The 144,179-nt window shown below is 38.9% G+C and overlaps 4 protein-coding genes across 7 annotated transcripts; 2 read left to right on the forward strand and 2 right to left on the reverse strand.

The window, feature by feature from the left end:
- Positions 1–3: 3 nt before the first annotated feature.
- LOC130080408 (DNA topoisomerase 2-alpha-like) lies at positions 4–5,454 on the reverse strand (the record flags this gene model as incomplete). The annotated part of the gene is made up of 5 exons (XM_056245760.1): positions 5,346–5,454; positions 3,325–3,471; positions 2,801–2,891; positions 111–174; positions 4–34 (listed from the first exon to the last, which is right to left on the reverse strand). Coding segments are annotated over exons 1-5 (360 nt in total), but the record flags the coding sequence as incomplete, so codon positions are not given.
- A 955-nt stretch (positions 5,455–6,409) lies between these two features.
- On the forward strand, positions 6,410–27,489 carry samd14 (sterile alpha motif domain containing 14). 4 transcript variants are annotated; one of them, XM_056245797.1, is made up of 10 exons: positions 6,410–6,571; positions 6,748–6,850; positions 9,309–9,358; positions 17,861–18,018; positions 18,555–18,912; positions 21,164–21,251; positions 21,676–21,744; positions 21,868–22,003; positions 22,639–22,752; positions 27,284–27,489. In XM_056245797.1, exons 3-10 carry the CDS (start codon positions 9,316–9,318, stop codon positions 27,443–27,445), a joined length of 1,128 nt encoding a protein of 375 aa, XP_056101772.1. In that variant the 5' UTR covers positions 6,410–6,571; positions 6,748–6,850; positions 9,309–9,315; the 3' UTR covers positions 27,446–27,489. The 4 variants fall into 4 exon arrangements, with proteins under 4 accessions (XP_056101772.1, XP_056101773.1, XP_056101774.1 ...); XM_056245798.1 differs by lacking the exon at positions 6,410–6,571 and adding an exon at positions 6,932–6,974 and having other exon boundaries at positions 6,661–6,850; XM_056245799.1 differs by lacking the exon at positions 6,410–6,571 and adding an exon at positions 6,932–6,974 and having other exon boundaries at positions 6,661–6,850; positions 9,316–9,358.
- A 3,980-nt stretch (positions 27,490–31,469) lies between these two features.
- med24 (mediator complex subunit 24) lies at positions 31,470–55,076 on the forward strand. The gene is made up of 26 exons (XM_056245800.1): positions 31,470–31,612; positions 31,815–31,961; positions 32,634–32,716; positions 32,954–32,992; positions 33,074–33,147; positions 33,256–33,479; positions 35,608–35,719; positions 36,376–36,526; positions 36,608–36,721; positions 40,796–40,849; positions 41,030–41,112; positions 41,446–41,532; positions 41,649–41,760; positions 43,043–43,185; positions 43,297–43,334; positions 43,636–43,718; positions 43,882–44,060; positions 45,763–45,862; positions 46,029–46,204; positions 47,673–47,937; positions 48,026–48,207; positions 51,035–51,128; positions 52,081–52,180; positions 53,026–53,106; positions 53,249–53,397; positions 54,519–55,076. Exons 2-26 carry the CDS (start codon positions 31,832–31,834, stop codon positions 54,633–54,635), a joined length of 2,970 nt encoding a protein of 989 aa, XP_056101775.1. The 5' UTR covers positions 31,470–31,612; positions 31,815–31,831; the 3' UTR covers positions 54,636–55,076.
- Positions 55,077–64,586: 9,510 nt separating this feature from the next.
- csf3a (colony stimulating factor 3 (granulocyte) a) lies at positions 64,587–67,655 on the reverse strand. Its single transcript, XM_056245770.1, has 5 exons — positions 67,574–67,655; positions 66,945–67,099; positions 66,192–66,299; positions 65,283–65,429; positions 64,587–64,974 (listed from the first exon to the last, which is right to left on the reverse strand). The coding sequence occupies exons 1-5, from the start codon at positions 67,653–67,655 to the stop codon at positions 64,741–64,743; spliced, it is 726 nt and encodes a 241-aa protein (XP_056101745.1). The 3' UTR covers positions 64,587–64,740.
- Between the last annotated feature and the right edge of the window lie 76,524 nt (positions 67,656–144,179).

The raw sequence follows: 144,179 nt of genomic DNA on the forward strand, positions 1-144,179 counted from the left end.
CCCGTTGTTCCACACACTGATGGTGTTGTTTTCGCTGCACACAAACACACACCACTTAGACGTCCTCTCGATCTACAACACTGACCAGCCAGTGCATGTGCGTTACTTACGGGTCAATATTGACCTTGATGCAGTTCATAGCCTTGTCCCTCTGTTTGTTATCAGCAGCATTCACTATGAATCAGAGAATGAATATTACACTCAAGCCGCAATCATCTGAGCACGTCATCTTTTTATAAGGTCAAAACTGATTCAACGTTCAAACCTGCTTGCTTCCTTTTACCACATTTGATGTGCTCTATGTATGTCCGTGTGCGTTGATGTTTAAGCGAATAAATGCATAAATTAAATTGGTTTATTATATAAAGCAATTGTTTCGCTTCAGGAGACTTTGATTGAACCGCTTGATTTATATGGATTAATGTTACCATGTTTTTACGATTGATGATTTTTAGGAGTTTTGTTTGCGTGGAGTTTACATAGAGGGACTGATTTCTGTCAGGTTCCAATAAAAATGTACATGTTTGTGTGTGACAAAAGGGCGAGTAAATGACAAATTTCATTTTTAGGTGAACTATCCTATTAACAATTTCAAACCGTAATGACGCATGTTTTAATCAAAAGAAAAGCCTATGTACTAGGGCTGACTTCTAATAGTTGAGGATTCGACGATTCGATTCGGAGAGGTCTGATTCGACTATGAACCTTATAGTCGAATAGTAGGGAAGTGTTATGTAACCAATAGGGGTGTGACGGTTATTATAGAACCGTGAGACTGACGGTTAGTTGAACACCGTCATTAGAACTCTATAACCGCCAAAACCGTGCTATTAAAATATTTTTTACAAACATTTTTTATCATAGAGAATGTTTAAATACTAATATATCATCTTACGAGGGAAACGGAGGCGGAGTTAGTGGTGCTTCAGAGGCTGCTACTGCTGGAGATGATTCAGGAGAGGTCTATGCACCTTTACCGATCAGAGCGCGCGCTGACACGGAGTAAAGCCTTGTTTATACTCGCCGCGTCCGCAGGAGCACGAAGGTGCGCGCGGCAAAATGACGCGTTGGGTGCGCAAGACCCCATTTCGCTTGGCTGTGTGCACAGCTTTTTTTTGTAACAGTGCACGCGACCCGGCATCCGAGGATGAACGACTTCAAGTCGAATCTGCCCGAGCATGTACGTCTAACCGCACCGGCACGCAGTTTGGGCGTCTAAATTGCAAAGTTCATTGCAAAGATTTTTTGTTAAGGTTTTGTTTCCGGTGTGTGATTTATTTAAAACAAAGCACGTTCATTATGTTAAGGATTCATTTAATGGAAAGCACATTCACTTCTAGTTGTCTTGCTGTTCATTTTAAATAAACGTAGAGCGAGTTGTCCTATAACAGACGAACAGTTATTCAACCGAACGTCTGGCTGCTATCAAAAAAAAAAAAAAAGTTTTGACTATCAGTCGACTACGGCAAAATCTAACGAATCAGATTCGACTATGAAAATCCTTAGTCGAAAACAGCCCTACTATGTACTACAAGAAAATAGTGCATAGGCAAATGCGGATTCAAAAATGTACACTAAAAATACTGTCAGAATCTCAACTTGCGTGTAATTTGAGTTGTGTATATTTCAATTATTATATATAATGAAAATATGTACGAGAGAGATCGAACACATTTTAAAAAATTACTTTTTTTTTTTAAACTCTTTAAGCAAAGGTCATTTTCAACGATAGTTTAATCTAGTCTTTATTCTTAGCACTAGGGGTGCGCCAAAATATCGATATGGCGATATCTCACGATATTTACTCCCGCGATCGATTCTCGATGCGCTCTTGAGAAGTATCGATCTTAAAAGCCATTATAAAATGCTCAATTCATTATCCCTTGATGAGACCCTTCTCCAGAAGTAGATAGGGGGCGCGTGTTGCGAGTTTGGCTGTTGTGGGCGTAAGAAGACGTACACACACACTTGAAAATGGCGGAGTCAAGCGAGGAAAGTAGAAGTGAGAGCAAGAAGTTAAAGGACGGTCCAGCAACATTTAAATCCAAAGTGTGGACTCACTTTGGATTTTATAGCAGTGCGAACGGGGCAAAGCTAGAAAAGGACTACGCAATATGCAAGAACTGCTTTACAAAAGTCCGCTACACGGGAAACACGACCAGGATGCACAGCCACCTCACACGGCATAACCCGGAGCTCTGTGAGAAAGCCGTGGTTGGTGCTGGTTCGAAGCCAAAGGTTTATGTTTCTTGCACTTAATAGTGTTCATGTTTATAAAGGACAATCATATGGTATTGTTTACACTGAATCTGTCCTCAGCCTTACAGCTATTTTGCACCCAAATGGTGTCACTGTTTGTCGAAGACATAGTATTACTACTGATTGCAGCAATGTTTCACTAAAATAGTGTCTGTGACTTTTGTTGCAACTGATAAGACACGTTGTTTTTGTTATTGTGTTTCATCCAAAAAAATAAATGGAGATTCATTTTCCTAATTAAAAAAAAAATATTTGTATTTCTTAAAACATGATATATTTGATAGAGTTATTACTGATAATATATCGATTACCGCCATATCATGATATTATCGGCATCGTGAACAATGCATCACGTATCGTAAAGTACCCAGCGATCCCCAGCCCTACTTAGCACATACCTAATACAATAAAAGCTGTTAATCATATGAATGATCTCTAGAATAGTCGATTAATCGTTCTAATAATGGGAAGACTAGTCCATTAGTAAAAACTGTTAGCTGCAGACTACATGAGATTCACTATACCACATGACAAAACTCACCCAGAATCTCATCATAGATCTTGTAGAGTCCTGGCACAAATGTGATGTCTCTGCAGTTCATCCCCACATCCTCATCAAACACCCACATTTGCTAAACAGGAAAAAGAAAGTGAAGAAACATTAGGTCATTCTATGTCATTTCTATGGGTTGTTGGGATGGCATTTCAATCTAAAATGTTTTCAAATCAAAGCACCTGAACATTGCAGGATTATTTTAGGATTAACTCACAAACCTTTAAATTTAAATGAAATAAATTGTTTTGCTGAAAGTCTGTTTTAGAAAATATGAGCTAGTCTTCTCCACAGATTAGGGAGATTCAGCATATTAGTTTGGTTACTTGTACACATGACTTTTACAGAACAGCTTAGCAAAATTTTTTGCTTAAGTAAAGCGAGTGACCACAATAGTAGAACATTTATTCTTTAGCATTAATGAAACGCAGTATGCGTTATTCTTAAACGGTGGGTACGGGTGGCCCTGATAAACATTATGACCTCTCTCAGCACAAATGGATGATCTCTACCTGAGTGACGGGCTCCACAGAGCCGATGTAGGTGTCAGGCCGGAGCAGGATATGCTCCAGCTGGGTCTTCTTCTGATAGATCCGCTCCACAGACAGCCGCTTCTCATCTTTCTTATGCTTACTAAGAGCCTTATTCTCAAACAAACTCTAAAAGACACAAATGTTACAGCAATTATCATGCATGGTAAGATTGATAGATGTTTTTTTTTTTTTTTATTATTGAGATAGATGTGGGGCAAAGGACAATAGGTAACATCACAGCAACCAATCCAACGATTTTTTGCTTTATGTTGCGGGTCAGTTTGACCCATTTCAATTTGAGTTGATGGAAATACTTCTTAGCATAGTATTCTTGAAATTCTGTGACCTTCTCATTAAGGGTCACAAAAATGCCTGGAAAGAGTTGAGATTATGAGCACCATACATTACATTGTTAAAGGCAGCTGCACAGAGTTGAAATATAACATTTTTGATTTCATTTATGCCAGTTTCTCAACTACGCTGATGATTTTTATCTGAAGAAATTTACATTGCAAGTGTACATGTTTATAATTTCATTTAAGTTCAGTTAGCTGAATATAACCCATGATCTTTAGCATTGTTAGCGCCTTGCTCTACTGTTTGAGTTTCAGGAATCCACACAAAACAAATGCTTTTCAACACTTCTGTTCAAAAAGATATAATATTGTTTATAACAGTTTATGAAAGTTAAATACAATCTTTAGTTTTTTGAGGGGAACTTGAAAAAGGTTTAAAGGGATTCACTCAAATTAAAATAGTCATTACTCGTTCTACTCACCCTCAAGTTGTTCAAATCCTGTATGAGTTTCTTTCTTCTGTTGAACACAAAAGATAATATTTTAAAGAATGCTGGTAACCAGACAATTGACGGCACCCATTAACTTCCAACCATAGTAGGGGGGAAAAATACTATTGAAGTCAATGGGTGCCGTCAACTGTCTGGTTAACATTCTTTAAAATATCTTTTGTGTTCAACAGAAGAAAAACTCATAGATTTTTGGAACAACTTGAGGATGAATGAATGATGACAACATTTTCATTTTGGGGTGAACTAGGCTATCCCTCTAAATGTTAAATGTCCACTCCATAAAACTAACTAAATCTGATCATAATACAAGAGAGGTGTCATTAGGGTGAGGGACAATCTAGAAAGTATTTTGGACAAATTTGGATAGTGTGCAAACAGTGTCATTAACATTGTGGATCAATTACTCAAATGACTGTAAAATGTAACATGCATCTCAAACATCTCAAAAAAGTTTCTGGTCAACATTTAGCAGCCCACTGTTAGTCTTAAAGCTAACAGACATAGGAGACCACAAGGACAGGTAACTTAACGTTAAGTTAGTGGGGAAATGGTAAAGCGAGCTTTTTGAATCGGTGTCAATTTATTTTTCCCCTTTTTGGTGACCAAGGTAGCGAACACCACGTTAGTTTATTGTAGCAATATGATGCTAATGTAGCGGAAACTGTGATTACTATGATAACGTTCCTGTAAGGGTCTAAGTTACTCAAAACAAGGAATGCATCAATTTAATCGAACTCGTTCCTAACATCAAAATACTCAACGTACAACGCAATGCAAAAATGTAACTTACCTTTACCAACGTTACCCAACCCCCTAAAAAAACGCAAAAAGTAGCGGAACATTCGCTAGCGAAAACCATATCAGCTAATTTAACGTTAAACTCTAGCAAAAGTATGACACAAATATTGACAGTAGGTAACGTATACAAAAGTAAAAGCTTAACATATCAACGCTAAAGTAGCTACTTTGAGTAACGTTAAGTTACTTGGACAATATGAACAAAAAGATCAGTCTATCACAATGAAGATTTACAGGCCGCTCGTCATGGGCAGGACATATAAGAAAGTTAATGTAGCAATCTTTCATCTTCTGTTGTTAACAAAAATGACGAGCACGTCGTTTAACGTTACATCTCAACGAGTCCGGTGCTTATGATAATTTTAATATAACGTTAAGTTTCAAATTAATTTACCTTCAGGGGTCCTTCTGTTCCTGCCATTGTCACTGTTTACCTCTAACACGAAATGGTACAAATCCAACTTTAATCTATGCAGATTGGTCTTCTACTGCTATCAAATCACGATCCCTGATCACTAAGTTAGGCTATTCCTCAAACTATCTGATTTAAAGTTAAGACCATAGACTGTAAAGGTTAAGACTGAGCGCCTGAACTAATCCACCAACACACGCGCGACTATAACAACGACTCTCACTAACCGCCTTTGAAATTTCAAATCACACATGCATCCTCCTCCCGCCAAAGTCACTGGCCAATCACTGTAAGGTATGGTTTGGGTTTTTTCATCCTTAACCAATGGCGTTATAGATTTTAAACAGAGACCCGCCTGCTTTCGTAGGTCCAATAACAAAAGAGATAACAACCATTTATCCAATGAGATTTTTGTTCCGGTCTCTCTCACGGTCAAAAAACGATCAAATAAATTGAGAAAAGGTTTTATTTAGATGTGTATCACGTTTAGTCTATGAAATTATAATATTTATTAAATAACAATTATATTTAAAGTATATTTTCTTCCGGCTTTTAGAACAAGAAAAAAAAATGTAGGGCGGGACTCTGTATATCGGGAATTGATTGGATCATTGGATTGTTGATCTCATGTGAGTGAAAGGTTGTCCCACCCTCGCTCCAGTAAATACGTCATCAAAGAAGAGAAGATGTCGATGCAAGGAGGGAGTGGAAGTTATGATTAAAGATTACAAGGGCACATGAATTATTATGAATTATTATTATTATTATTAATAATGACGATGATGTGATAAATGAATAATCATTTATAATACTGCAATATTCCATAAAATATGTTGTGCTTTATGCACAACTCAAATATGTTCGCACACTGTTGTCCTATGTAAAATCATGATTTCATTTAGCCTATTTTAAAAACATTTTATTTATTTATATGTTTTTGAAGTTGTGTGATTGCATTTTAAAATATGATAATCCACATATAGGCAGATTTACCATACATAGCCAACACGTAAGTACCTTTTTTCTTGTATTTGTAAGTGAAATGGAAGCAGACACACACTGATAGATTTCCTCTGTGACGGGTATAAAAGCTGATTGGTTGTTGGAGTGGTAATAACATTGATTCATGATGCACATGTGTCTCTCCCTCCCTCCCTTCTCTCTCTATCCGTCTCTCTCAGCCTCCTTTATTTCAACACTGTCCTTGGGTGTGTATAGCAGTGTCTGACATTCTGTTGCTGAGGGCTCTCTCTCTCTCTCTCTCTCTCTCTCTCTCTCTCTCTCTCTCTCTCTCTCTCTCTCTCTCTCTCTCTCTGTGTGTGTGTGTGTGTATGTGTGTACATGCAGAGTAGCCCAATGACGTTGTAAATTTGTGCTCATCCAGGAACAGAAGTCCTCCAGCAGCATCCCGTGAGGAGGGCAGAAAAGCAGTATGACAGCCCATCCCAGCAGCTGAGCTGTGCTGTGGGATACGCAACTACATAGAGGTGAGTCTGTTTATCCATCTTTCTCTTCCATCCTGTCCCCCTTCCATCCATCTGTCATAATGAAATATTCATGATTTACAGCCTCTGTTTTTCCTGATTGTCATCTGCAGCTCTTGTAGCAGAGGTGAGCTATATTAATGCTTTCTATAGAGATTGTAATTACTTCTTTCACACGTAATGTATTGATCAGGCTTTGTATTGCATACAAGGTTATACATCTCTACGTAGCAAGGAAATGTTGATGAGCATGTACCCTTTTTTTTTTTAGCCCTGCAGTGAAAGTTAGCTTTTATTTGCTGATATGTGCACACAGGTCAGATTCGTCCCTTCCCATCTCCATATCGATTTGTTTGCTATTGCCATTCCCTGCCTGTCAGCTACTTAGCAGCCCTACCCCCCCTAATTCTTATAGATGGGATAATGTGTGAGGGGGCAGTTTTATGGCCATTAGCTTTATATCTCCATCACAGGGAGATGCCTTGTGAAAGTGAGGCCTTAGTCGTACAGACAGTCAGCCTATGTTGATTTCTTAACAAGAACCAAAAGTTAGATGTTTGAGATCAAATTGTAGTCCTGTCTTGTTTATTTTGTGTTTAGCCAGAAGCCATGGCTAATGATGGATCAGGCGTTTGAACTTAACCATAGGGGAGGTGAATCTTTCAACCACCTCTCCTAAAATCCATCTCTACTCGCTGTTCCGTGATGATAAAAGTCTGTAAAAATCCTAAGGTTAATATCTGTTACCAGTTACCTTACTCTTTACGGTTAAAAACTGTAATAGATCCGGAGGGAAATACGATCTAATGAGACATTTCATGTAATTTTACAGTAAAATAGTCTACTGCAGTTAAATATAGTTTTTGGAAGTGAAAAAGAACATGAAAAAGAACATGTCATCTTATAATTTACAGTGAAAAACTGTAAATTGACATTCCCAGAATTCTCTGTGAGACTGCTCACTCTTGACGGTTTTTCATTGATATGACGTTTTTTTCTTTTCTTATCCTTCATGTACATTAGGGTTTTATGTTACATCTTATGTTGTCAAATGCATGTTTATTGGATTATTTTAGTGTCGCGTGTTAGCATAAATAGTGTTGTGTGTTTGTGTGTATGACATTGTGCACTCTATTTATATAAGTATTTTGTGGTATCTTGGGGAAAAGCTACTTTTTATGAACATAATTAAACAAGTGGCTTTCTCTTTGCCATCAGCTTTTTTTTTTAAGTGGTTGTCAATATAAGTAAAAACAGATGTTAGTAATTTGGTCTACATTGAAACCTGAATTTTTATTATTATTATTATTATTATTATTTTACTGTGAATTTAAGTTACAAACAAATATAGACAAATAGACTGGATGGATGGATGGATGGAAGGAATGGGTGGATGGAAGGAGTGGGTGGATGGACAGACAGACAGATAGACAGATAGATAGATAGATAGATAGATAGATAGATAGATAGATAGATAGATAGATAGATAGATAGATAGATAAAGATAGATAAAGATAGATAGATAGATAGATAGATAGATAGATAAAGATAGATAGATAGATAGATAGATAGATAGATAGATAGATAGATAGATAGATAGATAGATAGATAGATAGATAGATAGATAGATAGATAGATAGATAGATAGATAGATAGATAGATAGATAGATGTTATGAATGTAATGGCAGGGGCACTGACCGGTCTGAAGGTGCTGGGCAGCAGATGGCACAGTGGCCTGTTGCCTGGACACTATGTGGCAGCCAAATCTAACATGGCCAACAGTGCTGTATGTGTATTTTTTTGTTCCCCTACTAAGAGACTTTGTGCTTATGTGATTTTAACAATTTATATGTAATATAAAACATGTAGAATATACAAACAAGAGTGAAACAAGGGATAGTTTGCCAAAAATGGAAATTCTGTCATTATTCACTTATCCTTATATCATTCCAAACCATTAAGACTTTGAAGAATTTCTTTAATTTTTTTTTTTCATATTAAATTATATATAATTTATATTTGTCCATATAAAATTATTTGGTTGCCAACATTCTTCAAAAATATATTCTTTTGTGGTCCAAAGAAGGAAAAACAAGTCATACATGTACATTTTTTGGTAAACTCTTTTAAACAGCACAGGGAAGACTTTCTTCCTCTAAAATAAAAAATAATAATACTTTTTTTTTAAATTAAATTAAAACTTAGCTGTAAATGTCCAGAGATTGTCTTCTGAGTTCTGAGCTTGGTCAATTATTTTCAATGAATTTCACTGCTTAGTGGTAGTTTGAGCAGCAGATTTTAGAATCAACATTACAGAAACAAAAAGAACAGATCCTAGTACTTTGTAATTGATCTGTGCTTCCCCACTTGAAAGCACCGGCCACCACTGCTCTGTATGTGGTCAGCATAGAAATGTTCTCTTGTCCATGCAGTTAAACTTGAAAGTTTCTCTTTTTACAGATTTAAGATGTCCTCCACTCCACTGGCCGAGGCAGAAGAGGATGTGTTTGGTGAGTGACCTCTCCTGTCTGCCCAACCCTTCCCCCCTCCATTAATGTCCAGATCTTCATTTCCACACTCCCAATACACTGAGCGCATTACAGGAGAGAGCAGCTACAGTCTGGCCTCTAAAAGCACCAGGGGCTACGATTCTCTCAGTGGATGTGCATTGGTTTGTTTTAGAGTTGTAAATATTTTATCAAACATTTAATGAATTTTCAGATGCCATCTATCATGGCAATGGGAATTGAGGAATTAATGGTAGATGTAATGGGCATATTCAAGAGGCTGGCTTCATAGGATTTTAGTACAGGCTTTGAAGGTGCAGCCTTGCTTAGTCAGTGTCTACGTCACCGCAGGAATTAGTGCTGAGATCTGAAAACAATTTTGGAGAATGGAATAGAGTAGAACCATGTGGCAGGGTGGCTCCTAGAAATCTTAAATATTTATGTGCATGCCCTTAGTCCCCCAGACCCAATAAGCAGCCTACCTCATAACATGCATTAGTGCTGGCCACTTTTTTTCAGCAGCGCTTGTTCTGGAAGTGTTTTTTTCATTAATTTTTCCCATAGGGATTTGTTTAAGTATATACAGTGTATATACAGTATATGTATGTACTGTATATGTATGTAGTATATGTATGTATACAGTATGTATGTATGTAGTATATGTATGTATACTGTATACAGTAAATGTATTTAGTATATATATATATTTTTTATTTTTTTTTATTCAGATGATAGCAAGATCGACACGATTACATCATTTGTGTTGCTTCATGCAAGCACTTTTGGTGCAATTTTCTCGCTGGGACATTGGTAAAATTTTCTGTACAAAATCATGGGTAATGTCGTTTTTTCACCAAGAATTCAGCTGTTAAACATGATTATTTTAAAAAAATAAGTTGAAATTATGCGAATGCATGGCTTTAGCAAAAGTACATAACCTTGATTAACAACCTCGCAACTCACAGTAGGTCTGTCATTAAAGGTTTAAGTTATCATTAAAAATCATTTTACCTTTGAAGTAAAACTAGTAAAACTACACTCTATAGAAGACCCCTCCTCGCACGGTACAATGTTCCTGGTTGTCCCTCTTAATGAGGTATAGTAAAAATTTATTGGGGAGCGTATGAACTTAATAGCCTAGAAGTTATTTATTTTCTCTATTGATTACTTTAATAAAGTTTAGTGCACCTCGTGTTTTCAATTTCCATTTTTGGAACTGCTCATACAGATTTTATTTGAACTTCTCAAAATTTGGGTCAGTCATAAACACTCTGCTGGTCAAAAGCTAAAAACTTTAGATTAGAGTACCATGAGACAATCACTGTAACACATAACCTTGAATGGATTATTTAAAAAAGGTGGCAACAGCTGCTGGGCCTCATAGTGGCAGCTTCCTTTGTCATTCCGCTGGGCCTGCTCCACATGCGACCGCTCAAGCTCTGGTTAAGGGGTTTCGCACCACCCCATGCGTGGCACACAGGCTGACACACTGTCACTCTCAAGTGGGTCGCACACCGGACGAGAAGCGCAGCGCCGCGTCGCGCCACGTCTAGGACAACTCCAGGTATCGCACACCGGACGCGCACATTCTAATCGCGCGAGCACAATTTTGAATCAACTCCTGGTAGAAGAGCTGCACGATGTGTGTTTTATATTGATTAATTATTTATTTTTTATGTTCATTGAATAATAGCTGATGTTTGAACGTTAATCAAGTAAAAGTGTCTATCACGTTGAGTCTGTTATTTTGTTGTAACGTTATCCGTTGTCTAGGCAACTATGTCACATAATACAATAGTATTTATTTAGCTAGCGTTTAGCTAACCCGAGTGAAAACAGCACGGGGTGAAGCCATGTACATTAACGACGATTTGAGACCAATAAATGTAAATTTAATATACAACTATGCAAATGGCGCTCTGTGGCGCGGCAGGGTTTTGAACAAGGTCCTGAGCCGTAGCTGGGCGCCGCAGACAGACGCCGAATGGCGCCGCCGGTGTGTGTACACTCATAGAGAATAATGTGTTCGAATTTTAAAGACCTGGCGCTGCGCGACGCGGCGCTGCGCTTCTCGTCCGGTGTGCGACCCCCTTCAGGGTGACCCACGGCTGCGTCAGAGCCTTGGTCCCTTGGAAATCACTCCGTTTTTACCAGAATGGGGTAACTCTGGGCACAGTTTCCCGGAGGAAAGTGGTCGTGACAGACGCCTCCAAGACAGGCTGGGGTTAGTCGCCCATGTCGAATTGGCACATTGACCGCCTGGAAAGGATGGCGGTAATTTTGGGCTTTAAGGAGTTCCAGAGCTCAAGGGTCATCATGTCCTGGTCCGCTGAGACAACAGGACGGTGGTTGCCTTTATAAACAACCAAGGAGGTCTCAGGTCTCGCCCTCTGCACAGATTGGCAAGCCGTCTTCTCCTATGGGGACAGACGAACCTCCGCTCAGTAAGAGCGGTTCACGTCCCGGGCTCCTCAAACGAAGGAGCAGACATGTTGTCACGTGGAGGACCTTCCCTGGGGAGTGGAGACTCCATCCCTAGGCGGTCAACTCGATATGACACACCTTCGGTCAGGCGGATGTATACACTTTGCGACAGAAGAGAACTCCCACTGCCTGCCTTCTGTGCCTCTATCCCAGAATTAGTCCAGCTACTGTCAGAAGCTCCATGGCCCATACTGCTGAGGAGAGACATTCTCTCCCAGGCGAGAGTACGATCTGGCACCCCCAACCGGAGTTGTGGGACCTGCATGTTTGGCCCCTCGATGGGAACCACTTGGCCTTCAACGGGAAGTCATGAGAACGATGTCAGAGGCAAGGGCTCCCTACCTTTCTCAAGCTGGTGCTTAGCTCTGAAAATAGACCCCGCTGAATGTGATACCGTGTCAGTTTTCATGTTTCTGCAAGAGATGCTGGAAAGGGGGCGCGCCCCCTCCACTCCCAAAGTTTACGTGGCGGCCATCGCGGCAAATCACACCCCGGTGGCCAGCCAATCGATCAGGAATTACAACCTAGTCATTAAGTTCCTTAGCGTCAGTCTCAACTCAACTCAACTCGATTTTTATTTATAAAGCACTTTCAAAACCATTAAAATGGACCGAAGTGCTGTCCATAAGTAGTAAATAACTCTAAAATACATAGAAGCATAAAATAACATTAAAACATGACACCAAGAAAATCAAAAAACAAATCACTCACAGTTCTCAGACCTTTACTTATCAAACACCATAAGCTTGATACAATAAATAAGTCTTCAAGTCCTTTTAAATATATCCATGCTTGACGAGGATTTTAAAAATAATGGCAACACATTCGAAAGTGCAGGAGCCGCAACAGAAAAGGCGCAATCTCCACTACGCCTCAAACGAGACCGAGGGACGGTTAGGAGCATGCTCTAAGAGAAGCGTAGGTGTCGTTGAGACTGATAAGGGATTAACATGTCCTTTATATACTCAGGAGCTTGATCATGCAATGCTTTAAAAACAAACGTTAATACCTTGTATTGTATACTATTGTTACGAAGCGTGGAAACAAAGGCTGAAGTCGGATCTAAATGCAGCAGTAGACTTTAATTATATTCAGAACAGACAAGATACTCGTGGTACGCACATTAAAACATACATTCAATAACTGACCCTGAACAAAAGAGAAGACAGGATATAAATACACAGAGGGGATCAGGGAACAAGACACAGCTGGGGCAAATCAGAACAACGAGCGGGACCATACAACCTAACAAGACAACACACCTGAAACAAGGGACCTAATAATGACATGACTAGGATAACAGACTACAATTAACAAGGCACAAACTGAATAAAAGACCAAAGACAGAGAAACCACAAACCAGAAACATGACAAAATGAATAACACCGTAATATTACCCCCCCCTTCCATAAGGCGCGACCCCGTGCCGAATGAACATCAAATAGGGGCGGGAGGGTGGGCGCCCTGGAGGCTGACGAGGGCGTGGCTTACCCGGAACAGGAAGCCTCCAGGGCGAAGGCCAGGGCGGAGCAGGACGAGGCGAAGGCCAGGGCGGAGCAGGACGAGGCGAAGGCCAGGGTGGAGCATGGCGTGGTGAAGGCCAGGGCGGAGCAGGACGAGGCGAAGGCCAGGGTGGAGCATGACGTGGCGAAGGCCAGGGTGGAGCATGGCGTGGCAAAGGCCAGGGTGGAGCATGGCGTGGCAAAGGCCAGGGCGGAGCACGATGAGATGGTGGCCAGGTCGGAGCAGACTCAGACGAGGGTGAGGACCATGTCGATGTCGTCTCCATGGCCCTCACGGAGTACCTTCTGCCCCCCCCCCCCCAAAAAATACTTGGGGAAATCCTCGGGAGGAACCTCCAGGTGGTAAATGGGTTCCGGGCAGGCCTCCCGGAGCTTGAAGGGCGCAGGCAGGACGAGGCGCAGAGGCGGGGCCGGCAGGGCGAGGCGCAGAGGCGGGGCCGGCAGGGCGAGGCGCAGAGGCGGGGCCGGCAGGGCGAGGAGTCCGGGAACGCCCTCCGTAGCCTGGCGAAGTAAACGAGTCCTCCTCCTCCTTCTGCGACGACGCTTCACTGGGCTTGATTCACTACTGGACGTACTTGACTCACTTGACTCAGTAGACTCGGTAGACACACTTGACTCAGTAGACTCGGTAGACTCACTTGACTCACTTGACTCGGCGGCACTTGACTCACTTGACTCGGCGGCACTTGACTCGGCGGCACTTGACTCGCTTGACTCGGCGGCACTTGACTCACTTGACTCGGCGGCACTTGACTCACTTGACTCGGCTCTTGACTCACTTGACTTGGCACTTGACTCACTGGATTCGGCACTTGACTCACTCGATTCACTTGATTCACTTGACACGGCACTTGATTCACTTGACTTGGCACTTGACTCACTTGACTTGGCACTTGACTCACTTGATTCACTTGATTCAGCACTTGATTCACTTGACTCGGGACTTGATTCGGGGCTAGATCCACCTGACTCGGGACTTGACTCACTTGACTCGGGACTTGACTCACTTGACTCGGGTTCGTCGAGGCTGAAGCGACGTGCGGGTTCGGAAGACAGAAGCTCAGCCTCAGGCATGTCGATCTCGGCAGGAAGAAGCTCAGGCATGTCGTGGAAAGCGGGCTCGACTCGGTTCACGTGAAGCGCAGGCTTGTGGAGCGTGGTCTCGGCTGAGCAGCTGAAGTGAAGCGCGGGCGCGACCGGGCTGACGTTAAGCGCAGGCTCTGGCAGCTTCTCCTCCACGCCCACAGTAAACGGGGAACCGCTCCACAACAGGGCCAGGTCAACGTACCATTCTAAAGATCCGTGAGGACCAGGTTCGGGCATCAGAGACCGGAGTGGTTCCGATAATCCTCCGCGGAAGAAGATCTTCAAGCCGTGGGTGTTCATTTGCGCGAGATATGCCAGCTCGAGGAATTCTGCGACATAATCCTCGATGGCGCGATTCTCCTGGCGAAGACGGAGGATCTGGACATCAGGACTCCAGGTAGGCATGGCTGCTAGATCCTAGTGGGTCAGTTATTCTGTTACGAAGCGTGGAAACAAAGGCTGAAGTCGGATCTAAATGCAGCAGTAGACTTTAATTATATTCAGAACAGACAAGATACTCGTGGTACGCACATTAAAACATACATTCAATAACTGACCCTGAACAAAAGAGAAGACAGGATATAAATACACAGAGGGGATCAGGGAACAAGACACAGCTGGGGCAAATCAGAACAACGAGCGGGACCATACAACCTAACAAGACAACACACCTGAAACAAGGGACCTAATAATGACATGACTAGGATAACAGACTACAATTAACAAGGCACAAACTGAATAAAAGACCAAAGACAGAGAAACCACAAACCAGAAACATGACAAAATGAATAACACCGTAACAACTATGTTTAACAGGTAGCCAGTGAAGGGATATCAATACAGGTGTTATGTGATCCCGTTTTCTGGTATTTGTTAAGAATCTCGCTGCAGCATTTTGGACACACTGAAGACGAGTAACCAGCGATTCACTTATGCCTAGATAAAGAACATTACAATAGTCCAACCTGGTCGAAACAAAGGCATGCAAAACAATCTCCAAGTCCTTGTATGAAAGGATGGGTCTTAGTTTAGACAATTTTCTCAACTGAAAAAAAGATGATTTCACAATGCTGTTAACTTGACGATCAAAGCGTATTTCAGAATCGAAAAACTACTCCAAGGTTCTTCACATAACCATGCATATTGTTGGACAATAGTCCATAATTTCCAGTCAGACCATTCCCAAGCTCCTTGTTCCCAAACATAATAAACTCAGTCTTATCCTCATTTAATTGTAAAAAATTACTTGCTAGCCATCCCTTTACTTCAGTCAAGCACTTATAAAAATTAGTAAAAAAAAATGCACTCCAAAGGAAAGTACAGTTGTAAATAATCAGCATACAAGTGATAACCAATATTATGCTGCCTAAAAATGGACCCCAAGGGTAACATGTACAATGAAAACAGAGTCGGACCAAGGATTGATCCCTAAGGAACCCCCCAAGAAATAGTTGTGGATGCAGAGACATAATTTCCAATTTTAACAGACCATGTCCTGTCATGCAAATAAGAGGAAAGCTACTTAAGAGCTACGCCATTGATCCTTACATAATCTCTGAGCGAGTTCTAGGCTCTGTCTGTGGAACCTTCGTGCCTTGAGTTCGGTCCTAATGATGTAAAGTTTCTCAGGCAGAGAAAAGGTTATGTGCCGAAAGTGCTTTCCACCCGTTCAGACCGCAGGTGATAGCGCTGTCAGGATATCTATGTGGCGGCTTCTGTTCTGCTCTTGTAGTACGGCGCTATCGGCCGCAAAGAGGGTGTTACCGAGCACCCTTCGGAAACCTAAAATTCTAAAAGGCCAGGGGTCCTCAACTCTAGCCCTCGAGGTCCACTTTCCTGCAGTTTTTCTCCAACCCTAATAAAACAGACTGAAAACAAGCTAATCAAAGTCTTCAGGATTACTAGGTGAGTTTGATCAAGGTTGGAGCTAAACTCTGCAGGAAAGTGTAGTGCAGAACCTTATTTACAGTAGCGCAGTACCTTATTTACTCCTAAAGGGTATATATTAGTAACTTAAAGGCCCATATTATTACTAGGTGTGCCACACACATTCTGCAAAGTGAAGCCAAAGCATTTTGAACCCCCCCTGGTGGCTGGCTCCAGTATAGGTCTCAAACCCCACCCTCTCCATGTAATCAACTGGGACTTGAGCCAATCTAAAAATCCAATTACACTTAAAATATATTTTTTTAAAGTTTCTATAAAATGGGGTGTAACGTTATGATTGACAGCTCTGCATGCAATTGAGTCTGCGGGAGAGATTGATTGTGGCGCTGGGCGGGAACTTGATGCTGCAGCTCCACCTCAGGATCACTCCTGCACAGACTCGGACTCTGAACAATGTAATCGTTAATGACCGTTTTACAGTCTATGATTATTACCTAAAGTGTACAATAGACTAAATAGTGTACATTAGTATTTTTTTTTTAGTTTCATTTAGTTAATTTATTTAACAGGGACCATGCACAACACAAATGTTGTGCCAGAGCTGGCTAGATAGCTAATTTGCATATGTAGTCCCTGGGCAGGATATTGTTACATAAAATTACAGCACTCCATTACAATCCAGAAAACAGAAGAAAATAATAATAATATCACATCACAATATCATAAAATTACAATAAAATTTAAAGTGTACCATCCCAGTGACTGATGTTTTTGTACCAATTTTTTTCAGAGACCCACAATGCTGTATATCCCACAATGCAATGCTCTTCACTTGACCTTGGATTAATTTCCAAGATGATGGTTGTAACTCGCTACTCATAATAAAAAAAATCATTGTGATGAGGTCATTTCACAAACATAGTGATGTCATGTGACAACAAAATATCATATTACTGTCCTTTTTTTTTTTTTTTTTTTTTTTTTTACAAAATGTGTTACACATGATACTTTTTTAAAATAGTAAGCAGTATACAATATAACGAATTCAAATAAATGTGCAAAAAAATTGCTGAATTTAACCACAGTATAGTAATTTGTTTGTTTGTTCATTTATGCATCAAATCATTAAATCACTGCAAATGTATGTCTATGAATGTAATTGTGTGAAGTTGTGTAATTCACTTTCATGTATATGTCAGTGTGTGTTTGTGTACTTCCTGTTTCTGACCCTCACACACCCCCAGGGTGCACATGAGGAATGACCACCCATCATTCATATAAGTAATCTAGGCTGTTGACAGCTTAATAGTGCTTCAGGCCTGCTTTTACGGTGTCACTGCGTTTTATGGATTGTAACGAGAACACTGATATGTGCATGAGTGTGTGTTGAGACCAGCGCAACAGTCTTTTATCAAGATTTTCATCATGTTTGCAGTTTGTGTCTTTCTCGACATGTTTGCCTCCAAATACTCAATATCAAAAAAGTGTTACATATGTCTACTGTATGTGTTTTATACCATATCAGATCTGACAGAGGTGGTTCCTGAGACAGAACGACTTGACAGCAGCTTACAAAAAGCTAAAGCACAACTGTCAATCAAAACCAAGAGGCATCGGCCCTCCCGAACCCGCCTGAGAGACAGTGTGAGCTCGATAGATGGGGATGACAGCACTGATAGAATGGTGTGTATACACACACAAAAATTACTCTTATGTATCATGTTGTTACTCACACTCTTGTCATTCCAAACTTGTTCGCTGTTATAAGGGCCATCATAATACAACTATGTTTTGAGGCAACACCAGTCCTGACTCAATTAACGCCCCATCACATTATTATGCAACTGTAAGTAAGCTATTTTCTGTGAATGTGTGAGACCTCTGATTAATTAATTACTATAGGTAAATAATTAAAGAATGGCAAAGTGGATTTTTAATGTTTTTGAAAAAGTTGCTCATCAAGGCTGCATTTGTTTAATCAAAAACAGTAAAAATAGCAATATTGTAAAATATTGTTACAATTTTAAAGAAGTTTAGCAGCCATTACTCCACTCTTCAGTGTCACAATCCTTCAGAAAATCATTCTAATATGCTGATGTGGTGCTCAAGAAACATCTCTTCTTCTTTTTCTTCTTCTTATTATTATCAATGTTGAAACAGTTGATGTTTGCGTGCCAGTTCAAAAATGCTGTGTGTCTTTGTGTGTGTCTGCGGTTTAGAGTTACAGCGGCTCCGTGCAGACCTCATCTTCTCCACTCCACCCTTCCTATCGCTGCTCCTCCCCCTCCTCTGATCTGCTTCTCTCCTCCCCTTCCTCACGAAGAGACCAGTCCTTCACCTTTGACCCCTACACTGTGGTTGGAGAAAGGGAGGTACAAGATGAAAGACGGAGCTACAGACACTTCCTGAACACCTCGTCTCAGGAGGCTTTGCATCTCAGCCGTTCTAAATCCCCCTGCAGACCCTGCGTCCATTCAGAGACATCTTCCCCAGCCCATCGCTGCGAGACAGACAACCTCAAGTCACGGGAGGGCAGCCAACCCCTCCTACACTATGGAGAATACTCACATAGCGAAGGTTTGAACTGCATAAGTACATCTCATCACCAAATATATACACTCACCGGCCACTTTATTAGGTACACCTGTTCAACTGCACGTTAATGCAAATATCGAATCAGCCAATCACATGGCAGCTACTCATTGCATTTAGGCATGTAGACATGTTCAAGATGATCTGCTTACATTGAAACTGGCATGGTTGTTGGTGCCAGACGGCTGGTCTGAGTATTTCAGAAACTGCTGATCAACTGGGATTTTCACACATAACCATCTCTAGGGTTTACAGAGAATGGTTCAAAAAGAGAAAATATCAAATGAGCAGCAGTTCTGTGGGAGAAAATGCCTTATTGATGCCATAGGTCAGAGGAAAATGACCAGACTGGTTTGAGCTGATAGTAAGGCAACAATAACTCAAATAACCACTCGATACATCCAAGGTCTGCAGAAGAGCATCTCTGAACACATCAGCTTGAAGCAGATGGACTACAGCAGCAGAAGACCACACCGGTGCCACTCCTGTCAGATAAGAACAGGAAACTGAGGCTACAATTCACACAGGCTCACCAAAGTTGGACAATAGAAGATTGGAAAAAACGTTGCCTGCTCTGATGAGTTTTGCTTTCTGCTGCAACATTTAGATTATAAGGCCAGAATTTGGTGTTAACAACATGAAAGCTTGGATCCATCCTGCCTTGTATCAACGGTTCAGGTCACTGATGGTGTAATGGTGTGGGGAATGTTTTCTTGGCGAACTTTGGGCCCCTTAGTATTTAAACGCCACAGCCTACCCGAGTATTGTTGCTGACCATATCCATCCGTTTATGATCACAATGTACTCATCTTCTGATGGCTAATTTCAGCAGGACAATGTGGCATGTCACAAAGCTCAAATCATCTCAAACTGGTTTCTTTAACATAACAATGAGTTCACCACTCAAATGGCCTCTACAGTCACCAGATCTCAACCTGAAGAGCACCTTAGGATGTGGTGGAACAAGAGATTCGCATCATGAATGTGCAGCCGACAAATCTACAGCAATTGCATGATGCTATCATGTTAATATGGACAAAAATATCTGAGGACTGTTTCCAGGACCTTGTTGAAACTATGCAGGCAAAAGGGGGTCCAACCCCATACTAGCAAAGTATACCTAATAAAGTGGCCAGAAATCAGCAAGATTACTTAAAAGAGTAACTTGGACAATACATATGAATTCTAATCCTAATCTATCTATCTATCTATCTAATCTAATTCTGATAGCAAATCTGACCGAATTCTGATCCTGAATCTGACTCTCACTCTGGTTCTGAGTTCTGACCTGCATAGATTTTGATTCTCTTTCTATTCTAATCTGGACAAATTTTGATTATCCTGGGCCCCGTTTTTCAGAAATAATTTACTTGGATTTCAAATCTTGAAAATGGGTTGTTCAAAAGAAAAATTAATTCTGAAATCGAATTACATAACCCATGCAGTCTTGGTTTTTGTTCAAAACTTTTTTTTTAGTAAGATTGGGATACCTTTGATCTAAATAAACAATAAATGAATCAGGATTACCGTGATCTCAGCAGAAGGATGGATTAAGGGTGGAATTCAGCAACAAAATGTACTAAAATTATAAAATTGGTCAAATAATACAAAATTTGCATCATATAGTATATATTCACTCAAATTTATTTACATTTTTCACTTGATTTGTTTACCGTTACAGTAAAAAAAAAAAAGTAGATAGAGTAGACATTAGGTTGCCTAATACACCTTTCAGTACAGTAAATAAAATAATTCTCCATAGTATAATCTCCCCGGCCCAAACAGCTATCAATATTAAACAAAAATATTTCATTTAACTCCCATTTATCACTTTATATTAAATATGATCAGTCAATTATCAGAGATGAACCAGTCAAAAGTAGTTTCTAACAATTCAAATATAAACACAAAGTGTCCCAACACTGACTATTCTGCCTGTTGTTTTTTATTGACAGTAGCTAGTAGCCTACACTGTTATATGTATGCCCATTCAGAGCATGTGTAATCCAGATTTGGTAATCGGGAAAAGTTGTATCTGTTGTATCAAAGTGTATCTGTTTTAGGGTGATCCAATCCGATCTTGCCTTTAAAAAAAATCGCCATAATAGTGAGATGGATTACCTGGGTAGCAAAACATGATATTTCCAAATCCTTCTGTTCCAGATTAAAATATCTGACCACCTGGGCCCAGATTCTGATCTGGATTCTGATGCTCAATTTGATGATCTGTTTTCAGATGACAGTCATGACACAGGCCCTGATGAACCAGAGAGTCCAACAGTGCTGCTGGACAAGAAAACCAGGAGACGTTTTCTTGATCTGGGGTTAGTTTCCAACAAGTCCTACTGTAAATAACTGTATTTAAGTTGATTCAGTTAAATCTTTTTTTTAAATTGAATAAAATCAGTTAATATAGATGTTAACATGTTTAGGTTATAATTTTATTCGAGTACAATGTACAATCTAACTACAGTTTTTATCGTATCAGGAGTTTGTTTATTACATTTCATTTGTAAAAATATTGGCATAGGTTAAAAGTTTTTTTTAATGTTAAACATGCAGACACTATAGAAACTATATAATTAGGCAATTTGTTGCTTTACTTCCTGACGACTGTAAACACCAGGAATTTGTATATGAGAGCAAATATTTTGTATGCTCTCTGTCAACCACTAACATCATACAGATGACATAGTAGTGGACAGAGTTGGGATCTAAATATTATCTGCTTGATTTTCTGCGGGGCAGGGTCACTTTACGTCGCACATATGGAAAGGTCAGGAAAGACAGATCCAACAGACTATCAGCAGGAAATCGGTATGTGTGTGAGTCTGTCTGTCCTGTGTTTACTCAGCTAATGTCAGTCATCTGAGCACCTATGTTTCCTTGCGTACCTGTATAGATGCAAGTGTGTGAGGTATTTTGTGTGTTTGTATGCAGGGATTCAGAGAGAACAGAGAACCGGTCATCACGTTCCTCTGGTCCACCGTTTGTGCCTTTCTCCTGGTTCAGTGAAAGATTAAGAGGCTCTGGCTCCCCCAAGAACATTCAGTCCCAATCCAAACCTTTCACCCAGGTTACCTAACCTTAACTAGATTCCACATTTCCTATTATTGTTGTATGAGGAACAATAAAGTGTTGCGGTGATGACATATTTTTGTAGGCCAAGGTGGAAGTCAGCATTATACTGGTTCTCTCTTCAAAACCCCAATAGGATTTTTCCATCGGCTTTAGATTATTTCAGAAAATAAGCTTTGTGACCAACAAAAGTTTATGATTCTTACAGGTTTTGTTTATCATAATCTTCACAAATGATCACAACTTTTATAAATTTTGAAGCAATCGTCAGAATTAAAAAGCTAAATGTAAGCTATAAACAAAATGCACCACCATTAAGCTTCTTCCATATGTGAAGCGCTTTGAGGTCCCAGAAAAAGCGCTATATAAATGTAACGAATTATTATAATTATTATTAATTATAACTCTTACAGGCTTTGTTAAAAAAGAAAATCCATGAAAGTTTAAGTTAAAATATTCAAAAACCCATTTAAAAAACCCATTGACTTCAGGACGATGCACCGGAAGGGCTAAAATGTTAAATTGCTTCCAGGTTTGGCCTACAATGCCTGTATGAAAAAGAAGAATTATTTATTTTAAACAGCCAATTATGGCATGATACAGCACTATAGCACTCATTCCTCTTTCTTCAAGGGCTCCAGTACTGATGAGGACTTTGATTCTTCAGTGGGTTTACTGGAAGACACCAGACCCTGCAAGACTGAGTCATCACAACCATATCAGACCCTCCCCGAGCATTCAGATGGGGTGAGATAACTACAAATCACCCACTCACATGTCTAAATTTGGTCAGTCCAACTGGTTTGTGCCTTTCATAGAATAGTTCATCCAAATATACCAGTCCAAATTCAGCAATTTCTCCTGTCATCACCTTAGTGCAATGAATTCTGGGTTAGCGTGGGATGCAAAGGATCCATCTGTTGTATCCTTCAGTAGCCCGGAAAACAAAGGACGCATTTGAAGGAGCAGGTAAAGACTTCGTCGCGACACGGTGATGCAATCAGCCTTCGAACGCGGCCTTGAAAGGATGCAGCCTCTGAATTGGGACGCAGCTGAGACAAACATGTTGGAAAGGCTAAATTTTCAGAATCATTACTCCAGTCTTCAGTGTCACATGATCCTTCAGAAATCATTCTAATTGTGCTCACAAAACATTTTTTATCATTATCAATGTTGAAAACAGTTGTACTACTTAAAAATGTTGTGGAAACCGTGATACACTTCCATTCAAAAGTTTGAGGTTAGTAAGGTTTTTAAAAAAGAATAAAATTAATACTTTATTCATGCAGCAAAGATGTATTAAATTGATCAAAAGTGATCAATTCTATTTCAAAATATTGTAAAAATTAAAATCGTATCATTAATTACTCACACCATGTCGTTCCAGACCCGTAAGACCTTCGTTCATTTTCGGAACACAAATTAGAGCTTTCTGATCTCTCCATAGACTGCAACGTCATTGCAACTTTCAAGGCCCAGAAAGGAAGTAAAGACATTGTTAAAATAGTACACGTGACTACAATGGTTTAAATATAATGTTATGAAGCGACGAGAATACTATTTGTGCGCAAAAAAACAAAAACAGAACAACGCAAACAGCGTATAGGAGACTGACACAGAAGAGAAGTTTTTTTTTTTTTTTTTTTTTTTTTTTTTTGCACAAAAAGTATTCTTGTCGCTTCATAACATTACATTTTAACAATGTCTTTACTACCTTTCTGGGCCTTGAAAGTTGCAATGACCTTGCTTGCTGTCTATAGAGGGATCAGAAAGCTCTCGGATTTCATCAAAAATATCTTCATTTGTGTTCAGAAGATGAACGAAGGTCTTACGGGTTTGGAATGACATTAATGACAGAATTTAAATTTTTGGGTGAACTAACCCTTTAATTATTCCACACTTTGGAATGGTAGTGTATAAAAAATTATGCCTAAAAGTGCAGCTACTGTAAGGCCTGCCCAATTGGCCTAACGACAGTTTCCGATAACCGGGTGAAGGTTTCCTGCGCGTTCTGTCTTTTCAGTGTGGCAAAGTAGTTTAATTCCAATTTACTTTTATCTGACTCCATTTTATTGCGACCTCGAATTTAGGTTGGAATGCCAATTCATAGATTCCTAATGAACGAGTAAAATGTAAAGTAAAGAGTTAAATAGAATAATAATTAGAATCTATGTCACACAGAGAGCCTTGCTGTTTAACGCATGTTTCACGATCACAAACTCGAGGTAATTGACTATACTGTTTAGATGGCCTATCTAAAAGTATTTTGTTTAGTCCCCATAGATCTGTATTCACTTGACTTAACACTATCTCTAGTCAGAGGTCATGACCACTACTACATACACTCACCTAAAGGATTATTAGGAACACCTGTTCAATTTCTCATTAATGCAATTATCTAATCAACCAATCACATGGCAGTTGCTTCAATGCATTTAGGGGTGTGGTCCTGGTCAAGACAATCTCCTGAACTCCAAACTGAATGTCAGAATGGGAAAGAAAGGTGATTTAAGCAATTTTAAGCGTGGCATGGTTGTTGGTGCCAGACGGGCCAGTCTGAGTATTTCACAATCTGCTCAGTTACTGGGATTTTCACGCACAACCATTTCTAGGGTTTACAAAGAATGGTGTGAAAAGGGAAAAACATCCAGTATGCGGCAGTCCTGTGGGCGAAAATGCCTTGTTGATGCTAGAGGTCAGAAGAGAATGGGCCGACTGATTCAAGCTGATAGAAGAGAAACTTTGACTGAAATAACCACTCGTTACAACCGAGGTATGCAGCAAAGCATTTGTGAAGCCACAACACGCACAACCTTGAGGCGGATGGGCTACAACAGCAGAAGACCCCACCGGGTACCACTCATCTCCGCTACAAATAGGAAAAAGAGGCTACAATTTGCAAGAGCTCACCAAAATTGGACAGTTGAAGACTGGAAAAATGTTGCCTGGTCTGATGAGTCTCGATTTCTGTTGAGACATTCAGATGGTAGAGTCAGAATTTGGCGTAAACAGAATGAGAACATGGATCCATCATGCCTTGTTACCACTGTGCAGGCTGGTGGTGGTGGTGTAATGGTGTGGGGGATGTTTTCTTGGCACACTTTAGGCCCCTTAGTGCCAATTGGGCATCGTTTAAATGCCACGGCCTACCTGAGCATTGTTTCTGACCATGTCCATCCCTTTATGGCCACCATGTACCCATCCTCTGATGGCTACTTCCAGCAGGATAATGCACCATGTCACAAAGCTCGAATCATTACAAATTGGTTTCTTGAACATGACAATGAGTTCACTGTACTAAAATGGCCCCCACCGTCACCAGATCTCAACCCAATAGAGCATCTTTGGGATGTGGTGGAACGGGAGCTTCGTGCCCTGGATGTGCATCCCACAAATCTCCATCAACTGCAAGATGCTATCCTATCAATATGGGCCAACATTTCTAAAGAATGCTTTCAGCACCTTGTTGAATCAATGCCACGTAGAATTAAGGCAGTTCTGAAGGCGAAAGGGGGTCGAACACAGTATTAGTATGGTGTTCCTAATAATCCTTTAGGTAAGTGTATATAAGCCGACCAACATTATTATCTTACATAAGCATTGATTTGATCATGCCATGGTTTACCACATACACTTAGAGTAACATTACATTAAAGAGAGGTAAGGCTCACCCTATTTAGGTTGGTCGATCAACATTTTGTTGTCCTAAACGGAAATTCCCGTTTTTAGCCTTTACAGTCTAAGTACAATTGAACTAGTGCCAAGTGTTAGCCGGAGCTCTAAAATCGCAGTTGGTGTGTCCTATGCTCCACTCAAAACTGGACTTTAGTCCGTTTCTAACATGACGCAGACTTGCGGTAACATAAGCCTTTACTTAATCTACTGGAGGAAATAATTAAATTGTAACAATTTATTATTAGTCAGGTAAATGTATTATGGCAATTAATCAATTCAAAGAAAATCAATACAAAACATCAAATGATCTGAAATAAAGAGTAAAAGATGAACTTACAATAAGAATTAAGACAATAATGAGGTGATTGACTCTCGGGTGGGGATGCTAATTTTGCAAGAGAGAGTTCAAATGTTAATTTCCAGAAAAGTCCTTTGTTTTCTCAGTGAGTAGCCCTTTCCGAGTCTAGATAGTCTGGTATCAGTCTTACAGTTCTTTTAATGCTAAATGTAAAAAAGGACAGAAAGGTTCCAGAACTGCTTGCAGGAACATTTTAATATACAGGTAGAACATTAACATAGATTTTTCATTTCAGTCTTCTCAAATGCAAAGAGGAACATTTGGAGATCGATGGCGCTGGCACACTGCTATGCAGCATACAACCATCTTTCAGTATGAAGGACAATCATATTATATTGAAGTGGAACAGATTCACACTAGCTTAATCATATTAAAGGTGGTTTGTGCTGCATATTCAATTTGTGCTCAGTAAATAAACTGCTGTGCTGTTTGAATATGCTACATTAAAACATTTGCCTGTTGTTTTTGCTTAAAGGAATAGTTCATCTGTCCAGATAGCACAGGTTCATCTGTAAAATGTCTGCTAAAGATCTATTAATCTGGAAAGCATCTGCTGTGTAAAAACATCTGATATATGTCTTAGAAAAGGCAGTTTTACATACATTTTAAATCTTAAACATCTTAAAGACATTAAGATATAAATGTCTATATGACATCTAACAGGAAACGTCCTAGAGATGAATTGCAGATGAGCACTCAAAAAAATACATCTTGCACAGATGTAAATGCAGACATCAAATAGACATCTCCAAGATGTACTTGTGCTATCATTACTCACCCTCATGTCATCCCAAACCCGTAAGACTTTCGTTCATTATCTTCGGAACACAAATGAATATCTTTTTGATGAAATCTGAGAGCTTTCTGTCCCTCCATAGACAGCTCTGCAACTGAATAAAAGCAAATATATGTGAATAAAAGCCTAAATTCAATGTGTTCATCAGATAAATCGTTCAATTCATATCGATTAGTTTTACGACCTCTTATGAACATTTTGAAGCGTCAAAAGGTCAGTTGTGTAGCTGTCAATGGAGGGACAGAAAGCTCTCAGATTTCATCAAAAAGATCTTCATTTGTGTTCAGAAGATTAACGAAAGTCTTACGGGTTTGGATTGACATGAGGGTGAGTAATTAATGACAGAATTGTTATTTTTGGTTGAACTAACCCTTTAAGCAGTCATTCTTCAATCATTACACAACCAATTTTGCATAATATTAAAGGTATAGTTTGCTCCTTTTTTTCAGAATGACTGTGACAACAGTCGAGGCACAGATTTCAGTTTTAAAAAGAAGATGCTTTCTGCTGCTGGTAAAGATCGGACAGAACGACAGAACGCCGTTAATGGAAAACGGGACAGCGGGAAAAATGGACACAGTGAAGATGGACAAAAATTACTGACCACTTGATGGCATTTCTGAAAGACTGAATACAATTATGCTGCAGGTGCCATTATTAAAGGAGAACTCCGGCGCAAAATGAACCTTTGGTCTAATTACACATTGTTACCTAGTCAACCGTTATCTGAGATTTGTTTTCATGATTATCGAATGTAAATAGTTTTATCTCTAAAAACAGTTTAGCCTATAAAGCTAGTATAACGCTAGTATATTGGGCATAGATCAATGACAAATAAAAATCGCTTGTTAATACCACTAACAAGGCTCAAAATAGCCCCACACTAACACGGTAGCATAATGAGGGTCCCTACCTTCAAACCGAAGCATTGAGAACTTTGTCAGTGTCCAGACAGTTTAATAAGAAGATATTTTAAACATACAGTCAACTTCGCGTATACAGGCAGGAGCCATCTTTGAAATACAGCCTTTACCAGTCGATCTACGAACGCCGATCCAAGTACGCTGGTGAGATGTGAACGAGCTATAAGTTGTGATAAGGTGAGCACGAACAGCAGGCTTGGATCGGCGTTCGTAGATCGACTGGTAGAGACTGTATTTCAAAGATGGCTCCTGCCTGTATACGCGAAGTTGACTGTATGTATTAAATATCTTCTTATTAAACTGTCTGGACACTGACAAAGTTCTCAATGCTTCGGTTTGAAGGTAGGGACCCTCATTATGCTACCGTGTTAGTGTGGGGCTATTTTGAGCCTTGTTAGTGGTATTAACAAGCGATTTTTATTTGTCATTGATCTATGCCCAATATACTAGCGTTATAGGCTAAACTGTTTTTAGAGATAAAACTATTTACATTCGATAATCATGAAAACAAATCTCAGATAACGGTTGACTAGGTAACAATGTGTAATTAGACCAAAGGTTCATTTTGCGCCGGAGTTCTCCTTTAATGTCAAACGTTGCTTTGGCTTTCACAATGTATTACCGATTGATATAGTAATAAAGATAACTTGCAAAATTGTTCATTTAGATATTTTATTGAAAAAGTGATTCTGGAACATCAGTGCAAGATGTCTAAAGGTTAAGTGTGTAATTTGTATTAATCATCATTATTTTAACTCCTTTTGATGACATATGAGGCACAGAAATAGTTGTTTAATGTACATTGTTGTACATTTGTAACTTATTGTTCAATAATAAGACGTTCCCAACATATTTGTGGACATGAAAGCATCCACAAAAAAATAAAATAAAAAATTTGACATATCATTTAGAAAAAAAAGAAAAAAAGTTAAAGTAGCGCTTGAATAGCAGACAGCTTGATGACAGTCTTGACAAAATAAATGATAAATATTTCACCTGTGTCATTAGATCTGTCATTACGGAGAAATATTTGAGTTAAGGGTGTTCTGGGATCACGTAAGCTGCGATGATGACATGGGCTTATGTGGAACTGTCTTGTAGAAAAAAAATCAATGTCATTAATGTATTTTGCAGCTTTGGGCAAAACCTGGATGAGCAAGAGGAACTAGACTGCTACCCATCCTGTCCGATACAACGAGACCTGAGAGAACGAATGACTTCTATGAGCTGGTCCTTTTTAGTGAATCAGAAACATTTAATGTGACCAATGAAGCCCAAAAATAATATTCGGCTTTCGACAGCGATCTCATGTACCACCTGGCCCGATGGAGACATCTTGCATCTGACATCGAGACCTGCTCTAACAAAACCCAATAGCAATGTCTAATTCGTGAACGAACACAGTTATTCTGACTCTTGAGCTGATTCGGTTGAACCGGTTCACGAATGACGTTTGAATGTAGCCTGGTCCTACCAGACTCTCGTACACACATTTCATTTGTAGGGAGTCTGGCCACTCTCCATTGACAACCGTTAACTTCCTTGAAGGAGGGTACTCTGTTGAAGTTTAAAAATATTGGATAAACTATTGCCCAGAGTCACTCTGGATCTGCCATAACCATAGACAGTAAAAGAAAGGCCATAATCAATCGCTAACGTTTGTTCGTGACGCATGTCTACAACTCATACTAGCACACCTCAGCGTCATCGTTCTCAGCCACTCCCTTTATTCACTGATTGGACCGGTAAAAAATTGATCGGAGAAAACCTTTTACTGTCTGTGGAGAAAACCCAAGAATTTACAGCAAACCCAGACGTAGTGCTGAAGGAAAAGTTGCCAGGCTAGTTTGAATGACCCGGTTACAGCAATTACAGATTTCTCAATCAATTTGACACATTTCTCCAAACTCAGATCGCTGCTTTCAAAACAATTAACACGGCGATCTGAACACTTTGTAATTGTCAACCGATTGTCAGTTTTCGTTCATTTCATACAAATTAAACCATAATGCATAATTTTCTCAAAGCATTAGTACAACATTTAAATGGGTTCACAACAGTTCACACAGCCAATCAAAATTTGTATATTTCAGGGAGAGAAAAAAAACACATTTGCAGCTCTTTTTATTGATTTTTTTTACAAAAACATCATATTCTCAATTGCACATGGAATGATTTCAGTTGGCCCCAAACTGGTGAGTTAATACACATCACAGGAAATGTGATTTTTCTAATTGTTTACACAGCTACCACAATCAAAAGTAACAAACATTATTATAACCTTTTGGGGCGCCGCTAGCAGTTTTGGGCCCTATGAAAGAATATGAGGTTGGGCCACCTACCGCACCCATTTCGCACCAAACATATAACATATAATCTAGTTTTATTTGTAAATTGTAACTCTGGTAGATTATACATTTATAATTTCTATTACATTACTACTAGTACTGTTACTACTAATGAAATCGATCTCTGGGGCCCCCAAAAGTGTGTGGGCCCTTAGAATCGTAAATCATGGTGTCTTCTTGAGAGAAGGAAACAGATCCAACTAAGACATTTCGCTTCTATATTTGTATTGTACTACTATTGGTGCATGGTGTACATTTGTAGTTCTGAGACAGCCTTAGAGTGGCAATGTAAATGCCCAAACATTTTTTAGAATTGAAGTTGAAAGGAATAAAAATATGTCATTGTTAAAAAATACCACCAACCAAAATAAGAGGCATGTGGTGATGTTGAGACAGAAGAACATTCCCAACCATTATCATATATGATAAGAATATATTCTGTGATGAAATTCTCTGGCCAGATGTAAATTAGAGGGGTGATCAATAAACTTTGATTGCAGAACTGTACAACAATATTTGCTGCATGTTTGTGTTGTCTATGAATTTTTTGGGGGGTAGGGGAAAAAACGAATAGGCTAACAAAACTTATTGAAGAACTTTACGATAAACATGAATTTCATTAGTGTATCTGTGTGTCTAAAGCTGATTACGTTAGAAAAGCAATAGAGAACACACCGGTAGTTTTGAGGGTAGCATTTACTTCTAATAAATTTACTGCACAATGAAGTGCTGTATTTTTTTCTGGTAATGTATAAATACATTACCAGAAAAAAATACAGCACTTCATTGTGCAGTAAAGTTGAATTGTTTAAGTTAAGAGTGTGTTTTTAGTTTGCTTACCATGATTTAACTACAAGAACCGTGTTGTTGTTGTTGTTTTGTAGTAAAACCAAGTTCATTTTCGTAAGCGTATTTATGGAATCTTTAAGGAACTGGAATTCATCCAGAATCGGAACCAGCTGAATTGATAAATTTCCATATTGCCATAGTGTTTATAATTTAAAAAGTGATTTAGAGTTGTAATATATTTATAACGGTATCGTCATATTTACAGAATAGCATGACGGTGGTAACATGGTACAAAGATGCAATGATGGTAGTAACTTACAAGTTCATGTTATAGCTTGGCTAGGCATGGTCCTGAATGATTCTTACAATATTCACGTATCATGTATTTACATCAAAGAAGCCCAAAAATATGGCATGGTATCATGTAAAGACATTATATTGCTTTTAATACTACTTAGTGTATTGTTATGGTGAAAACGTTTAAACTTACATGTTCAGTGTTTCTCCTCCTAAATCAAAAGTTTAATACAATCTCCCGACCAATAAGTGGATCCGATATCACACTATCCAATCGGATTGAGCTATACTGCAGCAAACAGACATTCTCGGCAAATCAGAGGACGTGATCTTACAGAACAAAATGGCAGCGCTGGGGTGTTGAGAATTGGAAATGAACAAAAACCTGATTCATTTACTGCATAACCTGGAATATTTTGGGGTAAGCAGGATTTAAAAACAATAAATCATAAATTTGCTTTTTAGCCCATTTGTACATTTGATTTATACACCTTATGCGAGAACTATGTGTTATTTTTCTGTGAGACGTTATGAGTAGAGATGATGTCTGTCGTTCTTCTGCAGTACACAAATGAGTTCCATTTATATATGGTAGGTTGATTAATTAATGTTTTGATGTATAGTTTATAAAACCGACAGAATGAAGGTGGTGAATCTGAAGCAGGCTATCCTGCAGGCGTGGAAGGAGCGCTGGAGTGATTATCAATGGGCCATTAACATCAAGAAGAACTGTCCTAAAGGAGCCACATGGGACTACCTCAATCTAGCAGGTCATATCTAAATATATCATCTCATATTAAGTAGAGAAATTACTGTATCACACTATACACAACCCAGTTTTAGACATTTGTGAGCAATTAATTTTGCCCACTGTTGAGGAATCATGTACACATCTCGTATGCTCTCTAAGGCGGCCTTTATTTGATCAAAATTATAGTAATATTGTGAAATATTATTACAATTTAGAATAACTTTTTTCAGTTTTATTTTATTTTCTGTTTTCAGCAGCCATTACTCCAGTCTTAAGTTTTAAATGATCCTTCAGAAATCAGTCAAATATGCTACATGATATAAGGCTTAACTATATAATACTTTTATATATATATTTTTTAGATTTTATATATATAAATATACACACACACACACACACATATACATATAGAAACTGCCAGGGGCTCCGTAATATCAATATCCAATAGTATTACATGGTAATTTTGTTCTATAAAAAATAAAAAAAAACTGACAACTTTATGTGCACCAAATGGCACGTTTTATTATTTGCTTTTTATATTTTATTTATTTTTTCTTTGTTGTCCACAACCCTGTCAGAAGAACAGACCTGCAACCCTCCAGTTGACAGCCGCTGTGTTAGATGACACTCTGTGATGCATGTAACCTGTCGTGTAGTTGTTAAGGTGTGACTATTGTTTCTCCTGATACAGAGGCTCTTCTGGAGCAGGCTATGATTGGCCCATCACCCAACCCTCTCATCTTGTCCTACCTGAAGTATGCTATCAGTTCACAGGTAAAACGTACTGCTTGCAGACAGTCCTTGCTTTATCATAGCCTGTTATTTGCAACTTTCTCACAGAATAAATTAATCATGATGACTGTCTGCTAATACTGCACTTACAACAACAGGAACTGTAAGCTTTACTTTTGTGTGATGCTGCATCTACACCATTAAGTGTCAGTATAAGTTCAAGATGACTGCAATAGGCCCAGCAATGTTTTGACATGATATTCTCTCTCCCACCTCTAGATGGTGTCATACTCTAGTGTGCTGACAGCAATCAGCAAGGTTTGTGTTTATTTTTAAACATATTATTTTTAGACTTTTTTGACTCAATTTAATTTACATTTTCCATTTGTCTATCCACAGTTTGATGATTTTTCACGGGAGCTATGTATCAAATCATTGCTTGAGATCATGGGCATGTTCTCCAACCGACTCAGGTAGCCATCCATCAGTTAGTCGCATCAGTCCGTCTAACAGTCAGTGAGATGCAGTTTTCCTAGGACAGAAGTAATATGTTTTTCTCTATTGTGTTTCTTTTCTTGTAGCTGCCATGGAAAGACAGAGGAGTGTATAGGCCTGTGCCGCGCAATGCTGTGTACTGTGGTTTGGCTCCTGCAGGGCTGTGCGTGGTACTGTGAGAGACTGCGGGAGTCCAGCGGTCTTCCTGCAGTAGAGAACAGTCTGAGAGCCTGCCTGGACCGCATGAACAATCTGTTACACAGCACCAAGAACAGAGCCCTGGTGCACATCGCACGCCTGGAGGAACAAGGTGTGTGTGTATACTAAGAATAATTAATATTAATAATCTCTTTATGATATACTTACAAGGGCTGTACGTTAACTTTTTTTGCACATAGCACAGATGCTACAGATGCTGGTGCTACAGAGGTTGAAAGTTTTGTAGCACAGGCCAAACAGTTGTAGCACAAGTATAAAACGTCTGTTATCAGCCCTGAAAACAAACACAAGTAATGGAACTTAAAGAGGCATTGGTGTTCCATAAAGTGCACAAAAAATACAAACCATCACAAAAATAGTTTTTAGACAAACTTTTTATTTATTTGCTAAAAATGGAAGAGTACAGAAACATAACAACTTGCACCTTAACATTACACATCAAAGTAGAACAGATCTGTGGGGGCAGACATCACTAAAAAAAACCTCTTGTTTGCAAACTAACACTAACCTATCCCATGACACTCCTCTATGAGACTAAAACCCTCAACAGTTGCATCTTTTCTTTAGTTTAGTGCATAGTGTGTGTGTCACAGATCTAGCATGTCTGCTGGCCACTCTTTTGTATTTGTTATTTCCTTTTTCCACTCGGAGCTATATCTATAAATGTTCCTTTTTGTTTCTCCCTTACTTTGATTTGGTAAAATTGCTTCTGTCGATTCTTCCTCGCGGGCTCGTTTGGGATTTTCGTGGATCAATTGAAAATACTATAGCGCTTCATTTTCTCGTCAACTAGCAGCTGCGTAGAAATTATGGGCACGTTACTTACCTAATTGTGGGAAATGGAGTTGGACAAAATGACTCAATGCAGCCGGGACACGAGTTTTAATCACACAATAGACTACAACTACCAAGTATAATAGCAGTGTGCCATCAATCTCACACGCAAACAAGCACAATCACTTCACACTATTAAGCGGCTGTGTTATGAACATGCAAAACTGTATCACACGTGTGCTACAGTGGTAAATTTATTCATTGCACAGACCAATTTTTTCGTAGCACGTGCGACATATATGTGGCACACACTGGTCACAGACACGATGATGTACCTTTAATATCCCCAAGCTGATCGCTCACTAAATACCCCCATAGTCGTCATGTTTTCAGGCCATTTCAAGTTTGATTTTGATGTGACATAAAGCGGTGATATCTAAGTGGCGGAGTTGTTTACTTGCTTTTTAATTAGTCTTCCCATTAACACCGTCATTGTCTTCATTCAGGCCGATTCCAGATCGCGCATGAAAACAAGAGACGGGATTTATCACGTGAACCAATCATATCCAATCATAACTGATCATATCCAATCAAAGCGTACGCTTTAGGGAGTCTGTTAAAAGTCAATGGGCTCAGGGGAGGTAAAAGAGGCTTAGCCTCCCTCTGTAACTTTACCTGCTTGAGTCACTGTTGGACAGTGTTACTTTATAAAAACGAGTGACTTTTACTCGTTTTAATGTCACATTTTGTAATATTTACGTAGCTTTATTTTTGTAATATCGGTTATTTTCTCATACAGTTATATTTGAGGAGACACTGCCTCCATTGCCTCCTTGGAGGAAACGCCCCTGCACTACAGATGTCGTGGTGTACCTTTGATTTCCGTTAATGTAAAACTGGTGTCACTTTTGGACATTGTCACTTTATAAAAATATATATATAAAAAACTATTCACTGTTAATCTCATATTTTGCTATATTTGCTTTGTTTTATTTTCGTACTGTTATATTCTCATCCATTTTCTGAGTCAATCTTGCCTACTCTGTCACTTGCAACATGATGAGGCCATGTGACACTATAGCATACTGCTGTTTATTGCATAAGCAGAAAAAAATAGTGTATACTACACATGATTCAGCAAGTAGTCATCTAATTCCATTACCAATATAACCCTTTTCTGTGGCCTGTATCAGCTTAATCAGAATGACTCAGTGTGATTTCCTTTTTACAAATAATTTCTTTTAAACTCTGCCATTCATAGAATCAGATTTGCATCATCAATCAGAAATTGTTTCCAATTTTGTATTTTTTTTATCTAAAAAAAATTATGTGGGTCAATGTAAATTATTGAATTTATGTCTTTTTAATGTTTACAAATTATTAAATCATGATGATCATTATATTGAATCCCATTTAATTTGCCATGTCTTCTCTTGTCTCATAAGCATCCTGGACCAATGTAGAGCAAGCTTTGCTCAAGCTGTCAGAAAATCTTAATGCTGTGACCAATCAAACGCTGAAGGAAAATCTTGAGGAGTGTTTCTCATTGGTCAAGAGGTGAGAATCCAAAAAGACCTCAGTCTCACTGTTTGAAGTGCAGCAATGAAAGAGCTGGAAAAAGAAACTGATTACTCAATGCATTTGCAAAGAGGTTGCTGGCAATTATAAAATTAAGCAATGTTGTTATTATTGCAGTGATTTTAATGCAATTTGGCCATTTAGTAATTAGGCTAGTTTAACAATAACAAGGAGGCACACTTTATATTAGGTCTCTTTAACTACTATGTACTTAAGGTAATTGTTTGGTACAATGCACTTATTGTGTTCATGTTGTATTGCAAAACACTTTTGCTGCTATTGAGGGAGGATATGGGTAAGGTTAGGGTCAGAATTGATGGTATATGGTTAGGTTCAAGGGTGGGTTAAGGGGTAGGCGTAGGATCAACAGTTTAAGTATAGATGTTATTACATGTTTTTATAATGTATTTTTATTAAAGAAAAAAATATATATGTATGTAAACAGTAAGTGCATTGTATCAAATGATTAATTTAAATGTTTGTACATAGTAGAATTGAACAAGTTAAAGACACTTAATATCCAGAAGCATTGTGACAAAGATGAATCTTTAAAAAAGTTGATAATTTTGATTAATTTACATGTTTCACTTAAAGCTGCCTTTATTCTTTTAAATGATTAATTTGTGTTTTCATAGTATTCCTCAGATGTTGTGTCTTCAGTGTGATCCACCGGTCCACACCACATTTCCTTCAGTCCATGCCTTCGTCATGCTGGAGGGAACCATGAATCTCACTGGAGAGACGCAGCCGTTAGTTGAGCAGCTCATGATGATCAAGAGGATGCAGGTGGCTTCAGACACCAGTGTTCATACTTTAGATGAAGTAGTGTATGTGTGGGTTTTCTGATGTGTTTTTGTTTTTCTGTAGCATATCCCAGCTCCACTGTTTGTACTGGAGATCTGGAAGGCCTGTTTCACTGGACTCATCGAGTCTCCAGAGGGGAATGAGGAGCTCAAATGGACGGCCTTTACCTTCCTAAAGGTTTGGTTGAGTCACCAATCAATGACTACGTTTACAAGCAGCCAATAACCCGTTCAAAACCGGAATATTAGCAATAACGCGGTCGCGCACGGCCATGTAAACACCGGCAAAAACCCGAATGTGCTCATATTCCGGTTTTTAAAAACCCAAATATGATCCCTGGGTTACCCCTTTTCTAACCCGAATATTTGGTCATGTAAACGCGTATCGGCATTTCCCCCAAAAGGAACATTGATTTGTGTTCTGCGCATGTTCTATTCGCAAGGAATCTTGGTCTTTTGAGTAGAGGAACTTCTTGTGTGCGTGCAGTATACCGGAAGTAAACAAGAAGTAGAGGTAAACATGGCGAGACGCAGCTATCACCATACTTTTGGAGCGAGGAGGAAACCAATTTCTTTATTAGTGTGGTGAAAATAAAGGCGATCGCTATCTGCCCCGAACTATTCATTATCCGCGTGCTGCTGCGGTTGATGTTGTCTTTGGATACAGGAAGAAGAATCTGAAATGACGCATATTGCGTCTTAAGGTTGTCCGTACGTCCAGATGCTAACCATGCGCCGCCGTTTACATCGGGATATTGCCAATTGATTACAAATTCCATGTATGCAGGAGTAACTCTCTCTGCTCATGTAAACGGGTTATTCCGAATGTTTCAGAAACCCGAATAGGGATTGGGTTGCCGGATTCACAAAACATTCTTAAGAATATTTATTTTCTATTCTTTATTTTATTCTATTTTATAAAACTGTTATTTGCTTCCTATTTTGTAACTTAAAAATAATAAGATTTTCTATTTAAAGAAAAATTGGATTTTCAAATACATTTAAGAAAATCTTTTTTCTTAAGATTGCTCTAAAGACAAATTGGTTAAACTTTATTTTAATGTGTCCGTGTTACAGTGTAATTATACATTCAAGTACTAAGTAATATTAATTAACTACTGTATGTGTTGTTACTATAAGGTTATGGTTAGGGCTGGGCGATAAACAATATCATATCGAGATGATGATAAGCTCTGGACATTTTTACTCGATAAGGATTAATCTAGCAGCCTATCATACAGCAGAAAATAAACGCTACAACATCCAGTGAGTGCATGTCGCTAATAAAGTGATTTCTGCATGTCTCTGTGTGAATGAACCGCGTCTGATATACAAACTCATACAAGTGATACGCTCATGATGTTGTCAGCGTATGCCGTCTTAATAAGTGAGGACATGAACACAGGAACTTCATCTCCAGAGCTGCTCTGAGAGTCACTTCACAAGCTTTTCACGGTTTCATTTGAGAAAAATTACTGTCAAATATACACTAAAACTGAAAGATATGGAAGCTTGTTTCCGCCACTGAATAAAAATAAATAACTAAATAACTTTTTTTCTCACAATTGCGATATGAAGTCAGAATTGTGAGAAATAAAGTCGCAATTGCGAGAAAAAAAGACAGAATTGCGACTTTTTATCTCACAATTCTGACTTTTTTTCTCACAATTGCAAGTTTACATCTCGCAATTCTGACTTTATAACACATAATTGCGAGTTTATATCTCGAAATTCTGACATCTTTTCTCAGAATTGTGAGATATAAACTCGCAATTGCGAGTTATCAGGCCAATTCTAAGGGGGAAAAAAACCTAACTTTTTTCCCCTCAGAATAGTTTATATCTCACAATTCTGACTTTATAACACGCAATTGCGACTTTATATCAATCAATTCTGACTTTATATCTCGCAATTCTGACTTTATAACCTGCAATTGCGACTTTATATCACGCAATTCTGACTTTATAACCTGCAATTGCGACTTTATATCACGCAATTCTGACTTTATAACCTGCAATTGCGACTTATATCAATAAATTCTGACTTTATATCTCGCAATTGTGAGAAATAAAGTCAGAATTGCGAGATGTAAACTCGCAATTGTGAGAAAAAAAGTCAGAATTGTGAGATAAAAAGTCGCAATTACCTTTTTTACTTTTCATTCTGTGGCGGAAACAAGCTTCCATAGAAAGATCTTCATGACAAAGTATCAAAATAAAAGTCTGGTTTAACTTCAAGAAATGATGACAGAAAATACATCACTACTCTACCCTATTATACTAAAACGTGCTTCTCAAAGTAATAATATTATTATTATTTATAAGGAATATCATACAACCAAAAAATGTTTTTCATCCATGTCAATTGAAATGTATACAGTTCTGTTGTGCAGCATCTTATTTGACAAAAAATTCAATGTTTTGTTGTAAATTAATTATTATATTTTCATTTGATTACATTTTAAAAGCTTGATTAAATTGTTAGTTTATATACATGTTTATTAAATCATAAAACAAAGAATCCCCAAAAAATTAAATGGAAAACACAGAATTTAGTAGAAAATAAAATGGATTTTATGGGGCCCTAAATTAGAAGGTAGCTACTCTGTGGAGTTTAAAGGTGCTCTAAGCCAGCGGTCCCCAACCTTTTTTGCGCCACGGACCGGTTTAATGTCAGACAATATTTTCACGGACCGGGCTTTAAGGTGCTCCTAAAAACGCGTAGAAAACGCTAGGCGCGAGGTTGCACTCCGGAGGCGTCTGTCGTTGCTTAGCAACCATCAGCTGCGCTCTCCGTTACAGCAAGGAAATTTCAGCAATGGATTTCCACCACCGAAAAACCCTTGCTGTAAGTCTGTTACAAGATTTATTTACTAAGAAGAGTAAAAAAAAAAAACGCTGCAGTGTTTGGGTGCAAGACCGTGCAACCGATACTACAAAAATGCAAAAACCATGGGGAATTTCACCAGCTGATTCAGGAGCTCCGCCTGGACAATGGGAGGTTCAAAGCCTATTTCAGAGTGGACAAGGACCAGTTTGATTATATTTTAAGAAAAGTTGGCCCAAGCATCAGTAAACGGAGCTTCTGCCGTGAAACTAACTTATCTCTCCTGCGCAACGGCTCTGTATTTGTCTGAGGTTAGACTATAACTGAAGTGGTCATAAAACACCAGAAATAGCAAACACATACACATTTATATATAGAATATAGAACACTTCTGTATAAACAATGATGGATTTAACAAGGAATCAGTTGTGAGCATTAATATTTTTAGTAAAAAATATTTTTTACTAATAACTAGTGCAGCAGTTTACAGTGTGGAAGATGATTGGTTGGTTCTTGTCATGTGACCTACAGTGCGCTTGCGGCATTCTGAAAAGTTGAGATGTTTTTATCTCGATGCTGCGCGGACGCGCTTGGAAAAAACGGGCGCGTCGCTTCCATTATGAGCGCGCATACCGCGCGCCTACATTTGAAATAACAAACTTGAGCGCGCAAAAGACACGATATGTGAACAGGTAAATGTGTGAATAAATAAAACGGAAATAATGTAAGGTATTTATTCTTTCTGTGCGGCCCGGTACCAAATGACCCACGGACCGGTACCGGTCCGTGGCCCGGGGGTTGGGGACCCCTGCTCTAAGCGATGTTGGGTGACGTCACTTCTTGTTGACGTTCGAAGTATTGTCAAACAAAACGGAGGCTAGCTAGACCCTCCCTCCTCCTCATCCGCGCACTAACCCCCTAACCCCACCCCCAAATCCTTCTTGTCGGTGATTGGCTGGAACTGTTTGTCATGTTTCGTGGTGCGGGTTGGCCCAGTTTGTTTTTGTTGCCGTTTGTGGAGCCTGGGGTGTCTACAGAGACCTCATTTTTTACAGTGTGTTCAGGAGACAGGCAGCTAGCGGATAGTGAGGAGATGTTTGCTGTATGTGACAAAATGTTTTGGCCTAAAAAACATGTGGCATTGCTTAGAGCACCTTTAATTATGAACAAACAAGTTGATGTTTCCTCCTTTTTAAGGTCTAACATATATGTGGAAAGCATTTCCTTCCCCATTAATGTTAGATACATGAATATCGTGATTAAATTAAGACAGAAAATTTAAATTTTTGGTAAACTTATTTGAAGAACAAGACTCTTCATCTATGTTACTTGACTTTGTTTCAGGCAATTATTATCTATTTGGAGTTCACATAGTCAAGCTGTTGTTTATAGAGTAAAATTCATATTTTTGACATGACATTTCCAGATTCCTCAGGTTTTACTAAGGCTGAAGAAGTACCCACAAGGAGAGAAGACACAGGTACAATTATTCGACTGTTTACTTCATCTGTCCATGTAGGATTTTAACTGTTTTGGTTCTAGTTCTAATTTGTGTCTCACATGATACCTGAAACCTCATATGTCTGCCAGCAAAATATGATAGTCCACATAATCCGAAATGTTAATCACTCCATCTGACCTGTCCGTGTGTGTTTGTCAGGATTTTACGGAGGATGTGAATGTGGCATTTGAATATCTTCTGAATCTCACTCCACTGCTGGATAAAGCCGACCAGAGATGCAAGTATGTCGCCACTACCAACACCTGTGTTAGTTATGTGCTGAAAAATAGGAAGCTGGAATGATGATTTGTATGGACTGGAACTTTGTTGCTTTTATTCAAAATGACTGGCAGTACATTCAGGATATTTATTAATACCATGGTGTTAGATCAACTGGTAGAGCTTGGAACTTACATAAATATATACACACTGATCTGTTACCATAATCATGTACCATGATGTGTAAATGGTACTTCAAGAATACCATTGAATCTCTGACTTCACAATAGTGTTTTTGTTCAGTTATAAGGCTATTGTTCACTGTTGTGTGTGTGTGTGTGTGTGTGTGTGTGTAGCTGTGACTGCTTGAGTCTGTTACTGCAGGAATGTAATAAACTGGGCCTGTTGTCTGATCCGAACACTGCCAATCTTACTGCAAAACGGTATGATCAGAACATTTTATTCTTATTATATCATTAAAATGTGGCAACATGCACATTCTTGATCTATGTTCCTTGTTGATTTCTCTCTCTGTGCCATGTTTTTATCTTTTTTTCAGGACTGAGGACAGAGAACATGCGCCCAGACTGAAGACAGCAGAGAATGCCAATATTCAGCCCAACCCAGGCCTCATCCTGAGAGCCGAACCAACAGTCACCAACATCCTTAAGGTCCTCAGCTGGTTTTATATCATTTTATATTGATTGTCTTGGAAGCTCACAAAGTCTGTTAAAAACTTCTGCAAGTTATATTTTACCCCAATATCAAAAATAAGAAATTAGCCTGTTAAAGTCGCAATGAAACCGAAGTAGTGACAGATTTTCTATTCTGCATTGTAATGTTCATCCGAGTGTTACGTAATATCAGAATGAAAAAAAATGTAGGCGCATTATTCTGTGCATCAGTTTTTGAGATGTGAGCATGGCACTCAAAAGTGGAGACAGATAAACACAAGATTACAGCGGCTGATCCAGTTATGGTATTTTGATGAAACATTATGAGGTCAAAAACGAAATTTATTGACTTTTTATTTTTATGACAGTTTACTTTACAGTATGTTATACTTTATTCTATTATATTAATAGTGTTTTAGAGCAAAACTTTTTTTTGTCATTTATCATAATGCAAAAAAAAAAAAAAAAAATGTATCACATTTATACATCAAAATAATATTTGTATTGCAGTAATGAGACTTTTTTGCATTACAGTAATGAGAATGTGGAGGTAAAATGTGCTTAATTGTTATAAAAAATAATATAAGTAATGGTCCTGGAAATAGGCTTTATTTTCATTATGTAAAAAATATATATTTATTTCTATTAGAGTGACATATGATTTTGAATATGTTGTCTGTCTCTTCCAAATGAGTTGGTTAATGGTTTCATGATTAATATTTATTTGACGAGTAAAAAAAAAAATTACTAGGTAACACCACCTCTCAATAAGTCTGATTAGTTAATGTAAGTTGCAGATTAACTAACAATGGACAATACATTTTTTACAGTATTTGTTACTCTTTAACTTTATTTGGTTACACTTAATTGTAAGGTGTCATGTAATTATATGTTTAATATGGAGTAATATCAATTAATTACATGCATTTACTATAGGGTTAGGATAGGATTAGGGTTTGGTTGAGGGTTAGTTGCATGTTATTATGCATATTTTACTGTTATTACTATGATAAGAACATGTTACATATGTAACAAGGACACTGTAAAATAAAGTGTTACCCTTTATTTAATAAAAATACTACTGCTCATTGTTAGTTCATAGCTCAGGTTATTTAAATAATACAACTTTTTATTGTAATAATGTATTAGTAAATGTTGAAATTAACATTAAGATTAATAAATGCTTTTGAATAATTAGTTCATGGTAACTAATATTAACAAATTGAACCTTATTGTAACCTGTTAGCTGAACGATTTTCTTCTCTTTCGGTTTGTCTAGACTGTGGATGCAGATCATTCTAAGTCTCCTGAGGGGCTGCTGGGAGTTTTGGGTCATATGCTCTCAGGGAAAAGTCTTGATTTGCTACTGGCCGCTGCCGCAGCGACTGGAAAACTCAAGTCTTTCGCTCGCAAATTCATCAAGTATGACAATATGACAGAAACTGGATACATTGCATCAGGATCATCTTATATTTCCTCAAAGAAATACATGAACAAAGTGTCTTTATTTATATATATTTGCTGTTATTTCAGGCTTAATGAGTTTCCAAAACACATCAGTGGAGAAGGATGTAAGTCATGTGCTTTATTTTTCTACGATTACATGCAGCCTGTTAATCAGTTATTATTCAGATGGGCATTAGGCTAATATGTTTATGCAAGATAAAATTTCGGGACACTTTTAAATTTGTCATCTTCATGTATTTTTCTAAATTATAACGGAAAGTGAAGGACACTCTGTCCTTGAGTATTACTAGAGTAATACGGGCCGCATCTGCCGTGTGAACTTGCGTTGATTATTTTTAGCTTTATAGTGTGTGTATGTATTTATATACACACTTTTTACATAACACCTGTGAATATATTTTCCAGCGAAGTCTGCGTCAGTGCGAGCTCTGCTGTTTGACATTTCCTTCCTCATGTTGTGTCATGTCGTGCAGACCTATGGGTCAGAGGTCAGTCTCCACACACATGTATTATACAGATTAAGTGTTTAAGCTATAGAGCAAAATAATTTTACAGTCTGATGAAGTTGTGTAACATTTATTACATAATTCATTCATAACCACATCACAGAACACTTCTTCTTTTTTGACATCCTCTTCCTTGTCTGTCCAGGTGATTCTCTCGGACCCCAGCCCATCGAGCGAGACACCCTTTTTTGAGACGTGGTTGCAGACTTGCATGCCAGAGGAAGGGAAAACCCTGAATCCAGACCACCCCTGCTTCAGACCTGAGTCTGGGAAGGTGGAGAGTCTGGTGGCCCTGCTCAATTCTTCCTCTGAGATGAAGCTTGTGTAAGTGCTTCTTCACATCAGCTGCATCTACCAATCACTCTTGTCACATTAACATCTTCATAAAACGTTGATTTATATAGCGTCCACTTCAGTAGCTGTGTTAGTTAAGTTTAATTTATTTCTATGAATCGGTTCAAACTGTTTGTGAATTGCTTCAACAATTTATTTGTCATATATTTTTGACTATATATATATATTTAGTGCTTATAAATGAAAATGATTAAATGCCTATCTTTACTGTATAGATAATATTTATTATGTACTTATATATCCAACTTTATATAGAGCTGTGCGATAATATCGTTTACATTTTTCAACAATATAGACAATCAAGCAGTTGAGATGTGCTATAGTATATATCGCTTTACATGAGGGTACTGTATGTATGCAAATAAAGTTGAATATAGTTATATATCCAACGTTATGTATAGAGCTGGTCGATAATATGTGGAAAACATGTCTTCATCATTTTATTGTTTGTTTTTACTGTATTTTACTTCTTACATTTTAACATTTTGAATATTCAACACCGGCTGTTTAAAATGATGGTTCCTCTGATTGGATAGATAAAAAATACATTTTCTGTTCTGTTATTAAGTTATTATTTTATTATTTATGATTATATTATATTATTATGAACATGAACTAACAATGAACAAAACATGTGTTACAGTATTCATTTTTGTTAAAAGAAATACAGTCGTTCGTGTTAGTTCACAGTGCATTAATTATTGTTAAACAACTTTTGATTTTAATCATTTATTAGTAAATGTTGAAATGAACATTAATTTAGATTAATAAATGCTGTAGAAGTATTGTTCGTTCTTAATTCATGTTAACTAAAGTAGTTAAATAATGTTAATTAATGACACCTTATTGTGAAGTGTTACCAATGTTTTATATCTGCATCCATTTTACATGAGGTAAATCATTTTAGTGTAATATCAGATAAGGCTGACTCATTTTGAATTTTATTAATATGAAAATGTTGATGAATTTCTTTGTGCTGGCTGCTGCTGTTTCTTGAAAAGATGGTTGTGGGCATTTATATTACTCTCAAAAGCCATTGAGCAGTTCAAGCCACATGTTTTTCATGCAACTTCAATGAAAAGAAATTCTAATATAAGCACATATGCAATTTTGTTTTTTATGATTTGCTTGATCATTGAAATTGAAATAGCACATATTACATGCATTTACGTTTTTGATTATTTTATTATAATAATAATCAGGCAAATCTGTAGACACAAACACCATCACACACTTCTAGCGTCTATTTTTTTTATTGTTTTTAGAAAATCCTGATTAGTGCACCTTTAAAATGACCTTTGTTAAAACAGTTTACTAAATACTGAATAGTATGGTATCTCGTTCAAATGGACGAGTTTCTTTGAATAAAATTTTAAAGCTGGAATTAGTTCATTTTTGAATCCAAAATCACATATTTTCAGTGGATATACTGCATTTGTTTAAGAATTTGCTTATTCATGGAACAGGACAATCTTGTTTATGAAAACTTCAGTAAGCTATTTTTGAATTGTTGAATCAAGGTTGTGTGGGCTGTCATATGTTAATGAGCTATGGCTTCTAAATTAATATTTTGCAGTTTGGTTTCAATAAATGGAGGAAGTTTTTCGTTGTGGTTGTTTGGTTTTGTGTTACTTTTTTCTGTCTTAAAAAAACATTTTCTATCTCTCTCCAGTCAGATGAAATGGCATGAAATATGTCTCAGTACTCCTGCTGCCATACTGGAGGTTCTCAATGCCTGGGAGAATGGAGTTTTATCAGTAGAGGCTGTTCAGGTGAGGACATTCATGGGACCCTAACCAGCCTCAAAGATTCTAAAGCAATAAGAGTCATGACAATTTGGAAAGATTTTTTTCTGAGTTGTGCCATATTTTCAGAATACAGTAGTTTCATCTTTATGGCTGTACCTGAAAAAGTCTCTTTCTCTTTCTGTGAGTGTAGAAGATCACCGATAACATCAAAGGGAAGGTGTGCAGTATGGCCATCTGTGCCGTGGCATGGCTGGTGGCTCATGTTCGGATGCTAGGATTGGATGAGAGAGATAAACCTCAGACTATGATTCGTCAGCTCATGACTCCCATGTCAGGAGAAAACACTTTGCAGTTCTACCATGAGCGGTACGGATCTCTACACAAACACACCAGACTACATAACCACACAAAATTTTAGGAAGTAAACTACAGGTCATGAGATCCGAAAAAATGTTTATATTAAGATTATCTAAATTAATTGAAATGCTAAAAAAAAAACATACAATTAAGATGCAAACTGAAATTATTTATATATATTAGTGCTGTCAGTCGATGTAAAAAAAAAAACGAATTAATAGCACATTTTTTTCTGTAATTTCATTTCACAGATCACATTTTATAGATGCTCTCCAAATTAATGTAGAAACAACTTAAAGCTGCAGTCCGGCGTTTTTCCTCTTTGTCGCCATCTCTGTTCGAAATCTGCAATTGCAGTCATTCGCGGAATTATCAACTTTACGTGGGTTGTACTTCAACACCCTCGACACGGCACAGCGCGGATGAACAATGTTTGAGGAGAGTGTGCAGCTGTCAGTCACCGCACCGATGTGGATACTGGCATTCAGAATCACAGATTATTCTTTTTGGAAGTATGACCAACATAATAATTTTCACCGGAAAATGTCATCTGAATTAGTAAGAAACATCACTTTCTTTATCTGTTCTGGTTCTGACATTGCAGTAAATCGCGCTGATTAAATCTAACAATCGCTTATAAGTTATCATATCACGCAAAACCGTGTAAATTATACTTTGTTTCTCAAATTGTTAATGTTAACAACGTCAGCATTGCGTGACTACATGTAATGCCCTTCCGATATGTATCCTTGTTTTCGCATGGGTCCGGTTGCAGTCTCTCCACTCCGAAGTCCGAACGAAGTCTTTTGCATTTTACAACGGGTGAATCTGTTGTCACTGGTGATTGTCGTTTGAACCTTTCTGGATCCGCCATCAAATTGATAAGTTTAATTATATCAAGTGCTGTGAGAAAAGGCTATAAATCTCCACCTCCAACATCCTCATACGCAATATAGCTTATACTAGCCGAGACTCCTTCTTTATGTGTACAGATGTGACGTAATGACGCAAAGACATGCTCAAATCTCCCGCGGAAATTCACCAGTACCACTGGAATTAAAAACATTATTACAAGCTTACCGTTTTGAATCGGACTGCAGCTTTAAAGACAGTATATTTTAAATATTTTTTGTAATGGCATCTTTTTATGAATGAAGGCCAGTATCACTGTTATATATACAGTATATATATATATATATATATATATATATATATATATATATAATGTGTATATATATAAATAAATATTGGCTAAAAGTGATTATAAGAAAAAAAAAAGTGATTTATAATTTGAAAGGATTTATGAAAGTTGTGTGCCATGTACTGCCCTGTTTAGTTCCAGGTCTTCAAGATTTCAGGCAGGTGTGTTTGATTAGGGTTGGAACTAAACACTGCTGATCGTGGTTCTCTAGGTACAGAATTGAATAGCCCTAAAAGACTGGTATTTGTCTCCCTCTTTCTCTCACACCTTCTCCAGTGTGGTGATCATGAGCTCTATCTTGGAGCACATGTGTGCTGATGTATTTCAGCAGACAGGACTGTCCCTGCGGCCAGCGGTTGAAGGTCAGGAGGTTATTCCCTACCGTAACCTTCTCCCAGCACGACTGCCCATCCACCAGGCTCTGCAAACCCAGTTTAGGGAGGTCCTGGAGAAGGGCTGGGTGGACTCCCATGCATTTCATCTTTTTGAGAACCTACTACATATGGGAGGGGTTTTCTGGTTTACTAACAACCTGGTTAAGGTAAATGTGTTTGGGATTGCACTATTAAAGATTGAGGGAAATGAATTGTACCTGTAATCCGACTTTTGTGCATGTGTTTGTGTTGTAGGAGCTCCTGAAGGAGACCCGTAAAGAGTGGGCGTCTCGTGTGGTGGAGTTGCTGTACAGTATTTTCTGCCTGGACACACAGCAGATCACCCTCACCCTGCTGGGACACATTCTGCCACGTCTCCTCACTGACCCTGCCCATTGGCACAGCCTGGTAGATCCGCCTGGAAGAGCCCTGGCAAAGTATGCCTTTTTTTTTTTTTTTAAAGCATTTTGTGTTAAAATTGTGGTGAATGCATTACACACTTTAGGTACCCTTAAAACAATAAGGTTTACTCTGCCTTTTGTCATTCCAAATCTGTATGACTAATGATAATTCAATTATATAGGATTCATCCTAGGCCTTAAAGCAGTGGTCTCAAACTCGCGGCATTTTGTGGCCCCCTACTTGACATTAAAGTTTAATGTTAGTGCGGCCCGTCGTTGCGTGTGGCGCGTTTAAAAAAAAAAAATACTTTTTTTATCCCTTACGGGCTACCATAGATAGTCTCGTGACAGCTTACGGTGGGTTTGTTGTCAATAGTTGTCATAAACAACCGCGAAGTACAAACATACTGCGCCTGGAAAAAATGAGCGCGTCGCTTCAATTATGAGCGCCCTTGCCGCGCGCCTACATTTGAAATAATGAACTTAAGCGCGCAAAATATGTGAGCGCGATATGTGACCAGGACCCTTGGCGAGCTGCCACCAATCAGGCCACGAGCTACTGGTAGCTCGCGAGCGACGTGTTGGAGACCCCTGCTCTAAAACAATGTGAGAATAATCATTTTGAGCTTGTAATATGTGTCCAACAGGTTGATAAGAAGGTTTGCTTTGATTTGTGCAGTCAGTAATTTGAGACACTATACATGTGTAAAAAGAATTCAATAAGACGGGCAGACATGACTGCAAATATTTGTATTTCAAAAGCAATAATTGTTTTTCTAAGTATAATAAAAGGAAATGTGCCTTCCAAAAAAAAAACATTCAATATCATTTATGTGTTGTATAAAGAAAATAAAAAGGACATAAGCAAATATAAATATCACAAATATGTGTTATAGACAAAGAAAGTTTGTAAAAATGAACTTCAACTGTCAGAAGGACAGCTCATGAAGAACCAATCATGTACAGAAAGGAATGTTCAAATTCAGAGGAACAGTTCAGAAGAAACGTTAATGATAAATATTGAGAAGATTGGATCAGATGTGCTCCTTTTTTGGAATACCAACTTGAATGCTATTTTTTGTGGAATACTTGATGCGGCCCAGCCTGACCCCGACTCTACCTCCAGCGGCCCCCAGTTAAGTTGAGTTTGAGACCCCTGCCTTAAAGGGATACCCAGAGACTATTTATGTAGAGACATACCACTTCATCAATCCTTAATACAACTATATAGGGAAAACCCGTAACGCCAAAGATGGCGGTTGTATGCACATGTCCCGCCCCTCCCGCTGGAAAGCCAATCGTCTGCTTTTAACAGTCAAGCCGGGAAACATTTAAGCCTATCGTCTGGTTCCACTGACGCATGCGCACAGTTGTAGTTTGCGACAGCGCAAAATACGTTACTGTTTGAAAAGGCGGCAGATTTGATATGCAGTGTATGTGTGAGTTGTGTAAATATCAGACATCAGAAGTCTCCCGCAGATTGATAGCGGCTGATGCCCGCAAATTAGTTCAAATCTCCCGGAATCTAGAGCAAGCGAGCAAGAGCTCGCACATACTGTGCTTTAAACTGTGTAGCGTGCGCATGACAGAGGGAGAGAACCCTTGCGCATGCGTAGTAAAAGTATAACCTGTGGGGAAAAAGGCCTTTTAAACCTTATTTTGGGGCAAAGTCATCAAACTTTTTCAGCGATTTTTATCATATTTTACTGCTGTTTCTATACATGCAGTTTTTATGTCCCGGTGACCAGTGAAACTGCAGTTCTGACTCTCTGACCATTCATTTAGATAGGAGCCTGGTCTTTGTTAGTCCGAAATAGCTGACCGGAGGCGTTGCCAAGATGGCGGCCGAGTGGCATGACTTGCCTAAAAGGACTTTGGGATACCCTAAAATGAAAATTCTGTCATCATTCACTCACTCTCAAGTTGTTACAAACCTGTATGAATTTCTTTCTTCTGCTGAACACAAATGAAGATCTATGAAGAAATGGGTAACCAAACAGTTGATGGGCTCCAAAAAATACTATGGGGCCCAATAACTGTTTGGTTACCCATATTCTTTAAAATTGAATCTTTTGTGTTCAGCACTAATCAAAACAGGCTCTCTTCCAAAGGGGCAGCAGGATCCAGATTATTTAAATGAATATATTATAAATACAATTGATATAAATAGTATTATTAATATATGAACTAACTTAATTCAAATACAAAAAAAAAAAAGGTAAACTTTTTTTTTTTAAACAACAATTCCAAAAGAGAATTCTAAAATTATTTTATATCTTATTATAAATACAATTTATATTGATTTTAATTTTATTATATTAAGATTATCTAACTTAATTTTATGTATTTTTTTGTTGTTGTTTTGAACATGGTTCATAAATGAAAGACGAATTTATGTATGAATGACGGATTTATGTATGAATGAACTGAAGTTCTTTACTCTCTTTTCCTCTTTGGACTTGCTTTCTTTCATCTGCTTCCTCTTTTTTCAGTCTGAGATTCAAAACGGACATCCGTTGTGATGGATATGAAGTTGTCAGGCTTTTTCCTTGGTTTCTCTTTTTTTTTTTTTTTTTTTTTTTTTTTACTTACAGTTAGTTTAACAGACATTTAGATGAGATCAATCACCCTTACTAGATGTAAACCTTTCATCTGACAGAAATTACGTGGGGGAACACCTGCTTTAACGCAGAAGAGAGACTGCATTTTAAATTTAATTTCTGTCGACCTTTCAAAGTATAAAAGCATCTAGATGTTAACTTCAAAACTAACTAAAAGATACAAAAATCCAATTTTGATTTCACAAGGTATTTATGAAAAATGATAATGTGTGTGTGTGTGTGTGTGCGGGTGTGTGTTATAGGTTGTCAGTGTGGTGTGCTCTCAGTTCTTACTCGTCTCATCATAAGGGTCAAGCATCGGCACGACAACGCAAGAGACAACGTGAGGATATAGAGGTCGGTTACACTGTTTCTCACACAGCTTCTGTTTTTAATTGCCTCGGCTCTATTACGCTTTTGTAAAGATTCCTAATTTTGTTTTGGATGTCTCCTACAATAGGTTTACATCCATTCAAGGTCAAAAAACACTTACATTTTTTCATGATATATATTGCAGCATCACCTCTTTGCTCACAGTGTCTGAAACGGTTCTATAAAGGATTTGGTCTCTCTAAACCCTCTCTTTTCAGAGAGCCTACTCTGTTTTGATTGGTCTCTACCGCTTACTGCGTGTGTCAGTAAGGAAATGCCTATTTGAATTACCGTATCTAAATTTCAGCTCCAGAGGCTTCCTTAGCACTTGAGCCACAGTGATATGAACGGTTACAATTTTACGTATCAATTTGAGCCCGGGTCCTCATCCTTGTTAATTGCTTGGTAAGTGGATTTGGTTTCACAGCGCAGAAAACTGGTTTCTTGTCGTCGACATGTAGAGAAGACGCAATCTTTTCCAGTCCTCAGCTACAACTACAGTGTTTGTAGGCCGGGTCCAAATAGACGTTGTTCGCGGGCAGCCAATGAAGACCATAGGATGGCATTATACAAATGTGTACAAACCTACGTAGGTCTGGGCAGGAAGTAAGACTGGAATTACTGATGACTCGTTTCAGGCAGTTCAAAATCAGTCTTTTTTTTTCTCTCTGGGAGACAAATAATAACTCAATTTATTGTTTACTTGGATCTTTATAACTTTTCAGACCTTTTACATTCACAAACATCTATATTACACACTACATGAAAGGTAATGTCTGAAAAAGCACAATGGAGCACTTTAACTGAACTCAGTCATGCTGTCTATGCGTACAGACATTTGTATAATTAACACATGTATGTCTTACCCCTTAGCACATACTTCTTAAAACTTAAACTAAAATTTAAGTCTCACTCATTGTTCTCTCATTGGTTGTAGGACTACACCAGCCTGTTCCCTTTGGATGACACGCAGCCATCTAAACTGATGCGTCTGCTTAGTTCCAATGAGGACGAGACTGTCATGCTGTCCAGTCCAGGTCATTTCCCGCCTGCCCCACTTAACACAAGCTGCACAAAAAACAACACCTGCATTAAAATCGTGCACATCTGAGGATTAATGTGCCATTTTTATCTATTAGTCAGTCTAGAAACTTGTTAACCAAATCTGCCTATGCTGCAATAATTGTAAGATGTCAATTTAGCAGAAAAATCCCCACAAAAATGCAACATAGCTTGTGATAGTTTTGAGCTTCCTGTGGCAGTATCACTCAATATGCCTATGACACAATGCATGTAACTTATTTTCCAAAAATAATTTGCCAAAGAAAACCAAAAAAAAAACATTTTTGTTAATTTCCTTCATTTAGATTAAGAATCTTTGCTGAATTAATACAAATATTTTTAACTGCCTTTAGGATTACTGTTACTTCACTGAAAATATAGACTTTTCCCCCTCCCTATTCTAGCTTGTACTAATCCGGACAACGATTGAAACTTTGAATTGGTAGCACTTCTCACATTGTTGTCTTTTTAGGGTGAATCGCTTGTTGCATTCCTCATTTGTAATCCACTTTGGATAAAAGCATCTGCTAAATGAATAAACCTAAATGGATAGATAGAAAGAGAGAATATCGAGAAAACTGTATTGTTATAAGAAGTGTCTGAAAGCATTGACTATTTTGTCACTTTCACTAAAAAAGGAGGAAGAGCTGGAAATGAAAGTGTTGGTTTTATTCATGCAGTAAACCGAGAAAGGGAAGTATAGTGAAATCCGCTTTGATAGCCACTGTGACACAGTACAAATTTTTTACGGTTTCTACGTATATTACAACATTTAGGTCTGTTAAAACTGACTCTAAGTAAACTGATGTTATCTTTCTAGGTGACCGTTCCATGAGCAGTTCACTGTCTGCCTCTCAGCTTCACACCGTTAATATGAGAGACCCTCTCAACAGAGTGCTAGGTTTGTGCTGCATCTCTGCTGAACATTTAGTCCCACTATATAGATTAAATAACATGGTATTACCATCTCTGTACTGTAGTACCACTGCACTACCTCTTACAAGCCGTGCTTACAAGCAGATTCTTGTCTTTTTTTTTTCTAGCAAATCTGTTCCTGTTGATTTCCTCTCTTTTGGGGTCTAAGACCGCAGGCCCTCACACACAGTTTGTTCAGAGCTTTATCGAGGAGTGTGTGGAGTGCTCAGAACAGGGCAGCCGGGGCAGTATCTTGCAATTTTTGCCCTTTACCATGGTGAGGGAATCATCTACAGTACTATACCAGAATGCTGAATGTATATCTGTGTGTGTGTTGTGCATGTAACGCTGCACAATTAATCATATTTGAATCAGGATTAAAATTAATGCTTCTCTCACTTAAATATAATCGTCTGTGATATGTGCCTCCTTGATATATATAATTTGACATTTCTGATATCTTGCGTTTCTTTGGTCACCAGATGTCAAGAGTTTAAATGCCCCATCAGAGCTTTTCTGTAGATACATTTTCTGCCCAGTGTTTTACTTAATCTTCCCAACTTGGCAACCACGTGCACATGCTCTCTCTGCAATGCAAAAAGCGCTGATGATCTGAAAACGCTGACAAACATGTTTGTTGGAGTTTAGCGATCTCCATTGCGATTATTCTGCTCAAATGAAAGCTTAATACAGCCAAACTGTGTTCATTCATGGGGCCGCTTGTGCTATTTGCTATGACTAAATCTGGGATCAAACAGTCTCAGTGACTGACTATAATAAATCCAAACAAAAACTTGACTATTTTTGCCATTGTGGATGCACTTGTGCAAGTTTTGTTGTTTTAATAGGGAAAAATGTACAATCTTGAATTAATATTAAGAATTTATCTTTAGCTTCTTAAGGTTTTACCATTTTTCATAATGTTGAGAGTGTGTTGATGTAAATACATATGATAATTCAGGAAACTAGATGAGATAAAATAAACCCTGCGTATGAGTTGGCGTTCTCTTGATTTGTGCTTATATGAATGTGCAAAAATTCTAATGAAATGTAAAAAGAAATGGTAACACTTTATTTACATTAAATTGTGCATATTTACGTGCAATTACCTCTAAACCGAAGCGAAACCCAATATTAAGTACATGTTGTTAATTGATATTACTCGGTACTTAAATTAATAATTACACTGTAACAAGGACAACGTAAACTAAGGTGTAACCAAAGAAAATTCTCAAATGAGAAGTCTTGATCAATAATCGAATTTGGTTACACTTTCTCTCAAAGTTCTCTCAATCTTTGTTTTATTTATTGGCATAAATTATGATTATCAGTTAAAATGATCGTTCAGCTCTTTATTTTAGTATGGAAAACCTTTACTTTTTTTATTTGTCTTCACAGATTTCAGAACTTGTGAAGCTTCAGGCACTCGCAAAACCCAAAACTGTGCTGTCCATCACAGACTTGAGCCTTCCACTGGGCCGGAGGATGGCAGCTAAAGCCATCGCTGCTCTATAGAGGACATTCACTCCAGCACGCCTATTTTGGTGGGTGTGCAAGAGTGAGGAAACTGCTACGACCTCCCTTCCCAAAAGAGTCATTTCTCATCATCTACTTAGGCTTCCAGTAACCTCTGGGGGTTGGGATGGGTTGTGATGTTGCATTTACGTCTGTCGCCTCGAGGACAGCTCAGTGTTAGTTCTGATTTGACACACAGAGTAGCTGACAGCTGACTGTTCACATTAATTTGACATTTATTTCCATCACTCAGAAGTGGAAACAGAAAGTAACATTGTGGTATAATGTTTGTTTTTATATATGTTATAACAGGTTATGCATTATTGCCTGTTGACAACTTTTTTTGTGTTTTTATAAACAATGACTGTGATTTGGATTTCCTGCAAACTCTAAAATTGTATATTTTTACTAAAATTCCAATAAAATGGTAAAATTGTTAGAGATGCTGCTTCTCTTTGAAGTGTCTTTTTTTTTTAAATGTGTCTTGATAATGATAATTTGTCTTGTGTTCTCGCCTGTCAACAAAAACGAGCAAAAGTGTTTGTTCAGCAGCGGTTACTTATTAGATTTCCACTGAACATTCAGAATCATCTCTGGTTTCACACTAAGAAATATCTTTCTGCGGATGATTTGTACCATTAGATATTATCTGTGTTCATTGGAACAACTAATTGCAGGGGTGTATTTTAGCATTAGTTGGCCGCCTTTTCTCAATCTGCCCGAAGTTAATTCTTTGATTAAAATAAGATTTACAAAATGTATGTTTCATTGTTTCAAATTTTCATTATACATCTATAAATATACACTGCCCAGCCAAAAAGAAAGTCGCTGTTTTGATTTAAACAAACGAGTCTATGAGAGTCTGTGAATGGTTGAGAGGGTGTATAAAATAATTTTCCTACATGAATTGGCACCTCTGAGTCCAGACCTTAAGTCCATTGAAAGTCTTTGGGATGTGCTGGAGTAGACTTTACAGAGTGCTTGGCAATACACGATCTTGACCAAAACTGAATGCTCTTGATGGAAATAAATGTTTTGATGTTATTTCCATCGAAATGTGCATGCATTTTTGGTCAAGATCTTGTACACAATCTACTACATGCCTTCTGTCATCTGACTGATATTTTACCTTTTTTTAACCTTTTAATTCCATATAATATATTCTAAAACTGTACATAGTACATGTCTTTTGCTGTGAAATGTTTACTATTTTTATAAAGTAAACGTAAGAATAACTTACTTTTATTAATATTGCAAAAAGAACATTTACCGCCCTGAATCAAGTTAGGTTTACTTTTTTTTATTATTATTATTTTTTTTTTTATCATTGTTAAAATGTATCAAATGAGATACAGCAGACATTTAAGGAATGTTTATCTCTCGATCATCATTGTACAGCATTGCATTATATGACCCCCGCCCCCACCATAAAAACTACAGCGATTTGATTATAAAACTAAGCAATTAGATATCATCTTACTGAGAGATACCATTGGGAGATGTGACAACTGATATTGCATTTTATGCAACTGATTTACATTTGGATTACACTGATTTAAGCTATCAGAATTGTACTTTTTAACAGCAACAAATTTAGTTTTACTCAGTTCTTCCTAAAGTATGAACTCCATATTTTCCTATATCATCCTTTATGAACCATAATAGCCTAAAAAAACACATATTCAAACCTCTATTAAATATACATATATATATATATTGTCTAAAGGTTAAATAAACTTTTTTTCAAGATTTTTTTTGTTTCATTATTTCATGTCAGGCTTTTTAAAAAATGTTTTAATCTTGACACTTGTCATCATAAAATGTGGTTGCTCAACATTTGAGAGCAAGGCACAGCACAAAGACCAACCCAACAATGCCTATACCATCTAACCCTAACTAAGGCAAGCATGGGAATGTCAAGACCCAAATCCAGTTGATCTGAACTGACCCAGGCAGTTTAGACAAACCAAAAGATCCCTTAAAACAAAGAAAGATTAGTCAAGTCAAGTCACCTTCATTTATATAGCGCTTTTAACAATATGGACTGTTTCAAAGTAGCAGCTCTAGAATAATGTTATTGTCCAGCTAAAGTTAGTTTTGATCATTCACTTCCGTTGCAAAGATCATTAGTTATTAACTTAGGGGACCTTACACCTTACATTGACCTTACACAACACCGTTCTAACAGAAAACCCTTAACACGCTCCAGCCCGCTCATTCGCACAAATCCGTGTGAGTGTGGCTCGAGAACACAAACCTTGAAATAGGCTCCAAGGTGCAAGCCTTGAAGAATATATATATATATATATATATATATATATATTCTCCAAGGTGCAAGCCTTGAAGAATATATATATATATATATATATATATATATATATATATATATATATATATATCTACGCAAGCTTTAAAAACGCAAACCTGTGAAAACACTGACGGCATGCACATGCGTATTACATGTTTAGTCTGTAGGTATGCGCATTTGAATATACATGTGCGCAGGCGTGTAGTCTTTCTTTACATATCTGGCCTTAAAAATGTATAATAGGCCTACAGAATTATTTATCGCTTCCAAACTATTTTGACAACGTTTTATCTGTACAGCGGTAAAGGGAAGGGAAGGAGGCCTTCACATGAGAGACTAGTGACACTTCAGGACTGCGTTGTCATCGTGTCCAGGCGCAGGTCCTTCATATCATATCCAGATACGGCCTGGATCCGGCTGACTGCGGTATACCTCGGGATTAACAGAGAGACTAATATTAGCGTAGACGCCATCCTTCGAATGATGTAACAAGTACATCAGGATTTATGGAAAGTGTTCCCGGTTCCGGCTGACCTAATCTATGCAGCCTAACATTGAATTATAGAAGTTTATAATGTAGGTCAAAGAGATGTGTTTTTAGTCTAGATTTATGTATTCAAGAGACACTTTTGAGGTTTGTGAAAATTAGGGCTGATGAATATCATGGCTGAATGCTATACCATTTCAATTCAGTGGTTTAAGGAGGGGAACTTTATCTGTACTTCCATCTAATTTGTTTACAGTTCGGCTGTTAAGTGTTTTAGAATAGTTTTTAGTTCAAAAAGTCTTTCAATTATGTATGCACAGTCTTCTTTTGAGAACTTTGGGCATTTTCACTTGGTGTTAAATATTTTTGGTAACACTTTATTTTAATGGTCCCTTTTAAACATCCTGTTGACTATAAGTAACGTCAACTTACTCTAGCCCTAACCGCACCAGTCTACTAATACTCAACTGACACTCTAGAGAGTTAGTAGACATGTAAGTGTAACATCACTCAACAGAAGGTGTTAAAGGCACCATCATAATAAAGTTAAACCAAATTTTTAATTAGAGAACTGTGATGTGTGATATAACCAATAATGGATCCTAAATAATAATCCATTCATTAAGAACATTTTTAAATGTAGTGGGTATGACGTCATAGTGGATAAAGTGAGTAAACTCAATTTGTTGCGGGTCAGCAAAAAAAAAAAAAAGACCGAAACCATATGACTTGGAAATACAAGTGTAAAATCAAATGGAAAAGAATACTCATAAAACCTAAGAACTGGATAAAAATAGAACTTGTTACATAATATCCTGTATGTCAATAATGCCCTTTCGATGTCAAGGAATGCCCAGTGCCCACAGCGTCAGAACAGAATTTTCTTTCTCAGTAAAATCAGTCATTCTGTTTATTTGACTGGACTCTTATTTTAGATTTGTAAAATTACTTTTTTTTTTAAAGCTTTTATGAGTGTTGGCATTGGTGGAAATGGCTGAGATTCTCTGGGAAGACCCTAGTTGGGGAGTCGCTATACAAATAATTTTTGAATTATTTAATATTTTCCATATTTATTTATTTTAGTACAATGTCATCATAAAATGCTAATTATGTAATTCATGTTATCTTCATCACCCGTATTATTTTTTTCTCACACAGTAGGCCTTAGGACTCCTTTATAAGGAGATCATCATATTTGGCAGTCCCTGGTAAAATAGTTATGAAACCCTGAAAAAGGCTGTTTGTGCCGCTATACGCGTGGGTTGTTTTTCCCCCCATGTCTTTTAAATGTTCTATTATGAGATAGATAGCCAGTCAAATAAAGGCTTTTTATCAATTCCTAAGAAGAGTGCCTTGGATTTCCTTCCACTACATGTTATTGAATTCCCGATCCCAAAGAGCACCTTCATACACTTTTATTTGAACTCCTTGAGCACCCTGGACATTTTTTTCCTTTTAGTTATGAAACCTATTTCAGCTGAATGATATTATGTATTATAATGTACCTATATACCTATGCATATTTAAAAAAGCTTGAATACCTTTTCAGATGTAACTTTCTTTCTGAAAAAACTGGCAATTAAACTATCAAAATTTCACCAGCAAGTGTTATTGGCATAGAAAATTAGATTCCACTACAATTTTTACACACCACGCTTCTCTGCCTTTATGAAAAAGAAGTGTGCGTTATTGTATTAAATACTTCAAATCTTAAAAATGTTTTTTTTTTTTTTTTTACTGTGTTTTCAGGTAATATTAATTAAGTTAAAAAGACCACTTTAAGAGTACACTTTCATCAATTTCTTAACACACTGTAAACTTTTAAGAAGTCACTTTTGTCTTTGTGCTTTAAAGAAGTACACTGACATTAAAGTGTTGACTTGATTATAACTGTAACTATTACAATAACTAATATGTATACTAATTGTAATTATTATTATTAAATCTTCCTGTTGGAATTATATCTTCATCTTCGTCTGCCTTCCTGCAACCACCCGTGACAGTTTCAATATAAATCAAATTAAATTATACTTTTAGTTTACCATAAATTCTTGTCAGTACTTTCGGCAGAACACTAGCCATATTTCAAAGATAACAGAATTATGACATTACATATAAAGATGTACTTAAGTCCTACTTAAGTGGATCAAAAAAGCACTCTTAAGCTCAAGTAATTGCATTTAATATAAATTTAAACTATAGTAAAACTTTTTTTATCAATTGTAAATAAAATTGCAATTAAGTGTTCGATAACATTCCATTCAATTTGCAAGTATATTCTTTTAAAGTATATTATTTTCATAATCAGTGTAAATATTGTATGTAAATATGTATCAGTAAATATTGCGTTACTCTCTAAAAAAAGTAACTAATTGTGTTAGTTACTTTTTATGGAAAGTAATGCGTTATTTTAGTTTTGTGTTACTTTTTCTCATCTGGGCTGGGTTTGTTTGTTTGTTTGTTTGTTTGTTATATATATATATATATATATATATATATAAAGTTTTGGCAAATATAAAGGCCCTTTCACACCAAATTTGGTTGAATTGGATCATTGAAGGTCAGCAGCAAAGACATTGGTTAATAAAGTGATATTAAATACATTAGGTATATTTGCATTATTTGACATTTAATTATTGCAGGTTTGCATAAGATTCTGAGTTTGTATTTTATTATTTTATTTATTTTGGAATACTGAATCTGTTTTTTTGTGCTAGTGAGATGAGTAAATGCATGCTCACATTTAGTCTAGATTCGAACAGTGTTTCCCAACCCTGTTCCTGGAGGCACACCAACAGTGCACAATTTGAATGTCTCCCTTGTCTGACACACATATTTCTGGTCTTGGAATCTCTACTAACAAGCTGGGGCCTGTTTCAATAAGGAGGTTCAACCAATTCTGAGTTAAAACTTGAACTCTGAGTTGATTTACCCTGAGATGGGAAACTGAGTTTTCGGTTTCATAACAGCTGAATTGAGTTAGTTCTATCAATCTGAGTTGACTGAGTTAAGTGCGTGCAATATGACTATGAAAAGCCATGATCGATGGAGCTCCGAAATTACGATTCACCATGGCAACAGCACCAGACAAAAAGACGTCCACATACTTCAGAGTCAATACACAAGTATAATTCTTAATCACTGTTATATTATCAGGTGAAAACTGACAGAAAGATAAGTTATTGAACTAATACTAATTTTCATGGTATCCCACAGACAAAAAAAAGGCAAAAAAAAAAAAAAAGAACGTGGCAGCAACTAAAAATGAACAATACAATTCATAATTCAGTTAAATCTTTAAGCATAAAATGTTCATGGCTGTAGGCAACATGACTTTACAAACATTTGACATATTAAATACATATAATTCAGTGTCTATTTAAATGTGCAGCAGCTGTTTCCACATAATTAAATGTTCTCTAATCCAACCTGTTACATTTTTTAAATTAGGCTAATGAAATTAACATTTGACTTATACTGGGCCAACAGCAAAAAGACATAGGCTGGACCTGCACCTGAAGAGGAGATAGGCCTACACAATATTGAAAGAATATTAAAATCCAACAGGAAAAAGAATAACTGTTGCTTTTGTATTTGTAGAAAATAAAGATAACCAAATAAATTGTGAATAATTTGTGTGTATTTAACAGTGGTGGTGGTTACAGCATAGGCTATATATCTCGGACTATCCTTCCTGTTATCCTTACATTCCATACAAATGTGCAATGAATGAATGTACTGCACTGCAAAAAATGCTTTTCTAGCATTTTTGTCTTGTTGTTTCCAGTCAAAATATCTAAAGATTCTTAAATCAAGATGCGTTTACTAAAAGAAAAACTCTGGGTTTACATAAGAAAACCTGCTCCCGTTCACAGAGTAAGTTACCATGGTAACCAAGTATAAGTTACCTCTCTTTCAGAAACGGGCTTGACTTATGGTGCGTTCACGTGCTATGGTAATTACGGTATGGTAAATACCAAAAGCCGATTTTCTGCATTTATTGAAGGATTTTAGCTAGTTGTAAATGGTTTGATACACGCAAATGTTTTGTCACCTCACTTTTGGTAACAAAAGGAAACTACCAGAGTTAACTGTAGAGGTATTCTTTTGTTGAAGCCATCAGTCTGCATTATTTAACGTAATCTTAACATCAGTTTAACATCAGAATTCGGAATGAAAAACAACATTCCTCATGATTATGCAAAGAAGCTCCACCAATCAGTGAACTGCATCGAGCAAATTGCACGAAAAGTCTTCATACGCTCTTAGGGATAGTTCACCCAAAAATGAAAATTAAGTCATTAATTACTCACCCTCGTGTTGTTCCAACCCCATAAGACCTTCGTTTATCTTCGGAACACAAATGAAGATATTTTTTATTAAATTTGAGAGCTGGATCACTGCTACATAGGCTTCCTAAGGGAGTGAAACTTGACGGCCCAGAAAGTCATTGAAGAAAATGTTTAAATAGTCTAAGTGACTACAGTGGCTCAACTATGAGTTTATCAAGCGACGAGAATACTTTTTGTGCGGAAAAACAAACAAAAATAACGACTTTATTCAACTATTCCTTTTCTTCCTTGTGGGCCTGAGACGAGAGTTCAAGAGATTTCCAGAACGCATGCGTGAGAACTGAGAAGAGGACGTTCTTCTTCTACTACTTCTTGTTCAGTTCTCGCGCATGCGTCGTGGAAATCTCTTGAATTCTCGTCTCAGGCCCACAAGGAAGATAACGAATAAAGTCGTTATTTTTGTTGTTTTTCTCCGCACAAAAAGTATTCTCGTCGCTTGATAAACTTATAGTTGAGCCACTGTAGTCACATGGAATATTTAAACATTTTCTTCAATGACTTTCTGGGCTGTCAAGTTTCACTCCCTTGGGAAGCCTATGTAGCAGTAATCCAGCTCTCAAATTTAATTAAAAAAATCTTCATTTGTGTTCCGAAGATGAACGAAGGTCTTACGGGGTTGGAACAACATGAGGGTGAGTAATTAATGACTTAATTTTCATTTTTGGGTGAACTATCCCTTTAAATACTTCTAGGCCTTTATATGCATATTTTGCAGTAAACCTAAATTATATTGTTTATATATAATCAACAACTACAGTATGAATCGATCATGTCATTCACACTGCTTCATAGGATTGTAGTTCTATCCCTCATTACAGCGGTTAAGTGCACAGAATTGTACTGTTGTCTTTTCATCCCATTTTCAAATAGTATTGTGCTTCAAATCATTAAATTATTGATTCAATTAGGATTCACCTGGTAGCCGTTTGGTTTGGTTCATGGCTTATAACACTTTAACAAAGGCAGCTGAAAAAGATGGGAACTGTTGCACCCTGTACTCTTTATTTTCAGTAAATGCACACCTGAAGTAGTCCCAGCATTACAGTTCCATATCATTTCGCAAAATTGTTTTAGTTAATTCTATAGATCTGTGCAGCCAACCACGACAACAATGTGTTGCGTCATGGCCACATAACCACCTTGGTGTGTATTATCTGTGTATAACTGAATAGGTTGTTATCATTATGTTTAATTCATTGTCTTCTCTCTAAAGATGACAAAGTTACAGAAAAATACACAGAGAAAATATGTCCAACTGAAACATATTTTTTCTCTCTTTCTTTGTTATTTAGCATGACTTAAAACACAAACTTTTCAATATTGTTTTTTTTTTTTTTATTTTGATAAAATGTGAGACATCTTCAAATATTCCAAACATTTCATACACACATAATGGCAAAAATAAATACATGTATTCTTCACTTAAATAAATAAATAATAATATATAATTGAACCATACATAAAATAAAATGAAATCTCATTTATGGGTGCTTTTTATAAGTAAGAAAAACAAAGACAATAACATAATATCACATGAAATGAGTAATAAAAGCAGTAGGTAGTTCTCACAGAGATCAGGAGATCAATCCAATGACCATGATCTCATTTAGCAACTTATGAGACATGGTCATGTGCTCAATAAATAACCTTTGTATAGAAATATAATACTGAAAAGTATTTCACATATTGAGTTAAATTATATGTTGCTTTCTGAGGCAGATTGTGAAAAATACAGCAGTTTAAGGTAGCTATTAAATTGCTAAATAATAATATTATATTAATATTAATAATAATATTATATTAATAAATAATAATAATATTAATAAATAATAAATAAGATGTGAAGTGAAATACAAAATAAATAATAAATAATAATAAATGCACAAAATACTCAGAAAACTCATGGTGCAACATGAAAGTTTCCAGTGACGAATAAGTTACCTATCTACCTTGAAAGCAAAGATTGCTGAATGATGCAACAAAAACACACAGCCAATTAGGGGCCATTTACACGACACCTTTTTCAACTAAAAACGGCATTTTGGCTGTTCTTTCACACTACAACAGCATTTTGGGGGCCTGAAAACGCAACCTTTAAAAAACGGGAGTTTCAAAGTGCAAGTTTTTTTTAAAAACTTTATCGCCTACGTGTAAACTAAAAAAAAAAAGTGAATTTCTGAAAACGTTGATGTCATACGTATGTGAATTAGATGTTCAATCTATAGGCTTGTAACGTTTATTTACAAAGACGACTACTTATTTACCATCGCCAACTACTGGCCTGGCATGCATACTACAGGATTTTTTGTCGTTTTCGTGGATCTGTGTGTACGGGGATCGTTTTGACAATGCTGTCGTCTGTACGCGAAACTTTGCAAAAACTCAAAGGAAAAACTTTTCTGTTTTTAGTACATCGTCGTCGTGTAAATGTACCCTTAGAACATATCAGCTGTTTTTGTTTGTTTTGCTTGTCAATTGCTTGCATCGCAAAGTATACTTCAGTTTTTACACGTACATCAGGGTACAGTGCTGTGTGCGCCGCCTGATTGCGCAGGCTACTCTATAGAGTGCATAAGTCGGTTCATTTTCTCCATAGAGAAATTTATTTTTAACCTATAAGCCTTTTAAAACAGACAAACTGAACGCCTACTCCATTGAAGGACCCATGAAATTACGAAATCAAGTCTCGCTATCCTGTCAAAATACTTGATATATTCTGGTATATATGGCTTTATGGCTTATAATGCTTAAACTAAGATTTTCTTTTAAATTTCCTTATGGGAAAAATGTATGGAAAAAAAACCCCGGCACTACAAGGTTACAATTTTGATCTGTCACAGTTCTGTAGAGAAAGAGTGCCGACACTGGACAAAGACTAAACTTTCCAGTTCACCCTTGTCGTCACTAAGTGTTCACATTAAAACTGAAGTAAATTTTGTGCTTAATGGTCTAGACCACTCATACGCATGCTGCATTTACGCAGAGCTGCACAGTGTTAGTATTCTCTGAGCTGGACTTATCGGAGGTCAGACTGAGGATACTACGGAGGACGTCACTACTGAAGTCCTGAAGCTGTTGCAGAGTGAGGTGGGCTGCCACCTCAGTCATGTATTCACTTGTCAGGTGTTTGTCCAGATCATGATGCTTGTCTGATGCCTGCTTGGACTGGTCAAATCCCGCCTGTTTCTGCAACTGTGAAAATACATAAATACATGAAGCATTGCCATCTTATTACGACTTTTCACAAGATCAGGTTGACTTTCCGTTTTTAAATTACTTTAGATTAAACACACTACTTGGTTGCTATCTTAAGAGCTGTCTGCAATATGATTCCAGACATGATTTAAATTTAGCAGTGCTTGAAAGTAAGTTTCTAAATCAAGCCATGACTAACACTCGTGCAATTCAGGAACTGAGACTGCAAAATAGTAGTACAAAACAATCATATAAATTTCCTCTGTGGGTTAACAGAAGAACAGTCACCAAGTCTAATTCCATACCTTTTTGATTAGAAGCAGAAGGTCTCGAATTTCAGCCTGAAGATCGTTCACATTGCCTGTCTGGTTCAGCATGGTTGATTTGCTGATCTCTTTCAAGAGATTCAGATGTAGTTGTAGTCCCTTCACTATGTGAGCAAAGCAGGTTTCCTGTGAGAATAAAGGAGAGATCTCACAATTTATTTGCTGAGCTTTCAATCCTGTTATATTTGTCTTTAAATTGTGTTCCTCTGAAAATCTGCCATCATGAAGTCCATACAAGAAGCCTAATAATTATTCTCCAACTATTGTACAATACAACTACATGGAAAACAAAAAAGTAAAACAGGATTTTTTGAAGTAGAAACACTGAAATAGTATTCTTGTAAAACGTACTTCAATAATCTTTGTTTAATTATTGTTATTATTATTATTAAAAAAGTCGAATTGCTTAGAAAAGGAAAATCACAGTCGGATGCTCCAGAAACTGAATACCTTATTCAGAGAGGCACAGATAATGGCTTCAAAACAAAATAACGAATTCTACCAAATAACTAGAAAAGAATTCGGCAGACACAGTCACTCCTTGTGTTTGCTGTATAACAGCTGAGCCAGGGGATAGAACGATATTACACATAAACCTCTAAAATCACTATGCAATAATGTGTATGAATGTGAATGAGTGTAAACGAAATGACCACAGCCAGATCGCAAATCAAATAGCCTCGTTGCCATCTTGGTGTGTCTCTCAGAAATCAAGAGTAGGCCTAATATCATTCATGTCTGAGGCACAAATGGTGCAGGGTTACAGTACAGTGTTAGGGATTTGCTTAGCCTTAGCTAAGTATGATGAAGAGCAACAGACATGCTTGACTTGGCAAATGGCATTCATCAATGTAAAAAATGGAAAAATGGAAAAAAAATGAAACTCACCAGACTGAAGTTACTAGAGATGTTCTGGAGAACCGGGGCAGAGGGTATCATTTGTGTCTTTAAGAACTGCAGCTGCAGCCTAGTTGAGTTGTCGCCCAAAGTCAGACTCTGAGAGAAAAGAAAAGCATTTGACGTGTTTAAACACGACAGGACAAAATTTCTTGTTCTTGTGTCAATACACCATGGATTCGTACTCTAAAACCTCACAGGCATGCCAGAGCAAAATAGATTTGCATACAGAGGCCCCAAAAACTATTTGGACGTGTTATGCTTGTCAGACAATGTCTAACACAGTCCACAGTTAATGCGAAACTACACTGATGGTTACTCTAGGAAACTCTGCTGGGAAACTCCATATTTTCAATAAAAACACTGTTTGGTGAGATGCCAGTCGGATTTAAATGTTACCCAATTTTCCAAACGCGTCCAACAAATTTCTACTTGTAGAGTTATATAGCTATTTGCAGTTCAGTTCATTTCTTAATCCAGGGCACAATGTGTTCAACTCTTCAATTGGCCAGATCTTTGGCCACTAGACTATCCTATTCCTAACCACAAGCCAATGCACATGTAATTTTAAAAAAGCATATGGGTTAAACAGCAAGCATGTTACCAAATATTCAAGTTCAGAGGGACCAAATGAAAACGTTTAAGAATCAATCAGTGAAAACCCCATATTGATTGACTACTCTTCTTAGTATGGAGGACGTTATGCCCCTCAATGGGTTACAGCCCTGAAACAGATGTGCTTACCTTGCTGTTTATCCAGGCCGTGTGCACTGTAGGAATATCTTTAAGAATTATGCTGATTAAACTGTGTGCCTGTTCAATAGTTTCCTTGTCCATAATGTCCAGTTTTTGAGAGACAGGGGCAGATCCCACGATTCCTACTAACGTGAATAACAGAGCTACAGGAGGAGAGAGAGAGAGAGAGAGAGAGAGAGAGAGAGAGAGAGAGAGAGAGAGAGAGAGAGAGAGAGAGAGAGAGAGAGAGAGAGAGAGAGAGAGAGAGAGAGAGAGAGAGAGAGAGAGAGAGAGAGAGAGAGAGAGAGAGAGAGAGAGAGAGAGAGAGAGAGAGACGCAATTAGAAGTGCGTAACTGTGACGCAGATCTCACATTCATGGCTCAAACACTCACATATGCTTCAGTCATTACTGGACATCATGATTTCACATAAATGCACCTGATTTAATTAACTGGTACTGTAGTTACATTACTTATTTCCAAACAATTATTCATTTATATTTTTTAATACATCAATCTTATAAACCTATTAAAGTGGTATAAATAGTATAGCATATGAAAATATTATTGAAAACAGTATATTAAACAAAATTCTTTAGAATCATAATTTCATATAATTCAAAAATGAAAAGGCTTACCCTGGAAGTTCATTATAACAACAGCAATGAAAAAGAAAATGTACAAAGTCTTCAGACTCCAGCAGTAACAAAGCCCCATCATGTTCAGAATTTATATATCCTGCAGGGGAAATTCCTCTTTTTTTTTTTACACTGACGTAGTGCAGACCAATTATGGGTCAAAGCATACTTAAGGTTATTGATGACTATGCATTAGTAAATCATACCAAACATTATATAATACTTGAGAGACCAGTAGTTCATGTACATATGAGTATATACATAAATATAATAAAAAAGTTCCAAGTCATTTATTACTAACTAAATGAACAATGTCATTTTTAAATGTTATTAATGATAGTTATGATACAACGTATTATGTAGCTAAATGCTAGACAGTTTTATTTTGCTATAGTCACTTTTTACTACATTCACTTGATAAAATAAAACATCATGAACAGATAACAATACAAAATCTGAGATTAATAAAGCATAATTTGGATAGTAAATGAAACTTATTTTTAAGATTATTAAGATAGTTTGCTCAGAGTTTTTTTTTTATTTTTTTTTTATTTTACCACAAGTCTGTATGTAAAATATGATTGAATGTTTTTTCTTAGATTTTTGAGGGACAGTCATCATCAGCCAATGTGTTAAGAGAAATAAATAAAAACAGCTATTGTATGTGTAATAGCACAAGACATTTACATAGAGGCCATCTCACCCCAAGGGTCTAATTTTACCTTTTGACTTCAAAATAATAATAAAAATTACTTCACAAATCTAAAAACATGAATGTGTCAACAAATCCCTCAATAACAGATAGTCAAAAAAAGCATTTGATATTCATTATAATATGTCACAAATCACTATTTTTCAGAGAACAAAATTAGATAAATCAATCAAACAGGTTTTCATGACTAAATCTCACAAATGTTGATATTCAGATGAAATGCCAAAGTTAATAAGAGCATGAGTTAATAAGTTAATGAGTTTTTGCGCCATCTATGGTCAAGAGAAAATATACTATATATTATATTATATTATATTATATTATATTATATTATATTATATTATATTATATTATATTATGATGTAATCCCATCTTTAACTTTCATACAGCATGGGTGTATTCAAAGTCTGTGTGACCCAAAACATCTCTTGATGTCAGTATTGCACTCTTTCTTTCCCATGGATTACACAAGACAGTGTATTTTTGAACCATTGAATTATCATCTTTCACTCCCAAGCAGAATTAGAAACAGTGATGAGACAGATACACTCAAATATATCAGTATTGCTTTATAAGGTCATGTACTATGGGTTAAATGAATGCACCCCTGAAATTCCATGTTGCACTAACCTCAACTTCGGCCAACCAGTTATGACGTACAATGGGATTTTCACTACTGATTCGATACGTTTGTGTACATTTGCAATGGACTATGAGCTAATATATTACGTAAACAATTCTTTCCCAGTGCACACTGAAAAAAAAGTGTCTGCTAAATGATTGCATGTAAATGAATCCAAATTCAATCTGTCACAATCAGTTCAAATTATTATTTTAAATAATAGTCCTCAAGATTACATGAAGTGTAGATTATTGCTGAACTAATTATATATTATGTTAATTGTTAGAATGATGTCAGTTCAGAGGTGAGAAAAACATGTAAACAAATATTTTAACTATTAGATAGATAGATAGATAGATAGATAGATAGATAGATAGATAGATAGATAGATAGATAGATAGATAGATAGATAGATAGATTTAATCACTAATTTCCTACTCTGTCATGATGACACTAACCACATGGTAGAAATGCATGGTGTTGTGTAATCTCACAGGCAGAGTTTCCATTAAAGGAAGCAGAGGGGAAGAGATAGTGTCAACGAGATGAGGGGAAAGGGGAAGAAAGGTTTCTATGGAAACAATCAGTATTATGTGTAAGACATAAGCAAAATAAATGTGACTCCACCATCACATCATGTAAATCAACAGTGTTAAATCTCCAATTTTGTCAGAAAAAGATTTGTCTGTTTTCATTGTGAGAGTTGGAGAGAAACGGAAACACACAGACAGCTTCACAGTGACAGAGAAAAGGGAAGATGGGTTATTGCTAAATTCTCTGTGTTCGCACGAAATCCTCCATTAGCATGAACTCGCTCAGAGACAGACAGAACACATACTCACTCTTGATTAAAAGTGTTGCTACAATTACAAATTATGATGGCACGGCATTCAGATAATGAATCCTTGCTCTTTATAATTTTTTTAACAAGGTTGCTGCTGGAAGAGGTGTTAGTGAGGCCAGCAGGGGGTGCTCAACCTGTGGTCTCTCTGGGTCCTAATGCCACAGATTGTATAGTGACAGGGACACTATACTGTAACAGGCACCGCCTTGTGAATGAGATGTTATACAGAGGTTAAACCTCTCTGTGGTCATGACACTTCCTTTAAAAGAGTAGGGGTTTAACTCTTTTGTCCTGGCCATATTCTCTCCATTGGCCCTTATCAATCATGGCCTCCAAATATTAGATTTTCGAAGTGTGGATCCGTGCTTCTCAATATCCCTCCTCGTTTCCTCGCTCCTCCGTCTTCCATCCTATGACCCGGAAATCGATCGAGCTCAGGCATCTTGAAGGACATCTCAATTCTCTAATTGCACCATGAGGAGGCAAGGATCGAGGAGTGAGGAAGCTTCCTGAGGAGTTATGAGTGAGGATACACAGGTGTATCCTTTGTGGAAGTGTTTTAAAGGGGTGGTTGATTATGATTTCACTTTTCTGTTTGATAAACAACATCTGCAAAGTTACAACGCTCAAAGTTCAAAGCAAAGGAAGATATTTGCTTTTAAAGATTTTTTTTTTAAGGACTACAACAAACAGCTGGTAGGGACTACATGACATCCCTCCCGGATTAGTGACATCACTAACCCTAAAATTTACATTAACCCCGCTCCCGGGAACACGCAGTCCATGTTGAGAAGAGGAAGAGTTGCTGTAGTAGAGTCTGCTCAAGCTGTCGCATCTGTCTTTTCACATGCAATACAGTACGTAACACAAATGTAACAGCATGTCACTCTGTAGGCATCTTACTACAGTTCCCACAAGAGCGATTTTATAGATTATCATGACACAATATGCTAATTGAAGATAGTTAACTCCACATCAGCAACATAAATTCATCAACTAACCATTCAGAAACATCCAGTTGCATTCTACTTTTGATGTTGTCATTCCTTCAGCTGCTAACACACACACACATGCTCTTGATGCTCCGCCCTTTGTGCCGGTGTTTTGAAATATTTGAATATTCGGTGTCTGAGATTTTCGGTGACACTGGGCGAAGCTTACATGAAGAGAGTTTCCCGTTTTGTGTTAAAGCACCACTGAAAAATATTAGTGCACGTTCCTCGGCTTACAGGGAATTAGCCTGTGTGTTCCTTTTCAAAAGCTACAATCGATGCTGCGCTGCTTAGCGCATTGGGAAAATCTTTAATCAAGACCTGCTGTGAATATAATGTGAAAACATGTTGATGGAATCGACCCGGAGGTAATATAGCCTCCGTCGGTGAAGTCATCGGCGCGCACCCGCGACACGAGGCAATAATTAGATGAGCCACAGGTGCATCGTCAGGTCTTTTGTCTTCAGAGACCTCTCTGTGTTTGGTGTGCAAGCATCTATTTTCTCTCTGTCTACTACAGATCTTGGTTATTTCATTTTTACAACTGGCAGTGTGCAGATTTTTTTCTCTTTCTCATCTCTGAACTATCTAACAAAAGAGTTTAAAAGTCAAAAAGAGAAATGAGTCAGCAACAGAGTAAGCACTGTGTCCCTCCATGTTCTCGTCCTATGTCAGAACTGGATACACAAGCTTACTGCTTTGTGTGTTTGGGGGAGGAGCATGCGATCGCTGCATTGGAGTCAGGTGAGTGCGAGCATTGTGAACTGTTCACAGTTAAAATGCTTCGTGCTCGTCTTGGCTACTTTCAGTCCGCACCCGCATTATCATTGTGGGGCTCCGGAACAGATTTGGCTGACAAGCAAGAGAAGGGTCTGTCCCTTTCGCTTGCTCGCTCACCAGATCCACAAGTTCCCCCTCGCGTGATCCCAAAGCGCACCCCGGTGCTTCTTCGGCTCACGCAGGGGACGATGATGAATCTCTTGGGTCTACAGACTTCGAGCAGCCAACCTCTGAGCGTTCCTCACACAACGATAAATCCGTAGAGGAATTACTCGAGGTGGTTACTTGTGTGGTGGCCAGATTACAGCTTGACTGGCCTCGTGAACAAGAGACCCCCAAACACAGTAAGCTTGAGGATAGGTTTCTGTCCAGTGGCAGGGGGGAGGGACCACAACATCAGTCTCTCCCCTTCTTCGAGGACCTCCATGATGAGATATCGAAGTCATGGAGAAAACAATATACCTCTCGTGTTTTTGTTCCCTCGACGTCGACCTTTTCGACTATCTTGAGTTCAAAGGCGCGGGGGTATGCGGAGATGCCTCAGGTTGAAGAGACGCTCGCGAGCTATCTCTCGCTTGGGTCTTCGCTCAAGAGACCTACCCTCCCCTCAAAGCCGTGCAGAACAACATCGGCGCTTGACGCTTGTGGGTAAAGCTTATCAAGCTGCAGGTCAGGACCTCTTGAAGGACTTGAGTGCAGGCACTACGATAGATGAGTAAGCGTTTTCTGAACTGCGCCGAGCCACGGACCTTTCTCTCTGTGCCACTAAACAAATGGCCCATGCCATCGGCCGTTCTATGTCTGCTTTGGTTAGCATGGAGAGGCATCTGTGGCTCAACCTCACGGGGATAAAAGATACGGGCCGTGCCTTTCTTCTGGACTCCCCAGTTTCTCCCTCTGGCCTGTTTGGCGACTCGGTCAACGCAGTAGTCACCAGGTTCAGAGAGGTTAAGAAACATGAGGAAGGTTCAGTTCCTTCCTCGACGCACTCAAGGGTAGGGGCCATTGGCCACCTAACCTCTCCCCGGTCCTTCAAGAGCTAGGGAGGTTAAGAAGCAGAGTGTGGTGAGTCGCGCTCCCCCTCGTAAGGATGGGGGACCGGCTCGCTGCACTCAGCAGCCTTCCCAGGCCAGACCTCAGGACTATTATAAATAAAAAGAAGAAGTCCTGATGGTCTGGCGCCCAGTCTGGTAGGGGGAGCCCCCCGCGGGACGGGGCGCGTATTATATCTGACCACCCCTCCTCATTACCCCCATGAAACCTTTCCATCCCCGCCACCTCTGGTGCTTCGGGGGGCAGCGGTTTCCAGAAAAATGTTAGATGTTCCGTTGCTTCCTGCTTTCACCCAGGACAAAAGGAAGTGTTAAAGTTGATACCACTATCAGAAAGTCTGGCAGCGTGGAAACTTCTGCCATTAAGCACAGTACAAATAGGATACAGAATCCAATTTATTCATCATCCTCCGCGTTTCAATGGCGTGGTCTCCACTTCCGTGAGACAGGAGCTGATGCATGTACTGTCACAAGAGCCACAACCTCCTCTGAGCAAGTAGGCCATAGAACATGTTCCTCTTCCAGAGAGGGAGTCGGGCTATTACAGCAGATACTTCCTGGTTCCCAAGAAGGACGGGGGGTTGCACCCAATCTTAGATCTTCGAGGCTTAAACCGTACAGTCAAAGCACTCAAGTTCAAGCTGTTAACCGTCAAGACGGTCGTGTCGCAAATTCAACATCACGATTGGTTCATCACGATCGATCTGAAGGACACATATTTTCACATACAAATATTGCCACAACACAGGAAGTTCCTGAGGTTCGCTTACGGGGGCGAAGCATACCAATTTTGGGTTCTTCCATTCGGCCTAGCCTTGTCACCCCGTACCTACACAAAATGCATGGATGCAGCACTGCCTCCATTAAGACTCCAGGGCATTCGCATTTTGAATTATATAGACGACTGGCTAATACTAGCACAATCGCAAAAGATGGAGCTTCAACACAGAGACATCATGTTAGCTCATCTAGTTTCTCTAGGGTTGAGACTCAACACCAAGAAAAGTGTTCTTTCTTCTGCCCAGAGAACGACTTATCTCGGGATCGTTTGGGATTCAATCACGATGCCGGCACAATTTGTCTCCCGCTGGAATCGAGACCATTCAGCTAACCATGAGCAAAGTCAGGCTAAGTCAAGATCGCACTGTTCGTCAGTACCAAAAAATGTTAGGTTTCATGGCCTCAGCATCCACGGTAATTCTTTTGGGGCTGTTGCACATGAGACCGTTTCAGTTGTGACTAAAAGCCAGGGGATTTCATCCAAGGACCACTCCTAAAAGGCAAATAAAAGTGACGAGCCCAGGGCTGCGTACACTATCTCTGTGGCTCAGACCCAGGTTCCTCGCCTTGGTTCCCACTCTAGGAGCGCCTTTCTGTCGCAGATTGCTAACGACAGACGCCTCCCTGATGGGCTGGGGAGCGGTCTTAAGTGGTCGTTCAGCTCAAGGGGAATGGGAGGGTCATCAGCTCGATTGGCACATCAACTGCCTCGAGTTGATGGCTGTATTTCTGGCCCTGAAATACTTTCTCCCCCAGTTGAGAGGCTGTCATGTCCTAGTGCGGGTGGACAACACAGCGGCAGTCTCTTACATAAATCATCAGGGAGGTCTGCGCTCACGCAATCTGAACAGAATAGCAAGGCAGATTTTTCTCTGGGCCCAGGAAAAGTTCCTGTCACTCAGGGCAGTTTACATTGCGGGGTATCTGAATGTGGGAGCGGATTTACTGTCCAGACAGAAACTACAGATGGGGGAATGAAAACTCCACCCAGAAGTAGTCAAACAGATCTGGACCAGATTTTACGAAGCGGATTTTTTCTTCGCCTCCCAACAGACAGCGCAATGTCCCCTCTACTTCTCTCTGAGTCACCCAGCCCCCCTGGGTCAGGACGCGATGGCACACACATGGCCCAACATGCGCCTGTATGCATTTCCTCCAGTATCTCTGCTCCCGGGAGTTCTGGCCAGAGTTTGCCAGCAAGGGTCTTGCATCTTACTGATAGCGCCGTGTTGGCTGAACAGAGTATGGTTCTCGGAGATAATATCTCTCCTCGAAGGCTCGCCATGGGTGATTCCATAGAGGAGGGACCTTCTGTCCCAGGCGGAGGGCACGATATTCCATCCCAGGCCCAACCTGTGGAACCTTCATGTTTGGCCCCTGATGGGTACCAACTGAGGGACACTGGGCTTTCGCGTGCCATTATTGAGACCATTCTAAGTGCTAGGGCCTGCTCCACTAGAAAGAGTTATGCCAACAAATGGGGTGTCTTTGAAAGGTGGTGTGTCATACATAATGCAGATCCGGTCAACTGCCAGATTGCTTCGGTTCTGGACTTCCTGCAGGGAAAATTATCAACAGGCATATGCCCCACCACTCTCAAGGTTTATGTGGCTGCTCTTTCGGCTTGTCACGCCTTGGTTGACAGGGTGCCACTCGGGAGACATCCTCTGCTCGCTCGCTTCATTCGTGGGGCCAGACAACCGAGGCCTCCCGTAAGAATCAAGATCCCTTTGTGGGACTTAGCTATAGTCCTCGAGGGTCTGGTTGAGACCCCCTTTGAACCTCTAGAGTCAGCGTCTGACAAACTTCTGACCCTAAAGATGTTTTTTCTTGGCTATAACCTCTCTAAAAAGAATCAGGGACATGCAGGCTCTGTTAATATCGCCATCCTGCTTAGACTTGCATCCTCATCCTGATTACCTGCCTAAGGTACCTTTCTCGGCTGTACATCCGGTCACTCTTGAGGCCTTCTGTCTTCTGCCCTCCGCCATTCACAATGTCGCAGCAGGAGAGATCTCACAGACTGTGTCCAGTCTGTGCTCTTCAGACTTATGTCCACCCCACCAGCCATTGCCGTAAGTCAGAGCAACTGTTCGTTTGTTATGGGGGCAGCAACAGGGGTGCTGCCACCACCAAACAGAGCATGTCACATTGGGTCAGGGATGCTATTGCTCTTGCTTATGAGGCGCGCGGCCAAGCTTCGCCAACGGGTCTAAGGGCTCACTCCACCAGAGGGGTTGCCTCCTCTGCTGCCTTGGCAAGAGGTGCCCCCTTGCAATTTGTTTGTGATGCGGCAGGCTGGTCCTCTCCGCACACATTCATAAGATTTTATAGCTTGGATGTTCATGCCACTCCGGGCTCTCACCTCCTTGAGTCGACATCACAAACTAATGCTTTCTTGCATTCTTGTGAGCACACCTACACAACCGTAAGGAGTCCAGACACCTTCAAGCACGGTGGCGTGGGCATTCTCGTTCCCAATGGGCTAAGCAGCGCAGCATCAATTGTAGCTTTTGAAAGGGAACGTTTCGGGTTACTTGACTGTAACCCTGTTCCCCGAAAATGAACGAGATGCTGCGCTGCATTGCCGTGCTGCTGATGTTCCAGGACTGCTCTTCAGACAAAATATCCTGACGATGCACCTGTGGCTCATCTAATTATAGCCTCGTGTCGCGGGTGCGCACCGATGACGTTACCGACCGAGGCTATATTACCTCCGGGTCGATTCCATCGACGTGTTTACACACTATATTCACAGCAGGTCACGATTAAAGACGTTCCTAATGTGCTAAGCAGCGCAGCATCTCGTTCCGCTTTTTCAGGGAACAGGGTTACAGTTAAGTAACCCGGAACATTTTCACACCTAAATGGTAAAAATGGTAAATGGACTGCATTTATGTAGCGCTTTCACAGACCCAATGGCCACCAAAGCGCTTTACATTTGCCTCACATTCATCCATTCACCCACCGACGGAGGTGTCAGCCATGCAAGGCGCCATCCAGCTCGTCGGGAGCAGCTGGGGTTAGGTGTCTTGCCTCGATGGACACCTCGACACTTGGTCAGGTGGAACCGGGGATTGAACCACCAACCTTTCGGTTCGCAGACAACCTACATGAACCACTGAGCCACTGCCGCCCCTAGTTCGTTTGAACCCTCCAAACGCTCTCGGAGTGGTTCAGCGTGTATATGTGAACAAACCAAGTGATCTCCGACCCCCCTAAGGTGGTATGAGTATGGTTCGTTTGTGGGTCCATTTGTGGTTGGATTTCTTTGTGATGTGTGAAAGCGATGAGGTACCGGTCCACTTTGCATTTCGTTTCAACATATGAATGAATGAGGCATTTATATAGCGCTTTCATATGTACTACTTTACACCCAAAGCGCTGTACAATCATATCAAGGGGTCTCTCCTCATCCACCACCAGTGTGCAGCATCCACTTGGATGATGCGATGGCAGCCACAGTACAAACACCTCTTCCAGCAGCAACCTGGTTTTCTCAGGAGGTCTCCCATCTAGGTACTGACCAGGCTCAGCCTCAGTGGACAACTAGTCTTGGGCTACAGGGTAATATGTACTAGGGCTGTCACTTTTTATTCGATATTCGAATATGCATTCGAACATGACGTGAAATAACCGTAACCGAACTATAAATAAACTATCCGGTTTTTAAAGTGCCATGCTTAACGCATTTTTTACAGTCTATGATTAGACCGTTTGTTTTTTATTTTATTGTTTGTCATCTCATCCAGTAGAGGGCGCTCTAAACGTATTGTAGCGTAGGCTCATGACCAAATCAAGCGAATAATCTGTTTTGAAAATGGAAGATAATGCACAGAAAGGCCAACATGAGCGGACAATTTACTACTCCAATCCATCTCATCTACTCCAATACTCCAATCCTCTCCCCGCAGACAGCAACACACTGCATTGGTGGAGAGACACAGGCTGCAACAAATACCCACTTCTCTCAACGTTGACGCGCAAATACCTGTGTGTGCCAGGCACGTCTGTGCGCTCCGAACGTGTGTTCTCCACCGCGGGGAACATCGTGAATAAAAAGAGAGCCGCACTTGATCCAGATCAAGTTGACAGATTGGTGTTTCTAGCAAACAACATTAAGAAATGAATAATGCTGCTATGTCTTACTCATGGCTACTGTTTAAGCTGTCACATTATTGTGCCATGCTGTTCCGATTCTGTTTTCTTCTATGTAGCCTAATGTTGCGATCGGCAATGCATAGTGGCACGTTCATATTGATTATTCATATTTCAAACATTTAATTCAAACTTTTTTTTTCAGACAGGCTATGGCCCGAGTCCTGTTTATGACTGTCAGACTGTTGTTAATAAATTCGTGATTGAATCTCCGTTATGGTGTTGTGTTATTTTTTTTTTTTTATGGGGGCCCCCCGCTCGTAGATATTCGAATATATTCGAATACATTGCTTGATATTCGATATCCGTTCGAATTAGATTTTTTTCAAAAGTGACAGCCCTAATATGTACTGCTTTTGAAGAAATATCGTACTATCGTGCTACAGTGTAGGCTCAGGCTATTCTATGCAGTCCAGCGCAACCGTCCTACGAAATACATTAACTTCACAAGGCAGCGGTAGAGTTACGCTCACGTGACACTGCAGTTATTCGCAGTCATGAACGTCTATAGCCTAATTTGCATGCGTTAATAAATGCATAACATAATGTTGCATAACATTTAATTTGCGTGCTTTTCTGAGCGCATACGAAGCGCGCGCACTCTAGAAGCTTGCAGCGCATGTGTGCTGAGCTAAGTTATCTTTTGCGTCTTGTTGGGCTTAAACTGTCAAATACACACACACACACACACACACACACACAAAAAAACATAAACACAGTCGGTTCTGTCTAAAGTGAAAGTAGACAGTTGGAATATAAACGGGTGCATGTCTTTATCTGTGCTGCGTGAGCTCTTAAAGTGGCAGCAACCAAATAGCTGACGCCAGTCCTTAAAGGTGCATTGCGCAAGTCTCTGAGTTTTTGCAGAACTATGCCCCACTCTGGCGACAAGCGAAACTGCAACCAGAGGTGTGCACGCTCATAGACCACACGCACACGCACGCTTGCACGAGCTGTTCATAACCAAAGGAGCATCAGCCGCACAAATCTTTTGTTTACAGTCATAATGTCTTCAGAGGTAATAAAGTTATAAATCTGCAAGTCATTTTAAATATATGAAAGGAAAGGCATTTTAGTAAATTACACACTTATGTGTGAGGGGAAAACGGGGGTAGTAGAAAACTTCGTTTTTTGTTTCCATCTATCTCCATGTTGAACTGTTTTATGTGTTTACTGTATCCACTTATGATTGTATTATTATGGAAACACGTTCATGAACCGTTTTATCAAGAAAAAAGCCAACTGAGGATCCCGTTTGAGCCCTAGAGCAGACCAGAGTTCTCTCCATTTGTTGAAAGCCTTCCCGATGTTGACTCTCGTCTTATTCCGACGCCTGTCTGACTCCAATTTGGCCCTTTTGGTGGCACTAGACAAAAGTTTTCTTTTCTTTGTCTTACGTGGAGTTTGCATTGGAGTTTGGAATGAACTACAAGCCGGTCTCTTTGAATCCATCTTCTACTTTTGTCGAAAGTTGACTAAAGTTTTGTTGCTCGGGTTGTCTTCGCTGATACGGAGAATGGCGGCGCCGGCGAATACACAAACCTGCCAGACATAGCCAGTTGAGCGTGAACGCGCATGACGTCAAGCCCAGTCTCAAATTCCGTCCCGAATCCCTCTTATTTATTTTACTGTACAGGATTATAGAGGCAATCACAATGATCAGAGAAGGGCTCATTCAGCCCATCAGGCAATTGTTTAAGCATGTATGGGTTAGAAAAACGGGTATTTTTAACATGAAATGTTGCGCAATGCACCTTTAATTAAAACAAAAAAAGAGAAAATCACTCACTGATCTTCACTGAAATACTTTAGTAGCTTAGTAGAAGCTGCCCCTGTGTTAAAAACTGGTAGAAAGTGGTCAGCAAAGAAATCTGTAGTAGAGGCAAAGGCTGCCCTTCAAATTGGGAATATCGTGGGACAGGTACAGCATGGAAGAGGGGGCTTTGGGCTCAGTTTAGCTCCTCCTAAATGGCACAAGGCAGGCCCAGCTCAAAGGAGGAAGCTGGTAGTCAACGAGGTGCGAATTCAGGAGGAGAAGATGAGGTGTATAAAGGCCATTTCCCAGGCCAAGCAGAGAGAGTGGATGAGATGGGAGAGTGTGGAACAACGCAAGATGGGCTGGCAAGACCTTTGGTCAATGGAAGAGAGTAGGATCAATTTTCTTTATTAGGTCAACATATGATGTTCTCCCATCACCGCAGAACCTAAACCTCTGGGTAGGAGAGGATCCCTCTTGTCCTTTGTGCTCATCACCTGCCACATAAGGCACATTTTGACAGGATGTAAGGTGGCTCTTAGCCAAGGTCGGTTTACTTGGCGCCATGACCAAGTACTGCGATGTTTGGCTTTAGCATTGGAAGGCAAGCGTAGTATGACCAATAAGTTGCCGCCTGTTCTAGCAAAACATTACACGCAGAAGACAATATTCCTCCGCCCAGGCGAGCAACCACCAAGAAAAGGTGTTAACACCAATGTTGTTGTCCTGGAAGCTGCTAGGGACTGGAAGATGCTGGCTGATCTTGATCAACGGCTTATTTTTCCACGTGAGATTGCCACCACTAACCTACGACCAGATTGTTTTGTGGTCTGGATCAGCACGCATTGTTCAACTGATAGAGTTAACAGTGCCATGGGATGATGCGGTAGATGAGGCATATGAGAGGAAGAAACTGCGGTATGCTCATCTGGCCACTGAAGCAGAACAGCGAGGATGGAGAGTCCAGGTTTATCCAGTGGAAGTGGGTTGTCGAGGTTTTGTGGCACACTCTACAACCCGGTTCTTCAGAGACGTCGGATTCAGCGGCCAAGAGTTGCGTCGCACAGTAAAGAACTTATCTGAAGCAGCAGAAAGGAGCAGCAACTGGCTGTGGTTGAGACGGAAAGATTCTAGCTGGCTGTGTACAGGCCACCACGCTACGGTTTCGTAGAATTCTTGAAAACTTGAAGAGTCTGTTGGTTTATTTGTAAATGTTCCTGTGGATATTGCGTGAATGACGGGTGGTTGGGCAGATATTGTGTTTTGCGGTAGGTGGTATGCCATACGGAACCGTTGCCACTGAAACTGCTTTAACGCACCAGTGGGGCTCGACAGCCTTAGTCAAATGGGTTGGCGCGTATGGTTGGGTTGCGGAGAGATTGTGGTTAGGTCTCAGCAGCAGGAGGGATGTAGAGGTCAGTAAGCTGGGCTGAGTTGAGTGGGGGACGGAGGGGGGTGACTCTGGGACGCCAGAGTCACTGTCGAGCCCTCTTGAGGTGTCGTGGGCTAGTCGACAAAATACTGAGGACAGAAGGTGCCCACTTGAAGACCCTAGAGATGTCCCCTACTCGGCTCAATCCAGACGGTTGTCGTGCTGTAGCTTTGCATTTGTAATGTACAGCTTTGTTCTTATTTTTGATAACAAAGATAAAATAAAGAAATAAAGATTTTATCTTCGGCCACTAGCCTATGGTCTGTCTCTCATTTTTCTGTTATATTTTGTTACCTTGCAAGGCTAAGTTTTTAAATAGGGACATTCGTGTGGCTGTACTGTTCAGTCACTTGCAAAATAGTCAAAACAACATGAAAATAATCGTGATAAAATCATCGTGATTTTCCTGAAAAAAATCGTGATATGATATTTTTTGCTATATCGGCCACCCCTAAAAGAGGGTATAACAGAAGAACAGCGTTACAATGGCATGTACAAGTAAAAAAAAAAAAAAACACGACAGAAGTAGCTACATGAGCACCAGTGAATACATGCGCTGAAATCAAGGATTCCTGTCCCTTCTATGTCCTCCCCTGATGAAATTGTGCTTGTTCTTGTCTGACAGTTGTTTTCGAAGGTGGTGCACATGCAAAGTGCACAGAGAGCTGGGATCTGAGTTCTTTTGAGGTTGTGCGGTGTGAACAAGAAAGGGTCTGAGATCACTTCAATGCAGAAGAGGATAAAAACAGGACACGGGTTCTCTTTTCAGTCCACTATATTGTGAACACCAAAAGGACTGAGGTCACTTTGTTTGCTTTCTGGTTCACTTTAAGTGAACTGGGTTTGGTTATTTTAAAACGAACTATAGCCTATGTGAAAACACACTATGTTTCAGTGTTAAACAAAGTTAAGATTATATTCATAACTGTTAGAATATAATCTTAACTTTGTTTAACACTGAAACATAGATTGTATAATTTAAATGTATATTGTGTCATGTGATTCTCTGTTTGTCATGTGATCCTGCCATTTGTCTTGTCATTGGTTAATCGTCTGTTCATTGTTCACAGGTGTCCCTTGTCTTGTCATTAGTCTGTGTATTTAAGCCCTCATGTTTGCCATGTGTCTTAGTCGGGGGACCTGAGAGGATTCGGAGGGTTGATACTTTCTGGTGTGGACTTCTGGACTGACAAACGCACCACGTGGGACTGGAGGAAGGACGGAGTAGAAAATGATGGAGGTAGATAGCGCAGGTGTGAGTGGAAATAAGCGGAAGAAAAAGAGCTCATTGGAAATATCAGATGTTCATTCTGAGGTAAAAGATAGGGAAAAGGGAAAAGAGTTTAATGTGTTTATATCACTGGTGCAGGAGGGAGCGACTTTTGATGTATGGAGTCCAATACAACTTTCGAAAGCCATACATAAGGAAATTGGGGATGTAAATAGTGTGAAAAAATTGAGGAATGGATCATTATTGGTAAAGTGTAAGGATGAGGTTCAACAAAAGAAGGCAGTCAGGGTAAATGCATTAAATGGGCAGAAAATAAAAGGGGTGAAAGATCAAAGAAGAATTAGAGGAGTAATAACAGGAATCCCTGAGAAGGAATCAATGGAAGGAATGTGTACAAATATAAAAAATTTAAAGGTGAGTGAGGCAAAAAGATTAAAAACAAAAAGAGATGGTGTAGTATGTGATAGTCTCTCAGTACTGCTTACCTTTGAAGAAGAAAGACTTCCAGAGAAAGTTTTTATAGGGTACATGAGTTACGATGTGAGGATGTACATGCCACCCCCTTTGAGGTGTTTCAACTGCCAACGATATGGGCATGTGGCAGCAGCATGTAAAGGGAAAATAAGATGCAGTAAATGTGGAGGTGAACACAAATATGATGAATGTGAGGAAGGGGCAAGGAAAAAATGTTGCAATTGTGGTGGAGAGCATAGTGCTGCATATGGTGGGTGTGAAGTGTACAAGCGAATGCAAGAAGTGCAGAAGGTTAAAGTGAATCAGGAAATCACGTATGCTGAAGCAGCCAGGAGAGTACCAAAGATACCACAAAATGCAGTGAACAACAGTAAAGACAATGACGGATGTGTAAAATGTGACAGGATTCAGGAAGAAACATTAATAGTGAGCAAAGTAGGCTTTGTGCTCTTCATGGCAGAAATTATTAACTGCACAGCCCAGACGACTAGCAGGACTGAAAGGATTAAGATTATAGTAAAATCTGCTGAGAAGTATTTGGATGTAAAAGGGTTACAGTGGGAAAATATTAGAGAAACCCTTGAGGAAACTCAACAATCACAGTCATGGGTTGGATCTTTTTAATGGTGTTAATAATACTCCAATGGAATGCCAGGAGCTTAATTGCGAATGGTCAGGAGTTTAAGAAGTATGTGGAAGATGTTAAGGAGAAACCCAATGTTATTTGTGTTCAAGAAACGTGGTTAATTCCTAGGATAGATTTTATCATAAAAGGGTATAATGCAGTAAGAAGGGATAGAGAGAATGGGAAAGGTGGAGGGATTATGACTTTTATACAGAAAGGGTTGCAGTACAAGGAAATTAAGAAAGGAGAGGAATTGGAATATGTCACTGTGGAAGTGTGGGTAAAAGAGGGTAATATTAAAATTATCAATTTTTACAATCCATGTAATCAGTTAAAAAGTAGCCAGCTTGAGGAAATTTGGAAAGATTTGGAGGGTAGAGTTATTTGGTGTGGAGATTTTAATGCACATAGCACTTTATGGGGTGATAAAGATGACGTAAATGGGAATGTGTTGGAAGAATTTATAGAAGAGAAAGAACTAGTATGTCTTAATGATGGAACTTGGACAAGGATAGATGTATCTAGGGGAAAAGAGTCAGCAATAGACTTAACCTTTGGCACGAGAAATGTGGCGGACAAATGTGAATGGGAGGTGTTAAGAGGAAACACAGTGGGTAGTAGGGGTGGAACGGTACACAGAAGTCACGGTTCGGTTCATACCTCGGTTCAGACACCACGGTTCGGTACGATTTCGGTACAATGGAGGGAAAAGCAAAACAAAAATGCAGAAGGCATTGTATTTTTTAAATAAGTTTTATTAATAAAGGCATAGAACCAGTTTATTTGTAGTGCACTGACAATAGTTTTATATAATTCGTTTATTAATTAAATTAATAAAAAGACAAAAAGACCTTGCGATATGTTTGGTAATTGTACCTGAATTTATTTAAAATTAATTTGCTATATTTCAGATAAATATATTTGTTTTCCTTAATTTTAATTAACATTATTAATTAACAATGTAACATTATTCTTATCTGAATTATAAATAATTGATTTCTGTATAAAATAATAAAACGCATTCGATTTTCTTTTTTAATCAATGTAGAATGTGTAAGATTAGTGCTCCGAGGACAAGAAATGAAAACCAATGCGATATGATGAATGTCTAAAAGATGGGACCCACAGACTGTTTTGAAATGGAGTTGGATAAATATGTTTTGCTTTTAAAACAGTGTGTGTGTGTGTGTGTGTGTGTGTGTGTGTGTGTGTGTGTGTGTGAGAGAGAGAGAGAGATTTTGGTTGGGTGACAGTTGTAGGTTACAGTTTGACAAGAGTTTACAGTGTGACAAAAGCACAATGTTGTGTTTTATTGCGAGTATACACAAATATAAGTAAACACTTTGCAGGTTTAATGATCTGTATGAACAAAATGACGGAGTATGTTTTTTATGTTTCCACTGTTCGATCGCGGCCGCGCCTCTCTCTCTCACACACAAACACACACACTCCAGCATTGCAATCTTGACATCGCAGCCTGTTCATTATGCGGTCACACCAAACGCGAATAGAGCGTTAAATTCGCGTCTAATTCGACGCTAGTCCAAAGCGAATAGGACGCGCGTATAAAGCCAACGTTTGAAGTGAACGCGCGTTCAGAGCTAAGCCGATGGTACAGATTATGTGTCCCTAAAGAACCCGCGTATCTAACAGTAGTTCCGCATTACATTAATTAATTTTCACGCGAGTTTTATTTATTTTTATACCGTGTATTCTCCGTGTAAATTCGTGCACCGAACCGTGACGCCCGTACCGTTTCGGTTCGGTACGAATACATGTACCGTTCCACCCCTAATAGGTGTGTGTTTCTGCACATTATTGTCTTTTGTGTGCATGCATGTGCTTGTCAAATATTTGTCAAACATTTTTAAAGATTAGAATATCTCAATATCTGTGTAACTTCCGTGTAAACGTGTGTGTGTATGCAGCCCATTTTAACTGAAAATTGTGGCCCATTTTAGCTTAACATGCAATTTCTACCTAAAATGACCTTTTTCACAAAAATCAAAGTTTCTTTTTTAAATTAAACTTTTTTATTTGAAAGAGCATGTCAAAACATTGTTCATAAACCTTTGCTTTGAAATGTAAGCTTACGTATAATTGCTTTAGTACCCTTATTACTTATTAGAAGTGCGAGAAAATAAATAATTATTACGATGAACTTATTATGAGATGTTAAGTGATTATTATGAGAAAGCTTCTCATTATTATGGGATGTTAAGTAATAATTATGAGAAAGTTTCTCATTATGACTTAACATCCTAATAATGATAAACTTTCCCATAATAATGACAACATCTCGTAATAATGAGAAACTTTCTCGTAATAATGACTTAACATCTCGTAATAATGAGAAACTTTCTCATAATTATGACTTAACATCTCATAATGAGAAACTTTCTCATAATAATCACTTAACATCTCATAATAAGTTTGACTTATTTTCTCGCACTTCTAATAAGTAATACAATTATAAGTAAGCTTACCAACAAAGCAAAGGTTTATGAACAATGTTTTGACATGCTCTTTCAAATAAAAAAAGTATATTTTAAAAAAGAAACTTTGATTTGATTTGATAATGTTGATATTGTTAGTCCCAGCCTCCGTCTCGATTAGTAGGATTTGCGGTGGTTCATTTTTTGACTGTGGCCGGTATGCTTTTGCCTCTATTTGGATGCCTTGTTGTTCCTTGCGTTTCACTGGCTGTATGTCATGAATATAGCCTTCGAACGTATATTGCAGCCCCTTTTGCCTACTTCTATCGGACACTTTATTTGCTGCTTTATAAAAGTTTGATAAAAATTTCAGCAGGAAGAGCTGTCACAGCATAAGCCATGTTGATACCAAACCAGAGCCCAGATGAAGTTTGTCGGACGTAGCAACAGTAACTAAGGGGGGCGGGGCTTAGCAAAGGTGAATTCTACGCGTACCGCAAGCTCTGTGATTGGCCTAGAACCGCTCCCCAGGTTTCACATGCTCCCTCTGCCACAATAAAGTTGTACATAGTTAAGGGACTCGGTGGAGTTGTTTCATCTGTGTAATGTTTTTTTAAGGATTTGATCCAGTGTTGATAGAGAGACCTGATGGACATTATGGAAAACTGTGATCATTGAGGATGTTTATTTGAATTTCTCTGAGAAATATCGCATTATTGGCCAAAACCACGTTTGCGATAAGCAGTGCCTTGAATTGGCAAAGAAGTGACATCATGTTAGATTCCTGTGTCTAATGTAGAGAAGTGTATTCTTTTGCAAAACACTGTGTGTAGTGTTTTGCAAAAAGTGTGAGGCTGAGAATATGCTTATAGTTGTGACGATCTGGGATGGTTTTACTCCTTGAGTGTCAGGTTTCATTCACGCCTTAAAACTCAGGGAGACCGCTCTTTTCAGGCAGTTGCTCCCAAACTGTGGAATGCCCTGCCCTTGTCGTTGCATGTGGCTAATTGTGTTGATTCTTTTAAAAAACAGCTGAAGACACTTCTATTCAGACAATCTTTCAGTGCTTCTATTCAGACAATCTTGACTGAGCTATTATGTTGTATGTTTTGTATAATGTTTTTTTAACTGTTCAAATTGCTACTTTGCTACATGTAAAGCACTTTGTGATTTTATCTGTGAAAAGTTCTATATAAATAAAGCTTACTTAGTTTTTTTCAATTTTTAATATCCTTTTGTCCAAACTGTAGTCACATTTTCAAAACTCTTAACACAATTAGCACAACATCTGTCTGTTGTGACCATACCAATAACAAAATTCATGTTGTTTTCACACAAAATGCAGTCAATTAACAAATTTCTAGAATGCCTACATTTTTTTTACACATAAGCATACCCAATACCAAAATCATGGATCTTTATAGTATTTTTTACAAATGCTTAAACACAGCATGCCAGAAATGAAGAGATATTGTTCTAAACCATATACAGTATAAAGCCTCTGCTTCTGCAACAATATCAGCTCAAAAGTATTGAAACAAATATTCAAAAATATATATTCAAATAGCTGATAAGCATTTTTAAATTACTGATCATTAGAGTAAGAAATGGCTGATTCCAATCTCAATCAGAGACATAGCCAGGTGTTGAAGACTTTCCATTACATGAACATACACAATAACAAGGCAGTCTTTGGATTGGTTTTGTTCAAAGCAACACAGAGGAGCAAAAAAAGAAAGAAAATGTCTGCACGAGGAAGAGGACTAGACGAGGGAGAGGATGAGTTAGACGAGGGAGAGACTTGTTGGACCAGGGAGAGGACTAGTTGGACCATGGAGAGGACTAGATGGACCAGGGAGAGGACTAGATGGACCAGGGAGAGGACTAGATGGACCAGGGAGAGGACTGGATGGACCAGGGAGAAGACTAGATGGACCAGGGAGAGGACTAGATGGACCAGGGAGAGGACTGGATGGACCAGGGAGAGGACTAGATGGACCAGGGAGAGGACTAGTTGGACCAGGGAGAGGACTAGATGGTCGAGGGAGAGGACTAGTTGGACCAGGACAAGGGAGAAGGAGAGGTAGGGGAAGAGGAGTAAGAATGCGTGGTGCTGTTCAAAGGAGAGTAAGAGCTGTTGTTACGGATTACTGTAAATAAGAGCCACCATCATAGACCATGTGATAAATCATGGTCTATCATTGAGAGAGGCTGGTGAAAGAGTCCAGCCTAATCTCAGACGGTCAACCGTTGCTTCCATTATCCGGATTTTTCAACAAACCAACAGGTAAGTCATGCATTTCATGAGGGCTATCAATATAGTTGCTATTTACTGTATTACAGTAACTGCTGGCCACCAGCAGTTACAAATACAAATATGTTGTATTTTTGTTCCTCTAAAGGACACAACGACTTCCTCGCTCTGGGGGAAGAAGAAAGCTTCTCAGTGAAGACCAAGAACATGCCCTTGTAGGATGGGTCATTGCTGACAATGCAATAAAACTGAGAGAAATTCAGACCAGAATTGTAGAGGACAACCTGGTATTCCAAAACGTGGAAAGCATCAGCCTGACTACCATTGCTCGGACTCTGACCAAACACAGAATTAGAATGAAACAGTTGTAAACGTTTCCCTTTGAGAGAAACAGTGATCGGGTCAAGGAACGTCAATACGTCCAGGTATTGTGTCTATACACCATGTCTGATTCTACAGTGACTATTCCACACTTCTTTTTTTTCACTATTCTCTATAGCTACTCTAAAGCATTTGTGTAAAAATTGTGTTTGATTTTTCTTTCAGAGAATTATGGAGTTGGAGGCTAATCAGACACTGCATGAATTCATTTATGTAGACGAGGCAGGGTTTAACCTGGCAAAAACACGTAGACGAGGAAGAAATGTAATTGGGAAAAGAGCCACCGTTGATGTGCCGGGTCAGAGAGGCGCAAATATCACAATGTGTGCTGCAATCTCAAGTGCTGGTTTGGTCCTGCAGAAAAGCCAGATTGGTCCCTACAACACAGAGCGCCTTCTTTTGTTTTTAGATGACCTCCACCAACAACTGGTGCCAGAAGCAGAACAGGTGGAAAGAAACATGAGGACATTTGTGATTACATGGGACAATGTAGCATTCCACCATTCACATGCAATCACAAACTGGTTTGCAGCACATCCAAGAATGATTTCTCTTTTTCTTCCTCCGTACTCCCCTTTCCTCAACCCCATTGAGGAATTTTTTTTCTGCTTGGAGGTGGAAAGTTTATGATCATCGGCCACATCATCGGCATGCCAAGCGTTTCTATCCAAGGTGTATAGCGAGAGACAACATATGATGTGATGTAGACGAGAACATGTGGCCAAATGGTGAAGATCGTATAGATTAGAACAGGACTTTTTTTTTCCCGTCTTTTTTTCTATCATTAGGGCCCAAACCCAAAGGGCGAAGGCCCTATTGTTTTCCTTAGGATTATTAGGGCCCAAGCCCAAAGGGCGAAGGCCCTATTGTTTTCCTTAGGATTATTTATTATTCTTCTTATTATTTTTTTACTACCTTTTGGACACTTTTGGAGGCCTTAACATGCTCAAAAACTCCTGAAACTTTGCACACATGTCAGAACCCGCGGCCATCAGGGCCGGGCTGAAGATGGTACCCGGGCGTGGCAGGGGGGCTCGACAGCGCCCCCTGGAACGGGGTCCGAAAACATGGTCCATAAATCAAACACGCTTGCATGTAATAATATGAAACTCGGTACACATGTAGATCTCCTCGTTTCATATATACTTCACACTCTTACTTTTTACCCCAGCCCAACAGGAAGTCGGCTATTTAGGGTTGTTGGTAAAACACACGCAATGGAATGTGAAATACTCCTCCTAGAGACTTCAAACAAACGGCACGAAACTCGGTCAGCATGAAGTCAAGACATTGAGGATGAAAGTTTGCGCGGGGATTTTTGATATCTCGAACGGTTTGGCCGTGGCGAGGAAACAAAATTATGGCGAGAAACGTGAAACAGGAAGTGTGTCATAACTACTGCATACATTAACTGATCTTGATGAAACTTCAACAGTGTGTTCGTTGTAAGAGCCCGATCACATGGATGTGACTATTGTGAGTCAAAGTTATAGCGCCACCAACTGGCAGCAGGAAGTGTGTCACTTCCTAAATGCTTTGAAATCACCCTCTTATTTTTACCCGATTTGCTTCAAACTTTATGTGTATAATGTAAACACACGGCAGATGTAGACCTGTGAAAGGATTATTGATATCTTAGATGCTGTTGCCGTGGCAACACATCAAACTTTAATATTCTTGTTTGATGCTTTTGAGACTCTTAGCATGCTTGAAATTGCATGAAACTCGACAGACACAGGTATGCATATGGTTCAGATCAAGCCGGACAACTTTCTAATTAACTGTCATTAGCTCAGACCAAGAGGAAGTCAGATATTTTGGTTTGAATGTGGATGTTTCTGAGAATTTTCTCTCCCTCTCCCTCTGACAGAGAGAATGCACCCTGCCATTCGTGTCTGTGTCTGTGTCTGTGTGGGGAGGGGGGGGAGGGGCTCTTTTAGTTTAAACACAAAATTATACATAGGGCCATACTGCCCTCTTGTGTCCAAAATTATATTTATATATACATTATACATATATTTGGTATGTGACTGAGGACCGAGAGCTTTTAAATACGGGACATTGATAATGGCCACGTGCAGAGCGCTCGAGGGAATTCCTATGGAAGTAGGAATTAACTAAAGTTCTGCTCGCTCATCGCCGTGGACGCGCACCGTTATGAATGCCCGTGCAGCCGTTAGTTTCATTTTAAAATTAGCGCCTTTTCTGGGGCTGATTGCTTGAATTGTGAGTTCAATAGCCTATTATTCTTCATGGAAACCACAACAACAAAAGAGTATAAAAGTTTGGTGTGAACGCAGCATAATGAACAAGCTGCGATCTCAAGATTGCAATGCTGGAGTGTGTGTGTGTGTGTGTGTGTGTGCGTGTGAGAGAGAGGCGCGGGCGAACTGTGTGTGTGTGTGTGTCTGTGTGGGGAGGGGCTCTTCGATTGATAGTTATTATACAAAATTATACATAGGGCCATACTGCCCTCTTGTGTCCAAAATGATATTTATACATATATTTGGCAAGCATGTGACTGAGGACCGAGAGCTTTTAAATACGGACGTCCACACGGACATTGATAAGGGTTGCGCTTGCAGAGCGCTTGAGGGAATTCCTATGGAAGTAGGAATGAACTAAAAAACGTTCGCTCTGTTCTGCTCGCTCTTCGCCATGGACGCGCACCATTATGAATGCCAGTGCAGCCGCATACTTTTTAGTGTCACTTTAAAATTAGTGCAATAACGGGGCCGATTGCTTGAATTGTGAGTTCAATAGTCTATTATTTTTCACGGAAAACACAACAACAAAAGAGTACAATGATAGATTCGCTTAAATAGGGGCTTTTACATAAAATAGCCTATTCCGTCATCATCTTCTCAGTCAGCTCTTCACTCTCGTGATTAATGAAATTTGACTCCTGTTGCTGATATTTGCTGCAACTTTCGTTCCGCTCACAATTTAGTAAGCAAACACGCTTCAAATGTGTTTTTATTTTATTTTTGTGTATATATATGTGTGTGTATATATATGTGTGTATATATATATATATATATATATATATATATAGCTTATGTTTCAAATATGAGTTAATTAACAATCGTTGGAAAGAATGATACTTTTAATATCACTAAACCGTCATTAGGTGTCGCTAGGCGACCGTCTTAATGAGCAAGTCATTGATTCATTCGTTCAAACGATTCGTTCGAACGGCTGAGTCATTCATGAATGAGACAGATTATGGATTGGTCGTTGAATCTTTGAGTCAACCGATTCGTTCAAAATGCTGAATCAGTAATGAGAACGCGTTGCTGTGAGATGCTCGATGGTTCTGCTGTGATCTTTGTTTAACTATTTTCGCTGCTGAAACAGAAAAAAAAGTCAATATTGCATCTAAAATGTAAGTGATTTGACGTGTGTGTGTGTGTGTGATTGTGTCTGTTACAGTGATTGTTTAACCCTTGTTAAAGTTTAGGCCTTGTCTTTTTGGATATATATCTTTTTATATTAAAAAAAATAGCATACAACCCATGTATTTTAAATGTATTGTTTGCTTTAAATTACATTGAGATTTGTATGTTTGGTAATTGAACCTGAATGAATTATAAATGAATGTGCTATATTTCAGATCATATATTTGTTTTCCTTAAAATTTGAACTAACACTAACTTTATTCTCATCTGAATGATAGATTATTTATTTATGTATAAAATAAAAACACATTTGATTTTTCTATTTTAATCAATGTAGAATGTGTAACTGAAAAAATAAACAGATTAGGGCTCTGATCGAGGACAATAAATGAAAACCAATGCAATATGATGAATGTCCAAAAGATTTTTTTTGCTTTTAAACTATGTGTGTGTGTGTGTGTGTGTGTGTGTAAGAGATTTCGGTTGGGTGACAGTTGTAGTTTACAGTTTGACAAAAGCACAATGTTGTGTTTTATTGTGATTGTACACAAATATAAGTAAACACTTTGCAGTTTGAATAATGTCCTGTATGAACAAAAGGACGGGGTATGTTTTTATGTCTACATTGTTCAATCACGCCTCACACACACACACACACACACCAACTATTTTTCTAATCAGATCAGGCAAGTAATATTCTGTCTTGGCACACTTCATATAACTTTCAAACTTGTGTACTTATTTCATGTGTGCATTAAGTCCATGAGACCGTAGGGTGTCTCATTTTTCATTTTAGGTTTCAGAAGGTTGCTCACGCATACTTTGTGGTTGATATGTGCCCTCAATGCACACTTTTGCAGAGCCCACACCAATGCAAGCTCTACAGCACACATCTTCTCAAAGGTCAAAGCGGAGTTACGATATTGCCCGTCATGCACAGTAACCCTAAAGGCACCGGGGTGGCGGTGCCACCGGCTTGTTTATATATATATATATATATATATATATATATATATATAAATATAGCTGCGAGCAGCGATGAAGGGCCAAAGCCGGCGGCACCGCCACTCCGGTGCCTTTAGGTAACTAAAGGCACCGGGGTTGCGGTGCCACCGGCTTGGGCCCGTAATCGCTGCTCGCAGCTATATTTAGGGCCCAAGCCTTGAAAAGGCGAAGGCCCTATTGTTTTCCTAAGGATTATTATTTATTATTAGGGCCCAAGCCTTGAAAAGGCGAAGGCCCTATTGTTTTCCTAAGGATTATTATTTATTAGGGCCCAAGCCTTGAAAAGGCGAAGGCCCTATTGTTTTCCTTAGGATTATTAGGGCCCAAGCCTTGAAAAGGCGAAGGCCCTATTGTTTTCCTAAGGATTATTAGGGCCCAAGCCTTGAAAAGGCGAAGGCCCTATTGTTTTCCTTAGGATTATTAGGGCCCAAGCCTTGAAAAGGCGAAGGCCCTATTGTTTTCCTTAGGATTATTATTATTATTATTATTATTATTATTATTATTATTATTATTATTATTATTTTATCGACTATTCGGGCACTTTTGGGGCTCTTAACGTGCACGAAAACTCTTGAAACTTTGCACACTGGTCAGAACCCGCGGCCATCAGGGCCGGGCTGAAGCTGGTACCCGGGCGTGGCAGGGGGGCTCGACAGCGCCCCCTGGAACGGGGTCCGAGAACTTGGTCCATAAATCAAACACGCTTCCATGTAATAATATGAAACTCGGTACACATATAGATCTCATCGGTTCATATATCCTTTGTACTTTTACTTTTTACCCCAGCCCAACAGGAAGTCGGCTATTATGGTTTGTTTGGAAGCGTATGCCCCTGGAATTCGATATACTCCTCCTAGAGAATTCAACCAATCGCAAGGAAACTCGGTCAGCATGATGTCAAGACATTGAGGATGAAAAATTGCCAGGGGATTTTTCATATCTCGAACGGTTTGGCCGTGGCGAGGAAACGAATTTATGGCGAATAATGGAAACAGGAAGTGTGTTATAACTTCTGCATACATTAACTGATCTTAATGAAACTTCAACAGTATGTTCGCTGTAAGAGGCCGATCACATGGATGTGACTATTGTGAGTTAAAGTTATAGCGCCACCAACTGGCAGCAGGAAGTGTGTCACTTTCAAAATGCTTTGAAATCACCCTCTTATTTTAACCTGATTTGCTTCAAACTTCACTACTATAATGTAAACACACGGCAGATGTAGACCTGTGAATGGATTCTTGATATCTTAGATACTGTTGTCGTGGCAACGCATCAAACTTTAATATTCTTTTTTTATGCTTAGCATACTTGAAATTGCATGAAACTCGACAGACACATCTCATTTATTAGCCTGTAGACATGTGCAAAGTTTCAGAAACGGGCGTGTTGAGGGCTCAGTAGCGCCACCTTTTGTCAAAAGTGGGGGGATTAATTTTATCTACAGTAATAAAAATCGGTATGTGTATTCTTCTCCTCGAGCCAGACAACTTTCTAATTTACACTCAATAGCTCCAACCAACAGGAAGTCAGATATTTTGGTTTGAAAATTGTCATTTTATGTCTCTCTCTCTCTCTGAGCCTAACGTCTCTGTGTGTGTGTGTGTGTGTGTCTGTGAGTCTGGGGAGGGGGAGGGGGGCTAGATTAACCATTTGACTGCTGTGTGGTTTGGCCTGCATTTAAAAAAGAAAATAAATGTCTTACGCCTTGTATTTTTTAAATAAGTTGTATTAATAAGTAAAGGCATATAACCAGTTGAATTGTAGTGCATTGAACATAGTTTTATATAATTAGTTTATTAATTAAATTAACTTGGTCCATAAACTTCGTCAGAAAATTTGGTCCATAAATCAAACACACTTGCATGTAATATTATGCAACTCTGTACTCATATAGATCTCATCGGGCCAAACAACTTTAAGCCAGCCCAACAGGAAGTGGGCTATTTTGGTCTTAATGTGGATGTTTTGCAAAACCAGGCTCTACATTTTTACCCACTCCTCTTAAGTGGTTTATTTTATTCCCACCAAACTTTTTCAACATGATGAAAATACATTAAAGAAGCATAATTGTGAATATCTATTGAATATCTCTAATTGTTTTGCTATGGTGAGGGATTAAAGTCATGTAAAAAAAAAAAAAAAACACTAAAAGCCTCATATCTTCTAAAAATGTAATTATACACCATTTATTTCTAGATAAAATTATACAAATATCAGAACTAAACCCATTTTATTCTTGTTTTCAATTTAAGAATAATGTACAAGTTTAAAAACAGCCAGGATGCACTATTCAGTTAAAAAATAAATATATCAAATAATACATAGGGCTATACTGCCCTCTTGTGTTCAAAATCAGGTAGGCCTGTTGTATTTAAATATAGGTAGCTGCTATGTGACTCCGAGAATTTTTTCTCACCGGTTATTTGACGTGTAACACCGGGGGCTTTTATATCGCTAAGTTAAAAGTGAAAGTAAAGTAAGGACATTTATAGTGGTGGCGCTCGCAGTGCGCTCGAATGAATTTCTATGGAAGTAGAAATGAAAAAACGTTCGCTCTGTTTTGCTCGCTCGTCGCCATGGATGCGCACTGTAATGAATGCCACTGCAGCCGCATACTTTTTAGTGTCACTTTAAAATTAGTGCAATATCGGGGGCCAATTGCTTGAATTGTGAGTTCAATAGTCTATTATTTTTCACGGAAAACACAACAACAAAAGAGTACAATGACAGATTCGCTTAAATAGGCGCTTTTACATAAAATAGCCTATTCCGTCATCATCTTTTCAGTCAGCTCTTCACTCTCGTGATTAATGAAATTTGACTCCTATTGCTGATATTTGCTGCAACTTTCGTTCTGCTCACAATTTAGTAAGCAAACACGTTTCAAATGTGTTTTTATTTTATTTTTGCGTATATATATGTGTGTGTATAATATATATATGAATATAGGCCCTATATACATATATATATATATATATATATATATATATATATAGCTTATGTTTCAAATATGAGTTAATTAACAATCGTTTGAAAGAATGATACTTTTAAACATATCACTAAACCGTCATTAGGTGTCGCCAGGCGACCGTCTTAATGAGCGAGTCATTGATTCATTTGTTCGAACGATTCGTTCGAACGGCTGAGTCATTCATGAATCAGACAGATTATGGATTGGTCATTGAATCTTTCAGTCAACCGATTCGTTCAAAATGCTGAATCATTCAGTAATGAGAAAACACGTTGCTGTGAGATGCGCAATGGTTCTGCTGCGATCTTTGTTTAACTAGTTTCACTGCTGAAACAGAAAAAAGTCAATATTGCATATAAAATGTAAGTGATTTGACGTGTGTGAGAGAGAGATTGTGTCTGTTACAGTGACAAGAGTTTAACCCTTTAAGGCCTTGTCTTTTTGGATATATATCTCTTTTTTTATTACAAAATGTGCATACAACCCATATATTGTAAATGTATTGTTTGCTTTAAATTAAATTAAGATTGTATGTTTGGTAATTGAACCTAAATAAATTTAAAATTAGGAAGTCGGCTATTATGGGTTTAGGAAGGCCGATCAGATGGATGTAACTATTGTGAGTCAAAGTTATAGCGCCACCAACTGGCAGCAAGAAGTGTGTCACTTTCTAAATGCTTTTGACAAAAGTGGGGGGGTTAGTTTTATCTACAGTAACAAAACTCGATATGCATATTGTACTCTTCGAGCCGGACAACTTTCTAATTTACCGTAATTAGCTCAGATTAAGAGGAAGTCAGATATTTTGGTTTGAATATGGTGAGCCTCTCTCTGTCTCTCTCTGAGCTAATATGGCAAGCCGTTTTAACATTTAATCATTTTAACCTACTAGTCTCTATTTTCATGCTACTAGTACTTATTTTTTAGATACTAGTATCTATTCCATTAAGTACTAGTACTTATTCATTAGCGACTAGTGCTTATTCTGTTTAGAATATTCAAAGTGCTTATTCAATTTTTATGCTTATTTATATTTTCAGAGCAGAAAATCCGATTTTTCTGCTTATTCAATATTGCATCTAAAATGTAAGTGACTTGACGTGTGTGTGTGTGTGAGAGAGAGAGAGAGAGATTGTGTCTGTTACAGTGACAAGAGTTTAACCCTTTAAGGCCTTGTCTTTTTGGATATATATCTTTTTTTTATAAAAAAAGTGCATACAACCAATATATTTTAAATGTATTGTTTGCTTTAAATTAAATTAAGATTGTATGTTTGGTAATTGAACCTAAATAAATGTAAAATTAATGTTCTATATTTCAGATCAATATATTTGTTTTCCTTCATTTTAATCAACACTAACTTTATTCTCATCTGAATTATAAATAACTTATTTCTGTATAAAATAAAAAATCCCGAATAATCCAGACCAACCAGAGCGCACTATTTCTACAACATCATCAGTGCTGAAGCGGAACTACCAGAGCCGTTTGGCAGATAGCGAGCAGATATTTTGTGTCACGTCGTGCACAATAACCCTAAAGGCACCAGGGTGGCGGCGCCACCGGCTTTATATATATATATATATATATATATATATATATATATATATATATATATATATATATATATATATATATATATATATATATATATATATATAAATATAGCTGCGAGCAGCGATGAAGGGCCAAAGCCGGCGGCACCGCCACCCCGGTGCCTTTAGGTAACTAAAGGCACCGGGGTTGCGGTGCCACCGGCTTGGGCCCGTAATCGCTGCTCGCAGCTATATTTATTTATTATTATTATTATTTTACTACCTTTTGGGCACTTTTGGGGGCCTTAACGTGCTCGAAAACTCTTGAAACTTTGCACACATCTCAGAACCCGCGGCCATCAGGGCCGGGCTGAAGCTGGTACCCGGGCGTGGCAGGGGTGCTCGACAGCGCCCCCTGGAACGGGGTTTGAACACTTGGTCCATAAATCAAACACGCTTGCATGTAATAATATGAAACTCAGTACACATATAGATCTCATCGGTTCATATATACTTCATGCTCTTACTTTTTACCCCAGCCCAACAGGAAGTCGGCTATTAAGGGTTGTTTGGAAAACACATGCAATGGAATGTGAAATACTCCTCCTAGAGAATTCAAACACACGGCACGAAACTCGGTCAGCATGAAGTCAAGACACTGAGGATGAAAAATTGCCAGGGGATTTTTGATATCTCGAACGGTTTGGCCGTGGCGAGTAAACGAAATTATGGCGAGAAACGTGAAACAGGAAGTGTGTTATAACTACTGCATACATTAACTAATCTTGATGAAACTTCAGCAGTGTGTTCGTTGTAAGAGCCCGATCACATGGATGTGACTATTGTGAGTCAAAGTTATAGCGCCACCAACTGGAAGCAGGAAGTGTGTCACTTTCAAAATGCTTTTAAATCACCCTCTTATTTTTACCCGATTTGCTTCAAACTTCATGTGCATAATGTAGACACACACCAGATGTAGACCTGTGAAAGGATTATTGATATCTTAGATACTGTTGCCATGGCAATGCATCAAACATTAATATTCCTTTTTTTAAGCTTTTTCATGCTTTTTTATGCTTTCGGGCACTTTTGGGGTTCTTAACGTGCTCGAAAACTCTTGAAACTTTGCACACGGGACAAAACCCGCGGCCATCAGGGCCAGGCTGAAGCTGGTACCCGGGCGTGGCAGGGGGGCTCGACAGCGCCCCCTTGAACGGGTCAGACAATTTGGTCCATATATCCAACACGCTTTACCCTATTTGCTTCAAACTTGATGTGTATAATGTAGACACAAGCCAGATGTAGACCTGTGAAAGGATTGTTGATATCATAGATGCTGTTGCCGTGACAACGCATCAAACTTTAATATTCTTTTTGGATACTTTTGAGATTCTTAGCGCACTTTTGGGGCCCTTAACATGCTCAAAAACTCTTGAAACTTTGCACACGGGTCAGAAACCGCGGCCATCAGGGCCGGGCTGAAGCTGGTACCCGGGCGTGGCAGGGGGGCTCGACAGCGCCCCCTGGAATGGGGTCCGAAAACTTGGTCCATAAATCAAACAGGCTTTACCCGATTTGCTTCAAACTTGATGTGTATAATGTAGACACACGCCAGATGTAGACCTGTGAAAGGATTGTTGATATCTTAGATGCTGTTGCCGTGACAACGCATCAAACTTTAATATTCTTTTTGGATACTTTTGAGACTCTCAGCGCACTTTGGGGGCCCTTAACGTGCTCAAAAACTCTTGAAACTTTGCACACGGGTCAGAACCCGTGGCCATCAGGGCCGGGCTGAAGCTGGTACCCGGGCGTGGCAGGGGGGCTCGACAGTGCCCCCTGGAACGGGGTCCAAAAACTTGGTCCATAAATCAAACACGCTTGAATGTAATAATATGAAACTCGGTACACATATAGATCTCATCGATTCATATATCCTTTGTACTTTTACTTTTTACCCCAGCCCAACAGGAAGTCGGCTATTATGGTTTGTTTGGAAGCGTATGCCCCTGGAATTCGATATACTCCTCCTAGAGAATTCAACCAATCGCCACGAAACTCGGTCAGCATGAAGTCAAGACATTGAGGATGAAAAGTTGCCAGGGGATTTTTGATATCTCGAACGGTTTGGCCGTGGCGAGGAAACGAATTTATGGCGAATAAAGGAAACAGGAAGTGTGTTATAACTTCTGCATACATTAACTGATCTTGATGAAACTTCAGCAGTGTGTTCGCTGTAAGAGTCCGATCACATGGATGTGACTATTGTGAGTCAAAGTTATAGCGCCACCAACTGGCAGCAGGAAGTGTGTCACTTCCTAAAGGCTTTGAAATCACCCTCTTATTTTTACCCAATTTGCTTCAAACTTTATGTGTATAATGTAGACACACGGCAGATGTAGACCTGAGAAAGGATTATTGATATCTTAGATACTGTTGCCGTGGCAACGCATCAAACTTTATTATTCTTTGTTGATGCTTTTGAGACTCTTAACATACTTGAAATTGCATGAAACCCGACAGACACATCACATTTATTAGACAGTAGACATGTGCAGAGTTTCAGAAACGGGCATGAGAGCAATTAGAGAATAATGTTTAAGTTTAAAAACAGCCAGAATGGTTGTTTAGTCAAAAAAAATTTTTTCCAAATCATACATAGTGTTATACTGCCCTCTTGTGTTCAAAATCAGGTAAAAAGCGAAAGTAAAATAAGGACGTCTGCACAATTCATTAATAATGGTGCAGAGTAGAGTGAGCTTTTTCAATTAATTCCTATGGAAGTAGGAATGAACTAAACAACGTTCGCTCTGTTCTGCTTGTCCCTCACCGTGGGCGCGCAGAGTTATGAATGCCCGTGCAGCCGTGAGCATTTTAGTTTCATTTTAAAATTAGCGCCATTTCGGGGGACGTATTACTTTAATTTATTTAACAAAAACACAATGTTGTGTTTTATTGCGAGTGTACACAAATATAAGTAAACACTTTGACGTTTGAATGATGTCCTGTATGAAGAAAATGACGGAGTATGTTTCACTGTTCAATCGCGCTGAGCCACCCAGACCCCCCCACACACACTGACACACACACACACACACACACACAAACACACACACAAACACACACACACACAATAATAAAACATTCAACCTAACATATACAAATTACACTGCTATGTTGAAATAGTCAGTAGTACAATTTGTATCATTCACAGTAAGCACCGCTCCACTGTGATTTTTCCAAGCACATTTTTGCACAAGTGAAGAGGATGATTTTTTCCGTCGATATTGGAACGTGAGTGAAGTACAAAGCCTGTAATAAAGAATAGTTTAGCATCCAAATACATCGCAAATGTTGCAACATTTAGATTCTAAAGAGAGATTTACGTGAGCCTAACACCACTTACTTTTACTTTTGTTTTAAATTATTTCGTTTTGGCTTTATTATAGTTATTTTTTTATTCGTGTTCTGTTCTGAATATCATTAAATTTAAAGGATTTGTTGTGGAATATTTTGAGTGTATAATCAAATAACACTAAACCGTCACTAGGTGTCGCCAGGCGACCGTCTTAATGAGCGGGTCATTGATTCATTCGTTCAAACGATTCGATATCAGTACGAATCATTCAGTACGAATCAACGAATCATTCAGTAATGAGAACGCGTTGCTGTGAGATGCTCGATGGTTCTGCTGTGATCTTTGTTTAACTATTTTCGCTGCTGAAACAGAAAAAAAGTCAATATTGCATCTAAAATGTAAGTGATTTGACGTGTGTGTGTGTGTGTCTGTGTGTGTGTGTATGATTGTGTCTGTTACAGTGATTGTTTAACCCTTGTTAAAGTTTAGGCCTTGTCTTTTTGGATATATATCTTTTTATATAAAAAAAATAGCATACAACCCATATATTTTAAATGTATTGTTTGCTTTAAATTACATTAAGATTGTATGTTTGGTAATTGAACCTGAATGAATTATAAATGAATGTGCTATATTTCAGATCATATATTTGTTTTCCTTAAAATTTTAACTAACACTAACTTTATTCTCATCTGAATGATAGATTATTTATTTATGTATAAAATAAAAACACATTTGATTTTTCTTTTTTAATCAATGTAGAATGTGTAACTGAAAAAATAAACAGATTAGGGCTCTGATCGAGGACAATAAATGAAAACAAATGCAATATGATGAATGTCCAAAAGATTTTTTTTGCTTTTAAACTATGTGTGTGTGTGTGTGTGTGTGTGTGTGTGTGTGTAAGAGATTTCGGTTGGGTGACAGTTGTAGTTTACAGTTTGACAAAAGCACAATGTTGTGTTTTATTGCGATTGTACACAAATATAAGTAAACACTTTGCAGTTTGAATAATGTCCTGTATGAACAAGAGGACGGGGTATGTTTTTATGTCTACATTGTTCAATCACGCCACACACACACACACACCAACTATTTTTCTAATCAGATCAGGCAAGTAATATTCTGTCTTGGCACACTTCATATAACTTTCAAACTTGTGTACTTATTTCATGTGTCCATTAAGTCCATGAGACCGTAGGGTGTCTCATTTTTCATTTTAGGTTTCAGAAGGTTGCTCACGCATACTTTGTGGTTGATATGTGCCCTCAATGCACACTTTTGCAGAGCCCACACCAATGCAAGCTCTACAGCACACATCTTCTCAAAGGTCAAAGCGGAGTTACGATATTGCCCGTCATGCACAGTAACCCTAAAGGCACCGGGGTGGCGGTGCCACCGGCTTGTTTATATATATATATATATATATATATATATATAAAGGCACCGGGGTGGCGGTGCCACCGGCTTGTTTATATATATATATATATATATATATATATATATATATATATATATATATATATATATATATATATATATATATATATATAAATATAGCTGCGAGCAGCGATGAAGGGCCAAAGCCGGCGGCACCGCCACTCCGGTGCCTTTAGGTAACTAAAGGCACCGGGGTTGCGGTGCCACCGGCTTGGGCCCGTAATCGCTGCTCGCAGCTATATTTATATATATATATATATATATATATATATATATATATATATATATATATATATATATATTTATTATTATTATTATTATTTTACTACCTTTTGGGCACTTTTGGGGGCCTTAACGTGCTCGAAAACTCTTGAAACTTTGCACACATCTCAGAACCCGCGGCCATCAGGGCCGGGCTGAAGCTGGTACCCGGGCGTGGCAGGGGGGCTCGACAGCGCCCCCTGGAACGGGGTTTGAACACTTGGTCCATAAATCAAACACGCTTGCATGTAATAATATGAAACTCAGTACACATATAGATCTCATCGGTTCATATATACTTCATGCTCTTACTTTTTACCCCAGCCCAACAGGAAGTCGGCTATTAAGGGTTGTTTGGAAAACACATGCAATGGAATGTGAAATACTCCTCCTAGAGAATTCAAACACACGGCACGAAACTCGGTCAGCATGAAGTCAAGACACTGAGGATGAAAAATTGCCAGGGGATTTTTGATATCTCGAACGGTTTGGCCGTGGCGAGTAAACGAAATTATGGCGAGAAACGTGAAACAGGAAGTGTGTTATAACTACTGCATACATTAACTAATCTTGATGAAACTTCAGCAGTGTGTTCGTTGTAAGAGCCCGATCACATGGATGTGACTATTGTGAGTCAAAGTTATAGCGCCACCAACTGGCAGCAGGAAGTGTGTCACTTTCAAAATGCTTTTAAATCACCCTCTTATTTTTACCCGATTTGCTTCAAACTTCATGTGCATAATGTAGACACACGCCAGATGTAGACCTGTGAAAGGATTATTGATATCTTAGATACTGTTGCCATGGCAATGCATCAAACATTAATATTCCTTTTTTTAAGCTTTTTCATGCTTTTTTATGCTTTCGGGCACTTTTGGGGTTCTTAACGTGCTCGAAAACTCTTGAAACTTTGCACACGGGACAAAACCCGCGGCCATCAGGGCCAGGCTGAAGCTGGTACCCGGGCGTGGCAGGGGGGCTCGACAGCGCCCCCTTGAACGGGTCAGACAATTTGGTCCATATATCCAACACGCTTTACCCTATTTGCTTCAAACTTGATGTGTATAATGTAGACACAAGCCAGATGTAGACCTGTGAAAGGATTGTTGATATCTTAGATGCTGTTGCCGTGACAACGCATCAAACTTTAATATTCTTTTTGGATACTTTTGAGATTCTTAGCGCACTTTTGGGGCCCTTAACATGCTCAAAAACTCTTGAAACTTTGCACACGGGTCAGAACCCGCGGCCATCAGGGCCGGGCTGAAGCTGGTACCCGGGCGTGGCAGGGGGGCTCGACAGCGCCCCCTGGAACGGGGTCCGAAAACTTGGTCCATAAATCAAACAGGCTTTACCCGATTTGCTTCAAACTTGATGTGTATAATGTAGACACACGCCAGATGTAGACCTGTGAAAGGATTGTTGATATCTTAGATGCTGTTGCCGTGACAACGCATCAAACTTTAATATTCTTTTTGGATACTTTTGAGACTCTCAGCGCACTTTTGGGGCCCTTAACATGCTCAAAAACTCTTGAAACTTTGCACACGGGTCAGAACCCGCGGCCATCAGGGCCGGGCTGAAGCTGGTACCCGGGCGTGGCAGGGGGGCTCGACAGCGCCCCCTGGAACAGGGTCCGAAAACTTGGTCCATAAATCAAACACGCTTGAATGTAATAATATGAAACTCGGTACACATATAGATCTCATCGATTCATATATCCTTTGTACTTTTACTTTTTACCCCAGCCCAACAGGAAGTCGGCTATTATGGTTTGTTTGGAAGCGTATGCCCCTGGAATTCGATATACTCCTCCTAGAGAATTCAACCAATCGCCACGAAACTCGGTCAGCATGAAGTCAAGACATTGAGGATGAAAAGTTGCCAGGGGATTTTTGATATCTCGAACGGTTTGGCCGTGGCGAGGAAACGAATTTATGGCGAATAAAGGAAACAGGAAGTGTGTTATAACTTCTGCATACATTAACTGATCTTGATGAAACTTCAGCAGTGTGTTCGCTGTAAGAGTCCGATCACATGGATGTGACTATTGTGAGTCAAAGTTATAGCGCCACCAACTGGCAGCAGGAAGTGTGTCACTTCCTAAAGGCTTTGAAATCACCCTCTTATTTTTACCCAATTTGCTTCAAACTTTATGTGTATAATGTAGACACACGGCAGATGTAGACCTGAGAAAGGATTATTGATATCTTAGATACTGTTGCCGTGGCAACGCATCAAACTTTATTATTCTTTGTTGATGCTTTTGAGACTCTTAACATACTTGAAATTGCATGAAACCCGACAGACACATCACATTTATTAGACAGTAGACATGTGCAGAGTTTCAGAAACGGGCATGGTGAGAGCAATTAGAGAATAATGTTTAAGTTTAAAAACAGCCAGAATGGTTGTTTAGTCAAAAAAATTTTTTTTCCAAATCATACATAGTGTTATACTGCCCTCTTGTGTTCAAAATCAGGTAAAAAGCGAAAGTAAAATAAGGACGTCTGCACAATTCATTAATAATGGTGCAGAGTAGAGTGAGCTTTTTCAATTAATTCCTATGGAAGTAGGAATGAACTAAACAACGTTCGCTCTGTTCTGCTCGTCCCTCACCGTGGGCGCGCAGAGTTATGAATGCCCGTGCAGCCGTGAGCATTTTAGTTTCATTTTAAAATTAGCGCCATTTCGGGGGACGTATTACTTTAATTTATTTAACAAAAACACAATGTTGTGTTTTATTGCGAGTGTACACAAATATAAGTAAACACTTTGACGTTTGAATGATGTCCTGTATGAAGAAAATGACGGAGTATGTTTCACTGTTCAATCGCGCTGAGCCACCCAGACCCCCACACACACACTGACACACACACACACACACACACACACACACACACACACAAACACACACACACACACACACACAATAATAAAACATTCAACCTAACATATACAAATTACACTGCTATGTTGAAATAGTCAGTAGTACAATTTGTATCATTCACAGTAAGCACCGCTCCACTGTGATTTTTCCAAGCACATTTTTGCACAAGTGAAGAGGATGATTTTTTCCGTCGATATTGGAACGTGAGTGAAGTACAAAGCCTGTAATAAAGAATAGTTTAGCATCCAAATACATCGCAAATGTTGCAACATTTAGATTCTAAAGAGAGATTTACGTGAGCCTAACACCACTTACTTTTACTTTTGTTTTAAATTATTTCGTTTTGGCTTTATTATAGTTATTTTTTTATTCGTGTTCTGTTCTGAATATCATTAAATTTAAAGGATTTGTTGTGGAATATTTTGAGTGTATAATCAAATAACACTAAACCGTCACTAGGTGTCGCCAGGCGACCGTCTTAATGAGCGGGTCATTGATTCATTCGTTCAAACGATTCGTTTGAACGACTGAGTCATTCATGAATGAGACAGATATTTATGGATTGGTCATTGAATCTTTGAGTCAACCAATTTGTTCAAAATGCTGAATCATTCAGTAATGAGAAAACACGTTGCTGTGAGATGCAATGGTTCTGCTGTGATCTTTGTTTAACTATTTTCGCTGCTGAAACAGAAGAACAGTCAATATTGCATCTAAAATGTAAGTGACTTGACACGTGTGTGTGTGTGTGTGTGTGTGTGTGCGTGTGAGTGCGTGCGTGCGTGCGTGTGTGTGTGTGTGTGTGTGTGTGTGTGTGCAATCAATCCCAGGTAAGAGGCATGAATAATGAGAATTGGACTTCTAGGAGTGAGGTTAATATTCCGGAGACGGTTCCCTCGGATTGTGAAAAGGAGGCGGCGCGGGAGTGGCCAGGCATTGCGCTACTTCTATTTCAAAGTTTAAAACAATGCTAATATCATTTTTTTGAACGATTTCATTACAAATGTTTATTTTATATATTTATAAAATATTATAAAATATAATAACTATGTTTTGTCCTATTAACAAAAGACAGGCAATGTACTATTAACAAATGTTAATAGTTTTTTAAAAGTTAAAATGATACTTTATGCATTTGTTTTGTGTCAGATGATTAACAATATAAATTAAACAAAGCTTAAAACAAACAAAATAATAAAACGAAAACAAAGCTTGAACATTTTATTTAATTGAAAAGCCTTTTTGAAATAAAATGTGTTTTTTTTCCCTCTGAAATAGCAAAAGCATCGCACACTTAGCTGTACCTGCTCTAAATAAATAATAGTATTTAAATAAAAATACAAAATCGAAATAAATAAATTATATAAAACAAAATCAAATCAAAGAAAATAAATCTTATTAAAGTTATGCAGGCACACATTTAACAATAATTTTCAAGTGACAAATAAAATCAATCAAAATTCCTTACACATGGAGTTAATCCTGACGATTCCTGAGGCGCCTTTCCTCATGACACTCGCTTTTTTTTTCGAAGATATATTTTCTTTGGTTTGATTTTGTTTTTGTAATAATTTATTTTATTTAGTTCGATTTTGTATTTTTATTGAATTACTATTTTTTATTTAGAGCAGGTACAGCTAGTGTGTGATGCTTTTGCTATTTCAGAGGAAAACAATAATTTTATTTAATTAATAATTTTTGTTTCAGTCCACCATATAATTATGTTGTGTTTGATCTATGGAAAAAAGTTAGTTGTGAAATGGTTGAATATTAACAAAAGTTAATAGTTTTTTACAAGTTAGAATAATACGATATATATATATAAACAAGCCGGTGGCACCGCCACCCCGGTGCCTTTAGGGTTACTGTGCATGACGGGCAATATCGTAACTCCGCTTTGACCTTTGAGAAGATGTGTGCTATAGAGCTTGCATTGGTGTGGGCTCTGCAAAAGTGTGTGTGTGTGTGTGAGGCGTGATTGAACAATGTAGACATATATATATATATATATAAAGGCACCGGGGTGGCGGTGCCACCGGCTTGTTTATATATATATATATATATATATATATATATATATATATATATATGAATATAGCTGCGAGCAGCGATGAAGGGCCAAAGCCGGCGGCACCGCCACTCCGGTGCCTTTAGGTAACTAAAGGCACCGGGGTTGCGGTGCCACCGGCTTGGGCCCGTAATCGCTGCTCGCAGCTATATTTCTTTATTATTAGGGCCCAAGCCTTGAAAAGGCGAAGGCCCTATTGTTTTCCTAAGGATTATTAGGGCCCAAGCCTTGAAAAGGCGAAGGCCCCTATTGTTTTCCTAAGGATTATTATTTATTATTATTATTATTTTACTACCTTTTGGGCACTTTTGGGGGCCTTAACGTGCTCGAAAACTCTTGAAACTTTGCACACATCTCAGAACCCGCGGCCATCAGGGCCGGGCTGAAGCTGGTACCCGGGCGTGGCAGGGGGGCTCGACAGCGCCCCCTGGAACGGGGTTTGAACACTTGGTCCATAAATCAAACACGCTTGCATGTAATAATATGAAACTCAGTACACATATAGATCTCATCGATTCATATATACTTCATGCTCTTACTTTTTACCCCAGCCCAACAGGAAGTCGGCTATTAAGGGTTGTTTGGAAAACACATGCAATGGAATGTGAAATACTCCTCCTAGAGAATTCAAACACACGGCACGAAACTCGGTCAGCATGAAGTCAAGACACTGAGGATGAAAAATTGCCAGGGGATTTTTGATATCTCGAACGGTTTGGCCGTGGCGAGTAAACGAAATTATGGCGAGAAACGTGAAACAGGAAGTGTGTTATAACTACTGCATACATTAACTAATCTTGATGAAACTTCAGCAGTGTGTTCGTTGTAAGAGCCCGATCACATGGATGTGACTATTGTGAGTCAAAGTTATAGCGCCACCAACTGGCAGCAGGAAGTGTGTCACTTTCAAAATGCTTTTAAATCACCCTCTTATTTTTACCCGATTTGCTTCAAACTTCATGTGCATAATGTAGACACACGCCAGATGTAGACCTGTGAAAGGATTATTGATATCTTAGATACTGTTGCCATGGCAATGCATCAAACATTAATATTCCTTTTTTTAAGCTTTTTCATGCTTTTTTATGCTTTCGGGCACTTTTGGGGTTCTTAACGTGCTCGAAAACTCTTGAAACTTTGCACACGGGACAAAACCCGCGGCCATCAGGGCCAGGCTGAAGCTGGTACCCGGGCGTGGCAGGGGGGCTCGACAGCGCCCCCTTGAACGGGTCAGACAATTTGGTCCATATATCCAACACGCTTTACCCTATTTGCTTCAAACTTGATGTGTATAATGTAGACACAAGCCAGATGTAGACCTGTGAAAGGATTGTTGATATCTTAGATGCTGTTGCCGTGACAACGCATCAAACTTTAATATTCTTTTTGGATACTTTTGAGATTCTTAGCGCACTTTTGGGGCCCTTAACATGCTCAAAAACTCTTGAAACTTTGCACACGGGTCAGAAACCGCGGCCATCAGGGCCGGGCTGAAGCTGGTACCCGGGCGTGGCAGGGGGGCTCGACAGCGCCCCCTGGAATGGGGTCCGAAAACTTGGTCCATAAATCAAACAGGCTTTACCCGATTTGCTTCAAACTTGATGTGTATAATGTAGACACACGCCAGATGTAGACCTGTGAAAGGATTGTTGATATCTTAGATGCTGTTGCCGTGACAACGCATCAAACTTTAATATTCTTTTTGGATACTTTTGAGACTCTCAGCGCACTTTGGGGGCCCTTAACGTGCTCAAAAACTCTTGAAACTTTGCACACGGGTCAGAACCCGTGGCCATCAGGGCCGGGCTGAAGCTGGTACCCGGGCGTGGCAGGGGGGCTCGACAGTGCCCCCTGGAACGGGGTCCAAAAACTTGGTCCATAAATCAAACACGCTTGAATGTAATAATATGAAACTCGGTACACATATAGATCTCATCGATTCATATATCCTTTGTACTTTTACTTTTTACCCCAGCCCAACAGGAAGTCGGCTATTATGGTTTGTTTGGAAGCGTATGCCCCTGGAATTCGATATACTCCTCCTAGAGAATTCAACCAATCGCCACGAAACTCGGTCAGCATGAAGTCAAGACATTGAGGATGAAAAGTTGCCAGGGGATTTTTGATATCTCGAACGGTTTGGCCGTGGCGAGGAAACGAATTTATGGCGAATAAAGGAAACAGGAAGTGTGTTATAACTTCTGCATACATTAACTGATCTTGATGAAACTTCAGCAGTGTGTTCGCTGTAAGAGTCCGATCACATGGATGTGACTATTGTGAGTCAAAGTTATAGCGCCACCAACTGGCAGCAGGAAGTGTGTCACTTCCTAAAGGCTTTGAAATCACCCTCTTATTTTTACCCAATTTGCTTCAAACTTTATGTGTATAATGTAGACACACGGCAGATGTAGACCTGAGAAAGGATTATTGATATCTTAGATACTGTTGCCGTGGCAACGCATCAAACTTTATTATTCTTTGTTGATGCTTTTGAGACTCTTAACATACTTGAAATTGCATGAAACCCGACAGACACATCACATTTATTAGACAGTAGACATGTGCAGAGTTTCAGAAACGGGCATGAGAGCAATTAGAGAATAATGTTTAAGTTTAAAAACAGCCAGAATGGTTGTTTAGTCAAAAAAAAATTTTTCCAAATCATACATAGTGTTATACTGCCCTCTTGTGTTCAAAATCAGGTAAAAAGCGAAAGTAAAATAAGGACGTCTGCACAATTCATTAATAATGGTGCAGAGTAGAGTGAGCTTTTTCAATTAATTCCTATGGAAGTAGGAATGAACTAAACAACGTTCGCTCTGTTCTGCTTGTCCCTCACCGTGGGCGCGCAGAGTTATGAATGCCCGTGCAGCCGTGAGCATTTTAGTTTCATTTTAAAATTAGCGCCATTTCGGGGGACGTATTACTTTAATTTATTTAACAAAAACACAATGTTGTGTTTTATTGCGAGTGTACACAAATATAAGTAAACACTTTGACGTTTGAATGATGTCCTGTATGAAGAAAATGACGGAGTATGTTTCACTGTTCAATCGCGCTGAGCCACCCAGACCCCCCCACACACACTGACACACACACACACACACACACACAAACACACACACAAACACACACACACACAATAATAAAACATTCAACCTAACATATACAAATTACACTGCTATGTTGAAATAGTCAGTAGTACAATTTGTATCATTCACAGTAAGCACCGCTCCACTGTGATTTTTCCAAGCACATTTTTGCACAAGTGAAGAGGATGATTTTTTCCGTCGATATTGGAACGTGAGTGAAGTACAAAGCCTGTAATAAAGAATAGTTTAGCATCCAAATACATCGCAAATGTTGCAACATTTAGATTCTAAAGAGAGATTTACGTGAGCCTAACACCACTTACTTTTACTTTTGTTTTAAATTATTTCGTTTTGGCTTTATTATAGTTATTTTTTTATTCGTGTTCTGTTCTGAATATCATTAAATTTAAAGGATTTGTTGTGGAATATTTTGAGTGTATAATCAAATAACACTAAACCGTCACTAGGTGTCGCCAGGCGACCGTCTTAATGAGCGGGTCATTGATTCATTCGTTCAAACGATTCGATATCAGTACGAATCATTCAGTACGAATCAACGAATCATTCAGTAATGAGAACGCGTTGCTGTGAGATGCTCGATGGTTCTGCTGTGATCTTTGTTTAACTATTTTCGCTGCTGAAACAGAAAAAAAGTCAATATTGCATCTAAAATGTAAGTGATTTGACGTGTGTGTGTGTGTCTGTGTGTGTGTGTATGATTGTGTCTGTTACAGTGATTGTTTAACCCTTGTTAAAGTTTAGGCCTTGTCTTTTTGGATATATATCTTTTTATATAAAAAAAATAGCATACAACCCATATATTTTAAATGTATTGTTTGCTTTAAATTACATTAAGATTGTATGTTTGGTAATTGAACCTGAATGAATTATAAATGAATGTGCTATATTTCAGATCATATATTTGTTTTCCTTAAAATTTTAACTAACACTAACTTTATTCTCATCTGAATGATAGATTATTTATTTATGTATAAAATAAAAACACATTTGATTTTTCTTTTTTAATCAATGTAGAATGTGTAACTGAAAAAATAAACAGATTAGGGCTCTGATCGAGGACAATAAATGAAAACAAATGCAATATGATGAATGTCCAAAAGATTTTTTTTGCTTTTAAACTATGTGTGTGTGTGTGTGTGTGTGTGTGTGTGTGTGTAAGAGATTTCGGTTGGGTGACAGTTGTAGTTTACAGTTTGACAAAAGCACAATGTTGTGTTTTATTGCGATTGTACACAAATATAAGTAAACACTTTGCAGTTTGAATAATGTCCTGTATGAACAAGAGGACGGGGTATGTTTTTATGTCTACATTGTTCAATCACGCCACACACACACACACACCAACTATTTTTCTAATCAGATCAGGCAAGTAATATTCTGTCTTGGCACACTTCATATAACTTTCAAACTTGTGTACTTATTTCATGTGTCCATTAAGTCCATGAGACCGTAGGGTGTCTCATTTTTCATTTTAGGTTTCAGAAGGTTGCTCACGCATACTTTGTGGTTGATATGTGCCCTCAATGCACACTTTTGCAGAGCCCACACCAATGCAAGCTCTACAGCACACATCTTCTCAAAGGTCAAAGCGGAGTTACGATATTGCCCGTCATGCACAGTAACCCTAAAGGCACCGGGGTGGCGGTGCCACCGGCTTGTTTATATATATATATATATATATATATATATATAAAGGCACCGGGGTGGCGGTGCCACCGGCTTGTTTATATATATATATATATATATATATATATATATATATATATATATATATATATATATATATATATATATATATATATATATATAAATATAGCTGCGAGCAGCGATGAAGGGCCAAAGCCGGCGGCACCGCCACTCCGGTGCCTTTAGGTAACTAAAGGCACCGGGGTTGCGGTGCCACCGGCTTGGGCCCGTAATCGCTGCTCGCAGCTATATTTATATATATATATATATATATATATATATATATATATATATATATATATATATTTTATTATTATTATTATTATTTTACTACCTTTTGGGCACTTTTGGGGGCCTTAACGTGCTCGAAAACTCTTGAAACTTTGCACACATCTCAGAACCCGCGGCCATCAGGGCCGGGCTGAAGCTGGTACCCGGGCGTGGCAGGGGGGCTCGACAGCGCCCCCTGGAACGGGGTTTGAACACTTGGTCCATAAATCAAACACGCTTGCATGTAATAATATGAAACTCAGTACACATATAGATCTCATCGGTTCATATATACTTCATGCTCTTACTTTTTACCCCAGCCCAACAGGAAGTCGGCTATTAAGGGTTGTTTGGAAAACACATGCAATGGAATGTGAAATACTCCTCCTAGAGAATTCAAACACACGGCACGAAACTCGGTCAGCATGAAGTCAAGACACTGAGGATGAAAAATTGCCAGGGGATTTTTGATATCTCGAACGGTTTGGCCGTGGCGAGTAAACGAAATTATGGCGAGAAACGTGAAACAGGAAGTGTGTTATAACTACTGCATACATTAACTAATCTTGATGAAACTTCAGCAGTGTGTTCGTTGTAAGAGCCCGATCACATGGATGTGACTATTGTGAGTCAAAGTTATAGCGCCACCAACTGGCAGCAGGAAGTGTGTCACTTTCAAAATGCTTTTAAATCACCCTCTTATTTTTACCCGATTTGCTTCAAACTTCATGTGCATAATGTAGACACACGCCAGATGTAGACCTGTGAAAGGATTATTGATATCTTAGATACTGTTGCCATGGCAATGCATCAAACATTAATATTCCTTTTTTTAAGCTTTTTCATGCTTTTTTATGCTTTCGGGCACTTTTGGGGTTCTTAACGTGCTCGAAAACTCTTGAAACTTTGCACACGGGACAAAACCCGCGGCCATCAGGGCCAGGCTGAAGCTGGTACCCGGGCGTGGCAGGGGGGCTCGACAGCGCCCCCTTGAACGGGTCAGACAATTTGGTCCATATATCCAACACGCTTTACCCTATTTGCTTCAAACTTGATGTGTATAATGTAGACACAAGCCAGATGTAGACCTGTGAAAGGATTGTTGATATCTTAGATGCTGTTGCCGTGACAACGCATCAAACTTTAATATTCTTTTTGGATACTTTTGAGATTCTTAGCGCACTTTTGGGGCCCTTAACATGCTCAAAAACTCTTGAAACTTTGCACACGGGTCAGAACCCGCGGCCATCAGGGCCGGGCTGAAGCTGGTACCCGGGCGTGGCAGGGGGGCTCGACAGCGCCCCCTGGAACGGGGTCCGAAAACTTGGTCCATAAATCAAACAGGCTTTACCCGATTTGCTTCAAACTTGATGTGTATAATGTAGACACACGCCAGATGTAGACCTGTGAAAGGATTGTTGATATCTTAGATGCTGTTGCCGTGACAACGCATCAAACTTTAATATTCTTTTTGGATACTTTTGAGACTCTCAGCGCACTTTTGGGGCCCTTAACATGCTCAAAAACTCTTGAAACTTTGCACACGGGTCAGAACCCGCGGCCATCAGGGCCGGGCTGAAGCTGGTACCCGGGCGTGGCAGGGGGGCTCGACAGCGCCCCCTGGAACAGGGTCCGAAAACTTGGTCCATAAATCAAACACGCTTGAATGTAATAATATGAAACTCGGTACACATATAGATCTCATCGATTCATATATCCTTTGTACTTTTACTTTTTACCCCAGCCCAACAGGAAGTCGGCTATTATGGTTTGTTTGGAAGCGTATGCCCCTGGAATTCGATATACTCCTCCTAGAGAATTCAACCAATCGCCACGAAACTCGGTCAGCATGAAGTCAAGACATTGAGGATGAAAAGTTGCCAGGGGATTTTTGATATCTCGAACGGTTTGGCCGTGGCGAGGAAACGAATTTATGGCGAATAAAGGAAACAGGAAGTGTGTTATAACTTCTGCATACATTAACTGATCTTGATGAAACTTCAGCAGTGTGTTCGCTGTAAGAGTCCGATCACATGGATGTGACTATTGTGAGTCAAAGTTATAGCGCCACCAACTGGCAGCAGGAAGTGTGTCACTTCCTAAAGGCTTTGAAATCACCCTCTTATTTTTACCCAATTTGCTTCAAACTTTATGTGTATAATGTAGACACACGGCAGATGTAGACCTGAGAAAGGATTATTGATATCTTAGATACTGTTGCCGTGGCAACGCATCAAACTTTATTATTCTTTGTTGATGCTTTTGAGACTCTTAACATACTTGAAATTGCATGAAACCCGACAGACACATCACATTTATTAGACAGTAGACATGTGCAGAGTTTCAGAAACGGGCATGGTGAGAGCAATTAGAGAATAATGTTTAAGTTTAAAAACAGCCAGAATGGTTGTTTAGTCAAAAAAAATTTTTTTCCAAATCATACATAGTGTTATACTGCCCTCTTGTGTTCAAAATCAGGTAAAAAGCGAAAGTAAAATAAGGACGTCTGCACAATTCATTAATAATGGTGCAGAGTAGAGTGAGCTTTTTCAATTAATTCCTATGGAAGTAGGAATGAACTAAACAACGTTCGCTCTGTTCTGCTCGTCCCTCACCGTGGGCGCGCAGAGTTATGAATGCCCGTGCAGCCGTGAGCATTTTAGTTTCATTTTAAAATTAGCGCCATTTCGGGGGACGTATTACTTTAATTTATTTAACAAAAACACAATGTTGTGTTTTATTGCGAGTGTACACAAATATAAGTAAACACTTTGACGTTTGAATGATGTCCTGTATGAAGAAAATGACGGAGTATGTTTCACTGTTCAATCGCGCTGAGCCACCCAGACCCCCACACACACACTGACACACACACACACACACACACACACACACACACACACAAACACACACACACACACACACACAATAATAAAACATTCAACCTAACATATACAAATTACACTGCTATGTTGAAATAGTCAGTAGTACAATTTGTATCATTCACAGTAAGCACCGCTCCACTGTGATTTTTCCAAGCACATTTTTGCACAAGTGAAGAGGATGATTTTTTCCGTCGATATTGGAACGTGAGTGAAGTACAAAGCCTGTAATAAAGAATAGTTTAGCATCCAAATACATCGCAAATGTTGCAACATTTAGATTCTAAAGAGAGATTTACGTGAGCCTAACACCACTTACTTTTACTTTTGTTTTAAATTATTTCGTTTTGGCTTTATTATAGTTATTTTTTTATTCGTGTTCTGTTCTGAATATCATTAAATTTAAAGGATTTGTTGTGGAATATTTTGAGTGTATAATCAAATAACACTAAACCGTCACTAGGTGTCGCCAGGCGACCGTCTTAATGAGCGGGTCATTGATTCATTCGTTCAAACGATTCGTTTGAACGACTGAGTCATTCATGAATGAGACAGATATTTATGGATTGGTCATTGAATCTTTGAGTCAACCAATTTGTTCAAAATGCTGAATCATTCAGTAATGAGAAAACACGTTGCTGTGAGATGCAATGGTTCTGCTGTGATCTTTGTTTAACTATTTTCGCTGCTGAAACAGAAGAACAGTCAATATTGCATCTAAAATGTAAGTGACTTGACACGTGTGTGTGTGTGTGTGTGTGTGTGTGCGTGTGAGTGCGTGCGTGCGTGCGTGTGTGTGTGTGTGTGTGTGTGTGTGTGTGCAATCAATCCCAGGTAAGAGGCATGAATAATGAGAATTGGACTTCTAGGAGTGAGGTTAATATTCCGGAGACGGTTCCCTCGGATTGTGAAAAGGAGGCGGCGCGGGAGTGGCCAGGCATTGCGCTACTTCTATTTCAAAGTTTAAAACAATGCTAATATCATTTTTTTGAACGATTTCATTACAAATGTTTATTTTATATATTTATAAAATATTATAAAATATAATAACTATGTTTTGTCCTATTAACAAAAGACAGGCAATGTACTATTAACAAATGTTAATAGTTTTTTAAAAGTTAAAATGATACTTTATGCATTTGTTTTGTGTCAGATGATTAACAATATAAATTAAACAAAGCTTAAAACAAACAAAATAATAAAACGAAAACAAAGCTTGAACATTTTATTTAATTGAAAAGCCTTTTTGAAATAAAATGTGTTTTTTTTCCCTCTGAAATAGCAAAAGCATCGCACACTTAGCTGTACCTGCTCTAAATAAATAATAGTATTTAAATAAAAATACAAAATCGAAATAAATAAATTATATAAAACAAAATCAAATCAAAGAAAATAAATCTTATTAAAGTTATGCAGGCACACATTTAACAATAATTTTCAAGTGACAAATAAAATCAATCAAAATTCCTTACACATGGAGTTAATCCTGACGATTCCTGAGGCGCCTTTCCTCATGACACTCGCTTTTTTTTTCGAAGATATATTTTCTTTGGTTTGATTTTGTTTTTGTAATAATTTATTTTATTTAGTTCGATTTTGTATTTTTATTGAATTACTATTTTTTATTTAGAGCAGGTACAGCTAGTGTGTGATGCTTTTGCTATTTCAGAGGAAAACAATAATTTTATTTAATTAATAATTTTTGTTTCAGTCCACCATATAATTATGTTGTGTTTGATCTATGGAAAAAAGTTAGTTGTGAAATGGTTGAATATTAACAAAAGTTAATAGTTTTTTACAAGTTAGAATAATACGATATATATATATAAACAAGCCGGTGGCACCGCCACCCCGGTGCCTTTAGGGTTACTGTGCATGACGGGCAATATCGTAACTCCGCTTTGACCTTTGAGAAGATGTGTGCTATAGAGCTTGCATTGGTGTGGGCTCTGCAAAAGTGTGTGTGTGTGTGTGAGGCGTGATTGAACAATGTAGACATATATATATATATATATAAAGGCACCGGGGTGGCGGTGCCACCGGCTTGTTTATATATATATATATATATATATATATATATATATATATATATGAATATAGCTGCGAGCAGCGATGAAGGGCCAAAGCCGGCGGCACCGCCACTCCGGTGCCTTTAGGTAACTAAAGGCACCGGGGTTGCGGTGCCACCGGCTTGGGCCCGTAATCGCTGCTCGCAGCTATATTTCTTTATTATTAGGGCCCAAGCCTTGAAAAGGCGAAGGCCCTATTGTTTTCCTAAGGATTATTAGGGCCCAAGCCTTGAAAAGGCGAAGGCCCCTATTGTTTTCCTAAGGATTATTATTTATTATTATTATTATTTTACTACCTTTTGGGCACTTTTGGGGGCCTTAACGTGCTCGAAAACTCTTGAAACTTTGCACACATCTCAGAACCCGCGGCCATCAGGGCCGGGCTGAAGCTGGTACCCGGGCGTGGCAGGGGGGCTCGACAGCGCCCCCTGGAACGGGGTTTGAACACTTGGTCCATAAATCAAACACGCTTGCATGTAATAATATGAAACTCAGTACACATATAGATCTCATCGATTCATATATACTTCATGCTCTTACTTTTTACCCCAGCCCAACAGGAAGTCGGCTATTAAGGGTTGTTTGGAAAACACATGCAATGGAATGTGAAATACTCCTCCTAGAGAATTCAAACACACGGCACGAAACTCGGTCAGCATGAAGTCAAGACACTGAGGATGAAAAATTGCCAGGGGATTTTTGATATCTCGAACGGTTTGGCCGTGGCGAGTAAACGAAATTATGGCGAGAAACGTGAAACAGGAAGTGTGTTATAACTACTGCATACATTAACTAATCTTGATGAAACTTCAGCAGTGTGTTCGTTGTAAGAGCCCGATCACATGGATGTGACTATTGTGAGTCAAAGTTATAGCGCCACCAACTGGCAGCAGGAAGTGTGTCACTTTCAAAATGCTTTTAAATCACCCTCTTATTTTTACCCGATTTGCTTCAAACTTCATGTGCATAATGTAGACACACGCCAGATGTAGACCTGTGAAAGGATTATTGATATCTTAGATACTGTTGCCATGGCAATGCATCAAACATTAATATTCCTTTTTTTAAGCTTTTTCATGCTTTTTTATGCTTTCGGGCACTTTTGGGGTTCTTAACGTGCTCGAAAACTCTTGAAACTTTGCACACGGGACAAAACCCGCGGCCATCAGGGCCAGGCTGAAGCTGGTACCCGGGCGTGGCAGGGGGGCTCGACAGCGCCCCCTTGAACGGGTCAGACAATTTGGTCCATATATCCAACACGCTTTACCCTATTTGCTTCAAACTTGATGTGTATAATGTAGACACAAGCCAGATGTAGACCTGTGAAAGGATTGTTGATATCTTAGATGCTGTTGCCGTGACAACGCATCAAACTTTAATATTCTTTTTGGATACTTTTGAGATTCTTAGCGCACTTTTGGGGCCCTTAACATGCTCAAAAACTCTTGAAACTTTGCACACGGGTCAGAAACCGCGGCCATCAGGGCCGGGCTGAAGCTGGTACCCGGGCGTGGCAGGGGGGCTCGACAGCGCCCCCTGGAACGGGGTCCGAAAACTTGGTCCATAAATCAAACAGGCTTTACCCGATTTGCTTCAAACTTGATGTGTATAATGTAGACACACGCCAGATGTAGACCTGTGAAAGGATTGTTGATATCTTAGATGCTGTTGCCGTGACAACGCATCAAACTTTAATATTCTTTTTGGATACTTTTGAGACTCTCAGCGCACTTTTGGGGCCCTTAACATGCTCAAAAACTCTTGAAACTTTGCACACGGGTCAGAACCCGCGGCCATCAGGGCCGGGCTGAAGCTGGTACCCGGGCGTGGCAGGGGGGCTCGACAGCGCCCCCTGGAATGGGGTCCGAAAACTTGGTCCATAAATCAAACACGCTTGAATGTAATAATATGAAACTCGGTACACATATAGATCTCATCGATTCATATATCCTTTGTACTTTTACTTTTTACCCCAGCCCAACAGGAAGTCGGCTATTATGGTTTGTTTGGAAGCGTATGCCCCTGGAATTCGATATACTCCTCCTAGAGAATTCAACCAATCGCCACGAAACTCGGTCAGCATGAAGTCAAGACATTGAGGATGAAAAGTTGCCAGGGGATTTTTGATATCTCGAACGGTTTGGCCGTGGCGAGGAAACGAATTTATGGCGAATAAAGGAAACAGGAAGTGTGTTATAACTTCTGCATACATTAACTGATCTTGATGAAACTTCAGCAGTGTGTTCGCTGTAAGAGTCCGATCACATGGATGTGACTATTGTGAGTCAAAGTTATAGCGCCACCAACTGGCAGCAGGAAGTGTGTCACTTCCTAAAGGCTTTGAAATCACCCTCTTATTTTTACCCAATTTGCTTCAAACTTTATGTGTATAATGTAGACACACGGCAGATGTAGACCTGAGAAAGGATTATTGATATCTTAGATACTGTTGCCGTGGCAACGCATCAAACTTTATTATTCTTTGTTGATGCTTTTGAGACTCTTAACATACTTGAAATTGCATGAAACCCGACAGACACATCACATTTATTAGACAGTAGACATGTGCAGAGTTTCAGAAACGGGCATGGTGAGAGCAATTAGAGAATAATGTTTAAGTTTAAAAACAGCCAGAATGGTTGTTTAGTCAAAAAAATTTTTTTTCCAAATCATACATAGTGTTATACTGCCCTCTTGTGTTCAAAATCAGGTAAAAAGCGAAAGTAAAATAAGGACGTCTGCACAATTCATTAATAATGGTGCAGAGTAGAGTGAGCTTTTTCAATTAATTCCTATGGAAGTAGGAATGAACTAAACAACGTTCGCTCTGTTCTGCTCGTCCCTCACCGTGGGCGCGCAGAGTTATGAATGCCCGTGCAGCCGTGAGCATTTTAGTTTCATTTTAAAATTAGCGCCATTTCGGGGGACGTATTACTTTAATTTATTTAACAAAAACACAATGTTGTGTTTTATTGCGAGTGTACACAAATATAAGTAAACACTTTGACGTTTGAATGATGTCCTGTATGAAGAAAATGACGGAGTATGTTTCACTGTTCAATCGCGCTGAGCCACCCAGACCCCCACACACACACTGACACACACACACACACACACACACAAACACACACACACACACACACACACACACAATAATAAAACATTCAACCTAACATATACAAATTACACTGCTATGTTGAAATAGTCAGTAGTACAATTTGTATCATTCACAGTAAGCACCGCTCCACTGTGATTTTTCCAAGCACATTTTTGCACAAGTGAAGAGGATGATTTTTTCCGTCGATATTGGAACGTGAGTGAAGTACAAAGCCTGTAATAAAGAATAGTTTAGCATCCAAATACATCGCAAATGTTGCAACATTTAGATTCTAAAGAGAGATTTACGTGAGCCTAACACCACTTACTTTTACTTTTGTTTTAAATTATTTCGTTTTGGCTTTATTATAGTTATTTTTTTATTCGTGTTCTGTTCTGAATATCATTAAATTTAAAGGATTTGTTGTGGAATATTTTGAGTGTATAATCAAATAACACTAAACCGTCACTAGGTGTCGCCAGGCGACCGTCTTAATGAGCGGGTCATTGATTCATTCGTTCAAACGATTCGATATCAGTACGAATCAACGAATCATTCAGTAATGAGAACGCGTTGCTGTGAGATGCTCGATGGTTCTGCTGTGATCTTTGTTTAACTATTTTCGCTGCTGAAACAGAAAAAAAGTCAATATTGCATCTAAAATGTAAGTGATTTGACGTGTGTGTGTGTGTCTGTGTGTGTGTGTGTGTGTGTGTATGATTGTGTCTGTTACAGTGATTGTTTAACCCTTGTTAAAGTTTAGGCCTTGTCTTTTTGGATATATATCTTTTTATATAAAAAAAATAGCATACAACCCATATATTTTAAATGTATTGTTTGCTTTAAATTACATTGAGATTTGTATGTTTGGTAATTGAACCTGAATGAATTATAAATGAATGTGCTATATTTCAGATCATATATTTGTTTTCCTTAAAATTTGAACTAACACTAACTTTATTCTCATCTGAATGATAGATTATTTATTTATGTATAAAATAAAAACACATTTGATTTTTCTTTTTTAATCAATGTAGAATGTGTAACTGAAAAAATAAACAGATTAGGGCTCTGATCGAGGACAATAAATGAAAACAAATGCAATATGATGAATGTCCAAAAGATTTTTTTTGCTTTTAAACTATGTGTGTGTGTGTGTGTGTGTGTGTGTGTGTGTGTGTGTGTGTGTGTGTGTGTGTGTGTGTAAGAGATTTCGGTTGGGTGACAGTTGTAGTTTACAGTTTGACAAAAGCACAATGTTGTGTTTTATTGCGATTGTACACAAATATAAGTAAACACTTTGCAGTTTGAATAATGTCCTGTATGAACAAAAGGACGGGGTATGTTTTTATGTCTACATTGTTCAATCACGCCACACACACACACACACACACACACACACACACCAACTATTTTTCTAATCAGATCAGGCAAGTAATATTCTGTCTTGGCACACTTCATATAACTTTCAAACTTGTGTACTTATTTCATGTGTCCATTAAGTCCATGAGACCGTAGGGTGTCTCATTTTTCATTTTAGGTTTCAGAAGGTTGCTCACGCATACTTTGTGGTTGATATGTGCCCTCAATGCACACTTTTGCAGAGCCCACACCAATGCAAGCTCTACAGCACGCATCTTCTCAAAGGTCAAAGCGGAGTTACGATATTGCCCGTCATGCACAGTAACCCTAAAGGCACCGGGGTGGCGGTGCCACCGGCTTGTTTATATATATATATATATATATATATATATATATAAAGGCACCGGGGTGGCGGTGCCACCGGCTTGTTTATATATATATATATATATATATATATATATATATAAATATAGCTGCGAGCAGCGATGAAGGGCCAAAGCCGGCGGCACCGCCACTCCGGTGCCTTTAGGTAACTAAAGGCACCGGGGTTGCGGTGCCACCGGCTTGGGCCCGTAATCGCTGCTCGCAGCTATATTTATTTATTATTATTATTATTTTACTACCTTTTGGGCACTTTTGGGGGCCTTAACGTGCTCAAACTCTTGAAACTTTGCACACATCTCAGAACCCGCGGCCATCAGGGCCGGGCTGAAGCTGGTACCCGGGCGTGGCAGGGGGGCTCGACAGCGCCCCCTGGAACGGGGTTTGAACACTTGGTCCATAAATCAAACACGCTTGCATGTAATAATATGAAACTCGGTACACATGTAGATCTCATCGGTTCATATATACTTCATGCTCTTACTTTTTACCCCAGCCCAACAGGAAGTCGGCTATTAAGGGTTGTTTGGAAAACACATGCAATGGAATGTGAAATACTCCTCCTAGAGAATTCAAACACACGGCACGAAACTCGGTCAGCATGAAGTCAAGACACTGAGGATGAAAAATTGCCAGGGGATTTTTGATATCTCGAACGGTTTGGCCGTGGCGAGTAAACGAAATTATGGCGAGAAACGTGAAACAGGAAGTGTGTTATAACTACTGCATACATTAACTAATCTTGATGAAACTTCAGCAGTGTGTTCGTTGTAAGAGCCCGATCACATGGATGTGACTATTGTGAGTCAAAGTTATAGCGCCACCAACTGGCAGCAGGAAGTGTGTCACTTTCAAAATGCTTTTAAATCACCCTCTTATTTTTACCCGATTTGCTTCAAACTTCATGTGCATAATGTAGACACACGCCAGATGTAGACCTGTGAAAGGATTATTGATATCTTAGATACTGTTGCCATGGCAATGCATCAAACATTAATATTCCTTTTTTTAAGCTTTTTCATGCTTTTTTATGCTTTCGGGCACTTTTGGGGTTCTTAACGTGCTCGAAAACTCTTGAAACTTTGCACACGGGACAAAACCCGCGGCCATCAGGGCCAGGCTGAAGCTGGTACCCGGGCGTGGCAGGGGGGCTCGACAGCGCCCCCTTGAACGGGTCAGACAATTTGGTCCATATATCCAACACGCTTTACCCTATTTGCTTCAAACTTGATGTGTATAATGTAGACACAAGCCAGATGTAGACCTGTGAAAGGATTGTTGATATCTTAGATGCTGTTGCCGTGACAACGCATCAAACTTTAATATTCTTTTTGGATACTTTTGAGATTCTTAGCGCACTTTTGGGGCCCTTAACATGCTCAAAAACTCTTGAAACTTTGCACACGGGTCAGAACCCGCGGCCATCAGGGCCGGGCTGAAGATGGTACCCGGGCGTGGCAGGGGGGCTCGACAGCGCCCCCTGGAACGGGGTCCGAAAACTTGGTCCATAAATCAAACACGCTTGCATGTAATAATATGAAACTCGGTACACATAGATCTCATCGGTTCATATATACTTCATGCTCTTACTTTTTACCCCAGCCCAACAGGAAGTCGGCTATTTAGGGTTGTTTGTAAAACGCATGCAATGGAATTTAAAGTACTTCTCCTAGAGAATTCAAAGAAATGCCACGAAACTCGGTCAGCATGAAGTCAAGACATTGAGGATGAAAAATTGCCAGGGGATTTTTGATATCTCGAACGGTTTGGCCGTGGCGAGGAAACGAATTTATGGCGAGAAACGTGAAACAGGAAGTGTGTTATAACTTCAGCATACATTAACTGATCTTAATGAAACTTCAGCAGTGTGTTCGCTGTAAGAGCCCGATCACATGGATGTGACTATTATGAGTCAAAGTTATAGCGCCACCAACTGGCAGCAGGAAGTGTGTCACTTTCAAAATGCTTTGAAATCACCTTCTTATTTTTACCCGATTTGCTTCAAACTTCATCTGTATAATGTAAACACACGCCAGATGTAGACCTGTGAAAGGATTGTTGATATCTTAGATGCTGTTGCCGTGACAACGCATCAAACTTTAATATTCTTTTTGGATACTTTTGAGACTCTCAGCGCACTTTTGGGGCCCTTAACATGCTCAAAAACTCTTGAAACTTTGCACACGGGTCAGAACCCGCGGCCATCAGGGCCGGGCTGAAGCTGGTACCTGGGCGTGGCAGGGGGGCTCGACAGCGCCCCCTGGAGCAGGGTCCGAAAACTTGGTCCATAAATCAAACACGCTTGAATGTAATAATATGAAACTCGGTACACATATAGATCTCATCGATTCATATATCCTTTGTACTTTTACTTTTTACCCCAGCCCAACAGGAAGTCGGCTATTATGGTTTGTTTGGAAGCGTATGCCCCTGGAATTCGATATACTCCTCCTAGAGAATTCAACCAATCGCCACGAAACTCGGTCAGCATGAAGTCAAGACATTGAGGATGAAAAGTTGCCAGGGGATTTTTGATATCTCGAACGGTTTGGCCGTGGCGAGGAAACGAATTTATGGCGAATAAAGGAAACAGGAAGTGTGTTATAACTTCTGCATACATTAACTGATCTTGATGAAACTTCAGCAGTGTGTTCGCTGTAAGAGTCCGATCACATGGATGTGACTATTGTGAGTCAAAGTTATAGCGCCACCAACTGGCAGCAGGAAGTGTGTCACTTCCTAAAGGCTTTGAAATCACCCTCTTATTTTTACCCAATTTGCTTCAAACTTTATGTGTATAATGTAGACACACGGCAGATGTAGACCTGAGAAAGGATTATTGATATCTTAGATACTGTTGCCGTGGCAACGCATCAAACTTTATTATTCTTTGTTGATGCTTTTGAGACTCTTAACATACTTGAAAATGCATGAAACCCGACAGACACATCACATTTATTAGACAGTAGACATGTGCAGAGTTTCAGAAACGGGCATGGTGAGAGCAATTAGAGAATAATGTTTAAGTTTAAAAACAGCCAGAATGGTTGTTTAGTCAAAAAAAATTTTTTTTCCAAATCATACATAGTGTTATACTGCCCTCTTGTGTTCAAAATCAGGTAAAAAGCGAAAGTAAAATAAGGACGTCTGCACAATTCATTAATAATGGTGCAGAGTAGAGTGAGCTTTTTCAATTAATTCCTATGGAAGTAGGAATGAACTAAACAACGTTCGCTCTGTTCTGCTCGTCCCTCACCGTGGGCGCGCAGAGTTATGAATGCCCGTGCAGCCGTGAGCATTTTAGTTTCATTTTAAAATTAGCGCCATTTCGGGGGACGTATTACTTTAATTTATTTAACAAAAACACAATGTTGTGTTTTATTGCGAGTGTACACAAATATAAGTAAACACTTTGACGTTTGAATGATGTCCTGTATGAAGAAAATGACGGAGTATGTTTCACTGTTCAATCGCGCTGAGCCACCCAGACCCCCACACACACACTGACACACACACACACACACACACACACACACACACACACACACACAAACACACACACACACACACACACAATAATAAAACATTCAACCTAACATATACAAATTACACTGCTATGTTGAAATAGTCAGTAGTACAATTTGTATCATTCACAGTAAGCACCGCTCCACTGTGATTTTTCCAAGCACATTTTTGCACAAGTGAAGAGGATGATTTTTTCCGTCGATATTGGAACGTGAGTGAAGTACAAAGCCTGTAATAAAGAATAGTTTAGCATCCAAATACATCGCAAATGTTGCAACATTTAGATTCTAAAGAGAGATTTACGTGAGCCTAACACCACTTACTTTTACTTTTGTTTTAAATTATTTCGTTTTGGCTTTATTATAGTTATTTTTTTATTCGTGTTCTGTTCTGAATATCATTAAATTTAAAGGATTTGTTGTGGAATATTTTGAGTGTATAATCAAATAACACTAAACCGTCACTAGGTGTCGCCAGGCGACCGTCTTAATGAGCGGGTCATTGATTCATTCGTTCAAACGATTCGTTTGAACGACTGAGTCATTCATGAATGAGACAGATGTTTATGGATTGGTCATTGAATCTTTGAGTCAACCAATTTGTTCAAAATGCTGAATCATTCAGTAATGAGAAAACACGTTGCTGTGAGATGCAATGGTTCTGCTGTGATCTTTGTTTAACTATTTTCGCTGCTGAAACAGAAGAACAGTCAACATTGCATCTAAAATGTAAGTGACTTGACACGTGTGTGTGTGTGTGTGTGTGTGTGTGTGTGCGTGTGAGTGCGTGCGTGCGTGCGTGTGTGTGTGTGTGTGTGTGTGTGTGTGTGCAATCAATCCCAGGTAAGAGGCATGAATAATGAGAATTGGACTTCTAGGAGTGAGGTTAATATTCCGGAGACGGTTCCCTCGGATTGTGAAAAGGAGGTGGCGCGGGAGTGGCCAGGCATTGCGCTACTTCTATTTCAAAGTTTAAAACAATGCTAATATCATTTTTTTGAACGATTTCATTACAAATGTTTATTTTATATATTTATAAAATATTATAAAATATAATAACTATGTTTTGTCCTATTAACAAAAGACAGGCAATGTACTATTAACAAATGTTAATAGTTTTTTAAAAGTTAAAATGATACTTTATGCATTTGTTTTGTGTCAGATGATTAACAATATAAATTAAACAAAGCTTAAAACAAACAAAATAATAAAACGAAAACAAAGCTTGAACATTTTATTTAATTGAAAAGCCTTTTTGAAATAAAATGTGTTTTTTTCCCTCTGAAATAGCAAAAGCATCGCACACTTAGCTGTACCTGCTCTAAATAAATAATAGTATTTAAATAAAAATACAAAATCGAAATAAATAAATTATATAAAACAAATCAAATCAAAGAAAATAAATCTTATTAAAGTTATGCAGGCACACATTTAACAATAATTTTCAAGTGACAAATAAAATCAATCAAAATTCCTTACACATGGAGTTAATCCTGACGATTCCTGAGGCGCCTTTCCTCATGACACTCGCTTTTTTTTTCGAAGATATATTTTCTTTGGTTTGATTTTGTTTTTGTAATAATTTATTTTATTTAGTTCGATTTTGTATTTTTATTGAATTACTATTTTTTATTTAGAGCAGGTACAGCTAGTGTGTGATGCTTTTGCTATTTCAGAGGAAAACAATAATTTTATTTAATTAATAATTTTTGTTTCAGTCCACCATATAATTATGTTGTGTTTGATCTATGGAAAAAAGTTAGTTGTGAAATGGTTGAATATTAACAAAAGTTAATAGTTTTTTACAAGTTAGAATAATACGATATATATATATAAACAAGCCGGTGGCACCGCCACCCCGGTGCCTTTAGGGTTACTGTGCATGACGGGCAATATCGTAACTCCGCTTTGACCTTTGAGAAGATGTGTGCTATAGAGCTTGCATTGGTGTGGGCTCTGCAAAAGTGTGTGTGTGTGTGTGAGGCGTGATTGAACAATGTAGACATATATATATATATATAAAGGCACCGGGGTGGCGGTGCCACCGGCTTGTTTATATATATATATATATATATATATATATATATATGAATATAGCTGCGAGCAGCGATGAAGGGCCAAAGCCGGCGGCACCGCCACTCCGGTGCCTTTAGGTAACTAAAGGCACCGGGGTTGCGGTGCCACCGGCTTGGGCCCGTAATCGCTGCTCGCAGCTATATTCATATATATATATATATTTATTATTATTATTATTATTATTATTTTACTACCTTTTGGGCACTTTTGGGGGCCTTAACGTGCTCGAAAACTCTTGAAACTTTGCACACATCTCAGAACCCGCGGCCATCAGGGCCGGGCTGAAGCTGGTACCCGGGCGTGGCAGGGGGGCTCGACAGCGCCCCCTGGAACGTGGTTTGAACACTTGGTCCATAAATCAAACACGCTTGCATGTAATAATATGAAACTCAGTACACATATAGATCTCATCGGTTCATATATACTTCATGCTCTTACTTTTTACCCCAGCCCAACAGGAAGTCGGCTATTAAGGGTTGTTTGGAAAACACATGCAATGGAATGTGAAATACTCCTCCTAGAGAATTCAAACACACGGCACGAAACTCGGTCAGCATGAAGTCAAGACACTGAGGATGAAAAATTGCCAGGGGATTTTTGATATCTCGAACGGTTTGGCCGTGGCGAGTAAACGAAATTATGGCGAGAAACGTGAAACAGGAAGTGTGTTATAACTACTGCATACATTAACTAATCTTGATGAAACTTCAGCAGTGTGTTCGTTGTAAGAGCCCGATCACATGGATGTGACTATTGTGAGTCAAAGTTATAGCGCCACCAACTGGCAGCAGGAAGTGTGTCACTTTCAAAATGCTTTTAAATCACCCTCTTATTTTTACCCGATTTGCTTCAAACTTCATGTGCATAATGTAGACACACGCCAGATGTAGACCTGTGAAAGGATTATTGATATCTTAGATACTGTTGCCATGGCAATGCATCAAACATTAATATTCCTTTTTTTAAGCTTTTTCATGCTTTTTTATGCTTTCGGGCACTTTTGGGGTTCTTAACGTGCTCGAAAACTCTTGAAACTTTGCACACGGGACAAAACCCGCGGCCATCAGGGCCAGGCTGAAGCTGGTACCCGGGCGTGGCAGGGGGGCTCGACAGCGCCCCCTTGAACGGGTCAGACAATTTGGTCCATATATCCAACACGCTTTACCCTATTTGCTTCAAACTTGATGTGTATAATGTAGACACAAGCCAGATGTAGACCTGTGAAAGGATTGTTGATATCTTAGATGCTGTTGCCGTGACAACGCATCAAACTTTAATATTCTTTTTGGATACTTTTGAGATTCTTAGCGCACTTTTGGGGCCCTTAACATGCTCAAAAACTCTTGAAACTTTGCACACGGGTCAGAAACCGCGGCCATCAGGGCCGGGCTGAAGCTGGTACCCGGGCGTGGCAGGGGGGCTCGACAGCGCCCCCTGGAACGGGGTCCGAAAACTTGGTCCATAAATCAAACAGGCTTTACCCGATTTGCTTCAAACTTGATGTGTATAATGTAGACACACGCCAGATGTAGACCTGTGAAAGGATTGTTGATATCTTAGATGCTGTTGCCGTGACAACGCATCAAACTTTAATATTCTTTTTGGATACTTTTGAGACTCTCAGCGCACTTTTGGGGCCCTTAACATGCTCAAAAACTCTTGAAACTTTGCACACGGGTCAGAACCCGCGGCCATCAGGGCCGGGCTGAAGCTGGTACCCGGGCGTGGCAGGGGGGCTCGACAGCGCCCCCTGGAACAGGGTCCGAAAACTTGGTCCATAAATCAAACACGCTTGAATGTAATAATATGAAACTCGGTACACATATAGATCTCATCGATTCATATATCCTTTGTACTTTTACTTTTTACCCCAGCCCAACAGGAAGTCGGCTATTATGGTTTGTTTGGAAGCGTATGCCCCTGGAATTCGATATACTCCTCCTAGAGAATTCAACCAATCGCCACGAAACTCGGTCAGCATGAAGTCAAGACATTGAGGATGAAAAGTTGCCAGGGGATTTTTGATATCTCGAACGGTTTGGCCGTGGCGAGGAAACGAATTTATGGCGAATAAAGGAAACAGGAAGTGTGTTATAACTTCTGCATACATTAACTGATCTTGATGAAACTTCAGCAGTGTGTTCGCTGTAAGAGTCCGATCACATGGATGTGACTATTGTGAGTCAAAGTTATAGCGCCACCAACTGGCAGCAGGAAGTGTGTCACTTCCTAAAGGCTTTGAAATCACCCTCTTATTTTTACCCAATTTGCTTCAAACTTTATGTGTATAATGTAGACACACGGCAGATGTAGACCTGAGAAAGGATTATTGATATCTTAGATACTGTTGCCGTGGCAACGCATCAAACTTTATTATTCTTTGTTGATGCTTTTGAGACTCTTAACATACTTGAAATTGCATGAAACCCGACAGACACATCACATTTATTAGACAGTAGACATGTGCAGAGTTTCAGAAACGGGCATGGTGAGAGCAATTAGAGAATAATGTTTAAGTTTAAAAACAGCCAGAATGGTTGTTTAGTCCAAAAATTTTTTTTTCCAAATCATACATAGTGTTATACTGCCCTCTTGTGTTCAAAATCAGGTAAAAAGCGAAAGTAAAAATAAGGACGTCTGCACAATTCATTAATAATGGTGCAGAGTAGAGTGAGCTTTTTCAATTAATTCCTATGGAAGTAGGAATGAACTAAACAACGTTCGCTCTGTTCTGCTCGTCCCTCACCGTGGGCGCGCAGAGTTATGAATGCCCGTGCAGCCGTGAGCATTTTAGTTTCATTTTAAAATTAGCGCCATTTCGGGGGACGTATTACTTTAATTTATTTAACAAAAACACAATGTTGTGTTTTATTGCGAGTGTACACAAATATAAGTAAACACTTTGACGTTTGAATGATGTCCTGTATGAAGAAAATGATGGAGTATGTTTCACTGTTCAATCGCGCTGAGCCACCCAGACCCCCACACACACACTGACACACACACACACACACACACAAACACACACACACACAATAATAAAACATTCAACCTAACATATACAAATTACACTGCTATGTTGAAATAGTCAGTAGTACAATTTGTATCATTCACAGTAAGCACCGCTCCACTGTGATTTTTCCAAGCACATTTTTGCACAAGTGAAGAGGATGATTTTTTCCGTCGATATTGGAACGTGAGTGAAGTACAAAGCCTGTAATAAAGAATAGTTTAGCATCCAAATACATCGCAAATGTTGCAACATTTAGATTCTAAAGAGAGATTTACGTGAGCCTAACACCACTTACTTTTACTTTTGTTTTAAATTATTTCGTTTTGGCTTTATTATAGTTATTTTTTTATTCGTGTTCTGTTCTGAATATCATTAAATTTAAAGGATTTGTTGTGGAATATTTTGAGTGTATAATCAAATAACACTAAACCGTCACTAGGTGTCGCCAGGCGACCGTCTTAATGAGCGGGTCATTGATTCATTCGTTCAAACGATTCGTTTGAACGACTGAGTCATTCATGAATGAGACAGATGTTTAAGGATTGGTCATTGAATCTTTGAGTCAACCAATTTGTTCAAAATGCTGAATCATTCAGTAATGAGAAAACACGTTGCTGTGAGATGCAATGGTTCTGCTGTGATCTTTGTTTAACTATTTTCGCTGCTGAAACAGAAGAACAGTCAATATTGCATCTAAAATGTAAGTGACTTGACACGTGTGTGTGTGTGTGTGTGTGTGTGTGTGCGTGTGAGTGTGTGCGTGTGAGTGCGTGCGTGTGTGTGTGTGTGTGTGTGTGTGTGCAATCAATCCCAGGTAAGAGGCATGAATAATGAGAATTGGACTTCTAGGAGTGAGGTTAATATTCCGGAGACGGTTCCCTCGGATTGTGAAAAGGAGGCGGCGCGGGAGTGGCCAGGCATTGCGCTACTTCTATTTCAAAGTTTAAAACAATGCTAATATCATTTTTTTGAACGATTTCATTACAAATGTTTATTTTATATATTTATAAAATATTATAAAATATAATAACTATGTTTTGTCCTATTAACAAAAGACAGGCAATGTACTATTAACAAATGTTAATAGTTTTTTAAAAGTTAAAATGATACTTTATGCATTTGTTTTGTGTCAGATGATTAACAATATAAATTAAACAAAGCTTAAAACAAACAAAATAATAAAACGAAAACAAAGCTTGAACATTTTATTTAATTGAAAAGCCTTTTTGAAATAAAATGTGTTTTTTTCCCTCTGAAATAGCAAAAGCATCGCACACTTAGCTGTACCTGCTCTAAATAAATAATAGTATTTAAATAAAAATACAAAATCGAAATAAATAAATTATATAAAACAAAATCAAATCAAAGAAAATAAATCTTATTAAAGTTATGCAGGCACACATTTAACAATAATTTTCAAGTGACAAATAAAATCAATCAAAATTCCTTACACATGGAGTTAATCCTGACGATTCCTGAGGCGCCTTTCCTCATGACACTCGCTTTTTTTTTCGAAGATATATTTTCTTTGGTTTGATTTTGTTTTTGTAATAATTTATTTTATTTAGTTCGATTTTGTATTTTTATTGAATTACTATTTTTTATTTAGAGCAGGTACAGCTAGTGTGTGATGCTTTTGCTATTTCAGAGGAAAACAATAATTTTATTTAATTAATAATTTTTGTTTCAGTCCACCATATAATTATGTTGTGTTTGATCTATGGAAAAAAGTTAGTTGTGAAATGGTTGAATATTAACAAAAGTTAATAGTTTTTTACAAGTTAGAATAATACGATATATATATATAAACAAGCCGGTGGCACCGCCACCCCGGTGCCTTTAGGGTTACTGTGCATGACGGGCAATATCGTAACTCCGCTTTGACCTTTGAGAAGATGTGTGCTATAGAGCTTGCATTGGTGTGGGCTCTGCAAAAGTGTGTGTGTGTGTGTGAGGCGTGATTGAACAATGTAGACATATATATATATATATAAAGGCACCGGGGTGGCGGTGCCACCGGCTTGTTTATATATATATATATATATATATATGAATATAGCTGCGAGCAGCGATGAAGGGCCAAAGCCGGCGGCACCGCCACTCCGGTGCCTTTAGGTAACTAAAGGCACCGGGGTTGCGGTGCCACCGGCTTGGGCCCGTAATCGCTGCTCGCAGCTATATTTATTTATTATTATTATTATTATTTTACTACCTTTTGGGCACTTTTGGGGGCCTTAACGTGCTCGAAAACTCTTGAAACTTTGCACACATCTCAGAACCCGCGGCCATCAGGGCCGGGCTGAAGCTGGTACCCGGGCGTGGCAGGGGGGCTCGACAGCGCCCCCTGGAACGTGGTTTGAACACTTGGTCCATAAATCAAACACGCTTGCATGTAATAATATGAAACTCAGTACACATATAGATCTCATCGGTTCATATATACTTCATGCTCTTACTTTTTACCCCAGCCCAACAGGAAGTCGGCTATTAAGGGTTGTTTGGAAAACACATGCAATGGAATGTGAAATACTCCTCCTAGAGAATTCAAACACACGGCACGAAACTCGGTCAGCATGAAGTCAAGACACTGAGGATGAAAAATTGCCAGGGGATTTTTGATATCTCGAACGGTTTGGCCGTGGCGAGTAAACGAAATTATGGCGAGAAACGTGAAACAGGAAGTGTGTTATAACTACTGCATACATTAACTAATCTTGATGAAACTTCAGCAGTGTGTTCGTTGTAAGAGCCCAATCACATGGATGTGACTATTGTGAGTCAAAGTTATAGCGCCACCAACTGGCAGCAGGAAGTGTGTCACTTTCAAAATGCTTTTAAATCACCCTCTTATTTTTACCCGATTTGCTTCAAACTTCATGTGCATAATGTAGACACACGCCAGATGTAGACCTGTGAAAGGATTATTGATATCTTAGATACTGTTGCCATGGCAATGCATCAAACATTAATATTCCTTTTTTTAAGCTTTTTCATGCTTTTTTATGCTTTCGGGCACTTTTGGGGTTCTTAACGTGCTCGAAAACTCTTGAAACTTTGCACACGGGACAAAACCCGCGGCCATCAGGGCCAGGCTGAAGCTGGTACCCGGGCGTGGCAGGGGGGCTCGACAGCGCCCCCTTGAACGGGTCAGACAATTTGGTCCATATATCCAACACGCTTTACCCTATTTGCTTCAAACTTGATGTGTATAATGTAGACACAAGCCAGATGTAGACCTGTGAAAGGATTGTTGATATCTTAGATGCTGTTGCTGTGACAACGCATCAAACTTTAATATTCTTTTTGGATACTTTTGAGATTCTTAGCGCACTTTTGGGGCCCTTAACATGCTCAAAAACTCTTGAAACTTTGCACACGGGTCAGAAACCGCGGCCATCAGGGCCGGGCTGAAGCTGGTACCCGGGCGTGGCAGGGGGGCTCGACAGCGCCCCCTGGAACGGGGTCCGAAAACTTGGTCCATAAATCAAACAGGCTTTACCCGATTTGCTTCAAACTTGATGTGTATAATGTAGACACACGCCAGATGTAGACCTGTGAAAGGATTGTTGATATCTTAGATGCTGTTGCCGTGACAACGCATCAAACTTTAATATTCTTTTTGGATACTTTTGAGACTCTCAGCGCACTTTTGGGGCCCTTAACATGCTCAAAAACTCTTGAAACTTTGCACACGGGTCAGAACCCGCGGCCATCAGGGCCGGGCTGAAGCTGGTACCCGGGCGTGGCAGGGGGGCTCGACAGCGCCCCCTGGAACAGGGTCCGAAAACTTGGTCCATAAATCAAACACGCTTGAATGTAATAATATGAAACTCGGTACACATATAGATCTCATCGATTCATATATCCTTTGTACTTTTACTTTTTACCCCAGCCCAACAGGAAGTCGGCTATTATGGTTTGTTTGGAAGCGTATGCCCCTGGAATTCGATATACTCCTCCTAGAGAATTCAACCAATCGCCACGAAACTCGGTCAGCATGAAGTCAAGACATTGAGGATGAAAAGTTGCCAGGGGATTTTTGATATCTCGAACGGTTTGGCCGTGGCGAGGAAACGAATTTATGGCGAATAAAGGAAACAGGAAGTGTGTTATAACTTCTGCATACATTAACTGATCTTGATGAAACTTCAGCAGTGTGTTCGCTGTAAGAGTCCGATCACATGGATGTGACTATTGTGAGTCAAAGTTATAGCGCCACCAACTGGCAGCAGGAAGTGTGTCACTTCCTAAAGGCTTTGAAATCACCCTCTTATTTTTACCCAATTTGCTTCAAACTTTATGTGTATAATGTAGACACACGGCAGATGTAGACCTGAGAAAGGATTATTGATATCTTAGATACTGTTGCCGTGGCAACGCATCAAACTTTATTATTCTTTGTTGATGCTTTTGAGACTCTTAACATACTTGAAATTGCATGAAACCCGACAGACACATCACATTTATTAGACAGTAGACATGTGCAGAGTTTCAGAAACGGGCATGGTGAGAGCAATTAGAGAATAATGTTTAAGTTTAAAAACAGCCAGAATGGTTGTTTAGTCAAAAATTTTTTTTTTCCAAATCATACATAGTGTTATACTGCCCTCTTGTGTTCAAAATCAGGTAAAAAGCGAAAGTAAAATAAGGACGTCTGCACAATTCATTAATAATGGTGCAGAGTAGAGTGAGCTTTTTCAATTAATTCCTATGGAAGTAGGAATGAACTAAACAACGTTCGCTCTGTTCTGCTCGTCCCTCACCGTGGGCGCGCAGAGTTATGAATGCCCGTGCAGCCGTGAGCATTTTAGTTTCATTTTAAAATTAGCGCCATTTCGGGGGACGTATTACTTTAATTTATTTAACAAAAACACAATGTTGTGTTTTATTGCGAGTGTACACAAATATAAGTAAACACTTTGACGTTTGAATGATGTCCTGTATGAAGAAAATGACGGAGTATGTTTCACTGTTCAATCGCGCTGAGCCACCCAGACCCCCACACACACACTGACACACACACACACACACACACACACACACAAACACACACACACACACACACACAATAATAAAACATTCAACCTAACATATACAAATTACACTGCTATGTTGAAATAGTCAGTAGTACAATTTGTATCATTCACAGTAAGCACCGCTCCACTGTGATTTTTCCAAGCACATTTTTGCACAAGTGAAGAGGATGATTTTTTCCGTCGATATTGGAACGTGAGTGAAGTACAAAGCCTGTAATAAAGAATAGTTTAGCATCCAAATACATCGCAAATGTTGCAACATTTAGATTCTAAAGAGAGATTTACGTGAGCCTAACACCACTTACTTTTACTTTTGTTTTAAATTATTTCATTTTGGCTTTATTATAGTTATTTTTTTATTCGTGTTCTGTTCTGAATATCATTAAATTTAAAGGATTTGTTGTGGAATATTTTGAGTGTATAATCAAATAACACTAAACCGTCACTAGGTGTCGCCAGGCGACCGTCTTAATGAGCGGGTCATTGATTCATTCGTTCAAACGATTCGTTTGAACGACTGAGTCATTCATGAATGAGACAGATGTTTATGGATTGGTCATTGAATCTTTGAGTCAACCAATTTGTTCAAAATGCTGAATCATTCAGTAATGAGAAAACACGTTGCTGTGAGATGCAATGGTTCTGCTGTGATCTTTGTTTAACTATTTTCGCTGCTGAAACAGAAGAACAGTCAACATTGCATCTAAAATGTAAGTGACTTGACACGTGTGTGTGTGTGTGTGTGTGTGTGTGTGCGTGTGTGTGTGTGTGTGTGTGTGTGTGTGTGTGTGTGTGTGTGTGCAATCAATCCCAGGTAAGAGGCATGAATAATGAGAATTGGACTTCTAGGAGTGAGGTTAATATTCCGGAGACGGTTCCCTCGGATTGTGAAAAGGAGGCGGCGCGGGAGTGGCCAGGCATTGCGCTACTTCTGTTTCAAAGTTTAAAACAATGCTAATATCATTTTTTTGAACGATTTCATTACAAATGTTTATTTTATATATTTATAAAATATTATAAAATATAATAACTATGTTTTGTCCTATTAACAAAAGACAGGCAATGTACTATTAACAAATGTTAATAGTTTTTTAAAAGTTAAAATGATACTTTATGCATTTGTTTTGTGTCAGATGATTAACAATATAAATTAAACAAAGCTTAAAACAAACAAAATAATAAAACGAAAACAAAGCTTGAACATTTTATTTAATTGAAAAGCCTTTTTGAAATAAAATGTGTTTTTTTCCCTCTGAAATAGCAAAAGCATCGCACACTTAGCTGTACCTGCTCTAAATAAATAATAGTATTTAAATAAAAATACAAAATCGAAATAAATAAATTATATAAAACAAAATCAAATCAAAGAAAATAAATCTTATCAAAGTTATGCAGGCACACATTTAACAATAATTTTCAAGTGACAAATAAAATCAATCAAAATTCCTTACACATGGAGTTAATCCTGACGATTCCTGAGGCGCCTTTCCTCATGACACTCGCTTTTTTTTTCGAAGATATATTTTCTTTGGTTTGATTTTGTTTTTGTAATAATTTATTTTATTTAGTTCGATTTTGTATTTTTATTGAATTACTATTTTTTATTTAGAGCAGGTACAGCTAGTGTGTGATGCTTTTGCTATTTCAGAGGAAAACAATAATTTTATTTAATTAATAATTTTTGTTTCAGTCCACCATATAATTATGTTGTGTTTGATCTATGGAAAAAAGTTAGTTGTGAAATGGTTGAATATTAACAAAAGTTAATAGTTTTTTACAAGTTAGAATAATACGATATATATATATAAACAAGCCGGTGGCACCTCCACCCCGGTGCCTTTAGGGTTACTGTGCATGACGGGCAATATCGTAACTCCGCTTTGACCTTTGAGAAGATGTGTGCTATAGAGCTTGCATTGGTGTGGGCTCTGCAAAAGTGTGTGTGTGTGTGTGAGGCGTGATTGAACAATGTAGACATATATATATATATATATATAAAGGCACCGGGGTGGCGGTGCCACCGGCTTGTTTATATATATATATATATATATATATATATATATATATATATAAATGAATATAGCTGCGAGCAGCGATGAAGGGCCAAAGCCGGCGGCACCGCCACTCCGGTGCCTTTAGGTAACTAAAGGCACCGGGGTTGCGGTGCCACCGGCTTGGGCCCGTAATCGCTGCTCGCAGCTATATTTATTATTATTATTATTATTTTACTACCTTTTGGGCACTTTTGGGGGCCTTAACGTGCTCGAAAACTCTTGAAACTTTGCACACATCTCAGAACCCGCGGCCATCAGGGCCGGGCTGAAGCTGGTACCCGGGCGTGGCAGGGGGGCTCGACAGCGCCCCCTGGAACGGGGTTTGAACACTTGGTCCATAAATCAAACACGCTTGCATGTAATAATATGAAACTCAGTACACATATAGATCTCATCGGTTCATATATACTTCATGCTCTTACTTTTTACCCCAGCCCAACAGGAAGTCGGCTATTAAGGGTTGTTTGGAAAACACATGCAATGGAATGTGAAATACTCCTCCTAGAGAATTCAAACACACGGCACGAAACTCGGTCAGCATGAAGTCAAGACACTGAGGATGAAAAATTGCCAGGGGATTTTTGATATCTCGAACGGTTTGGCCGTGGCGAGTAAACGAAATTATGGCGAGAAACGTGAAACAGGAAGTGTGTTATAACTACTGCATACATTAACTAATCTTGATGAAACTTCAGCAGTGTGTTCGTTGTAAGAGCCCGATCACATGGATGTGACTATTGTGAGTCAAAGTTATAGCGCCACCAACTGGCAGCAGGAAGTGTGTCACTTTCAAAATGCTTTTAAATCACCCTCTTATTTTTACCCGATTTGCTTCAAACTTCATGTGCATAATGTAGACACACGCCAGATGTAGACCTGTGAAAGGATTATTGATATCTTAGATACTGTTGCCATGGCAATGCATCAAACATTAATATTCCTTTTTTTAAGCTTTTTCATGCTTTTTTATGCTTTCGGGCACTTTTGGGGTTCTTAAAACTCTTGAAAACTCTTGAAACTTTGCACACGGGACAAAACCCGCGGCCATCAGGGCCAGGCTGAAGCTGGTACCCGGGCGTGGCAGGGGGGCTCGACAGCGCCCCCTTGAACGGGTCAGACAATTTGGTCCATATATCCAACACGCTTTACCCTATTTGCTTCAAACTTGATGTGTATAATGTAGACACAAGCCAGATGTAGACCTGTGAAAGGATTGTTGATATCTTAGATGCTGTTGCCGTGACAACGCATCAAACTTTAATATTCTTTTTGGATACTTTTGAGATTCTTAGCGCACTTTTGGGGCCCTTAACATACTCAAAAACTCTTGAAACTTTGCACACGGGTCAGAAACCGCGGCCATCAGGGCCGGGCTGAAGCTGGTACCCGGGCGTGGCAGGGGGGCTCGACAGCGCCCCCTGGAACGGGGTCCGAAAACTTGGTCCATAAATCAAACAGGCTTTACCCGATTTGCTTCAAACTTGATGTGTATAATGTAGACACACGCCAGATGTAGACCTGTGAAAGGATTGTTGATATCTTAGATGCTGTTGCCGTGACAACGCATCAAACTTTAATATTCTTTTTGGATACTTTTGAGACTCTCAGCGCACTTTTGGGGCCCTTAACATGCTCAAAAACTCTTGAAACTTTGCACACGGGTCAGAACCCGGGCTGAAGCTGGTACCCGGGCGTGGCAGGGGGGCTCGACAGCGCCCCCTGGAACAAGGTCCGAAAACTTGGTCCATAAATCAAACACGCTTGAATGTAATAATATGAAACTCGGTACACATATAGATCTCATCGATTCATATATCCTTTGTACTTTTACTTTTTACCCCAGCCCAACAGGAAGTCGGCTATTATGGTTTGTTTGGAAGCGTATGCCCCTGGAATTCGATATACTCCTCCTAGAGAATTCAACCAATCGCCACGAAACTCGGTCAGCATGAAGTCAAGACATTGAGGATGAAAAGTTGCCAGGGGATTTTTGATATCTCGAACGGTTTGGCCGTGGCGAGGAAACGCATTTATGGCGAATAAAGGAAACAGGAAGTGTGTTATAACTTCTGCATACATTAACTGATCTTGATGAAACTTCAGCAGTGTGTTCGCTGTAAGAGTCCGATCACATGGATGTGACTATTGTGAGTCAAAGTTATAGCGCCACCAACTGGCAGCAGGAAGTGTGTCACTTCCTAAAGGCTTTGAAATCACCCTCTTATTTTTACCCAATTTGCTTCAAACTTTATGTGTATAATGTAGACACACGGCAGATGTAGACCTGAGAAAGGATTATTGATATCTTAGATACTGTTGCCGTGGCAACGCATCAAACTTTATTATTCTTTGTTGATGCTTTTGAGACTCTTAACATACTTGAAATTGCATGAAACCCGACAGACACATCACATTTATTAGACAGTAGACATGTGCAGAGTTTCAGAAACGGGCGTGGTGAGGGGCTCAGTAGCGCCACCTTTTGTCAAAAGTGGGGGGATTGATTTTATCTACAGTAATAAAAATCGGTATGTGTATTGTTCTCCTCCAGCCAGACAACTTTCTAATTTACACTCAATAGCTCCAACCAACAGGAAGTCAGATATTTTGGTTTGAAAATTGTCATTTTATGTCTCTCTCTCTCTGAGCCTACGTCTATGTGTGTGTGTGTGTGTCTGTGAGTGTGGGGAGGGGGAGGGGGGCTAGATTAACCATTTGACTGCTGTGTGGTTTGGCCTGCATTAAAAAAGAAAAAAAAATGTCTTACGCCTTGTATTTTTTAAATAAGTTGTATTAATAAGTAAAGGCATATAACCAGTTGATTTGTAGTGCATTGAAAATAGTTTTATATAATTAGTTTATTAATTAAATTAACTTGGTCAGAAAATTTGGTCCATAAATCAAACACACTTGCATGTAATATTATGAAACTCTGTACACATATAGATCTCATCGGGCCAAACAACTTTAAGCCAGCCCAACAGGAAGTGGGCTATTTTGGTCTTAATGTGGATGTTTTGCAAAACCAGGCTCTACATTTTTACCCACTCCTCTTAAGTGGTTTATTTTATTCCCACCAAACTTTTTCAACATGATGAAAATACATTAAAGAAGCATAATTGTGAATATCTATTGAATATCTCTAATTGTTTTGCTATGGCGAGGGATTAAAGTCATGTAAAAAAAAATAAACACTAAAAGCCTCATATCTTCTAAAAATTTAATTATACACCATTTATTTCTAGATAAAATTATACAAATATCAGAACTAAACCCATTTTATTCTTGTTTTCAATTTAAGAATAATGTACAAGTTTAAAAACAGCCAGGATGCACTATTCAGTTAAAAAATAAATATATCAAATAATACATAGGGCTATACTGCCCTCTTGTGTTCAAAATCAGGTAGGCCTGTTGTATTTAAATATAGGTAGCTGCTATGTGACTCCGAGAATTTTTTCTCACCGGTTATTTGACGTGTAACACCGGGGGCTTTTATATCGCTAAGTTAAAAGTGAAAGTAAAGTAAGGACATTTATAGTGGTGGCGCTCACAGTGCGCTCGAATGAATTTCTATGGAAGTAGAAATGAAAAAACGTTCGCTCTGTTTTGCTCGCTCGTCGCCATGGACGCGCACCGTAATGAATGCCACTGCAGCCGCATACTTTTTAGTGTCACTTTAAAATTAGTGCAATATCGGGGGCCAATTGCTTGAATTGTGAGTTCAATAGTGTATTATTTTTCACGGAAAACACAACAACAAAAGAGTACAATGATAGATTCGCTTAAATAGGCGCTTTTACATAAAATAGCCTATTCCGTCATCATCTTTTCAGTCAGCTCTTCACTCTCGTGATTAATGAAATTTGACTCCTGTTGCTGATATTTGCTGCAACTTTCGTTCTGCTCACAATTTAGTAAGCAAACACTCTTCAAATGTGTTTTTATTTTATTTTTGTGTGTATATATGTGTGTATATATATATATATAGCTTATGTTTCAAATATGAGTTAATTAACAATCGTTTGAAAGAATGATACTTTTAAACATATCACTAAGCCGTCATTAGGTGTCGCCAGGCGACCGTCTTAATGAGCGAGTCATTGATTCATTTGTTCGAACGATTCGTTCGAACGGCTGAGTCATTCATGAATGAGACAGATTATGGATTGGTCATTGAATCTTTGAGTCAACCGATTCGTTCAAAATGCTGAATCATTCAGTAATGAGAAAACACGTTGCTGTGAGATGCTCGATGGTTCTGCTGTGATCTTTGTTTAACTAGTTTCACTGCTGAAACAGAAAAAAGTCAATATTGCATATAAAATGTAAGTGATTTGACTTGTGTGTGTGTGTGTGTGTGTGTGTGTGTGTATGATTGTGTCTGTTACTTTTTGGATATATATCTTTTTATATAAAAAAAAATAGGCATACAACCCATATATTTTAAATGTATTGTTTGCTTTAAATTACATTAAGATTTGTATGTTTGGTAATTGAACCTGAATGAATTTTAAATGAATGTGCTATATTTCAGAGTTTTCCTTAAAATTTGACCTAACACTAACTTTATTCTCATCTGAATGATAGATTATTTATTTCTGTATAAAATAAAAAAGAGATTTTGGTTGGGTGACAGTTGTAGTTTACAGTTTGACAAAAGCACAATGTTGTGTTTTATTGCGATTGTTCACAAATATAAGTAAACACTTATGAGATAGATGTTTATGGATTGATTGGTCATTGAATCTTTGAGTCAACCGATTCGTTCAAAATGCTGAATCATTCAGTAATGAGAACGCGTTGCTGTGAGATGCGCGATGGTTCTGCTGTGATCTTTGTTTAACTATTTTCGCTGCTGAAACAGAAAAAAAGTCAATATTGCATCTAAAATGTAAGTGATTTGACTTGTGTGTGTGTGTGTGATTGTGTGTGTGATTGTGTCTGTTACAGTGATAAGAGTTTAACCCTTGTTAAACTTTAGACCTTGTCTTTTTGGATATATATCTTTTTATATTAAAAAATAGTCATACAACCCATATATTTTAAATGTATTGTTTGCTTAAAAATTACATTAAGATTGTATGTTTGGTAATCGAACCTAAATGAATTTTACATGAATGTGCTATATTTCAGATCATATATTTGTTTTCCTTAAAATTTGAACTAACACTAACTTTATTCTCATCTGAATGATAGATTATTTATTTCTGTATAAAATAAAAACACCTTTGATTTTTCTTTTTTAATCAATGTAGAATGTGTAACTGAAAAAATAAACAGATTAGGGCTCTGTTTGATGACAAGAAATGAAAACCAATGCGATATGATGAATGTCCAAAAGATGGCTCCCACAGACTGTTTTTAAATAGGATTGTTTGATATTTTTTGCTTTTAAACTGTGTGTGTGTGTGTGTGTGTGTGTAAGAGATTTTGGTTGGGTGACAGTTGTAGTTTACAGTTTGACAAGAGTTTATAGTTTGACAAAAGCACAATGTTGTGTTTTATTGCGAGTGTACACAAATATAAGTAAACACTTTGCAGTTTGAATAATGTCCTGTATGAACAAAAGGACGGAGTATGTCTTTATGTCTACATTGTTCAATTACGCCACACACACACACACACACACACACACACACACACACACACAAACACTATTTTTCTAATCAGATCAGGCAAGTAATATTCTGTCTTGTCTCTTAAAAAAACAATATATATATATTTATGTATATATATATATATATATATATATATATATATATATATGTGTGTGTGTGTGTGTGTGTATATATATATATAAATATAGCTGCGAGCAGCGTGAAAGGGCCAAAGCCGGCGGCACCGCCACCCCGGTTATAGCGCCACCAACTGGCAGCAGGAAGTCTGTCACTTTCAAAAAGCTTTGAAATCACCTGATTGCTTCAAACTTCACTACTATGATGTAAACACACGGCAGATGTAGACCTGGATGTAGACCTGACCTTTCAGAAGGTTGCTCTCGCATACTTTGTGGTTGACATGTGCCCTCAATGCACACTTTTGCAGAGCCCACACTGATACAAGCTCTACAGCACACTTCTTTTCGACAGTCAAAGCAGGGTTACGTTTTTGCACGTCGTGCACAATAACCCTAAAGGCACCAGGGTGGCGGTGCCACCGGCTTTATATATATATATATATATATATATATATATATATAAATAAATATAGCTGCGAGCAGCGATGAAGGGCCAAAGCCGGTGGTACTGCCACCCCGGTGCCTTTAGGTAACTAAAGGCACCGGGGTTGCGGTGCCACCGGCTTGGGCCCGTAATCGCTGCTCGCAGCTATATTTATTTATATATTTATTATTATTATTATTATTATTATTATTATTTTACTACCTTTTGGGCACTTTTGGGGGCCTTAACGTGCTCGAAAACTCTTGAAACTTTGCACACATCTCAGAACCCGCGGCCATCAGGGCCGGGCTGAAGCTGGTACCCGGGCGTGGCAGGGGGGCTCGACAGCGCCCCCTGGAACGTGGTTTGAACACTTGGTCCATAAATCAAACACGCTTGCATGTAATAATATGAAACTC

The sequence above is a fragment of the Rhinichthys klamathensis genome, unplaced genomic scaffold, assembly GCF_029890125.1.
Source record: "Rhinichthys klamathensis goyatoka isolate OS25496 unplaced genomic scaffold, OSU_Roscu_1.1 h1tg000035l_1, whole genome shotgun sequence".
Lineage (NCBI taxonomy): Eukaryota > Metazoa > Chordata > Actinopteri > Cypriniformes > Leuciscidae > Rhinichthys > Rhinichthys klamathensis.

Coding starts and splice junctions, on each gene's coding strand:
- samd14 (XM_056245797.1), top strand. CDS start 9,316: ATGTCCTCCACTCCACTGGCCGAGGCAGAAGAGGATGTGTTTG. Junction 9,359..17,860: donor GGCAGAAGAGGATGTGTTTG/GTGAGTGACCTC, acceptor ATACCATATCAG/ATCTGACAGAGGTGGTTCCT. Junction 18,019..18,554: donor ATGACAGCACTGATAGAATG/GTGTGTATACAC, acceptor TCTGCGGTTTAG/AGTTACAGCGGCTCCGTGCA.
- med24 (XM_056245800.1), top strand. CDS start 31,832: ATGAAGGTGGTGAATCTGAAGCAGGCTATCCTGCAGGCGTGGAAGGAG. Junction 35,720..36,375: donor TGTTTCTCATTGGTCAAGAG/GTGAGAATCCAA, acceptor GTGTTTTCATAG/TATTCCTCAGATGTTGTGTC. Junction 41,113..41,445: donor AAAGCCGACCAGAGATGCAA/GTATGTCGCCAC, acceptor GTGTGTGTGTAG/CTGTGACTGCTTGAGTCTGT.
- csf3a (XM_056245770.1), bottom strand. CDS start 67,655: ATGATGGGGCTTTGTTACTGCTGGAGTCTGAAGACTTTGTACATTTTC. Junction 67,100..67,573: donor TGTTATAATGAACTTCCAGG/GTAAGCCTTTTC, acceptor CTCCTCCTGTAG/CTCTGTTATTCACGTTAGTA. Junction 65,430..66,191: donor TCTCTAGTAACTTCAGTCTG/GTGAGTTTCATT, acceptor TTATTCTCACAG/GAAACCTGCTTTGCTCACAT.